Consider the following 126,016-nt stretch of genomic DNA (forward strand, 5'->3'; position numbering starts at 1 on the left):
CTGCAAGTGGAAGCAGCTTGCATAAACTGCTTCAGATAGAAAATTCCAAGCTCTTCTCAGCAAGCACATTCAGAAAACAGTTCTGGCCCAATGGAAAAAGGGACCTAGCAAGAGGATCCCATACATATGATTACCTTCATAAGGTAGCTTCCCAACTTCTGTGTGGAACTGTGTTTCTCCTTGGCCCTTATGCTGTTTTGGAGACCACTAGCTCAGCTTTGTGCAGGATCATCAGACCTGGACTTTTGGCAAGATCTGTACAGCCCTCACACATGCTCAGATGCTACAGGACTTTGCAGACCAGTCCAGACAACAGTAGGCATCCATTCATTGTCTGCAGTCTACAGATTCCTAGATGCATGGCATTCATTATCATCAAATGCAGAATTTTCATCAAAAACCATATATATATATATATATATATATATATATATATATATATATATATATATGTATATATATATATTTCCAATCTGAATCAAGAAAATCAGAAATATCCCCAAATCCAAAGAGTGGATCTCCTTTGTGATGCTACCAGTGGAAAATTCCACAGCTGACCTCATGGGATGGTACACAGTGAAAACACAGCTGCATGAAAAATATTACATGACATGACCTTCTGGTTATGTAGAAAGTGGCATGTGAAGTACACATGCATGTCTTCTTCAGACATGGGATTCATTTGCAAGACACCTTATCAATGGAAAATACTCCAAAATGGGAGAAATCAGAACCACATCTCCAAAGTATTTCAGAAGAGACCAACTCCATCTGTGTATCTATCGCTCAGTCAGTGTGTGTGCTCTAGTGTGTGTGTGTGTGTGTGTGTGTGTGTGTGTGTGTGTGTGTGTGCGCTCTAGTGTGTCTTTGTTTGTATTTGTACCAAGATAGCCGATACTTCATTGCCCCCATTGGAAAACTGACTCAGATAATGCCATCTGCCAAACTCCTAAAAACCAAACTTCTTGCTAATACAAGGAAACATTCCTTCCTGTTGGTTTGGATGTGTCCTTTAGGAATCACTGCTACATTTAGTATACTCAAATCATCACAGTAGATCAGGAAACAAAAACATATATATTTTAAAATAATAATATATTAATGGAAACAACAAATACAGGATAGAGTAACAACTGTGTTACTAAACAAGGTCAAGGACAATGGCAAACTATAGATACAAACTTTGAAGAAAATAATTATCAATGTAAATATTCCTGGGCTGCCTCAGCCCTGCCCAGGCACACAGCAGCAGAATAGTTTTGCAAGCATCCTCAGGAGGGCTGGAGCCTTCTTTGTAGGACGAGAGGGAGGTTGAGGCTGGATCCACTCATCATTATTTTGGGGGAGGCTCCTTTTCCTCAGCACGAAGATGGGTTTTCTGTGAGGGTTCTTTGCGTAAAATACGTTGGCCTGCGCTGGAATCCTCAGCTCTGGAAAGAGAGGGGTATACAAAATAAGGTGGCTCAGGAGGTGCTCTCTGGGACACCCCAACATCTGAGAGCCTGTGCCAGAAAAGGCCAGAGCCACACACCTGAGAGCTCTCCAATTCAGCACCAATACCAACAAGACAGCCTCCACAGTCCTCCCTGAGGAAGAACTAGGCAGAGCACTTCCACAGACCTAATGTCGGTTCCTACCAAAAGCTTTGGACTCCAGAACATCCCAGGTCCTCTTACATCTGCCAAAGTACACCACTAGGGTTTGCATCTGAAATCTCCCACAAAAGGCTCCTGTGCCGAAGATTCAGTCCACACATGAGCCATCTTCATGAGTGGGTTTGGAGGGAAGCATTGGATGGTGAGTGCTCTGGTGTCAACATAAAATTCTCATTCAAGATGAATACACTACTGGGAGGTGGGAGGGACTGGAAGAAAGGTTGAGCGTGGTTGGAGGAAGACCTAAACAGGGGTGCGCCCTGGGCAATAATACCTTGTTCCTGTAGGCTCCACTGAATCCTCATTCTCCAAGTAGAGGCCCTCCTTCTCCATCTTTCTCTCTCTCCCTCTCTCCCAGCCTTGTTCTCTCTCTCCCAGTCTATGCCTGTTTGGCAAGGGCTGAGAAGCTCTCCACTGCCACACACTAGAGCTTTATAGACAGCCTCAGTACACAACCAAAGAGAAAGTTGTGAAAGCCAGAGAAAAGGCCTAGGATTCCTCAAGTATGGCCACAGTGAGGACAGGCTGACCAGCACAAATACCACATTAGAGCCATGCTTCTGCATTGGTGGAGCCCACCTCCATGTGAACCAGGCTTCTGAGAATGGAGGCCACATTCCAAATGCTGCCCTACTGAGAACAATGGTTCCAAAGGCCAGCAAAGGGAATGCTTCCCTCCAACATGGTGTATGGTCCAGTGGTGCCATGACCCCAAGTGGGAGAATACAACAGCCCGCTTCTCCTTCCTCTGAACACGTGTTTCCTGTCACCCTCCTCTAACCTAGAGCCTGTTCTCCATCCCTTGTGGGTTGGATGTGAAGATCTCTGCTATGAATTTCTAAGGCTACCAAGGCCCCAGACAGACTTCCTCTTCCATTGATTCTACTAACCTAACAGTAGGTTAAGATAGGAGACAAGTGATTCTAGAACTCATAGGGATGGTGGTCTTCAGCATACATAGGCTGGGATAATGGCTGCTGTGGTGTTTGGCTCACAAAAACCAACCAACCAACCAACGAAAAAGTGCTGGCATTATTATCAGATGAGCTTTGTGGCTACGTGCTCAGGAAGCCCTCATCTGACTCTAGTTAGGGATCATAACCTGGCTATTGTGATCACTCCTTGGCAAGTGAACTCAGGTACAGAAGACCATGGAATTTATGCAAAGACAGATGATTCAAGCTGTCTCCCAGGCTGTGTTTTCTTCCCAATTTCATCCTGTTACTGCTTGCTAGAATCCTGGCAATGCTCTGCCAAGGCAGAGGTTTTCTGGTCACACAGAAGGCTTTCAATCCTACTGCTTCAGTCCACAAAATGCCAGTTCCCTCTTTAGCCCATGCATTCCATGTTCCTCTGAAACCACTCCTATCCCAGACCATGAAAGCATACTGCTCCTGGAAAGAGGCTTTCCTCCTCACTCCTCAAAGATGTCAGCTTTGGATGCCTGTTCATGTACAGGGGAGGCACCTGGTGGGGAGCCACAATATCCACTGGGGTATACCATTGGACCTCGAGACCTTCCACCAGCAGAAGTGCAGTTGGCTTTGTGCACGAACCCAACACACCTATTGGAGTGTTCTTGGGGGTCAGAGACTACACTTTGGTGCTAAGAGTTGACGTGAGTCCACATCCTGACCCTTGCTCTCTGCCATCTGATTGTCCCACTTACTCTGACGGTGAGACATGATTTGGCCCAGCTCATAATCCTCCGGCTTCTCCTGAGTACGCAAGTGTAGGTCGAGGGCCCTGCGGATGACGACAGGAGCCCGATCGTGGCAGGTCACCTGGAGCAGCATGGAAGACAGGCCTTCAGGAAATGGGCCTTGAAGTGACTACTCAAGGGCAGTGGGCAGGGGCATTCTGGAGGCACCTCCACTCTAAATACAAGGGCAACATCCATGACCCTACTACCTGAGGCTGACCTCCTGCTCATCGCGTGGGCTCTTCCCATAGGCTACTAGCCCAATCCTTGTACATAACTTCCTGGACCTGCCATTGCTCTTTGTGCAGCTGCACTTCTCTCCAAGTGAAAGGACCCCACTACCTGCATACAGATGCAATCTCATCCCACAAGTTGAGAGGAATTGGACAATAGCCTCCAAGATCCCAGGTCAGCCTGAGGATGCAGGCGGCATTGGGAATGGCCTAGGCACAAAACCTACAGGCTTTGGTCTGGATTGCCAGGGCCCAAATCAGACCCAGGAACATGACCACACACAGGAGTGCTGAAACATAGCCACGAGAGCTCCTGGCCTCCAGAGGCTCAGTGCTGGCTGGGGTGTAGGAGGGCACCTCATCCAGCAAGGGTGGTCATTGGGTTACCTGGACATTTAGTGTGCTTGTTCCACATCCATACTGACTCTGCAGAGAGACCCTCTCAGCTCCTTGTTCAAGGAACATGCAGAACCTCACACTGCTGTCCTCCTCCATAGACGTCAGCATCCCATAGAGTGGAACCTGCAATCTAGGTCCTGGCCTGTTCTCATCTGTCACCTATACCTGCCTCTGCCCTTCTGGACTGCATGCTGCCACCTGACACACAGACTCCCTCAGACATGGTGGTGGACAAGCTTCTGCTCTCCCTCATCTCAGCTCCAGCCCTTCACACTGACCTCTCCCTTCTTGATTCCCATCTATCCTCCTGATCATCCAGAAGCTCCAAATTCAAGAGGGCATGAGTAGTCCATGGTATTGGACCAGTGTCTGCTCCCCACCCAGGTGTAAGCACCAGGGGACACCCCTGCTCCCAGGCTTACCAGGACCTTCTTGGCCGACTTTGGACTTTGTATTTCTAAGTGTACACGAATTAAGCAGGTGTCTCCCACCTGCTTGTGGGAATGCGGCCTGGAGGACTTGCAGGTTGATTCTGAGAACTGTGGGGGATGGAACATCAGCAAACCCAGAAACAGAAAGCCACCCCAGCCTGTCAGTTGGCTCTATGGGCTTCTAGCACATATGTCCAGGTGCTCAGGCTTCTTATTTCCCCAGGTGGGAGTGGAATGGCAACACAAGTACAGCTTGAATAAGGTAGGTGTTTACCTCCTTTCTCTTGACCTCGCGGCGTTTCCTCACGATGAAATATTTTATCCGCGGGGTCCTAGACTGATACATGGGTGAGTGGTCAGGGGCCTTGATTTCTGCAGAGCAAAGTGGAGAGAATTGTTAGATGGCACTCAAGGATTTTACCACAAAACACACACAACCCCTGAGAGTCTCCGCCAGGGCGAGCCTGCACCAGAATTGAGAGCCCTCCTATCCAGCTACAGTGCCACCAAAGACTCCCTCAGTGATTCTTCCCTGGAGAAGATGATGTACAGGATTCTAAACCAAAAGAGCACCAGGCAATGGAAACAGCACCTTGGGCCCAGAACTTCTCAGTGCAGGTTGGATCTGCCAAAGGGACACTGCTAGGCTCTGCATCAGGATTGGCAAAGGCTCCTGTGCTTAGGCCTTTCTCCCCAGGGCAGCCATGCTCACACATGGGCATTCAGGGAAGCGTTGGATGGTGGGCGAATTCATCCCCTTGCCCTGGATGAATCCACTCATGGATGACTACGTGAAGGGGAGGTAGTATCCATCAGAGGTGTGTTGGGCATGGACATGGGAGGACTTCAGCAGGGTGGTGCCCTGGAGAACTCTATTGTTTTCTAGGTTCGCTCTCCTTCCCCTTGTTTCTCATCAGGAGCTGTCTGCTTGGTACTTTTATTCTGGTTTTTGTTCTACTTCTGGCTCTTCTTTCTGTCCTGCATCTTCTTGTAGTTCTTTCTGGGTCTTTTTCTTGTTCTTACATGGTTCCTTCTTGTTCTTCTTCTTGTGTATCTCCCTCCACCCTTCCTTCTGTTCACTTCCTTCTTTTTCTTCTTCTTCCTCCTGCTCTTCATCGTGTGATCCTCTCCCCACTCAGTTGTGTCCTCTTTCTCCTCCTCCTTCTCCTTATATCTCTGGCAATGGTGGGGCGTCCTGAGGAGTTCAAATCTATCACACTCTTCTGCCCAGATGCAGCCTCTGTTCAGTAGTCCAAGATGAATCAGTTCTCAATCAATGGCCAGGAGTGAAACCAAGACCAAAGACAAGTGACTTCCTTTCTTTGTCATTGTCACAGTCAAGAAAGACTTCCTAACAGACACCGTATTCTGGATAGGCTTCTACCTGTGGAAGTCCGCACCTCATCTGGACCAGGATTGCTAAAATAGATTCCACCTCCATAAAGTTTCCCCAATGAAAACAAGGTTTCCAAAATCTAGGAGAGGGCCAGCATCACTGCCACCCTCCTGCCATAAGGCATAGATGCCATCACACCTAGTGGGTTCCAGGCCCCCCGTAGTCCTCCCTTTTGACGTCTGTTACACACAAACCTCCCCTGGTCTGGAGCCTGCTCTCAACTGATGCTTGGGTTGAAAGTCTGTTTCTGAAATCATCTTCGTAGATTCTCAGTTTGGTAATTCCTTATTGACTGGCTTATTTTTGTACTAGGGATAAAACCAGAGGCAATTAAGCACTGAGACCATTCCCAGGCCTTTTTACTTGGGTACAGGGTCTCCCTAAGTTTCTGAGGTTGTTTGGAAATCCCCATCCTCCTGCACTGCCTCCCAAGTCCCTGAGATTCGCAGACACTGCCCCTTGCCCAGCTCCTTGCACCTCAGTCTTCCTCATGTGTGAGACAGAGCCAACCCAAATGAGGTGGTGTGGGAAAATTGGAAAACTCACTTACGTGCCCTACAGATGGTGGGTTCTATTGTGGACAGGCTGGGATGGTGGAGGCTAGGAGTGTCTGGCTCACAAGAAAGGAAAGAGCACTGGCATTGTGGACAGCTCAGCATTGTGGCCTCTGTTCTTCAGATGCCCTTCTTTGTTGCTGGAAGGAATAATAACCTGGCCATTCTGATATCTTCAGGAGATGGGCACCCAGGCACAGAGGACTTGGAATTGTTCCCAAAAGAACCCAAACAGGCTGTCCCCTAGCCTTGACTTCCTCTTCACTGAGTCCTGTTCCCAGTTGCTGCAATCCTGACATTCCTGTGAGTAGGCAGGACTTCTCATATCCTGGCCATGGATTGGGACCTGTGCTGCTTCTGTCCATAGCAATGCTGATCCAATCAGGACCCATGTTCTCCTCCTCTTCATTTGAAGGCATCCTTATCAGTGAGCCATAAACCAAACTGATGATGGATTGAGCCTCTCTCTGCCTTGCCCTCATGGATATTAGCTTCACATTGCCAGACCAGGTCCAGGGGAGAACACATTTAGGGAGGTTCAGCAGCCCCCTTGGGCCTCATTGAGCACCTCCACATTGGACACGCCCATCACTGCACTTGGTCTCCTGCACCAGGCCCACCACACTTTGGTATTTTGTGGCCAAGGCCCACTTTCTCTTGGCTATGAGTTATCCTGAGCCCACTGTGGATCATGTCTCCCCACTGTCTGATTGTCCTACTTACTCTCATGCAGAGGAATCATTCTCAGCAGCTCAAAGTTGTCCACATCCTCATGCTGCAACAAATTTTGGTCCAAGGCCCTGCGGATGAGGCTCTTCACTGTATCCACACTGGTCACCTGGATCAGGGTGGAATAAATGTCATCAGAGAATGGCTTTTAGAGGAGCTACCCAGAAGACTGTGGTCAAACATTCAGGAGAAATCTCAGCTACATATACAAGGGCACAATCTTGTTATCCTGCTACCTGAGTGTAGCCTCCATATAACCCCTGGGTTCTTGCAACGTGCTACTAGAACAATCTTGGTACAAATATCTGCCTGTACCTGCCATCTCCCCTCCCCCTGGGGAGCCACATTCCACTCAGGTCAAAGGACCAAACTGCCTATGCACAGACATACTCTCATCTCACTGAGACGAGAGCAATGGGCCAGGGATCTGTGCACCAAGTGTGCTCTGGGGTGCAGGCTGCCTTTGTGCGTGGAAGAGGCAGACGCACTGAAAATTTTGGTCCTGACTGCCACTACACAAAACAGACTCAGATACAAGAGTGTGTACTTGAGTGCTTCATGATAGCCTTGAGAGGCCCTGGCCTCTGGAAGCTCGGTGGGGGTCTGGTTGTAATGATGTACTTGACTCAGCACTGGCAGTCACTGAACGTGTCTTCTCTGAAGCTGGACACCTGCAGCATTAGCGTGTCTACTGCACATCCATAGAAATTCTGCCAAGAACCCCTTTAGCTCCGCATTTACATACATGCAAAGGCTAACATTCCGAAGCTTTGGCATGACCCCCCAGGTGATCCCGACCCCAAATTCCCACACCTAGTCATGCTAAGGAGGTTCTCTTCCCTGCTACAAGGAACACATCCCCTCCTACACATGTGACAAGTCACTGCCACCTCCTCTGCTCCAACCTCACTCATTGAGAATACCAAGTTCTAGGCACTGCAGCCTGCACCCTGGACATATCTCTGACTTCATCTGTCCACAGAACTTCCGTCTGCACTTCTGGCCTGCAAAACCCACACTACAACACCCACTCACCACTGGAGCTGGGCATGCTGATGCTCTCCCTCCTCAGGTCAAGCCCTTAAGATGGACCTCTCTCTTCTTTATTTCCCACCACAGCCCCGGGGTTGGCTGTGTCTCCTGCCTTCCACTGTGTGGACACCCAGGAGGCAGCCCTACTGTCGGGCTTACCAGGATGCGCTTTGCCTCTCTCTCGCTCTGTCCCTCTAGGAGGATATAAATAAAGCGGTTGTCTTCCACCTGCTCGCTGGAGTGAAGCAGTGAGGAGCTGCTACTGGTGACTTTTCTCATGCAGCACTCATTGCTTTGGGTGGCCTGGGGCAATGATCCTGCAGCCACTGCAGAGCTGCTGCTCACAGCTGCTGGGGTCCTGGATGCCACTGCCACAGAAGGCTCCAAGAACTGTGGGGGATGACAACATCAGCAAAGCCCAGCACCTGCACCCCACCCAGCCTGGCAGTTGGCTCTGTGGGCATTCTACAACATCCATCCAGAACCTGAGGTTCTTGTCCCCTTGGAGGATGTGGAGTGGCACCAGGAGTAAAGAGTGAAGAAGGTGACTGTTTACCTCCTTTGGCTTGACCTTCAACGACTTGCTGGCATCTGTTTCCCGAAGAAGAAAGTTATAATGCACTCCTCCAATCAGGCCGTAATATACTTTCGCATCAGCAGGGACCCTCAGCTCTGGAGAGGCAGGGGCAGAGGCGTGGTAGGTGACACTCAAAAAATACACTACCCAACATCCCCCACAACTGAGAGCCTCTGCCAGCTCAGGTCTCACATACAGACCTGAGAGCTCCCGAATCCAGCTACTGTTCCACCAAAGACTCCCCACTGATTCCTCCCTGAGGACCCTCTATGCACAGGAGGTCCAGTACAGGAACACCTTTCAAGGAAATAGCCCCTTGTACCCCAGACTCTCTTAGTTCACGTTGGACCCAACAAAGAGAAACAGCTAGACTTTGTATCTGGATTGGTCACCAAAGACTCATGTGTTGAAGGTTTTCTCCCCACTGCAGCAATGATCACAGGTGGGTTTGGGGAAAAGCATTTGATGGTGGGTGCCTCCACCTTGCCAGTGGATTCATACACTCATACAGGGCTACACTAATTGGAGGGGTATGGTTTGGAGGTGTGTTGAGCGTGGGTGGAGGATGTCCACAGCAGGGCTGTGCCATCCAGAGCAATATATTTCTCTTGAATTCCCCACTACTGCATTTCCTGCTCATGAGTATAATTCTCATTCACATTTTTAATCAATGTATTGTTATACTTCTTGTTCACCTTGTGTTTCTCCTTCTTGTTCTTGTTCTTCTTCATCTTCTCCTCATGCTTCTTCTTATAGTCATCTTGAACTTCTTATTCATGGTCTTCTCCTTCAACTTATTTTCATTTTTCTACTCCTCCTTCTCCTTCTTCTCCTCCTCCTCCTCCTCCTCCTCCTCCTCCTTCTCCTTCTTCTTCTTCTCTCTCTCTCTCTCTCTCTCTCTCTCTCTCTCTCTCTCTCGCTCTCTCTCTCTCTCCCTCCCTCCCTCCCTCCCTCTCTCTCTCCAAGAACAGTCTACAAGCTGTGAAGGGTTCTATTCTACTACACACTTCTCTCTAGAAATGGCCTCTGGTCCTAATTGGACTCAGTTTGCAATGAATAAAAAGATTGGAAGCCAGAAATGATTCTTCATTGAACTGCTTTTCTCATGTACTCATCTAGGTCAGGAAAGGCTGCCAAAGTAGGCACCCTGTGGTTGTCTGTCTTCTTTGACACAAGACAAAGAAGCCTCTCTTCTTGGCCCTTTGTGGATAATAGCTTTGCAATGCCTCCTCAGGCCAAGGAAAGAACACGATAGGCAGGTCCACAGCCCCTGGGGAACATGAAGAACCTGCAGATTTATGCCCCATCATTACACTTTGTTTTGTGCACAAGTCCCACCATACTCTTCCTGGGCATTGGGCCAACGCACACTGTGTTTTGTCTCCCAGTTATCGTGAGCCCACTGTGACTCACTGCTCCCTACCCTCTGATGGTTCCACTTACTCTGATGGTTCTCGACAATATGCAGCAGCTCATAGTTTTTTGGATCCTTCTGCTGGAGCAAGTGTACATCTAAGGCCTTGCGGATTACGACTGGAGTCCTGTCCTGGGAGGTCACCTGAGCAGGGTTGAAGAAAGCTCATCAGAGAGGGAATTTGGGAGTAGCTACCCAGAGGACAGTGCTCGAGGACAATCAGAGACAAGAGAGCTCTCAACACAAGGGCACCATCTTGATACCCTGCTACCTGAGGCCTTCATGTGAACATGTGGGGTCTTCCTATGAGCCTCTAGTCCAATCTTGGTACAAGAGTTTGCTTCAACCTGCTATGCCCTACAGGGACAAGGGAATAAGGACCAAAAGGCACACTCTAGTCCCCACAGATGGGAGGAATGGTCCAGTGGACTTCCATATCCCTGCTCTGGTCTGGGATGCAGCTGCATTTTTGTGTGGACAAGGCACAAAACCTAGGTGCTTTGGTCTTGACACCCAGGCACAACACACACACGGACTCTTTAATGATAGGCATGGAAGCTGCTGGGCTCGAGAGTTTCAGTGCTTGCTGGGGTGTCAGGAGTTTTGGACCCAGCAGGTGCAGTGGTTCAACATGGCTCCCCTGGAGGTGGTCACCAGAGTCTCATGATGGATACTCCACACCCAGGAAGATCCTGCAGAGAGACCCGCTAAATCTCTATTCACATACATGCAAACTAGGACACTAATGGGCCCCTCCAAGGCCCCCAGTTGTCTGTGACCCACACCTACCCACCCTAATCATTCTACAATGGCTCCCTTCCCTTCAACCAGCAACATATCCCCTCCCACACACAAGAAAATGACTGCCAACTCCTCTGCTTCAATATACTCCTCCTCAATACCACGGTTCAATATACTCCTCCTCAATACCAAGGTCAGTAGAGGATGGCCTGTACCCTTGATATTTCTCTGACCTCCTCTGAACCCAGCACTCACTCCTGCACTTCTGACCTGCACACCCCCAAACACGCAGGCCCACTCGCACCCAGACCTGGCATGTTGCTGCTCTCCCGCCTCTCTCTTCCTCACTTTCTGCTCTCCTTCCTGACCTTCCAGAAGCTCCAGTTCAAGAAGACAGGCCTAGTCTAAAGTGTTTGCTGTGGACTCGGTCTTCCCCACTGTGGGCTCCCAGGAGACTCCCCTGCTCGAAGACTCACCAGGATGCTCCTATACTGTGTTGTCCTTTCATTTTCCAGGTAGATGCGAATGACGCACCTGCCTCTCATCGGATTGGTATATTTGGGCCGTGGGGAGTACTGAGTGGAGACCCCTGATGTCCTGGACTCCGGCTCTGCCCCTTCCCTGGGAGAAGGCTCTGGCTCTGGGGTTGGCTGAGGAGCCGTGACAGGAACTGAGCTTGTAGCTAGAGGAGAAAAGATGCCAACATGACTGCCTTGCCCTGACCTTCCCACAGACAGACAATACCCCTGCTGCCAGGAAGAACTCAGAACCTTAGCCCACACAGGACCTCTTTGCAGACTGGGGTCACTTCCTGAATGGACAAAGGCTTATCCTAATTTCCAACCCAACACCAGGCATACAGACTCCCTGCAGTGGAACAACAGTCGGACCTTTCCTCATATACCCTTAGGTACTCACCACAGTCCGCCTGGCTCTCAGGCTCTGCCTGGCTTGATATGCCATCTTCAGTAGGGGCCAGCAGGTGGTGTGCTTGGTGCTCCAGGTTAAAGCCACTCAGGAGGAGCCACACATATGGCAGCAGCTGCTGCAGACTCAGAGAGCCTGGAGGCTGATGGGAAGCCTCGGTGTGGAAGTTCACCCAGGTCCCCAGGAAGGAAGATGAGGCACTGTGGGGAGGCAGGTGTGGAGTCAGCAAAACCCTGGCCTTGCCTTCGCCATGGCCTCCAGAGCAAACCTCTGACCCTACCCTCCTGAACCGTCCCTGGTTCTGAACACACCAGTCCACCTCAGGAAAGACACAGTGGCTGTACAGGCAGGGACAGGACAGGTCACTAGGCAAAGAACCTTCAACGAAGGAGCGTTAGATTCATGGTATGACCAGCTCTCCCCTCCTCTGGGCAGGCCCGACACTCTTCTTCCTCTTGGCTACCTGCTCTCCAACCTGGAATGCACCTTCCAGGAGTGTCTGTCCTCCTGCCCACTCTTCTCAGGGCTCAAGAGACACCTCCTCCCCTGGCGAGGGCTGCAATGCTACCTCATTCTCTGTGAGCTCTCACTGAGTCCCCCTAAGTAGCGGTGGACCTCTCTTTTCCCATGAGTGCAGACCACATCTCTGTGGCCCTGAGGGAGGACAGGGAGGTGTAGAGTAGGGGATCCATTATCCCAGGGGCTTCCCCAGAGGACCATGACTACCTACAACACCCTGCCTTACCCCTCCTACTGTTGAAACCCCACACCTTACACTGCAGGCAGAAAACTGAATTGGGGAGAGCAGTCTTTCCTCAGCCTTCCCAAGTCAAATCACCTTGCAGGTCCCTACTCTAGAAACAGGAGCCCACCCTCTTGACCCCAAGCCCATTCCATGTTGAAGTTGGTCCAAGGGTCCACCATAGTCACTGAAGAGGACAACGTGCAGTTATGCCCCATGGAGTCAGGGATGCAGTCACATGTAGGATATGTACTCATGGCACCTGCGGTTTGAGGCTGACCCCCATGAAAAGGGACACAATGGCAGTCATTTGCACCCCATTTTTCACTGAATTATGAAACACGTGACTGGAAACGTGTCTTCACACAGTGGGTGCTTTCTCCATGTTCATCAGTGAATGAGCCCAAACTGCTGATTCCCACATATCTTTGGGTGTGGGAGCTGCCATGTCCAAAGCCCCTGTCCAGCTATGTCCCAGCTAGGATGCTCTGTCCCACTATGGAAACTAACATGTCTTTATTAACCCAAAAGTGCTTTTCCAAGGCCCGAGTTTTGAGACGCCTCTGGCACAGATCTACGTTCTTCACAAAGCCAACATCACACCAGAAAGACCACCTGGCCTTGCTGAGTCCACCTGGGAATGAGCTCAGTGCACACCATTGAGCTGTGGTGCCCAGTGTGTGGGGACTGCTCCACGGACCTCTGTGGATCAGCTGGAGTCAGAATGGTTTCTCTGCCTGAGAGGGGATGTTCACTCCCCTTGCAAGGCTGTGGCAGGCACCTCCAGGACTCGTCCCATTCGGGGCTGACATTCCACTATGAGTGTGGTCCTCTATCTCATTAGGTATCACAAACCTTTGGGTCCCTGAGAGGTACATGGCAGCCCCAGAACCCAGGCATGAGGGGGCTACACACTTGGGCTTGGTGGTCTGGTGCTTACCTTGGGAACAAGAGATCCAGCACCTGCTGGGTGGGGATGAAATCCCAGGAGATTAACCCCATGTTGCTGCTGAAATGTAGGTTTCTCCCACAAATGACAGGCAGGAGCTCATTCCTAAGCTGGTCCTGCCTGTAAGGTTCAAGGCTCTGTACCCTGAAGGGCTCCTCCGTGTTCTCATCATTTTCACCCTGGGTTGGAACCAAGAATGGTGGGTTCAAAATGGAAATGGTGACAAACAGAAAAATGACTTGTGCCAATACACTAGAGTCAAAGCACAATGGGACAGTTCCCATCAGTACAAACACACACACACACACACACACACACACACACACACACACACACACACACATACAGAGTCAGAATAGGAGTCCTGGGCCATTCATCAGGGATTAGACTAGAGGGCCTGCTGGGCTCACCTGCCCTGTGCTACTTACTGTTATTCTTGAGCTCCTCTGCGACAATCTCCAGAGGCTCTGGCGTCTAAGATGAAGCCTCACCCAGTGCATCCACAAAAGGGCTAGTTGGCCCCCCTGAGATTCCTGGGAGCCTGAGGCTCGGCATTGTTTGCAACCACAGGAGAACATCCTTCTCCCTCCAGTTTCTCCAACCAAATGAGCTCGGATGGCTTGGTCAGTGAAGTGGGTGCCTGGATACCAGGGTTCCATGTTCTGTTTGATCCATTGTCAAGGCAATGATGTCATTTCCTGTGTCCATACCTGAGCCTCTTTTCACATAAGACCACTTTCAAAAGCCCTATGGGCTGCTGATTTCTCCTCCATGCCTACCCATCTCAGGTGCGCAGGTGTTCGCCAACAACTACCCAAACATCCCCACCAAAATCTGCCCTGCTTGGTGCCACTAGAGTTCCAGCTTGGAGCCTTCAAAAATGCATTCACAACTAGTCCTTCCCTCTCAGCAGCTTTTGGACCCTGGTCCCATTAATGTGCAACTCATGCTGTGCCCAGTCTTTTCTGGAAAGTAGGGTAGCATCTAATCTCTAGGGTTTATTGTGTCTATTGACCCATAACACCCTCTATTCTCTCTGAAACCAGAGATGGGACTCACAGGTGGCTAAAGCACAAATGTAGAGATGGGACAATCACAAGAAGGGCAGAGACAAAGAATGCACCCCAACTCAATCAGGCCTGTGTCCCACACAGGAATGTGGCCAATGTCCGTCCCATCGTGGCTGCAGTTCCCTCTCTACACCATGGCAAGTTGGAGGGGACTGAGATGCAGAGGCTGCTCCCCTCTGCCATACAACTTCCCAAGGCTTCTCCTAAGATTTCAAAAGGGCCAAGTGTGTCTAGTGTTGGGGTCTCACAGAGACTCCGAGTTACCACATCATCCTGCTGCCCAGAACCGGTTCACCCCTCACCTCAAGGGGGCTCAGCCTCTGGATTCATGGGAATTGAAGTGGGTACAGGTGATGGGATATCACCTCCAAGACTGAGTTATGCCAAGTCCATGACCCCTGTCTGCATCCCTGTCTCCAGCACCACTCCCCTCTCTCTCTTTCCTCCTCAGAGCAAACAAATCCATTTAGCAAGTGTGTCCTGTGATAAAGACATGACGGTCACACATCCTCTCATTACAAAAACACTGAGGCTCAGCCAACATGGATCCTACCAGGAACACAGGCATAAACTCAGAGTCCGATCCTCCCAGCCGAGCCTCAGTGGAGCCTGGACTCCCAGCCTCCTGAGTCAAGGAAACAGAGGTGCCTAGCCAAGCCACCTTGGATGCAGCCGCACAAAAACTGAACTCATCAATGCCCCTTGCTCTCAGTTTTGAGTAAGAGGGGAGGTGGTGTTTCACAACACTGGACATCAAGTGCAGTCTCCAGGCTTTGGGGTGTACCCTGACCTCTCTATCTGCCCAAGCCCTCCAACTCACACTGGCCTTTTACCCAACCTCCTCCTAGGGCCAAACTCAATCCTGCCTCTCAATTTCTGCTGCCTTCGCCAACACACTGCTCCCCAAAATGAGCAGGGCTGGCTCTCTGTTATCATGCTGGTGCCAGCAGCAATGCCACCCCACTGACATAATTCTGAGTCCCAACCTAGGCACTCCAGCTGTCTTTGCCACACCTGGCCTGTTTGGGCTCTGGCTCTTGCTCTTTTCTTTCATGTGCATGTGTTTTGAGGTTTTGAGTTTCTCCCACTGCAGAACTGCAGCTGTAGCAGGGTAGAGCTCATGAGGGTGACATTCTGAGACACATCCAATTTCATCAGGACTGTTAACTGGGGTGATGCTGGAACACAGTGATGAGTGAACACATGGGAGGTGGTTGGACCCACCTTGCCTCTGAGTGGCTTCCTTTCAGGACAGGAATGTAGGGATGGGAGCCCCTGGCATGGGATGCTTTGCACAAGGCGTGACCATGGGCTCTCTTTCCTGGCAAAAATGGCTCCAATCAGCATGGAGAGCACTGTCATTCCTGGTGGCTAACAACAGCCCTGGACCCCAGAAAGGAACCCACACTCAAGATTAACGTCCGAGTGTGCGTGTCCTCGAAAAAATGAGGTCTCCTGATCCCAGGTGCAAAGGGGTAAGTCCTCTAACTCCAGGGGCCATGAAGGGACATCTGAGTTTCCCTTGTCCTTCTTTCCCTCTCTGAACCCATGGTGTCCTCACACTAACCACAGTTAGGACCCTGGCCTCATTCCCCAGTTGGGATCATTAGACTCCATAAAGGACAGTCTCTAAGATGCTCAGTAAACCACCACCCTCTGCACAACCCATAACCCTATTCACCCAAGAGGCAAGAGGATTTCTATTCAGGAAAACCAGGAAAGGGAGAGCCTTTCTCAAGGACACAAGGACATTAGTGAGTGAGGGAGTGATTAATGGATGGAGAACTATTTCCACCACCAACTTCCAGGAGCATATATGGCCCTTTGGGCACAGGTACGGACCCTTTTTTTCCAATCAAGTTTTTCAGAGAAGTGAGGCTGCCTTCTAGATGGCACCTCCACACTAAGGGGGTCTCCTACTTCTTCCACATGTATATATTGCAACGGGCCTCCCACTGTGCATCTGAGAACACTCTGTGGGCATCTGTAGCCTTTCAAGACCCCAGAAACCATGCGGGCACCCCAGCACCAGCAGAGCATTTGTGCACATCACAACAATCACCCCGGGTGAGAACTCTCCATTCCACTCTGTACTATGCCCTGCCATCTGTACTGATCAGTCCAACCCCTCTCCTTCCTGTTTCTTGATTACACTACCATGGTTCCCACACATGTATGCCAGGGTGCTTGTGGCCCCCCCAACCATTTGAGTTCCAGGAATAATGGAATGTGTTTGGGAACTTCTGGATGACGGGAAGTCCCACCCTCCAGGTTTTCATCTTCAATGTAATGAGTGCAGAGGGAGCCAGGAGGGCTCTGTCAGGTAGAGAGGTGGGAGCTGATGGAGCCTCAACTAAGTGCCCAGGACTCTGGGTTCAGAGCTGGTGTTATGTGGAATTGTTGAGAGATGTGACGAAAACCCAGCTCACTATATGCAGAGACAGCAGATGCCCTCACGTGGTCAGGCTGCTGTGCTTCTCAGAGCCCCAAGATGTTCCACAGGTGTGGAGGTGGGGAACGCACGTGCCAGCCCAGGCTGCTCCTGAGCACCTCTACCTGGATTCGAAGCACGTGACTCTGCATCAGAGTCATCACATCAATGTATCCAGGCCCCCCACCCCAAAAGTTCTCTCAGAGACACTGAAGTTCAACTGGCTCTGGATTTGACCTTTTCTCTGGGATTCTGGGGGCCCATTAATTAGGAGGTCACAACAATTCTCAGCACACAGGCTGAGCCTACTGAGATCCCAGGAGTATCCAGGCATTGCTTCTATTTATAGTCCATCAGAGATCTGGAGGAGCAGGCAACCTATAGGCTGCGTGGAACCAAAGACCCTAGATCCTGAGATCTGAGCTGGACACACAGGTCATGTGCACACAGTCACCACTGTCACTGAGAGTGCAATTGAAACACCCGCAGAGTTAGCAGTGGACCTGGTATGCCCACGAGTGAGGGTGATCTGCATTTCTTGAAAATGATCGTGTCCAGAGAAAGGCAAATTTTGTAGGATTTCACTTATCTCAGATTCTCAATTATCAGGTTCATAAAAAGTAAATACCATGTTCTTTTCCTAGGCCTCAAGGGCACTAGAATTCAGCATTGATGGCAAGAGTATGTCCACATGAGTTCTGGAGATGCATGGTGGTGACGCCTATACACCAACATGAACATGCTTAATGCCACTCAACTGTGTACTCCAAAATGGTTTAATTACAAAACGGATGTTTGGTGTCAATTACCACAATGTAAACACTTGGGAGACTGCTGATTGACTTATCTTAGCATAGTTTGTGTTGTATTGGCACTGGGTAATTCATAGCACAGATTTTATTTCTCAAACTTGGGAGGCTGGAAGACCAAGACCGGGGGCCAACTTGTAAGAACGTTCTTGTTGTGTCCTCCTGGGCAAGCAGGTGAAAGAGGGACAAGGGCTGATTTGAGAAGCCCTTTCCCAGGGAAGGAGAATCCATGGCCTAAGCACGTCTTCAAGTTCCCACCCACTAACACTTTATAATGCAGAGACAGAATAGAATGACAGCCCATGCTCCCCAGAACATCCCAACTTTTGGCATGAGTCCATTTCTGCAACATTTCACAAGTCATGATTTTGGATAAGACAAGAGTTAAGCTGAACACATGGGGAGCGGGCTCCCTTCTCGTCTGCTGCTTGCAGTGTTGCAGGTGGCCTTACAAGCCATCACTGAGGTTCTGCACAACAGCTCCGACTGCCCCCCATCACATCCCCATGAGGCTGACTCACACACAAGTCCTGAACACTCCCAAGCCCAGAAACCAGAAATGTTACAAGAAATCCAAGGGAGATTTGTTCAAAGTCAGCCCAAAACACCAGTCCACACAGGCTCAAGTCTCTTACAAAAGTGCCCGAGTATTTGCATTTAAACCCTGCATATCTTCTTCCTGTAGCACTTCCATTATCTCCAGATGACTTCTGACACCTAATACAATGAAAGGGCAGTGTGATTCTCTGTAACACTGTAAGATCCAGGAAACAATGAGGAGAGAAGTATCTGTCCAGAGAGACACAACTCCTTTCCTAATAGTTTGGATTTCCAGCTGGTGGGGATCATGGATGCAGAAGAATGGGTGCAGGGCCAACTGCACTTTCTTGCTTTGCATTGAGGGGAGGAAACACTGCAGCCAGGATGAGGGCTTCTAGGAGCTGATATCCTTCAATTCAACATCTGGACACATCTGACCTTCAGGCTGGAAGACTTTCTAGCAGGGGATCCAAGGACTTGCCTACTGTGGAAGGAATCCAAAAGAATAACTTACTTTAAAGGACATCAAAGAGGTTCAGGAGGGAGGGAGCCAACCCAATTGTCTAGACCACTTTTAGAGGTCAGGGGGTGGGTTCCAATGCAAAACACCGCAGTCCCATAGAGAATTCTGCAGTGTGTTGGTGATTAAGGAGAATGTGTGAATCCAGGGGTCACTAGGTCCTCTCAGCCATAAGGAGGGAACCTGCCATAAAGGAACTAGGACAAGGGTGCGAGGAATGCTCACTGGGGGGAGATCTGAAGGAAGAAAAGTGTACTCATTAGAAAAGTGTCCCCTGAAAAATTCTTAGCCAGCCAAAAGTCGTGCGAACTTGTGTGGAAAAAGAGTCTTTGCACAGTGATGAAGCTAAGAGCTCACATGATGGAACACGGCATCAACTGGGACCAAATCCAATTTCTGATATTCTTGTAGGAAGAGGAGAGTCTGGACCCAGAGACCAGGGAGACTTGGGGATACAGCCTAAGTGAGGATGGAGTCAGGAGGGGATGCCCATATGGGAACCACAGATCGTGGGCAGCAGTAGGAGAGTGGGAAGGGCTGGGAGAGTTGGGGGGACAGTCCCCTTGAAACTTGGGAGGGGTTATGGAACTGGGACAGCCCAACACCTACTGTGATGAGCCTCTGGAGCTCAACGGAAGACACATCCTCTGTTGTCGGCCACCCAGTTGACAGAGTTTGGTTGCAGCAGCCTAGGACCCAGCTGAAGGTCTGAGTTGTTGGCCATGCAGGTTGGATCTGGACCACAGACACCCTCATCAGAGACTGTAGGGTCTCAGCCCTGAGGCAAGACAAGCACCAAGTCAGGCCAGGTGGGGAAACGGCGAGGCACACACTCTGGGGGCTGGTGCCTGTGTTACTGGGAGCACTTCTGATCCCAATTCCCTGATCTGCTGCCAACACAGGCTACAGAGGAGGGTACAGGGACACAGACCACGGATCTGCCCCACTCAGTGGGCCCAGGCCAACACCACACCCAGCAGCCTCGTGCCATACCCAGTGAGTCTCGAAGCGGCCCCCTCTTCCCATCCTGAGAGCTCTTCCCTTCCTCATGTGCCACTAGCTCCCTACTGTCTCTGGCAATATCTACTCTGTGAGATGACAACATCCATGGGTACTGCTCTCTCATCCCAGGACAGTGTGGTCCCACACACCCTGGTGAAATGGGCCGCCTGGAAGCTGGACCTGGAGGTTGTTGAGGCTGAATGGCAGGTATGGTCCTCTGGCACTTTATTATTTAAGTTAAAAACACAAAAACAAAAACAAAAAACGGGTCTTGGTGCTCAAAAATGTTTGATTTGCATATTCTCATCCCCTAACCCCAATATTTTCATTATTTCCTCACATATGAAATCTTACTAGGAGAAAGTTAATTTCGTATTATACAAAGTTGATTGAAATAACATTGGTATAAATAATCAATCACCATACTTTCAATTTTTGTTCCGCTTTCCTCTTAGAAACCACATGGATACAAGAGAACAGAGGACAGACTCATGGAAATGCTTGAAATGACAAGAAGCTCCCACTCAAGCTCAGCATTTAGTCCTGGACAGGGTAAGACCAGGCCACTTTGACATCTGTCCCAAAGAGTCTACCAGACAGAATCCTCTGACTGATCCCTGACTGAGCCATAGGAACTGGCTAGAAAAGCCTTGACATCCTCAATACATTCTTCACTTCAGAATACTTGACAACCATTGATATCCATCTCTCGTTACCTTGTTCCCCAGCCAACCATTCTTCAACAAATTCAAAGGAGCAACTCATGCAAGCACACAGAGAGAGGTGTTCACTACACACATCCATGTGTGAAAAAGACAACTGGTATTTCTTGTTGGGGCTATTTCAAATGAAATCCCTTCTGCATGACCTCCACAAACCAAAGGAAAATATCTGTGAAATTCCCACATAGAAGAGAAGATACACTTGCCAAGGAGGCAGTGCCAAGAATTTTGACACTGCAAATGTAGAGTGTGTGTTTAGGAAGCAGTCACAGTTTCCATGAGAGAGTCCCATGAAATCAATTGGGAAGATCCATGCTCTAGCCCTACCATGCACGTGATGTGACTTGAAAGAGTCATTTAGTCTTAGTAACCATCATCACTAACCACTAAGTCAATGAATAAAGGTCCTCAGGTGTCAAGCGACAAAATGTGGGATGAGCATGGATGAGGATGGGTGGGAGAATCCTCCCCCTCTAACACAATTAGGGAAGGATGTGCTGCCCTCAAGTGGCTGGGGGACCTGGGATCCTGCCACAGAGGGGGATTCCAAACCTCACATCCCCTGAGCCAGGCCAGAAGACCAGGTAGAGTCCAAGGACCCTGGGGTGGCCCAATGGCAATAAAAGTCAAAAGGAACTAGGGATCTGCCTGGACCCTCAATCCCCTACTCTGAGCAGGGCTGCATGACGAGGCCAGAGGCCATCCACAGCAATCTGCCTTTATAGGAAAACAGGGACTGCAGGCTGCCTCTGGCTCACTGAATCAGGGTGGTATTTTCATAAAGCAAGACCACTTCCTCACATTTGACCAGCAGCTCATGCGCTGACAGCACAATGGCTGGCTTGACTCAGGCCCTGAGAAATGAAATAGAAAATTCATAGCAAACACATCTTTAGCTCTTCCACATCATCAGGGGGTGCGATTCATTTCCGTCAACAAAGGGGTCTGAAATGGTGTCTAAACATGCTGGGGACTCACCTCTGTGTGAAACTCTTCAGGAAAAAGGGGATCAAATCTCATGAAGCAACTCTTCTCCCTTCTAGCCCATGGGCAATGCAAGGAACCTGCATGATACCAGAGGCTCACTTCTCTCTTCTGATGTCTTCTGGAAATGAATCATTAATGCTTCCTTCAAGGTGAAGCAGAAGCCTGCATTCCCAGCTGCACAGAAGTGTCTGAGGGCACTGTCTCCCTTAAAACCCAAGAAGAAAAACAGGTCATTAAAGAGGCATATGGATTAGAGTACATGTTCAATGATCCATCCTCCATGGAGCCTTCCACACGCCCATCTTCCACATTCACAGAGCAATGCTTGGCCATTCTCAAAGACCAGGAGACCATGATGCTCATCACCAGGAAGTCATTAAAGGACTCGAACAGAGCAGCATGGGTTGCAGAAGGTGGCACACCAAGGATCTTCAGCTCTGCTGCTACAACACAAGACCTTAACTTCAGTATTGACTTTCTGCCACCTACCAAGTACGATATTAGTGTCAAGCACAACATGCAGACATGCAAGTAGCAGGTGACACCCCACATCCATTTACAGAAGTGGGCAACATCTGCATTGGAACAAGAAAGTATCTTATCCTTACTGATAAAAATCATAAGAAACAAAGAATAAAATGGATGCAAGATTTCTCATTTCACTATTACGTAGCTGTTGGAATTCCCTATTAAAAAATACTTCCTCCAAAATAAAAAGTATCTCAGACATGTGTCAACTATTCAATGGATGACATTTTAAAACTATGGCCTTTACTTAATATTTATGTATGCTATAGCCCTGCCTAATGCTCTTTGAGAAAGGAGCACATAGAATTGGATCTTTGAAAACCTCACATTTGCTGATAAATATTACTGCTTATGTCAGGCATGGTGAAGTGAAAAGTGGGACTTTGGATGCTCAAAGAACACAATGTTGTGGGATTGGTGTCCCTGATTCATAGACAGTATGTGGTTTCTATGAAAGCCAGTGAGGGAGCAGGAGTAAGGAAGCTCATTGAACAGATGACCTCAGGGGATACTGGCAAGTAGGCCAAATTGAAGAACATGTTCCAGCTAACAATGGTATTTGGGCTCCTGAGCCCAGACTGGTTGTTAAAAAAGGTGCAGACAGGCAGTGTTCATGTACAAAATGTCTACCATTTAAAGGTGGGTAATTTAAATGGCATCTAGTTACACATCTGAAAAAATGGTCTGCCAACTTATGAATTTCATTTTAACAACAACAAGAAAAAAAAAAAACCAGACAATTGTGGGAGGCCATCCTCGCACGTGATTTGACTTACTTCCCTGGCTGGGTGAGAGGCGCTCAAACATAGTTGTGTCAGAGCCATTCCCCACCCTTTCCCAGGTCCGAGGGCTTGTCCATGCAGAGGCGTGCCTGGCCACTGACCTGAAGACCCAATCGTTGCCCTTGACCTTGGGATGCTGCCCCCCTTAACGTTCACTGGATGGGATTTTCCCTTGAATTTTTTATTCCCCAATAAAAGCTTACTCCCTGCATGCTCTCCCTCTCTCCCTAGTCTCTTGTGTAAACCTCGCCACCACATTAGGTGGCTAGAAGTGGGAGCTAGAAGAAGCCGTCTCAGAGCTGTGTGAAAGGTAATGAGAGTCTTGTGTCTTTAATTTAAAACTCACTAGCAATTTCTTATGAACTGAACCTTCTTTCATGAAGCTCGAGCTGGTCGCAAGGCAGAAACAATGAGACATATAAAGATAAAACCTTGTCTTCACCAGGACGCCTAGAAATAGGTTTTATTTGGCTCATGCAAATAGCTTTCAATAGAAATTCTGATTTCTGAATGAACCCATTTAATTTTATAATGCACAGATCACAAGGCTTTCTTTACAGAATATTCTCTTCTTCCTCTTAAAGCCTCACATAGAAAATGTCTCACAGGACATCTGAGGGGAATGACCCAAAGGATGAGAGAATGGCTGGAACCGTTCTCAAATGTGCCCATATAGCCTAAAGTGTAAAGGCATCTAATTGTTATCTAAAACAATTATGAACCTATTTGATCCATTATTAATAAATATCACCACTTTATCACTTGAAGCAAATCACAGAAAATTGGAAACAGATGATCATTGGCTTTGATACCTTTACTTCCATTTCATTACCCAGAGATGATCAACTCTATACTTCAAATGATGCAAATTTATTACAGAATGCCTAAGATCCTGAGGATTTATTTTGGCTCAGCCCATGGTATTGCTTCATTATTTTATTATTTTGTAAGTAATAAAATGTAACTTCATGTTGGATAATATATTCAAGTCATGAAAATATCATCCAACATCATTCTTCCCATTAGCCCAATTTCTCTGCATGCTCACTTACTCTTTAGGAATTTTACTAATTATTTGAAGGTTCTAGAGGACCTGTTAGACTCGTAATGGACAAACAATCCAACATACTCCAGGGTATGTAAGGGTGCCATAAGAAAATAAGGTCAGCCTACAGCAATGGGCAGCTGCCTGCCCCAGGGTGGGAGGAGCCCTGGCCATGGCACCAGGGCTGCTGGGCAGCAGAAGCCTCCACAGCCCTGCAGGGAGCCTGGAGCACAGCTCTGCAGAACCATGCCTAGCCCTGGACAGATGCACATGAGTTCCCATCACAGGCTAGAGTGACAGTCCCAGGTGCATGCCTGTCATGCCAGCCACCAGGGAGGCTGAGGAAGAGGAACCTTCGAGGTCAGCCTTGGCAACTTGACCCCGTGGCAGAGGGGAAAAAGTTTACAGGGGTCTCTGAGGGTGTAGCTCAGGTAGGTCACTTGCCTAACAGGCTCAAGGACCTGGGTTCAATCCCCAGAACCACACATACACCAAAAAGTGACCTTGGAACATGGTTTAAAATGATGGGTCAGGTACACAGAAGGAACAGGAGAGGGTTTTTAAAGCGAGGACTTAAAACAAAATCCACAGGTGCGACAGGAAAACAAAAGGACACAGAGTCAGTGAGACCTGAAATACCTGGGCAGGTCTGTCTTTTAACCTGCCTCCTGCCCCCAGGTCACACTGGGCTCCTCCATTGGCCCTCCCCTCTCCAGGGGGCCTGCGGATGGATCAGGCCACCTCTTCTCCTCTGAGGTCCAAGGCGCAGGCCACACTGCTGAGGCCACCGCATCCTGAACAGGACCCTGCAAATCAAAACCCACCAGCTGTGACCAGCAGCTCCGCTGAGGAAAGCCCTTAGGTGAGAACCAGGACAGCGGGGTCGGGCGGTGGGCGCTGTGGGGACCGCCCTGGGCTCCAGGGGACAGGCAACCCGGGGCCGAGGTTCCAGGGCGGCGTCAGAGTCCTCCTGGGGTCCCAACCTCCTGTGGGCGTCTAGACTTGGCCGCTCCTGGCCAGCTCACCTTCTCCGCTCCTGGATCCCAGGAGCTGGACCCACCACACCCGGAGCTGCAGCCCCGCCTCCAGGGCACTACTTCCGGGCTCCTCCCACACTGAGCTGTGGGGGACCAGGCTCCAAGTTCCCGCCCTGGCATAGGCCCCGCCCCCGTCTCCCTGGGGAAGGTGGGGCCCTTGGAGCCCTGCCAGAGGAGCTGTCACCTCAGCTGGTGAGCTAAGGCGGGACAGCAACTAACTAGAGTCCTCACCTGTCCCCAGCTTCCTAGGAGTGAGGCCTGTGGCTGCAAAAACGAGATCCAACTATATGCTTTCCTATAAGAGACTCACTTTTACACTCAGAAGTTATAAAAGAAATCTTAATTTTATAAATTAATCCTCTATCTTAATTAACTCCAGAGTTTTAGAACAATTATCCTAGGGGCCACATTCAGGCTTCCAGCTGGCTGGAAGGAAACGGTGATCGTGACCCTGGGCTGGCCTGAGCGAGGGGATCCCCGTTCCTGAGCTTCCTGGGAACTGGAGCAGCACCTTGCCCACTGTCCAGAAGCATCAAGGCATGGTGCAGGCCAGTTTCCCCCACTTCCAGGCGGGAGCAGCCTCAGCCCTCTTTGAAGCCACTCAGGTTCCCATGTCTACTCCTGACCTAGGAGCTGAAGACTGGCAGCCTCAGTGCCCCATGTGCACCCAGCAGTCATGCTGCGACTCCAGAGGCTGTTCTGCCCCAGGCCCCCATGGCCTGTGTTCCAGCTGCTGCTGAGTAACAGTGGTCGCTGTGCTGCGCAGGGGAAGGCTGAGCCCTCCTTCCTTCCTTCCTTCTCACCCCCTCCTTTGCTGTTTGCTGCCCACCTCCCTGTTCATCTGTCTGGCAGGCTGGGCACTCCCACAGTGGGCACGCCTTTCCTTCTGGCACCTTCCCACTCCATGAGGCAATGCTGCTTACCTGTTTTTTTTTTTTTTTTAAATTCCTTTAGAGAAACCTCCTGACTTTTCCAAACCTAAGATGGCCAGAAAGTTCTGTGTCACCAAAGGTTAGCTGAGTTGAAGTAGTAAGAACATATCCTCTTGACCTCACACGGGGACCAGCAGTCTCTGGTGGCAGAGGTGCTGTGATTGGGGTGAATGGGCCTCAGGTAGGTCATATCCTATTTATTTTTAGCAATAATATAACAGCATTAAAAGAGAGGAAAAGAATGCATCAAGGAGAGTAACTAAGAACAGAGTAGGGACAAAGAGCATGAGAAGAAGATTAACATTAAACAGGGATGAGAGGTGGGAGGGAAAGGGAGAGAGAAGGGAAATTGCATGGAAATGGAAGGAGACCCTCAGGGTTATACAAAATTACATACAAGAGGAAGTGAGGGGAAAGGGAAAAATAATACAAGGGGGAGAAATGAATTACAGTAGAGGGGGTAGAGAGAGAAGAGGGGAGGGGAGGGGAGGGGAGGGGGGATAGTAGAGGATAGGAAAGGCAGCAGAATACAACAGACACGAGTATGGCAATATGTAAATCAATGGAAGTGTAACTGATGTGATTCTGCAATCTGTATACGGGGTAAAAATGGGAGTTCATAACCCACTTGAATCAAAGTGTGAAATATGATATATCAAGAACTATGTAATGTTTTGAACAACCAACAATAAAAATTAAAAAAAGAAAAAAGAATGCATCAAAAAGGCAAAGGGAAGTCCATTTCTAGCACCGCCACACACACGTGCACGTAGCTTCCTTCTACAGGCCAGCGCTTCTTGGTGCTCAGAACTCAGAGTTAAAATTCGGAGCTTCCCCTCCCCTAAGGGGCTGAGAACCTGATCACTGCAAATTGAACCCTTTGTACAAGAGCTCCAGAACGAGAGAGGTAATTCCTATTTAACCCTGAGAGAAGGCTAAACAATATAGAGCACTAAGTTAGATCTGAAACAGCTCCAGAGTCAGAAAGCCAAGCCTTGGGGAGCCCGAGACACCTGTGTGCTCCCTGCCACGATGACAGCGCCCCCTAGCCTGTCCCAGCCCAGCCAGCTCGCTGAACAGTCTTCTGGGCCCCTGTGCAGGACCCTGGAGCTCTCTCCAGGGAGCAGGGGTCTGCCCAGCTTCATCCGCATTTTCAAGGTCTCTTGACACCCACAGGCTACACTCATGTAAGGCTGTGGGCTGGGGCAGCTAGGGCCCTAGGGGACAAAGGGCTCTGAGACAAATACTGGGCTTCCTGCTCTTGGCGCTGCTGCTCCACTGTTCTGTGCTCGCTGGCGTCCTGGAAAGACCCCTCGTGTCTCCTGGGAGCAGAGACATGGCTGAGCCAAGGTGGAGCTGGTAGGCAGGGCAGGTGGGGCTGGAGGTGGATGCTCCTTGGAAAGAGAGGAGAGGCCTGCAGGTGCCACACTCGCTCCCTTCTCTCTGTAGGTAGCAGGATGGGTGGCGAGGATGCCCAGTTGGGTCAGTCCTGCCTTTGCCCCTCCAGGTGCTCAGGCAGGGCAGCAACATCCTAAAGTTCACATCTGGCCCCTGACCTTGACCTATGTACACCGCAGCCCATGGTCCACGGCTTTGGAAAGGCCTAGGGCCTCTGGTTTCACTGCCATGGCCTGCTGTCCGTGAGCCAGCCTGTCCCTGGGTCACAACAGCAGGGTGCCCAAACCCACCCTTAGCATCACCAGGGACGCACACGGCAGGATCCCGCCATGTGCAGAGGCAATGCCAGGACAGCCCAAGTCTGGGTAAGGGGCAGGGGCGGCAGCAGCAGGGCGCCTGAGAGGCATGCTCTGATACCAAAGGTCTGGGTGCCCGTGTGCACTACACTCAAGCGAGAGCCTCAGTCCCTGAGGTTGGGGACAAGGACCCAGGGCCCTTCTTAGTAAGCCAACACACAGAAGAGTGCTCCTAGTTTCATCCACCCCCTGCACCACAGTCAAACCTGACCTTGAGATGGTGAAGGGACTTAAAAGCTAGTATCTGGAGCCACAGAAACTGCCGGAAGCGCTGTGCTGACAGGGCTGCGGGGGTGCCCTGGGCTCCCGGAGGAGCGGCTGGCAGCAGCAGCAAGAGGGAGAACTAGGCCCCATGGGTCCGGCTGGCCCCTGACAAAGACCGCTACTGTGCTGCTTCTCCTCACACTGGGAAAAAAACACAATTTTTCTGAGAAAAGATTTGCCAAAAAAGGGCCACGAACATCCAGGAAAGAAAAAAGAGGCGGGGCAGGTAAAGAGAGATTAATCCCCAGGACCACGTTATTAACAGTTACTGAAAGACTCAACACCCGTGTGTGATGACAAGCACCTGTCAGCTCTGGAGAAGGAACAGGGGATATTTAAAGCAAGGCCCTGACCCAGGGGCGAAGCCACCACTCAGTCTGCTTCCCCTGCTGCTCCCCAACCTGCATCAGGCTCACCGTCTCCTGTCCCCTGTGTGACCTGGAGGAAGGCCCTCTCATCCCTCCAATCGGTTAACATCTGTTTTAAATTCCTCAATCCTCTTCATTTGAACAAATTTCAGGAAATGGCAGCATGTATCTACCTGATGTGCACTGACATTTATTTGGATATAAAATAATTATGATATAGACAATTATAGCCAACACCATTGTGTTTCCCTATAGCCACGGACTATAAATATGGACTAAGTGTTTTATATACTTGCTTTCAATTAAACCTCATTAGAGCTGGAGGGAATTGACATTGCTATTATCCCCATTTTAAAGAGGCAGCCACTGAAACCCTGAGAGAAGGTTACATGACTACAGGGGATCCAGTGAGAACTGGAAGCTCTGGGATCTCCCCAGGAAAAGGCAAATGAAACCATGGTGAGAAACTGCTGTTCCCTTTTTAAACTGGTCTAAACAGAAAAATCATATCATATGCTGCCAAGAACACGGAATCACTGAAACCCGTGCACAGAGAGGGGGAGAGGGTCAATGGCACAGGCGTTCAGGGAAGCAGCCAGACCAACACCAGATGTAACAACAAACCCTCTGCTAGGCAGTCCTACTTGAGATGTAGGGAGCCTCACGTCCACACACGCAGAAACGTGTATGCAAATATTTAGAGCAGGTTTATTTATAGTTACCCAAACCTAGAAAAACCCAAATGACCACCAACTAGAGGATGATAAACACATGGTGGCATGTCCATCAAATGCAGCAGTTACCATACAGAATGAACAGGAACAAATCACTAACAAAGGCAACAGCGTGGACGAGCCTCAGATGTATGATGGTCCAAGACGCCAGACTCAGAGGCTGCAGGCCGCAGGCCACATGAATCCACCTACGGCATCTGGGAAAGGCTAAAGTGCTGGGGAAAAAAACTGAGGAGTGCTTCCCCAAGTCCAGAGCTGGGAGCTGACAACAGAGGGACACAAAAGAACCTTTGAGAGCAAAGGGAATATTCTTTGGATTGTGGTGATTGTCACGTGATCGGTACATTTGTCAAAACTCCAGAAACTGCAACCCCCAAATCATAAATTTTACTGCATGCAAGTCAAACCTAAATAAACCTAACATAAAAAAAAAAGTTCATACTGTAGTAACTTGGCCACATCAGTGTTTATAGCAGCTCAATTCACAGTAGCCAAGCTACAGAACCAACCTAGGTGCCCTTCAACAGATGAATGGATGAAGAAAATGTGGTATCTATACACACAAGAGAGCATTACTTAGCCTAAAGAAGAAGGAAACTAGCATTTGCCAATAAATGGATGAAACTGGAGATTATCATGCTAAGTAAAATATGCTAGTCAGTCCCCAAAAACCAAAGGCCAAATGTTCTCTCTGATATGCAGATGCAAATGCACAATAAGGGAAGAGGAGGGGAGAGAAGAAGAAAAGTTCATTGGATTAGACAAAGAGTGTGAGGGGGAGGGAGAGGGGCTGGAAATAGGAAAGACAGCAGAATGAGTGGGACGTCACTTTCCTGTGTTCACATATGAACCCACGACCAGTGGAACTCCACACTATGTACAACCACAAGAATGGGAAGTCGCACACCATGTATGTAGGATATGTCAAAATACATTCTCCTGTCCTATAAAACCAAAAAGAACAAGTAAAAAAAGATTTCCCTGAAGATAGGCCCAGGCATTGGTAAGTCTCATTTGTTCAAAAGTAGCTGAAGGATTTATTACCAAGTCTGTCACTTGAGCTTAGTGTTAAAGAAGAGTAAATGATGCTAAGCTTTATTATTTTTCTATTTCTCTTCTGCTCTTTGGCAAAAATAATTAATTAGGTAAAAAGTAAATGACAAGAGACAGCCAAGCAGGGGGGACCCAAGGCAGATGCGACCTGGGGCCGAGTGCCCCGCGGTCACTGCCCGGGAAGCGGGACGCACCTGAGCATGCTCCATGACCTTTGGGTGAGAGACCTCAGTTTCACCAGGAGTTGAGGCTGCCTCCGCATGGTCATCATCTGCTGGAAAACACTGCCTTGCGCTGTCAAACAGAAACAGACCCACAGCTGTCAGCGCTCGGAACGGGTAAGACTATTTGTTAAGACTATTAAGTGACAGGTCAGCACAACTGGTGGTTATAGCAGGCAGGAGGCGCCCACATCCCTCCGGCTGTCAGAAGAGACCTGGCGGTGACAGACACCTGCGGCCTCCCTACAGCACCCCTGGCCACTAGGGCAGATGGCCGCAGCAGCACGCAGGGAAAGGGGGAAGGGCACATGCGGCCCCAGGAAGAAGCACCTACACCCCAAACCCCAACTCCTTCCTGTTCCAAGGAGGAGAGAGCCTGCCACTGGGGCAGCAGCCTGGGTTGGTGTCCTGGACCACACAAGGACGGGAGGGCTGAGGCGTGCGAGGGGGCTCCAGCCGTCAGCCCACAGCTTCCCGAGGGAGGGCCCATCTGTGCTGCCCTCCACTCCCTTCCCTGGTGTCCCCTGGCCAACAGACATACTGACGGGTGCTCCATCTTCCTGGAGGGTGAGGTGGCATGCATGTCACGATTTCAATGCCTACACGCCCTGACCCTGAAATGGGCCATCTCTGAGGAAGCCGGCTTCACTCACTCTGTACCTGCCACAGCATCAGCTCAGCGTTCAGCGACAGAACTAACGCAGGGCCCCATTTCTCACAATTTTCAACATTATAGTCTTACATGTGCTACCAAAATAACAATCACTGAGATAAAAATGACTAAGATCACATCACCAAATGGCACATCTTAAAACATGGGAATCCAAGTAGAAACTGTCATGCTTACTGGAATACGGCTGCCTTCTCTGAAGCCTCTGCCATTTGTTTCATCTTTAAGGAAAAGGAGGTGCCACGGTTTGGATCTGAGGTGTTCCCCAAAGGCCCACAAATTAAAGGCCTGGTCACCAGCCTGTGGCACTGAGGGAGAAGGTGTGGGACCTTTAAGAGATGGGGCCTTATGGGAGGAGGCTAGGACACTGGTCAGTTGAAGATACTGGACCCCAACCCTTCCTCTGAGTCCTGGCAACCATGAGATGAACAGGCCTCCTCTGCCATGTGCTCCCACCTTGATGTCACAGGCTCAAAGAAACGGCCAAGCAATCATGGACGGAAACCCGTGAAGCAAAATAAACCTCTTTCTTCTGAAGTTGATTATCTCAGGTACGTTGTCACAGTGACGGAAAGCTGACAGAAGGCAGCGCACCACTGCAGTACCTCTTCTGGACACTGAAGGGTCCACTTCAACACCTTTTTCATAAGGAGTGCCACCATTCAAGAAGAGCTCGTAAGTCCTGTGAAGGAATAACATACTATGATGGCTGCGCATGGCGGGCATTCCGTAGACACCTGAACCAGAAGTGAAACATTTTTAGCACAAATGTATTCATTCTAATTATGTCTCATTGATGGATGAGAATGACAGTGTTGACCCTTCCATGGGGTGTCATCTCAGCAAAGAGACTCTGTCCCAAGCATCAACACAGGAAATGTACTTATATGAAAATGAGAAAGATTTCTGTTATTAAGATGGGCCTGAGGCTGTAGCTCAGTGGTAGAGCACTTGCCTTGCACACGTGAGGCACTGGGTTCGGTCCTCAGCACCACATAAAAATAAACAAATAAAAATAAAGATGTTTTGACTTGAATGACTTGTTAATAGCAAGTAATTACTGTTTTTAAATGTGTTGAATCAATATTTGAAATTAACCCATTATGAATTTATATGATTTTTAAAATAAAACAGTAACATAGATCGTTGTAAAATGTTGGAATGGGGGCTGGGGTTGTGGCTTGGAGGTAGAACACTTTGCATAGAATGCGTGAGGCACTGGGTTCGATCCTCAGCACCACATAAAATAAAAAATAAAAATATTGTGTCTACCGATAACTAGAAAATAAATATTTAAGAAAAATGTTGGAATGGCATAGACAGGACACGTAAAAAGTGAAAAATTCCTCTGTCCTTCCCTCTACTTCAGTAAGTCTCCTGCCCTGACTGTCACCCACCCTGTGACTCCCTGTGCCTCACAATACACATCAGAATGCTTCCCTATCGACCGAGCTCCACCTTCTAGGAAATAACTGGGACCTCACTTTGCCAAGGTGGAATTTTGGATGTTTCCTTATTTTTTTCTTCTAAGTATAAGTGAAAACCCTGAACATATTTTTTAAAGAATCATAAGAAACTTGAGTTTCTGTATTCACTCCTGATAATGGGGCGCCCCTCCTGCTCCGGCTAGGATGAAATTAGAAACTAGGGTTCAGTGGTAAGGAGGCTGTGCAGGGCATGTTATCCAAGTTAATCCTCACCAGGAGCTTGTGGGGTAGGAATTATTTCCCCAGATTAAAGGTGGGGGGAATTTGGACACTATGGCGCATACCTCCTGTTATACAGGCAGTGTGGGACCCAGCACCCTGAGTTTCCGTAATGACAAATTTAGAATCTTGATCACCATCCTCCCTACTGCTTGTCCATCTGTAGCCCTCTGTGAATGTCCTGTTTATATCCTAGACTTAGATCTTTATTTTCCCCATTTAAAAATTCAGATGAGCTGGGTGAGGAGGCACATGCCTATGATCCCAGTGACTTGGGAGGCTGAGGCAGATGGATCACAAGTCAAAGACAGCCTCAGTAACTTAGTGAGGTCCTAACTAACTCAGCGAGACTCTGTCTCAAAATAAAAAATAAAAAGGACTGGAGATGTGGCTCAGTGGTTAAGCACCCCTGGGTTCAATCACTGGAACCAATAAATAAATAAATACAAATTCAGATGATCTTTTACTTATTAGTTTTCAAGGGCTCTTTTTACGTTAGGGCTAACAACATTCCAACTTTGTGGTATGCATGAGGATATTTGCTTCTAGCTTGCACTGTGCTTTTAAAGTTTAAATTTGCTTACAGGAGGGCCGGGGCTGAGGTAGAGCACTTGCCTAGCAAGTGCGGGGCCCTGGGTTCAGTCCTCAGTACCACATAAAAATAAATAAATAAAGGTACTGTGTCCAACTACAACTAAAAAATAAATATTAAAAAAACTGCTATAATTTCAATGTCCTACACAGATTCACAGAGGACCTGGGGACCCTGGACTTAGCTTTTGCACTGTTTTCAGCATGGTGGAATGTGCCAGTACTTCAGGGAACAGTCCCAGCAGGCAGACAGTGCAAGCATATTCTAGAACATGTCCTATGTGTCCTTCTCCCTCTCTGGGTGAGGGTGTGTGTGTTGCTTTCATACACTACTTTATACAACACTAAAATCAACATTAAAAGCCCTCGCCCCAAAAGCTGTTGACATGCCAACAGAACAAACCTGAGTTCCTTGATCCTAAAAAAAGAACTTCTACAAAATCACACAACTGCTAGGAATTCGCAGAGCACTTACTTTGCTGGTATTGGAACGCCACTGGCATCGAAGAGCCTGAGAAACACCCAGCCGCAACTCAACTCTCCTCTCTCACCCGTTGACTGGGAAATAAAACAAGTCTGAGAAACAACATCTGAACGAGTCAAAATTATAAGCACATGCAAGCCCCTGAAAGGAACAAGGCCAGTATCCCCGCTTAGGGCTAAGCAGTTCTGCCCCAGAAAATCAAATGAAACGTGGTGGGTCCCACGGTACAGCAGAGGTGGCACTTTAAGTGATGCTCACCTTTTGTCAAAATTTCCCTTGAAAATCCCTGAAACTGTTGATGTGCCAACAGGTGCCTCAGGAGCTGAGCACTTCCTGTGGCATCACCCAGAGGCACATGGGTGCTCCTGAATCAGCAAGCTCTGTCTCCCTGCAGTGGACTGTGGGGATTCAGCATGCAAAGGCCTTGACACCTGGAAGTCTGCCCCACTGTCCACTGCCAGAGGCCACTGGGCCTGGCTCCGGGCTGCTCCTCTCCTCGCTCTGACTCATCTGCGACTCCCCTGGGTTTACTTGTCCTAAAGAAACCCAGGATGATGCAGTACACAGGGTACCTGTGGTGGCTCTGGGCTACGAGGGGCCGGGTTCCTATACTGCATTCAGATGCTGCTAGGGGGTGGGAGATGGAGGGCTGCTAGCATGGCCACGCCTCGGCTCCAGCAGTTCACATGACACCATGCTTCTGGTGTTCCCTGCACAGAACCGCCACTTGGCCAGGTCTCTCAATAAGAATTGCTGACTGCAGGGCCAGGTGCACTGGGTCCTGGGGTTGAAGTGCCATGGTGCTTCTGATCACTTTCTGAAAACCCCTTCTGTTCTGAATTTCCATTCTTTAGGAGCTCTGGCGTTCACTGGTGCTACACATGTAAGCAGGTCCTGTTCATCTTAAATGCCACTGAGAAAGCAGCACTGCATAAGAATCATGAGCACTGCCAGCTCGTTCCACCAGAGATGAAAATCCCACCTAGGGAAACCCTCCAGGACTTCACTCACAGACACACACACTCCAGCACTCCTTTTTTTTTGGGGGGGGGGAACTGATCCCAGGGGTGCTTCACCACTGAGCCACATCCCCATCCCTTTGAATTTTTTATTTAGAGACAGGGTCTCACTAAGTTGCTTAGGTCCTCTCAAAGTTGCTGAGGCTGGCTTTGAACTTGCCATCTTCCTGCTCAGCCTCCTGAGTCGCTGAAATCACAGGCCTGAACCATGGCACAAGGCCTGCCAATTCCCTTTTAACTGGTATATTATAAAGTGACATTTATCTTGCGTCTGACATACATTGCGAAGAAATTCCAAGTTCAAATAATATTCCCAGGTCTGGAGATGAAGAATTGGACCTGATAAAACAGTCGCCATGGAGCAAGCATGGCAAGAAGCCAGTGACCTGGAACGATAAAGAAACATGGGTTACTGACCACAGTGCACAGTGGGAAGGGGCGTTCTGCCCCGTCCAAGGCACAAGGCTTGTGCCTCTGCATTACCACAAAGGTCTCTTAAGGAAAGTTAAGAGCAGACGGACTGACCCATCCACACCACTGACTTGGTAAACACACTCAGCTCCCTTGTTGAGGGAAACACCTTTCTCTTCACTTACTTTTCTCCGAGCAGGGCTAACATACAACCTGTGCAGCAAACCACCCCAAGGTGCTCAAGGCCCACTTGGCATATGCTGTAAGGTTTTTATGCCAATCGCTGTTCATTTTAAACAGAATTGAGTGGCTGGGCACACATGTCTGCTGGGCTTTCCTGATGCCTGCCTGGAACAGGCCCCCTCCCCTTGGGCTCCTCCCACCCCTCTCCCTACACAGCATCCATCCCCCCCTTCTTGCCTATAAAACCCTACCCCGTCTTTGAGGTCTAGTTTTCTTTTACAAAACCTCCTGAGGCTCAAGGGCTAGAATTAACTTCCCTCTCCTCTGTGTTTCCCAAAGCGCTTGGAGACCCATATCCTCACAGCCTGCCTGATCAGAGTAATCCATAGCGCCCGCCCCACAGGGCCACTCTAAGGATTGAATAAACCAGGGACCCAAGGGCCTGTGCGTGGCTAGAGCATCCTAAGTAGAGAGCATTCTTATTATTTGCACCTGTGTTTCTTCCCCACTGACATACAAGTAAACCCTCATGCACTAGGAAGAAGTGGGCACGTAACGGATACCTCAGTTCATTCAGGAAGGTGACAAGCACTTTGTTATTCCTCCCAAAGCTCACCTTTATATCCTGAGAAAGCATGACACACAGCTGTGCATCACAGAACTGTGAAATGACAGACCCAAAGATATGTGGTGTGTCTCCCTGGAGGCAGGGAGGTCAGGAGGTCAGGAGGCCACGCTCACTTTCAGGCATTGTGCTGTAGTCAAGCAAGGATGCCTGCGGCACCCAGCAAGCTGCGGGCCTCACTCACAGCCAGTGCCCTCTCAAGGAACCCCCATTTGTGTTAAGATCTTTATTAGGAGAAGGGTAATTAGGGTGCAGTAACAAAGGGAGTTAGTTGAGGGAGGGAAGTAAACACTCAAGTAATGAAACCTGGGGGTGGAAGTAGGTGAACTACAGACAATTTGTATTATTAAAAGAACAGAGAGACATCTTGGATTCACTAGCATCCATCCCTGCGAGACTGACTCAGTGGTAGAAACCTTAACCTCATCCCAGTTCTGACAGTCCAGAGTGTACTGGTTCCCTAGGCGGCACCTTTCATTTCATCAGAGGAAAACACAACTGTCATTAGTGCAGTTGTAAGACTCCATTTCTGAAAAACACTTCACTTCCTAAATTTTATCTTCTTGTCTGCATTTTTCATCAAATGGGCATTTCCTAAAATTGAAATCCAATGAATAGGATGATTCATTGGAATTATAACCTTGGTGAGTCAGAAACACAAATAACTTTAATCAAAGTTCTCCTAGAACAGTAAAGAATCTAAGGGTTCACATGTGCTCTGTGCTGAATGTGATGCTTCCACAGCCTCCTCTTAGGTCTTAACTGCTGGTCGCCTAGGAGGAAAGCAGGGTGTTTCCTGTTCTGCTACTCAGCACATTTCTTACCTGGGGAGAAAGGTCCAGGTTTTGGGCTTTTTGGGTTGCCACGTGGCCCTCACAGTGTGAATGTTGCTCAGGACCTGAAAGATTTTCCGATTTCAGATCAGGCTGTAGGAAGTTCTTTGAAACATCACCCTCTTAGTCCCAGATAATTACCAGTGGCTATATTGGTCAGGGCAGAGGGAGAGGAGGGGCTTCCATTTTTTATTTCATGCAGTTCTGTAAGATCTGGGTTTCTTTCTTCATCCAATATAGTATGCATCTAACTTTTCAAACAGTGAAAACAATGGTCCCAATACTTATTAATAAAACAATGAAGGAGCTGATAAAATAGATTCACATTTGTGCCCTTGTGACAGTAATAAACCACATCAAGTGAATACTCAATATCTGAGATATGCTTACTAGAAGAGGAAGTGACACTTTAGGTAGAAACCTCAGAAGCCTAGAGGACTAAAACAGAAGATCTAACACTTGTGTCATCAGAGTCCCAGAGGAGAGGAGTTTAAAAGGTACTGTAGGAAATAATGGCTGAAAAATCCCCAATTTCAGCCAAAGACAGAAACCGACAGATTTAAGAAGCTGAGCAAATTCCAAACAGGGGAGATCCAAAAGGATTTGTGCCAGGTACACCACACTTCTAAAGTAAACAGGAAAAAAAAAAATACACTGAAGGTAGCAAGAGAGAAAAACAGCCAGGTTAAGCCAGGGGAATGACTCAGATGGCAGTGGGTGTCTCGGCAGAAACCAGAGGCCAGGAAGAGTTGGCACCACGGTGTTTAAGTGGTAGATGAAAAGAACTGTCAATCCAGAGTCCCACATCTAGTGGAAAGGTCCTTTAGGAAGGAAGGGAGACAGATACTCAGATAAAGCTAGTTTAAGAGAATCTGTCACCCTGAAGGGATGGTTAAAGGACACTCTCTGTACAGAAGAGACAAGCTAAAGAAGCAATCTTGGAACATCAGGAAGGAGATCAATGGGAACAGTAAAGATCTGATTAAATACTACTAATTTCTCAGTTGATGGTTAAAGCAAAAATTGTAAGACTGGATGATGTGGTTTCAGTGTATGTAGAGGAAATGTACAAGTCAGTTGTGAGTGAATGAGGACAAAGAGAATTAGAGAGAGGGACAGACTCTGCCTCTCTCCAACCAGAACGCTGCCTGTGGTCACTGTGATTAGCTGGGTGTATAAAATGACACCTACAGCAAGCACCCAGGAAGCCACCCAGAGAGACCACTCAACACCACGGATAATTCAGAATGGAGTTCTAAGAAACGAATAAACCACACGCAAGAAGGAGGAAAGAGAACAGAGGACAACAGGGAGAGAGAACAAAGCCGGGCTCCCTCCCAGCCCTAGAAAATAAAACAAAAAAGAAAAGCAGGCAGCAGACCCAGAGGCTTGAGGCTCCCCCCGACGCTGAAGGTGTGGGTGCACCTGCCCTGCGAGGACGGTGGGTGCTGGGAGGGAGTCCTGGATTGGCACTGCCCAGGCTCGACAACAGAGCTTTCCTTTGTAATAGGCTAGATTTGTTAAAGAAGCCTTCAAAGAGCAAATAATGCAATTTTCTAACTATTAAATGTGATGCAAAACTTCTCGATTTCGAACTCTGATAAAAATTAATTTCATAAATGAACTTCTAGGATCTGGATATAAAATGAATCCCATATTTTCTGTTATTAAAGTGAAATTCTAGTTTTTGTTTTCGGTTCTCACGTGAGAACAGGAGAGTACAGCAGGTCCTCTCTTCTTGGTCACTGCTGACACCTCCTGGCGCGTTTGCGGTGGTGCTTTTGTGCACAGTAGCCCTGTGGTCACCCTTACTCCAAGTTCAGGTGGAAGAAAACCACCAGGGCAGCGCCACACGCAGTCCTCCCCGAGGCCTCCCTACCTGTGTGCGTGTGACCATGGTCTATCCAGGGGTGGATGTCTGAGACCTACTGCCCGCTCCACACCTGCTCTCCCTCCACCCTCCACACTCAGCCCACCACCAATCCTGTTGATTCCCGCCTCCTGCATCTCCCCCGACCTGATCTCCACCCAAGCTGTAATCGTCATCACTCTTTTGGTTGCACTTATTATGCTCCATGTGTTGTTCTCCATGCTTTACTTATAATAACCCAGTTTGCTCACATTGATCCCAGGAGGTACAAGAGGAGGAGCCTGAGAGCAAGGTCAAGGTCCCATGTTGTGCAAATGCCAGCGCCAGGGGCAATCCTAAGCAAGCTGGATCCAGATTTTTGCTTCTTCAAGATGATGCCTATTGTCCTCTGCCTGCCATGCCAGGGCCCTGCCCCCAGTGGTCCACTTGAGTCCCCTCTGGCTGCCCTCTCCTCCCTTTAACTTACCTTTTCTATTTATTCTTCGGAGAGGAGCCAGAGATCTTTCTAGAACATGAATCTCATCATGTCACCTCCTTCAGTGCCCTCTGCTGTTTTTAGGACAGACGCGCACTGCTTCTCACACTGCCTGCCTTCCAGACACTCCCTGTCAGGATTCCACACTGGCGGCCACCTGCTCCCCCTGGAGTCCCCTCCCCAGAGGGCCTCTGCCTGCACATCCCATGGAGGCCTGGGGCTCCTCAGCTCAGGGGGTGAGGCTGTGAGGAGCTCTTCTGCGGCTCCCACCCACTCTGGGAACCCCTCTAACTAGGCTTTAGCTGACATCTACCAGACTGTCTGTTTCACTTCCACTTTGTGATTAGTACAAAATATTTTCTAATTTCCCTTTGACTCATTGATTATTTAGAAATCTGTTAATTTCCAAGCATTTGAAGACTTTGCCCACGGATCTTTCTGTTACTGATATCTAGCTTAATCTCATGTGCTCAAAGGCCATACGATACCTGGCTCTCAACTCTATTTTAGACTTGTTGGGGTTTATTTTCTGACCCAGGTCCACCTGTGTAGACTGGTGGATATTCCACATGCACTTACAACATGCTTCTTACTGTTTAGAGGTGAAGTGCTGCTCAATACTGATCCTACCTAGTTTGTCAATAGGTTAATCAATTCCTAATATCCTTTCTCATCTTCTGTCTGCTTGTTCTATATTCCTAAGAGAACAGTAGTGAAGTTTCCAATTATAATGGTGGCTTTTCCCATTTCTTTTTTCAGTTCCATCAATTTTTAGGTCATGTGTTTTGAAGCTCTAACATGGGGTGACTGGGTATGTATCTACTTTGTTTGACATTTTTTTTTTTTAATGCACTGGGAGTTGAACCCAGGGCCTTGCAGATGCCAGGCAAGCACTCAACAACAGAGCCACATTCCCAGCCGGACATTAATATCTTGAATAGTGAACCCTCCTCCCTTTAACTTACCTTTTCTATTTAAGGTGGGCTTCTTGTAAGGAGCATCTAAGTGGGTCTCTCACTGTAACTCTTACATTCCCCTAATAATGTATTACATGTTAGGTATATTTTTATATGCCTATTGGTTTCTCATGTTTTCTTTTTTGAAGGGCCTGTTCAAGTTTTTGCTCATTTAAAAAACTGAGTTATCTTTTTATTTCTTAGCATCCTTGACTTGTTCTTAATCTTAGACTAAAAAAAAAAAATTCTACATTTCACTGTCAATGAGAGAAATTCAGGTTTTTCTTGTTCTTTATAAATTTGAGGAAGTTCCCACCTGTTCCTAGTTTGTAGGGGATTTCTTAAAACTCGTGAATGGGCACTGGAATTTGTCAATGTTTTTTCTTTGTTTATTGAGATGTTCACATGATTTTTTCTTGTCTACTAATATGATGAAATAACATTACAATTTCGCATGTCCAATGCTGGATGCACAGGTGTGTACATCTGAACATGGGGAGAAATTCCAGCTGGTCGTGACCTACTGTCCTTTCTATAAATTGCTAGATCCAACTTGAGAATGTTGTTTAGGATTTTAGTTTCTATATCCATGAAGGATACTGGTCTTGTAATGTCATCATTTGGTGTCATGTTTTTCCTAGATTTAGGAAATACGTTAGGGAATGTTTTCTCCTATTCTTTGGAAGAGTTTGCATAAGATGGGTATTATTTCTTCCTTAAATGTTTGCGGGAAGTCACTAGAGTGAAGCCATAAGGACTTGGATTTTTCATTGTAGGAATTTTTTTAATTGAAGTTGTAATTTCTTTAAAACAGAAATTCAAATTTTCTATTTCTTCTTATGTCAGTTTCAGTAAATTATGGTTTTTTATAAAATTATCTATTTCATCAATGTTGTCAGATTTACTGGCATACAATTCCTTGTAATATCCCTTATTGTCCTCAGTGTCTGCAGGATCAGTAATGATGTTTCTATTTCAATGGGAGATATTGATAATTTGTTTTTTGTTTTGTTTTTTTTATTTTGTACCAGGGATTGAACTCAACCACTGAGCTACATCCCCAGCCCTATTTTTTTTTTTTTTTTTTTTTAGAGACAGGGTCTCACTGTATGGTTTAGCACCTCACTGTTGCTGAGGCTGGCTTTGAACTTGCGATTCTCCTATCTCAGCCTCCAGAGCTGCTGGGATTACAGGTGTGCATGTGCCACCTCGCCCGGCTTTCTTTCACTCTTTTTAGTCAGTCTTTCTGGGCATCTTTCAATTTTATTAACCTCTTCAAAGAATCAACCTTCATCTCCATTGATTTTCTCTTCTGTCCATCTGTTTTCTATTTCATTAATTTCTACTCTTTGTTATTTCCTTTTTTCTACATTCTTAGGTTTAACTCACTTTTCAATTTCTAGTCTCTTAAGTTCCCAGCTTAGATCACTGATTTTAAACCTTCCCTCTTTCTAGTATATGCAATTAAAGCTACGAATTTCTACCTAAGCACCACTTAAGCTACATCTCATGAAAGATACATTATTTTTTTAGAAGTCATTCAGACTATCATTTGGTATTAGGTAAAAAATGGTCTTTTAGGAATCAGGGAAGAGTTGAGCAGAAAAGGATTCCAGGAGACCTCACGGGAAATGGCGATGCTCCATATCTTGCCTGGGGAGCTGGATATACATTGCATTTTCAAAAATGCAATGCTCTATACTTAGACCTGAACTGTACACAACACTAGAAGACAGGTACCAGTCCCTCTCATAAGTGAAGAAATCTAAGGCCCAGATGGGTTAACTGTGTGTGTGTACCAACATCACACACTGAAGAGCCAGGGTTAACCTACTGCGGTACCACACACTCACACACACAGCGCACTCCACATTTAATGTGTGGTACCACACAAGGGCTTCTCCATCATCCTGTGTGAGATGGTTCAACTCAGTGAGCTTACCTTACTGCCATCAAACAGACAGAGGCAAACATGTCTGCTGAGCACCTGGATGCTCGTTCCTGGGAGAGGAATCATCTTACAGCTCCACAGGGTGAGGATCAAGGAAACACGACTTGGCCTTGACTTAATCTGAAAGAAAAACATAAAAACCTATTAATAGTGGTACAAATCCATTTCCAAAGCATCATTTGTAAAATACAGCTTAAGAAGATATACATAGAATACAAAAAGGAAAACTTTTACATGGATATACATACACAGAGTTTCAATAGTCTGTTCAAAATCAAACCCAGTTATTTCAGGTAAATTTTGCATAAAGTTATATTTGAAATATTTGCATTTTTTTCGTAACTACTTAAAAACTTCAATGAAAGACTACTAGTACTAGCAGGTAAAATATATGACCTGACCCTCGAATCACTGTATTCTAGTCTCCAGGTCCATTCCCATACGATGTGTGGAATTGAAGACAGTTACCCTAGCATGACAACCAAGATACCTGGCATTAATGTCACCCAGCTACCTCCTCTTTGGCTCTTAGATGCTTTGACATAGAATGTCATGTTTGGTCTGACTGTTCAAATCTATTTCACAGATAAAGGTCAGATTGTGAATACATAAACTGGCATTCTGTATTTTTATTTTTAAAGAACAGCTTCAATCAGCTAAACTTTACATTCTGCTTTATGATCACAAGCCTTTTCATTTAAATAATTTATATTGTTGCAAAAGATAAGATAATATCAATAATCTGTCACCTTTTTATTTAAGTAATGAGAGCTGGGTTTTTAGTTCCCGGGCACAAGTTCACGGCATTAACTGTGATCTGCTCAAGCACTGGTGCACCAAGCAGCCCCTCTGCCCAATCGCAATACAGCACCTCCTACTAAGGTGCCAGTTGATGCTCAGGGTGAGAGGATTAGGGGCACCAAGTTCTGCACCCCCCTTCCTACCACCCCGGCCAACACTGAGGGGTAAAGTCAAGGTAAATGGGAAGAGAGTGACATACTCTAATGCAGTTTATATCTGTTACAGGCACATATAAAGTAGAATTGGCAGACTTTCGTTCTGAAGGGTTCACAGATCATTAAATACCTTTCCTAGGGTCAAACTCAGAACATATCTGCTTTCCTTCTTGTGAATAATAAGAAAAGTGTACTCTTCAGGAACAGAATTTCATCCCTCCCTTCCCCTGAGCCTTAAGTCCCATCTCTCCTTTACTACCTTCTCTCCCTTTGAATGCTACAGAGTCAACCCAGGACCTCATGCTTACTGGGCAAGTGCCCTACTTCTAAGCCACGTTCCTGGCCCCCATCTCTTCTTCAACTGTGTCCAAGAGACCAGTTCAAACTAACAAGATTCCAAATTCATTTGGAAAATCTGGTAGGTACAACAGAGGAAAATTTTCCAAACCTCTTACTTTAGGTCCGTACCTGGTAGTTCCATGGTTTGTTACTGAGCATCTCAGTACACTGGAAGCCAGATGTTTGACATTTTGCTGTAAGGGCAGTTCCTTTTGGAAAAAGTTCCATATCTATACTCTGACCCAGGTCAATAAGTGCCAAACCAGTAGACAAATCGTCATCTTCATCGTTCTGTTCCAAAAACCTAGATTAAATACAATTCAGGACAGGAAATGAGCACAAATGACAAAGGGCTGCTAGATGTTCAGGAAAGAACCCTGTTCAGAGGTCCACACTTGCCTGTTTCCCAGTATGAAATTGTCTGGCTTAATGTCTCCGTGAATGATCTCACAGCTGTGGACGTGTTCAATCATGTAGAGCATCCTGATAGCGAAAGAGATGACGAGAGCCTGGGGCATCACTTTTTTGGGGGTATTTTTGTAGAGGTTAATGGCATTCTAGAAACAATGCAAATGGTATCCTGAGTTGGATGAGGATTAATGAAATTTCAAGTCAAGGACTTTGCCCCTGTTTAGCACTCCAACTAAAGCTCTAACCAGAAAATATATGGGTAAGGCACAAACCAGAAATGCACTTAAATTCATATCCATATTATAAAAACAGAACACTTACTAATAGTGTCCCATAGCTGTAGAGATCTCCTACCAAGATGCTCCCATTCTGGAATAAGTGGGCAAAATAGAATTTGATAAACATGTGGTGCACAGCTGGCTTTAGTCTCTCCATCAGCTGGGTACCAATGTAGAATTTCCAGAGGTTGGCAGACTTCTAGACCTACAAGCAAAACCAGGTATGTGTTATTTATATCCAGAGTCACATTCTGGAAAATAGTATCCTAATAAGGGACATGAGAAAGCAATGACATTATGATTTGTTCTGCAGAAAGCAATTCCAGATCCTCATAGTATTGTTTTATTTCTTAATTGCTCAATAAAAACATCACTGTCTTAAAGGAAAAAAAAAAGAGGCTGAAAATCATTTCTCTACAGTTCAAAAATGTATTTGCACCATTTACCTTTAGGACACATTTCTGTTTATTTTTGGTCTCATTCACATCTCCCTGGGTAGCTTCATAGACTTAGGCGAAGGCCCCTTCTCCAACAAGGTGATTGACGTAGACCAGTGAAGAACCTGGGAAGAGATAAATGTGTCAAAATGACAAATGGGCTCAAAATATTAAGGACTTTATCCAAATGAAGAATTTGTAAAATTTTCTTTGTACTTGAATTGCTTTCATAAATAAAAATGGCCACAGTTGCTTGGGAAATGTTTTACAGGCTTAGATGAAAGGAAGTAAATACCTGCAACAAGAGCCCCCTTACCAAGTTCAGGGCAGCCTGCGGGGGTCACTAAGGTGCGTGGGTTTGGGCACTCAGTGCCTCCCCATCAAGGTTCTCGCATTTTAAATTGAGCAGCACCTGTGCTGCCCATCTTGCAGGCAGATGACAGGAGAAATCCTCCCTGAAGTGATACATAAAGCTTTTTGAAATAAACACATTTTACAATAGGATAAAAATAAAAAAGACATCTTGACCAGGCTCCAATAGCTGGTGCTGCTCTCCAGGCTTTGCAACGCTGCTCAAGGGTGACAAGAAGAAGAGAGATGCCGGAAGGTCGGCCAAGAAAGGCAAGGGCCCAGTGAATAAATCTGGAGCAACGCTGAAAAGAAGAAGTGGTCCGAAGGCAAAGATTAGGGCAAGCTCAACATCTAGTCTTGTCTGACAAAGCTACTTATGACAAACTCTGTAAGGACGTTCCCAACTCCGAGCTTCTAAGCACAGCTGGGGTCTTCGAGGGATAAGGACTTGCGGTTCCTTGGCCAGGGCAGCCCTTCAGGAGCTCCTCAGTAAAGGACTTTTCAAACTGGTGTCAAAGCACAGAGCTCAAGTAATTTACACCAGAAATACTGAGATGGAGATGCCCCTGTTGCTGTGCAGATGCACTAGCAGGTCCAAGCAACTGTGCATTTGGAAAAATAAAACTTTATTAAAACAAAACAAAAAAATTAAAATAAAAAGGGCAAAATAAAATGATAGCAAACATTTGCAATAGACAATTTAAAATACTTAATTCAACTTTTAATTTTACATAGTTTTTGATTGATAGAAAAGTGGCCAAGAAAGCGGAGTTTCTGCATCCCACATGGCTCTTATGTCATAGACAAGGAACCAACCGAGGAGTGCTGCTGCTGCTGACTGAAATCCACACTTGCAGACTCACTAGTTTTTCTGTGTTTCAGGATACATTATATTTAGTCATTCTATCTCCATGGCTACTCCTAGCCTGTGACATGTCTCAGACTTTTCTTGTCTTTTTTTTTTTTTTAATTGACCTTGATAGTTCCAAAGAGTACTAGTCAGATGTCCTTCAAATTGGGTTTGTTTATATTTTCCTTGTGGTTACACTGGGGTTATTGATTTTGGAGAAAAAGACCATGGTGATGTTGCATTTGATTCTTAAAAATTCTAAAAATAATCCTCCCATTCAAAATCAAATATATATTTAAAAAAAAAAATCTGTGACTTCCAGTCTAGCACATAAGCAGCTTGAAAGCTGTCACTCCACTTTTATGGCAAGAAAGTAACTGGACAACTGAAATTCAACAGCTCTTCTTGAACTATTAAAAAACTGAGATCAGAGGGAAAACTGCTGCACCCAAAGTGGGGAGACGGAGAGGAAGACACAGAGATTCACAGCAGACACCACGCTGGAATTAGCAATGGGAAGGATAGTACTCCTCAGATTATCTAAGAAGATGACTCTCGGTTGTTTGGTGCACGTCTGCAATCTCAGCGACTAAGGAGGCAACTTAGTGAGACCCTGTCTCAAAATAAAAAATTAAAAGGACTGGGATGTGCTCAGTGATAAAATGCCCCTGAGTTTAATCCCTAGTATAAAAAGAAAGTCTCTAGGGAACCTTAAAGGCAACAGGGAAGACAACACAGCTTAACTTCTAGCCAGATAAAGGTTACACCAAAGCCTAACTATCTCAGTTCCATTTACACAGTCCATCAGGTCTGGCCAGCAACAAAATTGACAAGGCATATTAAAAGACAAAACACAGCTTGAGGAGGCAGAGCAAGCACTGGAAATGGGCAGAGATTTCAGCATTATCAGACCAGGATAGTTTTTAAAATTGTTATGAATGTGCTAAGGATTCTAACAGAAAAAGGAGACAATTTTCAAGAACAAATAGGTCAAATAAGCAGAAAGAAGCAAAAAGAAATGCTAGAAATAAAAAACCCACTCTGTGCCAGAAACCAAGAATGTCTTTTAGTAGACTGTACACGGCCAGGGAAAGAATCAGTGAGCTCCAGGACACCCTAAGAGAAAAACTGAAATGTAAATTGAAAAGAAAAAAGTGTGAGTTTTCAAAAATTCAAGACCAACACCAAACCACAGATCCTGGAATCTCAGAGAATACCAGGCAGGACAGATAGAAAAACCTACACCTAGGCACATCACAAAGAAAATGCAGAAAATCAAAGACAAAGAAAATTTTGAAAAATGCTACAAAATAGAAATAGCTATAAAAAGAGCTTACTTCCGGAAGAACAAGGATAAGTACATCAGATTTCTCCTTAGAAACCACACAAGCAAGAGTGTGCAGTACAACATTTAAAGGGCTGAAAGAGAAAAACCACCAGCTAGAATGCTCTACTTCATGAAACTATCCTTCAAAAGTGAAGGATAAAGACTTTCTTACACAAAAATGGAGGGAATCTGTCACTGGTAAACGTGCACTGTTCTTCAGAGAGAAGGAAGATAATATAGGCCAGAAACTTAGACTCAAAGAGTGTTAAGTAAAATACTTGATGTTTCTTATTCTAAATTATCTAACAAAAACCCATTTGTTCAAAACAATAGTGTCCACCTAGTGGTGGCATACCAGTGGATAAGTGAAACCAACAGCAGCAATGACAGAAGAGGTGGGCAGGAGGGAGGGAATGACACCCCTGCCGCATGGTGTGGGCCCTGCTGTGAGGGGGTGACGTGCTATCGGAAAGTGGACTTGGACTGGCTCTGAGTGTATATATACTGCACACTCTGCAGAATCCACTTGCAAATGTGACAAAGATAATATTATTGATATGCTGAGAGAGGAGACGCAACAGAATATGAAATAATTCAAAGCCAAAGAAGGCAGAGAGTGGGGGGAAAAAACCCACAAAGAACAAGTGTAATGACTAGAAAACTAACAAATGAAATATGAGTCCAGCTATATCAATAATCACTCAGAACACCAATGATCTTCACCCACCAATGAAAACACACACATTGAAAGTATAACGACAAATGCAGATTAACAGTTAATAAGATATAGGATGCTAACAGTTATCTCAAGAAAACAGAAATAGCTGTATTAATTCCATACAGCAGATTTCAGATCAAGGAAAATTAACAGGCATAAAAGGGGCATTACAGAATGAAAAAGGGGTTAATTCTCCAACAGGACATGTTGTGTATACATCTCATGAAAAGAATGTGAAAATATATGAGGCATGCATTGATAGAAATGCAAGCAAATCACTATTACACTTGGAGATTCCTATATCCTTCCATCAGAAATGGACCATTAAGGGGCTCAGGATGTGGCTCAACTGGTAGAGGGCTCGCCTGGCATGTGTGAGGCACTGGGTTCAATCCTCAGCACCATATAAAAATAAAAAAATAAATATATTGTGTAAAATATAAATATATTGTCCACCTAAAACTAAAAAATAAACATTAAAAAAAAAAGAAATGGACCATTAAACAGAAAATTGGATCTGAATGACATTTACAGAATATATGACATTCTCACACTGACTTGGAACATTCACCAAGACAGACCACATTCTGTGCTGTAATATACACCCTCACAAATTTAAAAGAATAGAAATCATATAATGTCTGCTCTCAGACCACAGTGGAATTAAACTGGGGATCCATTAACGCAGACAGCTGGAAAGCCCCTACATCTTGGGAGATTAAACACACTTCTGAATAACACATGGATTGAAGAAGTCTCATGAAGGACTTAGAAAAGAAGAAAGAGTATATAACTAAAAATAACACATTTTAAAAAAGAATTGTTTACAAAAAAGTAAGAATAAAAATAACAAAAAAAAAAAGATACAAAATTAATGATTTAAGGTTCCACCTTAGGAACTTAAGAAAAAAGAACTAATTAAATGTAAACAAAAGAAAATATTATGAAAGAAATCAATAGAGAAAAATAAGAAAACTCCAAAAATTGTGTTTTTGAGAAGATTAATAAAATTGATAAACATCAAGTCAGGTAAGCTAAGAAAAAAAAAAGACACAAATAATGAGAAATGAAAGGCTCATGGACGCTAAAGACATAATAAGAGAGTATTCAGAACATAATGTTCACAAGTGAGAAAAACTTAGATGAAATGAACCAATTCCTTGAAAGACAAAATCTATCAAAGCTCATAAAGAGAATTAGATAACTGGAATAGTCCTGCATCTATTAAGGAAATTGCATTAATAACTAATAACCTTCTAAAGCCGAAAGCACCAGGTTCAGATGCACTCACTGACAGATTCTATCAAATCTGTAAGGAAGAAATTATAGAGATTCTCTATAATCTCTACCAGAAAATAGTGGTAGAGTATACTTCCTAATTCATTCTATGAGGTCAGCATTTCCAGGTTACCAAAACCAGATGGAGATATTATAGGAAACACTACAGACAAATACTTCTCATGAATGTAAAAATCTTAACAAAACATTAGCAAGTAAAATCCAACAATGTATACAGTAAGTTATATACCACGACTGTCTTAGTCTGATTTCTGCTGCTATAACAGAATATTATGAACTGGATAAATTATAAAGAAAAGAGATTTATTTGGCTCATAGTTCCAAAAGCTGACAAGTCCAAGATTGAGGGGCTAGAACTGGTGAGGATCTTCATCGTCCATCCTAAGATGGTAGGAGCATCACATGGTGAGGGTGAGGCGGGAGATGGCCTGCCAGAACCCCCATTACAACTAACCCACCCAGCAACAATGGCCTCAGTTCAATCGTAAGGGTATGCCTTCATGGCTTAATCAACTCTTAAAGATCCCACCTCTTAAACTGTGACAATAGCAATTAAATTTAAACATGACATCTGAAGGGGACATTCAAACCATAGCAATGATCCAAGAAACACAAGGATAGCTCAACATCTGAAAATCAGTTAACCTGACCCATCATACCAACAGGCTAAGAATAATCACATAATATAATCACATGATCATATTAACATATGCAGGAAAAACATTTGATAAAATCCAACATCCGTTCATAACAATTCTGAGCAAACTAGCAACAGAGAAACTTCAACTTGATAAAGAACATGTACAAAACCTATAGCCAGCATTAGACCTGATGGTGATACACTACATAGATGCAGCCCCAAGGTCAGGAATGAGGTGAGGATGTCTCTTATCATTTCTATTCAGCATTGTACTAGAATTCCCACCTAGTGCAATAAGACATTTATTTATTTAATTTTTTTTAAAAGAAAGAGTGTGAGAGAGAGAGACAGAGAGAGAATTTTTAATATTTATTTATTTATTTTTTTTAGTTTTTCGGTGGTCACAACATCTTTGTATGTGGTGCTGAGGATTGAACCCGGGTCACACGCATGCCAGGTGAGCACGCTACCGCTTGAGCCACATCCCCAGCCCAGCAATAAGACATTTTAAAAAAATAAGTATACAGATTGGAAAAGGAAGAAATAAAACTATCTTTCTTTATAGATGACAGGACTATCTAAAGAATCAACACTAACAAAATCTCCTGGAACTATTAGTGGATACAGAAAGCTTATAGGACACAAAGCAGATATATAAAATACAATTACTTCCCTATGTTCCTGAAATACACAATTAGAATGAGAAATTAAAAAACAAAGAATACTTAGGTAATAATATATATTATGTACCAGATCTATATGAGAAAACCTAAACTCTGATGAAAGATCAAGGAGATTTAATTGGAGAGATTTCCATGTACAGGGATAAGATTCAATTTTGTCAAGATGTCATCTCTTCCCAATTTGACTAAATGCAATCTCAATAAAAATCTAGAAGTTATTTTGTGAACACCAACAAACTGATTCTAAAGTTTATATGGAAAGGCAAAAGACCCAGAAAGTCAACACAATATTGAGATGGAAGAAGGAAGTAAAGGGCTGACTTCATCCCACTCTGAGACTGACCATAACCCTGTGGTGCTGGCAAGAGACAAGCAAACCCATGGAAAAGAGCTGAGTCCAGAACAGAACCACACAGACTTAGAACTGCTCTTGGGCAAAGGATCAAACATGAGAAACAGTGTCTTCAGTAAGTGGTGCCAAGCATTCAGACATGCACAAGTGACAATGAACCTAGACACACACCTTATACCTTGCACAAAGGTTAACTCAAAATGGAGCATAGACCGAAACGGAAAAAACAAAACTATAAAACTTCTAGAAAAGATTACAGAAGACTATTTAAGTTTCCACTGGTGCAATGAGTTTTTCGATGTAACACCAAAAGCATGACCTGTAGGGGAAAAAAAAACCTGATAAACTGGACTTCATTAATATTAAAACTTCTGTGCTTTAAAAGACACAATTTAAAAAAAAATAGAAAGACAAACCAGACTGGGAGAAAATCTTTGCAAAACAAGTATCTAATAAAGAACTGCTATCTAAACTATTTGAGAAATTCTTGATATTTAACAATATGACAATTAAAGAATGGGCAAAAGATCTGAACACATAGCTCATTAAAAGTATGCAGACAGCAAGTAAACACATGAAAAAATGTTCACTCTCACTGGTGAACATCACTGTTGTCACCCTGAAATAGTGAGACACTATTGCACACCTACCAGAAGGGTAAAAACAACAGCAAAAGCTGCGAGGGTGTAGCAGGGAGTTCTTGCTCACTGCTGATAAAGACACAGATGGTATGGCCACACTAGCAGAGCTTGGCACTTTCTCATATAAGCAAACACTCAGCCCTCTGTATATGAGGATCTAAACTTTTTTTTTTTTTTTTTAAAGAGAGAGAGAGAGAGAATTTTTTTTAATATTTATTTTTTTAGTTTTTGGCGGACACAACATCTTTGTTTATATGTGGTGCTGAGGATTGAACCCGGGCCGCATGCGTGCCAGGCGAGCGCACTACCGCTTGAGCCACATCCCCAGTCCCCAAATCTATAAACTTAACCAACTATAGATTGAATATGTACAAATATTTTTAAATCATTATTCCTTAAATAATAGAGCATATCAACTACTTACTCTGTACAAAGTATTGTAAGTAACCTCAAAATTATTTAAAGTATATGTTAAGTTATATGCACGGCTACCCATTTTATATGAGAAACTTGAGCATCATGGACTTTGGCACCCACTGGGTTCCTAGAGCTAGCCTGTGCAGACCTGAGGGATGAGTGTATATTCATGCCTCGAAATCCAACAATCACACTCCTTGGTATTTACTTCAATGGGTTAAAAATACGTCCATAGAAAAACCTACATACAATGTTTAAAGCAACTTTATTCATAATTGCCAAAAGTTGGAAGCAATGAGGTGGCCTTTAGTAGGTAAATGGGTAAATGAGCTGTGGGGTACAGGGCCATCCAGACGGTGGGGACTATTCAGTGATTCAAAAAAAGCTAGCAAGCCATGAAAAGGCAAAGAGGAGCCTTAAATTCTGTTGCTAAGTGTCAGGAAATGGCCTGATGGGCTACAAACTGTAATTTCAAACACATGACATTCTAGAAAAGGCCAACTGTGGAATAAAGGGCCCAGTCAGTGTCTGCCAGGGCTTCTGGGGTGCAGAGGAAGGGGAGAAGGGGAAAGCACAGGAGACTCAAGGCAGGCCAATTATTCTGAAGTGCCCTGCAGCGAGGAGATCTGCCAAGCGTTCCAAACCCCAGAACGCACAGTACAGGGAACCTCGAAGGAAATCGTGGACTTTGGCCACATACCGGTACTGGCTTATCACTGTCACAATCAGCAGGCACACTTATTCAAGACGCTAACAGAGGATCTGGGAGGGGCAGGGAGGTAGGCATGGGGAACTCTGATGGCCCCTCAATTGTTCTGAAGGCCTACTGCGGCTCTATGTGTGAAAAGCCTTGCTCTCGCCTTATCCACAACCACCCACTTTCCCACTCCCACTAAGCCAACTATTTTAGTTTTGAGTATTCTTCAAGAGTTTTCCAGAAATATTATCAAATGAGTATATAATACTATCCCTCTTCTTAAGAAACATGTAACACACACTGTCCATACAGAATTAGTTTCCATTCTGCCAAGTGTGGTGGTGCATATTGTAATCCCAGCTACTTAGGAGGCTGAGGCAGGGGGATCACAAGTTTGACACTGGATTGAGCAATGTAGGGATACGTTGTCTCAAGATAAAATAAAAAAGGCCAAAGATGTAGCTCAGTAGTAGTCCTTGCATAGCACGTGTGAGGTCCTGGGTTCAAGCACCAGTACTAAAAAAAAAAAAAAAAAAAAAAAACCAAGTTTCCATTTGGATGATAAAAACTTATAATAAGATTGTGGTGACAGTTGCACATGTGCTTATTATCAACGTCCTTAGTGCCTCAGTATATTGAAAAGTGGTCAGAATGGAAAAAAAAAATCCTCATTTTGTTATCAATGCCTGTTTTTGACTATAAAATCTGTAAGAAATTCTTAAATAGTCTAACTGCATTTTTAAAATTTTGCAGTTCTGGAGATCAAACCCGCAGCCTCACACATGCCAGGTTAGTGCTCTGCTGCTGAGCTTCCCCAGCCTAAGCACGTGCATTTTTACTTTGATAGAGATCTCCGACTTAAATGGGTTCCAGTCCAACAGCACTCATGGTTCTATAGCCATGGATTAACAAGATTTCTCAATACTGTAGCTGTAACTCTTTACTGGGGCTGGGGGACAGGAGGAGAATCTCACATACACATGAATCACCATCAACGTTCCATGGATGAACAAGAATTCAAAGCTATATCACCCATAAAGTTCTTACCCAATTGAAATTCAGTCTTGGGCTTGATGGACGGAAGTTTACACTGCCACTCAAAAGTATTTGGATAGGAACTCACTGGTTTAGGAAGCCCAGACAGAAGTTTGAGAATCAACTTATCATCCCACGGATTCTCAATAGTGAAGTCTTAAAGGAACAGGAATAAGAAAAGAAACATGAGTTCAGTATTCAAAGATTTTACTTAATAAATTTTAGATAAAGCAAGTGGAGACATTCATTCATTAATTAAGCTTTCAAAAGTCTCATCCTTTAGAGAGCATTGATTCAAGTAATAGAGAATTGTTTCCAAAAGTCAGAACTGGGAGTTGTGCAGTTGACCATCTGCCATTTTGGATTTGAAAGTTTAAATCAACATTCAGGGTGACAAAGGGATATCATCTGCATCTCACTCCGCTCACCTAAAATGCTAGGTCCTGCCTTTAGCAGTGATGGCTGCACATTTAAGGCACAGATGGGGTTGGTTAGTGACCTCAAATGTGCTCAGACAGATACACGGTCTTTAACTGCTTGCCCACTCATACCCACAAAACACAATTTGCACATGAGTTGTACTTTGGTCTAAGATAGAAAACAATTTCTAAAGGGAAGATGAAGGTTTCTCTCCAACTTAGAATAATAACGTATTCTTATTAGTGGCAATTATGAAAGGACTGCTAGGGTAGAACCTAGCCTTGTCCCCTAGCCACTCTATCTCTGGTCCATATTCTCTACCAGTAGGTGAGACTGTCTGGGTGACAAGGGGTAGTAGGAGGGATCTCTTTAATCTTGACCCTCTGTTGACTTTTCTGTAAAGTGGGGAAAACAGCATTAGATTAAATGCCTGACACACAGTAGGCCCTTGAATTCCAATTCCCTCTTCCAACAGTACTTAACTTGAAATCTAAAATTAAAATGGATCGATTTGCCCTTCAAGTACATTCCTGCTGGACTGCACTTCAGTACAGTGAGAAGTGTCTGACTGTAGGTTCTACTCAATGGCACACGGGTCCCCCTCTGAGTTCTTCCACAGAACAGCTCTTCCTATGCTGTGGTCCTAATGGCATGACTAAGCCTGAGCCTCTGTGCACACCTGGAGCACTGACATCCCCATGGGGACCCATCTGCATCCGGTCTTCTTGGGGCCTGGCACTGGCATCGGACAGGTCCTCCACAACGGCACGGTCAGTGTCTGTGAGTTTACAAGCTTCAAGGCCCCGTACAGCTTCCTGGGTAAGTGCAGCACCCGGGGCAGGCTGGCTGAAATGGTACAAGGATGCCAAAGAGAGGTCTCTGGGGCATGTGCCTTCTGGGCTCTTCTCTTGAATTGAACTGGATGTGAAGAAAATTATAGAGAAAATCAAAACACCCTATTATTAGAAGCCTAATGGACTTGATCACACAAAAGTTCTACAACAGAGTTTCCTTTTCATTCTAGGAATGTCACTTCAAATATGCTGCACAGCTTGAGTTGATTAAATCATTTTCTTACACAACTATAGGCAAATACAAAGCTAGTCCAATATTAATAGAAATAAAAATCAAAGACATGATGATATACTAGATAAATGGGGGTGGTGATATGCTTGGTATTATTTAGCAGGGAATGTCGAGAGAAAGGGTATCTCAGCAGCACTGCTATGATCAAGACTGGATATCTAACTTCTTTCTAAAAATGACTTCTTTTATAACATTCAGACAACAAAAAAATGTCAACCACAATCTAACAAAATCCTACACATTTCCATACATATGGGTGTGTGTATATACATGCATACACAGCTGATTCCCATTCATAGGTTTCAGATTTGTGAATGCACCTATGTGTTAAAATTTACGTAAACATCCAGATCAACATTCTATAATTTTCAGTCATTTGCAGACTTTAGAGAAATGAAAAATCTGGGTGCGTGTTCCCAGGCCAGGTGGAGCAAGGTGAAGCCTACAGCTTATGCTCCTCACTGCCCTGCTTGGAGTCTAATGCCATGGTTTTTGCATTTCTGTGCTTTTTGTTGGGATTTCAGGTGTTTTGCTGAAGTGTGTCTATTGTTCCTAAACATAGAAGGCTCTGAGATGCCTTACAGAGAAAACAGGTAAGCCTCATCCAGGCACAAGTGCAATGTAAGTCATGAGTAATATGTGTTAAATAAGGTGACTTTAAACAAACATGGCAACAGGATAAGCATGTATTTCCCCTGGACAAGTGTCCAGTATACACTACAAGGAACAATGAGAATCAATCATGTATATCTCTACACCCACATTTAACCCTTACATCTATACATATACATCACAAATAAATATGTCCCTTTCTCAACTGCAACAATTTCTTAGTATTCCCTAGTTTCCCAAGACCATGATAGTTCAAATAGTACTGGCCACTATTTGGCTTCTCAAATAGACACTAGGGGTACCTTACCTGTACATTGAAAAATTGTTTCCATACCTTATACTACCGATACTGGTAACATGGGTATCCAAATTACTGTCAATGCATAAATGATTAACAAAATCTTTCTGTCTTGTCCATAAGAATCTGAGTCTGTTAACTGTTAGCTCTTTTCCCCTAAAAACTTACTCTGTCACCATTGGTTATGGTTAAAAATAACCCTCACTGGTTAACTGTATCTGGAGTAGAATTACAAATATCTGCTAGGAACCCATAGTTTCAGTTATTCATTTTTCAGAAAAAAAAATGAATTAGCATAAGCATGTAGAAAATGGTTAACTCACCAATAATAAAATAATGCAAATTCAATAAATTTTGGTTTTTAATTGAAATTGTGCCCAGTGGGTTTTCTCATGGGCACCCTGGGACCTGATGGAGGTGTTGCATAAGGCTCTTAAGCGAGGATCCTGCACTTGGTTCATGTGAGCCTTGCTTCCTTGCAACTGAACTGTCACATGGGGCCAAAGACAACAGTTCCTTGGGTAGGATGCACCCAGCCAGCAACTGGGATTTCTGCCCTATGTACTTCTAAGTTAATCTTACATCAAGGATGGCTTATGGCATTCTTGTGAGTCAAAGGTCTGGCTGGGCTTAGCCACTCCTGATGGCTCTTGTTATCAAAAACCTCATTCAACTGTGACCCAAATAAACAAATGATTGGATAAAAGATGTGAACAGAAATTACTTAAGAAAAAAAAATAAATGAACCTAAACATATAGAAAGTGATTAACATCAATAATAAAATTAATGCAAATTCAATATATTTTTGCTTTTTAATTGAACTTGTGCCTTGTGGGTTTCTAATAGGAGGCAGTGAGAAGAAGGGGTCAGCACTCAGACAAATACAGGTTCACACTCCAATTCTGTAAATTTGCAGCCTTATGACTTTAAGTCAATAATTTATCTGAGACTCAATTTCCTTATCTATAATGGAAAAAGAAAGAATAGTCCCCACAACTCAGTTATTATAAGGGCTAACTGAAAGACAGAGTCCAGGAAAAGCGTAAGTACTGTGTCTAGAATAAAATAGTTACCCAGAAGATGGCAGCCTTGGTTAGGATCTCTGAGGTTTACAGCCTGCGCAGACATGGTGGGGTTTACGGTGCCGAGTCTACCTTTACTGCTTATTCCTTAGGAGGCTTAAGTACCTTCTCTTCTCTTTAAAGGAAGTCATCAATTTTCTCAATTTTACTGGGTATGAAAAGCAATTCTGTGTTTGCCCAGTTCTGCAACAGTCTTCACATGGCAGGGTCTCTTTTTGGTAAAAGGCTTTCCAGTTCTAATCCCCAAATGAGTACAAGTCAGTTGCAGACTCTGTCACCCTAGCTGCTTCTCTCACTGTCCTGATACCAAGAGGGGGGCTCATTACTGGGCTTAGAGGACCTTCTGACTACAAGCTGCCAATTGTTAAGCACTTTATGAGTTGTTTAGGATGGGATTAGGCATTCTCTTACATCTGGAAAAGGAAAGCTCATGGAAAGCTCAAGTGGAAATGCAGAGAAGGGCACAACTGCAAGTTACCTGAACTTTCTGTCTCTCAAGGGCTCCACCACATTCTCAACACAAGAACTCAACGGCACATGGGTGCACTGCGTTGCTATCATGCTTTCTGAAATACACAAAAACGAGAGACACAAACATTTCATGCATGTATATGCACGCGCATACCATTTGACATGGTTACAATTCTAGAATTCCTTTATATGATGACTTTCATTATAATTTCAAAATAGTGTTCCATGGCAAAGTGCGATAAGATGCGGAAAATCAAGATCACTCAACCCTCTCGTACAGGGGAGCACTTCAGTTTTGACATCTGATCTATAATGATCCTTCAAGAACAAAGAGTCCAGAGAGCAGCAGGTCCACTCCAGACAGGATGACCACACAGGTGGTCACTGGCATGGGTGACAGGTCACAGCCAGGTTCAGGAGATTAGTGAAGTGAAATTCCTTGGCAGTTATTTCATTATTGCTTTTAAGAAGTACCAGCAGTGACAGAGTTTGGCTGGTAAATTGGTAGTCACTGAAATGGTACCAAAGTCCCAGATCTCATAATATTTATACTGTAGGTTGGTAATAAAAAACTAATAATTATCTGTGCTCAATGTAATGCCACATATCAGGGTTCAATTCAGAGATATATATCTCTTTTATATAGGGTGCTATATTTGGGATGCAGTAGAAATAAAAGACTATTTGTGAGTTTTGTCATTATTCCCTTGAAGCAAAACACTAAAAAACAAAATTATTTTATGTGTAATGTATCCTTGGCTGCATGTCTGAAATAATAAAAATTTATAGAAATGTATCAAGGACCAAAATTGGCTATTTTTTTATTCATTAAAAACCATGTTTAGTATTTTTAGCATTCAAATAATTATCTGTAGTGCTCCCCTCTTGACTTTTGAAAAACATAATCATACTCCTGTACAAATGGTTTGGACTTTGTATATTTGCCTTTATATGCTTCTATAAGTTTCCCCCATTTCTACCTATGATCTGTTATTAAATTTTCAAAATATGTGGACTTTATGAAGTTAGTATGCCAAAGAAAAAAACAATTAATGGATTCCAAGCCCCTTTATGGTTTTCGAACGTCCCCCTTAGAATTTTCAAGAACACTATAATAGTAATGAACCAACTAATACTAATGTTTGTAGAAGACAGACACTGAAAAAGTATGTCGCATACCTTTATCTTCCAGATTGTTCACTGCGTCTGCTGGAAGCTTGTGGAAGGGGGTAGATGCAAGCTGGGCAGCAGAGGTGAAGTCCCCTGTGCTCTTAGGACTGGGTGCCAGGGTTCTGTTGCAGCGAATACCCCAGACGGTTGAATCATCCAAAAACTCTTCAGAATGAGGCACTTCCTACAACAAAGGAGGAGCTGAAAAATAATCGCCATCTTCTTGTTTTGTCTGTGAAATTTAGACATTAAGACTTCAAGCTGGGTGCAGTGGTACAGAATGTATCCCTGCCATTCAGGAGCCTGAAGTGAGAGGATCACGTGAAGTTTGAGACCAGTCTGAGCACCACAGCGAGATTTTGTCCCCAAAAAACATTTTACCCCTCATCTTTAATACATCTCAGTGGAACTACAACACAAGGGTCACATTTTTTATTTTAATTCTACATTTTTCTTTAAATTTGAAAAAAAAAATTCCAGGTTTATAGAAAGATTACAAAGGTGGCACAGTCTCATATAACCTTCATTAAGCTCCCACTAGTGTCAATTTCTTCTAGATCCTGGCACATTTCAAAAAGTTAAACACCACTTGTAGCTATCAGTCCTTATCTGGATTTCACAAGTCCCCTCCAATATCCCTTGGCTGTCCTGGATCCAGTCCAGGATGGCATGTGGACTGTCCTGTTGACTTTGTCTCCTCTAGTTTATGACCATCTATCAGTCCTTCCTACTCTTTCCTTGCACTGAAATTTGTGAACACTAGTCAGGAACTGTGCAGAATGTCCCCCTAATTTGGGCTCGTTTTCTCACATGTAGATTAGAATTATAGGTTTTGGGGAAAACTTGGGGTAAAGGACCTTCTCATTATACAGTGGGGATGCATGCTAGCTAGCCACAAGGCTTGTTCCTGGTGAGGTTAAACCCAATCACTGAGAAGGCATTTGTGAGGTTTCCTCACGGGAAACCATTTTTCCCATTCTCTATTTGTTAGAGAATGGGAAAAATGTCTTACCCAAACTCAAGGGAGGTAAATTAAACTCCACCTTCTAGGATGTCATTAAAGCATTTGTGGACAAATGTTAAACCACCGCAGAATCAACAGTGGTGAGATATTTGGAAGCTCCAGAAGTGCCTGTTTCTTCCTGAAGTTTTACTCACCAATATCTGTTCCTTAGTGGATCTTGCCTATAGCATTTATTTTATTGGGACTCTAATGATGCCTTCCACATCACTTGGAATTCTTCTCTAAGGAAGAATCATCCTTTGCTCCCTTTTATTTATATCAATATCTGTTTTATTTCTTGGGTGATAATTCAATATTACTTTATTCTACTTATTGTTCAAATTTTTCTAGGTTTAGCCATTGGCTCATTCAGGTTGGCATCTATATTCTTTTGATATGCCACATCTTTCTTGGTTTTCTTATAGGAAAAAACAAAACCCAAAATCCTTCCTTAATTTTCTAGCACAATATGCTCCAGACTTATCTTGTATTTTTCTTGCCCCAGCCCCTAGAATCAGGCACTTCTCCAAGAACAGAATTACGGGTCAAGTTTTTTAGAGTCTGTAGGGAAAGACAAATTGCTGAGTCAGGTCCATAGCTCATGACCCCCTTTGGTTGCCCTTACAATGCCACCCATGGTTTTTATTTTTTTAATTTGTTTAGATACGCATGACAGTAGACCGTATTTTGACATATTATACATACATGGTGTATAACGTAGGATTCTATTCCTGTGGTTGTTCATGATGTGGAGTTATACTGGTTGTGTATTCATATATGAACACAGAAAAGTTATATCGGATTCATTCTGTTGTCTTCTCTACTTCCATCCCTTCCCTTCATTACATCCCTTTCCTTCAATCCAATGAACTTCTGTTTGCCTCCCACCTTTATTGTGTATTAGCATCCACATATTGTAAGGGTCCGGCGAAACGTCGGAGTAAGAGACCGCAAGAGACTGTCTTATGCAAAAGCAGAAGGGTGGGTTTATTTGGAGACCAGCATGCTAGGGCTCTCTCTATAGCAAAAAGAGATAGAGCCCTGAGAACAGCTTGAGCAGAGCTTATATACTTTCCTTGGAGAGGGCAGCGAGAGAAGTTACATTTTGTAGTTTGGCAGTTGGGGACAGCTCATTCTGGGAACAAGATTAGCAGACAGTCCACAGTTAGGGACAGCACATTCTGAGAACAAGATTAGCAAACAGTCCTTAAAATTTCAACAGTGTTTTGTTAAGCATATAGAGAAACGGAATGACAAGTACCTTTTTTATTAACGTTTCAATATCAGAGAGAATATTTGGCCTTGTTTTTTTGGGATCGGCTTATTTCACTTAACATGATAGCTTCTAGTTCCATCCATTTACCAGCAAATGCCATAATTTCATTCTTCTTTATACCTGAGTAATGTTCCATTGTGTAAATATACCACATTTTCTTTATCCATTCACCCGCTGAAGGGCACTTAGGTTGGTTCCATAGCCTAGCTATTGTGAACTGATGTGGCTGTGTCACTGTAGTACTGTTTTTAAGTCCTTTGGGTATAAACTAAGGAATGGGATAACTGGGCCAAATGGTAGTTTAATTCAAAGTTTTCTAAGGGATCTCCACATTGCTTTCCAGAGTGGTTGCACCAATTTGCAGTCCCATAAGGAATGGATGTAGACCTTTTCCCTCACATCCTTGTCAACATTTATTGTTACTTGTATTCTTGATAATTGCTATTCTGACTAAAGTGAGATGGAATCTCAGTGTAGTTTTAATTTGCATTTCTCTAATTGCTGCAGATGTTGAGTGTTTTTCCATATATGATTTGACCTTTCGTATTTCTTCTTCAGTGAAGTGCCTGTTGTGTTCCTTTAACTATTTACTGTTGGGTTATTTCATTTTTTGGTGTTATGTTTTTTGGGTTTTCTTTGCATATGCTGGAGAAATGCTCTACCTGAGTGGCAGATGAAGAAGATTTTCTCTTATTCTGTAGGGGAGAGAATTCTCCCTCTCTCCATGTTTTCAATTGTTTACTTTGCTAAACTTCTTAGTTTGGCACCATCTCATTTATTGATTCTTGATTTTGCTTCATGCATTTTAGTTGGTTCCTAAGTGAACATGATGAAGAGTTGGGCCTACATTTTCTTCTAGTAGATATGAGTTCAATTTCATTCTGCTCTAGATGGATTTCCAGTTTTCTTCTAGTAGATATGAGTTCAATTTCATTCTGCTCTAGATGGATTTCCAGTTTTCCCAGCACCATTTGTTAAGAGGCTATCTTTTCTTCAATGTATGCTTATGGTGCCTTTATCTAGTATGAGATAACTGTACTTATGTGGGTTTGGTTCTCACACATAATTTTTATATCTTCTGCATTGTCTTCATAAAATCCACCATCTCTTCCAATGGAGGCGAAACTGGCAGATTGCTTCTTCAGATGATATAAGATAAAGTACTGGCTTATGTTTAGCATCAGGATATATGGAAAATGCATTGTGGGTTTGGTAAAAGTAATAGTTCAACAAAATGTACCTTTAAAGTGATGGCACTATGTCTGCAATTCACTTCATTATTTGTGAAAATTTTAAGCTCAATAGATCATCAGAGGGATTAGGGAGCCAGGCAATAGTTCATCCAAACAACCCCCCAAGGGACTACAAATAGGAGCCAGGACTTGGTGTCCTAGTGAGGTGCTTGGTGAGCCAGTGGCTCTCAATGGTGCCTCACTGCCATGGGGTCAGGCAGGGGCTGGGGATCGAGCACACTGTGGGTATACTTAGGACCAGGGTGGAAGTCAATGAGGACGGACACAAAGGCCACCGTAGTGGAATGCAGTGGGCTACTGGGCAGTGAAGGGTGCCTGCTGAGCTGTGCTGAGGATGGTCCATCTCAGTTGGATTCAGATTTGTTGGGTTTCTCACTGATATTCCACTTAGGCCTCACTTCCTCCGTCTAGGAAAAACAAATATCCCCAGGTGGCTTGTTCTTACTAGAGGGAAGGCTCTTTGAGGGCAAGGATCATATCAAATACATTTTTATTTCCTATACATATTAGATATCTGGCACATCACAGGTATTCAAATAATTGTCAAACAATATTCTAGCAATATTAGAACAATAACAAGTATTCTAATAAGTAGAATAACGATTTTCTACTTCGCACAATATATTGTGGTTTTATAGACATCACACCATTTGAGTGGCATAATCACTTGGCAGATCTGTGTCAGATGAAGTAGAGATTGGCTTACGTTTGGTTTTGAAGGAAGTCTGTTGCTAGAGCGTTCTCCAAAGGTCCTGGCTCCTGTGGGCTTGTTTTTAGGCTGTGGTAACCTAAAGAAAAGATTTATAAAATCAAAAACAGCAAAATATGGTGATGAAATAAATGCTACCACTTGATCTAATGTTAGAAAGATTCTCCCCTCATTTATTAAGGGGTTTCTTACTATTGCACTTCCAGAAAAAGTGAACTGACTATGTAAATATAAGTTGACTAACAGTTACCAAAGAGAGGGTAGAAAATGCAATTTTTGTTAGTTTTTAAATTGTTACAATTTTTTTTTTAGGAACAAAATAACAATTAGAAGCATGGCCAATAAAATACCTTGGATGCCTTGAAACACCTTAGCTCTTTTCCCAGTGCCTGGCTGAGATAGGGAACTTCTCTCTGCATGCTGGTCATGCTTTCTCCATTCTGCCTCGGTGTGAATTTCCTCCATACCAAGACACTTGTAATTCACCCAGATACCTCTTTTTCCATAGTTTAAACTATTAACCACTCTCTAGTATCATGTGCCTCTGCCTTAAAACATTCTCTCTGCAGCGTTACCCAGTGTAAGCTGCCTCCTTTCCCACTTATCAATCCTGCAAATGTAAACAGCACAGTACGGACAGCTGCACTGATTCCTCTACATTCTGAAACAATTTCAAACCAGAGAATCCTGTTCTTTGACAAATTCTAATGCTTTCCTTTTTCTACTGTGCTTTCACTTGGAGCTCTGCCCTCCTGGAACCCATGCACAGCACTGTGGCTCTGCAGAACACTGGCAACAAGCTCCCAGCTGTTGGTAGAAAGGCTTATCAGTGCAGAGCTGGGCCAGAACCAGACCACCCTGGCAGACAGTCCAAATTCCCTCCCTGCTGCCTCACCATCTTGAGTCCTGCAGGCACCTCCAGGCATCCTGTGGCAGTATGACATGTGTCCCCCCAGTGATATATTAACTTGATGTTTCTTTACCCATAATTTTCTTTGTTTCCATCTTCAAAAATAGGAAAAGCAGATGTCAAAGTGACAACTTTATTGACTCCCCAAGCCCCAGAAGAATTTGCATTTTCTGCAAGAGAATAAAAAATGTATTTCATGACTGTTCTAGGAAAAACATGACCCTTTACACTAAAACTTCAACTACAAATGAAGTGGGAGGTAGAGGGGAAAAGCTTATAGAAAAGAACTGGCATCAGTTTTTAAATACTAGGTGGTAAGGCAAATCACTTTGAAGTGGGATGAAGTGATTTAACTATAATCACTGGGCAGCCTCAGGTCCCAAATGACTGCCACACATCAAGAACACAGTTCATCATTCTCCTATGCCACTTCTATTATCACCTGACTCATTCAATAAAAGCTCTCAGTGGTTTTAGTTTTCATTTGCTTTAAGAAAAATCTCTTCTCCCAACTCCAAATGGATCCTACTGATCTTTATTACAATCTCTGGCTCCCAGCATGAATCCCCTGGCCCTAGGTAAGAGGGCTAGTTGCTGGCCTCCAACCACCATCTGGCCACTTTTCTACCAAGAAGGCCTCAAATCACTCCTGGACTACTCAGCCCTTCCTGATGTACCTCCCCATGGGGATTTTATCCTCCTTTAGATATCACTGTTATAGCAACCCAACCCACCTAACCCAACCCAACATAATGCAAACCCCAACTCTACCACACGCATGAAAACCTTGTCCAACTCTGCCACACTTCTATTTCATGCACTTTCTGTGATGACCAAGGCAAGGCCACATCTTAGGTAATCCCTGACAATGCCTGGGCTCCACCCACAGTACAATGCATCAATTAGCTTTCAAATAAATTATTACTTTGAAACTGGGCTTCAAATGCGTCTTCATTTTGGTCTAGAGATGGCCATTCATCTTTGTCATCAGAAACATCAGGAAGTGTAGGAGCCTGGAACATATTCATGATGAAACCTAAAAACCAGAAAGAATATCCATCAACAGATTGCAAAAGAGTTTAAATTTTTTATAGTTTAAGGTGCTACACATTCAAACAAAATGGTTTACCCAGTGCTTCCTTGGTGTGCACCGTGGGCGAGGGCTGGGCTCTGGAGGGTGTTGCCTGAACCATTCCCAGTGACGTGTTTGGAGTCGCATGGAAAGAACTTGCGCTGGCCACCTTGTGCGTTTCATACACTGGCAAAGGAACAGGACCAAGAGCAGGATCATCAGGTCATTTAAAACGTGTTAGAAGGCACACAACTGCTTCAATAACTTACGACAATTAGACCAGGTTACCGTGGTAACCGTAATTGTCAATAATCATCACTCCAGACCCACATACTTATCTTTGTAAGAATACATAAAGTAGGTGAGGCAAGAATCATAGTTTCACACAAAATAAAGCGAAGGCTCAAAGACACCGGGTGTTTGGCCTGAGATCAAACCAATTAGAGTTTTGTCACAGGTAGCATCCTGAGCTCCACCATGTCTCAAGTACTGTCTGCTTGTGGTCAGAGTGTAACCCCCACCCCCCCACTGTCAGTCCTAGACCACTTTCCATCCCACTCAGCTTGAGCCAGTGGTGTACAAGGCCCACACAGCCTGGGCCCTGCTTGCCCAGGTTTCAGTGTATTCCTCTTTGCCCTGCTCGCCCTGAAGCTCTGGCCTCTTTACTGTGCTTAGAACACCAGGGATAGTCCTGCCTGGGGGCTCTGCATCTGCAGTTCCTCTGCTTGAAAACTGGTTCTCCGAGGTGGCTGCATGAGTAGCTCCCTCCCTATTCCTCTATGCAGGCATTACCCTCACCAGCATCTTCCCTGTTCACCTTCTCTGAAATCTAACCCCTTACTTCAATATTAGCCTTTCATTCCTGGGGGGATTTTCATTGTTTTGTCAAGATTCCATCTCTAACGATGTAGAATGGTTGGTGCCCAGCATCCAGCAAGCAGGCACCAAGTCTCAGTTGAATAGAATGAGTCTCCAGCTGTTTCAGAGGGCCCACCCTCATTAATAGTCAATGGAAAGAATGCCACAGCCACCTGCAGGGGGAAGGGAACACCCACACTGTCCCAAGTAATTTAATAAACTATGCACACACTTCCAGTGTGGTGCCAGACAGGAGAACAGTATTCGTAGTTAAACTTTGAATCACCTTTCTTACTCGACCCAACTAACATGACTCATTTTAGATTAATGTACTGAGAAAGTTAATAGAAAAACTTGCATAAATTAATCTTTCAAAGAACTCTGAACTGATAAGATATTTACAATTAATACCATTGTTTTCAATAGTCTGGGGCTGAAATAACCCCTGGATTCTAAGAAGAGGATTCCTAACGCTTAGGTTTAGTAAGGTCAGAAGGCTTCCTGTCCCATAGCCCCAGTACAGCCCAAGGAGTGTGCCCCAGCAGGCCAGGATGAAGAGACCCCCATGAAGCTCACCTTCTTTGGTCTCTGCTCCACTCTGTGGCTGGAATCCATGAGCACTCTGACTCATACATCTGGAAGAGAAAACCCTGAGACACACAAGAATCAACATGTCTTACAAGAGAGTTTCTCATTAACTCTCAAGAAATAATAGTAAAAGAAGCTGGTCAACAATCACAGCCTGTTGCTGAAACACAGATGAAGCTGCTTAGATCCACGGTGTAAATAAATGAAATGTTTTTTCTCTTCAGTTCTTTTTGAGGAAAACACTCTTACAGATAAAGGCCAGGCATGGAACACTAGTATGTCGTGTCACTTCTGTGTCTCGGCACCACAACAACCAGCCCTCCTTGTGGCAGGACAGGACAATGGCTTCCTAGTTCCAATGGGCTCATTTGCTGTACAGCATAAGGGGCTGACTGGGCACTGATGCCCAACAAGGTGGAGGCACCAATGTGCCTCAGCTGAGCGAATACCTTTCTGATGAGCCCACAGCCTCAGGCTAACATCCAGATTTTAAAACAATAGCTACCAACAAAGATAAGAAAGCTATGCAAACCACTTGCATTAAAGCTGTGGTTAGTACACTAGGGGCAGGGGCCTCACCTCATACTGCCCAGGATTCCCTTAAGGAATGTCATTAAAATGTGAAGTAAAAAGCACAAAGCACTTTTAATTAAACAATATCATATCAAATCACAAGTTGCAAGACAGTCACAGTGACTGAAGATAAAAACAAACAACAAGTGATGTGACATTAATTCTAATATCTGAAACCCAGAAAACTCTCAAAATTGGGGAAAAAAACTTTCACAATAGTGTGGACGTGGCTTGTGACATGGAGTCACAAACATGGATCCCATACTGCTCCGTGGGAGGACAAAAGGAGTACGAGGGCATGCCAGCCACTGCCTGGAGTAATGTCCCCTGCAGGCCTTGGCCACAGCCAGGAGGCAAAAGGCAATTCCAACTATAGGTGTTTATTCTTCAAATACAGAGCGACTTGCGTTTCAGGAAATTTTAATTTATAATTCAGAAGAAAAGTATGAAGACAAACAAATCTAAAATCTAGAAGAGGGATAGATCCCTCTAAAGAGGTATAAAATACACATGTTTGAAAGTTTTGGGCTCAATTTTTTTGATAATTTTTTTCAACAACATATTCATGTAAATCATTTTAGCTGGGTATGGTGGCACACACCTGTAATCCCAGCTACTCAAGAGGCTGAGCCAAGAGAAGCCCAAGTTTGAGGCCAGCCTCAGCAGCTTAGTACATACTCTCAGGAACAACAAAACCAAAAAAGAGATGAGGATGTTGCTCAGCGATAAAGCACCCTCAGGTTCAATTTCCAGTACTGCAAGAAAAACATTTTTTAATAGAGATACCCCATCTCTTACATAATGCTCTTGATACTGCAGGTCATAAAAAAGAACCTGACAGATGCCATTTACACCACTCTCATCTCCAGGACTGGCTTTGACTTACCTGGACTCTGTCACTGGCTGGGCTGTCAAAGGAGTAGGAGGAGCTATGCTCTGGCACACTGCTGGGGACACCAAAGCAGGAGGAACAGCATCTGCCGCAGGAGGAACAACAGGAGGCACCTCTCTGGGCTTCTCGCTCAAGTTCTTTGGGGTTTGCTGATTGAGTGACGGAAGACATCGAGCACCAAGTTCCCACTGAGCACCTGTGCCTAGCCCCACACATGCTGAATCCACCTTTCATGCCAGACAAACAAAGGAACAAAAATAAACCACAAAGACCAGAATGTTATTATCAGGTATTAGAGCTTTCAAAGCATGTGACCCTTATCCTTCCAGGTGCTTTAAAACACCTGGAAATTTTCAACAGTGACCAAAAAAGACCACTCCAAAACATAACGAATGCTTTGTTGCTTCCAACCCCGGCTGTGAATGCCACTCACACTTCTAACCATTGGAAAATAACCAGCCTCTGCAGTCATATCAGTATTTAAGAAGTGTCTTGTTTCTCTTTATTAAACTGAGGGAAAAAAAAACAATAAATCAATGTTACCAAACGCTCACAATGGTGTTCTCTTAAACTACCCTTGATAGGCAGCGTCGTCTTCCTAAATAGGACATGTGTATATGAACTGCCTCAGAAATAGGGTTCATGTTGGGAAGAATTAGACTAAAGGTCTTTGTTTTTCTACTCACAAGTACATAGATTAGAACTAATGTTACCAACTTAAAAGACAGAAGGGTTAATTCCTTGCCCAAAAAGTATCCTTACAAATTGTTAGGAAAAACATCAAATGTCTAGAATATTGTTTTAAACAATAACACTACTTATCAAAGAATATAACTTAAAACGACCTACATCTTTTCCTTACCTACTAAATTAGTACAGATCAAAAATAATTGTACACCCCAACTGGAGGAGGAGCCCAGCCTCCCGCCTGCACGGTCGGCAGACCATGCGACCCGGAGAGGGGGCACAGCTGCCCGCCAGAGAGGTAGACAGACCACCCCAACTGGAGGAGCCGCCTGCCCATACGGTCACCTGACTGAGCTCTGGACAAACATAGGTCTCCCCAACACCCCCCACCTCATCAAACACCTTATGAGAAAAAATGATGAAACTCATCTTGGAAACTCCCACCAACCCTTAAAACTCAACAACCGGTGGGCGTGGCTACCAGTTTGGTTCTTCAGCGGATCAGGCACCTGGTTTACATCTCAGAGAATAAGAGTGGAGAGGCCACAGGTGGAAGTTCAAGTCCTCTCATACTGACTACCACCACCACCCTGAACCCAGAGACTCCAGCTAGGAATTGACAATGCCACCAACTGGAAGATATGAAAACAGAGTTCTGAGAGGCATTTTTTTTCTTTCTTTTTTTATCTTCTCTCTTTCTTTTCATCCATTCATCCAGTCTCCTCTACCCTTCCCCCTCTGGTCCTCGAAACCTCAACATATGTGAAACCAAGAATTGTGCATGAAAAAGGTCTTTAACAACTGAGTCACCAGAATAATGTAATATAGAGGAATTCCATATGCCCCACCTCTCTCCCCCCTTTTATTTCTTTTTTCTCTTATTTTCTTTTTCCCACCCTCTTTTTTCTCTTTCTATCCTTGTTATTTGTTTTTCTCCTTCTTACTCCCTCTATCCCAAAAGACACAACATAATCTATGGGACACAATGAAAGCAGTTCTAAGAGGAAAATTCATTGCTAGGAGTTCATTCCTTAAAAAAAGAAAAAAAAACATATAAATGATCTCGCACTTCATCTCAAAACCCTAGAAAAAGAAGAGCAAAACAACAGCAAAAGTAGTAGAAGGCAAGAAATAATTAAAATCAGAGCTGAAATCAATGAAACTGAAACAAAAGAAACAATTGAAAAAATTGACAAAACTAAAAGTTGGTTCTTTGAAAAAATAAATCAGATCGACAGACCCTTAGCCATGCTAATGAAGAGAAGAAGAGAGAGAACTCAGATTACTAGCATACGGGATGAAAAAGGCAATATCACAACAGACACTACAGAAATACAGAAGATAATTAGAAATTACTTTTAATCCTTATACTCCAATAAAATAGAAGATAGTGAAGGCATCGATAAATTTCTTAAGTTATCTGATCTGCCCAGATTGAGTTCGGGGGATATACACAACTTAAACAGACCAATATCAATTGAGGAAGACAGGGATGCCCTCTCTCTCCACTTCTGTTCAAGAAGCCATCAAAAGACTACCAACTAAGAAAAGCCCAGAACCGGATGGGTATACAGCAGAGTTTTACAAAACCTTTAAAGAAGAACTAATACCAATACTTTTCAAGCTATTTCAGGAAATAGAAAAAGAGGGAGAACTTCCAAATTCATTCTACGAGGCCAACATCGCCCTGATTCCTAAACCAGATAAAGACACTTCAAAGAAAGAAAACTACAGACCAATATCTCTAATGAACCTAGATGCAAAAATCCTCAATAAAATTATGGCAAATCGGATACAAAAACATATCAAAAAGATTGTGCATCATGATCAAGTAAGATTCATCCCTGGGATGCAAGGATGGTTCAATATATGGAAATCAATAAACGTTTTTCACCACATCAACAGACTTAAAGATAAAAACCATATGATCATCTTGATAGATGCAGAAAAAGCATTCAATAAAGTACAGCATCCCTTTATGTTCAAAACATTAGAAAAACTAGGGATAACAGGAACATACTTCAATATTATAAAAGCTATCTATGCTAAGCCTCAGGCTAGCATCATTCTGATGGAAGAAAAATTGAAGGCATTCTCTCTAAAATCTGGAACAAGACAGGGATGCCCTCTCTCACCACTTCTGTTCAACATAGTTCTCAAAATACTGGCCAGAGCAATTAGACAAAAGAAATTAAAGGCATAAAAATAGGAAAAGAAGAACTTAAATTATCACTATTTGCGGTTGACATGATTCTATACCTAGCAGACCCAAAAGGGTCTACAAAGAAACTACTAGAGTTAATAAATGAATTCAGCAAAGTGGCAGGATATAAAATCAACACACATAAATCAAAAGTATTCCTGTATATCAGCGACAAATCTTCTGAAATGGAAATGAGGACAACCACCCCATTCACAATATCCTCAAAAAAAATAAAATACTTGGGAATCAACCTAACAAAAGAGGTGAAAGATTTATACAATGAAAACTACAGAACCCTAAAGAGAGAAATAGAAGATCTTAGAAGATGGAAAAATATACCCTGTTCATTAATAACCAGAACTAACATCATCAAATTGGCAATATCACCAAAAGTTCTCTATAGGTTTAATGCAATGCCAATCAAAATCCCAACAGCATTTCTTGTAGAAATAGATAAAGCAATCATGAAATTCATATGGAAAAATAAAAGACCCAGAACAGCAAAAGCAATTCTAAGCAGGAAGAGTGAATCAGGCGGTATAGCAACACCAGACTTCAAACTATACTACAGAGCAATAGTAACAAAAACAGCATGGTACTGGTACCAAAACAGGCGGGTGGACCAATGGTACAGAATAGAGGACACAGAGACCAATCCACAAAATTACAACTATCTTATATTTGACAAAGGGGCTAAAAGCATGCAATGGAGGAAGAATAGCATCTTCAACAAATGCTGGGAAAACTGGAAATCCATATGCAACAAAATGAAACTGAATCCCTTTCTCTCGCCATGCACAAAAGTTAACTCAAAAGGGATCAAGGAGCTTGATATCAAATCAGAGACTCTGTGTCTGATAGAAGAAAAAGTAAGCTCCAATCTACATATTCCCGAAAGACCTTAAAAGATCGCATTATAGGGATACTGCTACATCAATGTTCATAGCAGCACAATTCACAATAGCTAGGCTGTGGAACCAACCTAGATGTCCTTCAATAGATGAATGGATAAAAAAAAAATGTGGCATTTATACACAATGGAGTATTACTCTGCACTAAAAAATGATAAAAGCATGGCATTTGCAGGGAAATGGATGGCATTAGAGCAGATTATGCTAAGTGAAGCTAGCCAATCCCTAAAAAACAAATGCCAAATGTCTTCTTTGATATAAGGAGAGCAACTAAGAACAGAGCAGGGAGGAAGAGCATGAGAAGAAGATTAACATTAAACAGGGATGAGAGGTAGGAGGGAAAGGGACAGAGAAGGGAAATTGCATGGAAATGGAAGGAGACCCTCATTGTTATACAAAATTACATATAACAGGAAGTGAGGGGAAAGGGTAAAAAAAACAAGAGAGAGAAATGAATTACAGTAGATGGGGTAGAGAGAGAAGACGGGAGGGGAGGGGGGATAGTAGAGGATAGGAAAGGCAACAGAATACAACAGACACTAGTATGGCAATATGTAAAAACGTAGATGTGTAACCAATGAGATTCTGCAATCTGTATACGGGGTAAAAATGGGAGTTCATAACCCACTTGAATCAAATGTATGAAATATGATATATCAAGAACTATGTAATGTTTTGAACAACTAATAAAAAAATAAAAATAAAAAATAAATAGAAGAACAGAAAAAAAAATAATTGTAATACAGGTTTACTTACATATTGTTTATATAAAATGCTTGGAATTAGAAATGTGTCAGGTTTCAAAATTTTTTCAGATTTTGGGAATATTTTCATAGACTAGTTAAGCATGCATCCCTTATTCAAAAATTTGCAATCTGAAATGCTCTCAGATCCACAACTTTCTGAGAATGGGACATGACACTAAAAAAGTTTCAGATTTGGGAGCTTTCCAGATTTCAGAGATGCTTGACCAATATTCAGTTCTGAAGAAAATATTTTAAAAAGAATAATCAGAGATTTTCTCTACCAGATAGCAAAATAGGAAAGCTATAGCATATATACAATATGGAAAGATCAAGAAGAGATATACTCTCACTCCTCTTCTCTATCCAGAATTCACCTAATCCTCCCATGCTCCCCCTCCCTACCCCACTATAAGTCAGCCTCCTCATTTGATTTTTTGGCAATTGGAGAAAGGGAGGGGGCAGGGGATTAGCAAGGGAGGTGGAATATAATGGACATCATTATCCAAAGTACATGTATGAAGACACGAATTGGGTGTCAACATACTTTATATATAAACAGATATGAAAAATTGTGGTATATATGTGTAATAAGAACTGTAATGCAAAAAAAGGTAAATAAAGGCATGAATTGGCGTGAACATACTCTATATACAAAGATAAGAAAAATTGTATCCTATATGTGTAATAAGAATTGTAATGCATTCCGCAGTCATGTATTTAAAAAAAAATCAATAAAAGAGTAAATAAATAAATAAATATATATATATATATATATATATATATATGTATAAAGAAGAGAGATAGTGACTAAAACAAATATTAGAAATGAATTTTATAATATAAAAACTTAGTATGTGATAAACATATTTTGAATAAAGGGGCCGAGCTGGTCAATAAATGATTTATGGACAACTGGCAATTCATTTTGGAAAGTACATCTTCATGCCACCTCTACACAGGAAAATCCTATAAAGGGACCTGGAGGACCAGACCCTTAGGGTACTGAGTATGATGGAGGGACAGAGCTGTGCATCACATTTCTTTTGTTACAACACGCTTCCCAAGAACAAAAGGGATTACATTTGTAAAACCGAGAGTCAGAATGATCCAGGACTTTCCAATACCAATGGTAGAAGCCAAAAGGCAACGGGCAATGCCTTTGAAAACTCTAAGGGAGGCTGAGGCAAGAGGATTGCCAGGTCAAGGCCAGCCTGGACAACTTAACAGACTCTGTTCCAAGATCAAAAGCAAACCAACAGAAAATGCACTGAGAGTATAGCTCAGTGGTAAAGTAACCCTGGGTTCAATCTCTAGTACTGCATAAAATCCAAAATGACTTGAGGGAAAATGATTTCCTTCCTAGAACAGTTCTAGTCAAATCATCAACCAGTGTGAGGGTAGAACAAAGACACCATTAGACAAGCAAGAGATCTCAAAAACTTAACCCCTCATACATGCTTTTTAAAAAAGTTATGAGAGATTGTGTACCTTTAAAATGGGGACCTTAAGGAAAAGCAATGGCATGTGAATCAGGGATATACCACCAGAGAGAAGCAGGAAGAACCACTCCTCAGAGGCTCTGGAAGACATCTGGTCAAGAAAAGGGAATGGGAGTGCATCTGATGTATTGGATGTGATTGATGAATATTTTAAGTTTCTTCAGAATTTGGGGATAGATGACTGATAAGAAGCAAGAAAATACATAAAAACAAGACAATGAGACAATTATTTTAACAATTGCTTATATCTATCAAGGGAAAACACAAGTTATATAAAAATTGAAATAAACATTAAAAATGAAAAAACCCAATAGAAAAATAGACAAATCCATCAAAGTCAATTTATTTGATTGGTACCAGGGATTGAACCCATGGGTGCTTAACCACTGAGTCATACCCCCGGCCCCTTTTATTTTGAGACAGAGTCTCCCTAAGTTGCTGAGGTCAGCCTTGAACTTGTGAGCCTCCTGTCTCTGTCTCTGGAATCACTGGGATTTTAGATGTGTACCACCACACCTGGTTTTATGGTCAATTTAAAGAAAAAAGAAGACAAAAAGCCACTAAATCAATTAAAAATGTCCAGTACCACTTGTAATTAAAGAAACAGGTGGTTGAAAATACTTAGGATAACTAACATTATCAAAGTGTATGTGAGAAACAAGTAATTTTATATACTATTGATATGAGGTAAAATGAAATTTTTTAGAGGACAGTATTTTAGGTGCACAAACTTCAAAGGCAACAGTTGTACTTCCATCATTTCTAGAGAAACAATCTTGTATCATGTTTGTAACAGTCTCTGTATGATGTTGGTACCTGCCCTGCTGTAAGTATGACAGAAGACCATGCTGCAGCGGGTAAACTGGGTCTCTGTGCAGTGATATTGAAAGATATGTTTGTAGAAAAAGCAGAAAATAAGTCTTATTTATATGGAAAATTCAACTGTGTTCATTTTTATGTGTGTTCATGCACAGCATATATCTGGAAAAAAGATAAATTTCAGCAATTAGCACTGAATAAGAACATTCGTGGATATTCATGTATGTTTGAGTCTTCCCCCGACCTGTGTGGGCAGCTGAAATTAAGGTCACTTGTGTGAATTTCCAGGGACATCAAATAAAACACAGACACACGCTTTACCTTTAAGCAAGCTTCAGGACACGGCTTTTCTGCTCTCGGCCTCAGGCTCCCCAAATGGGGGAGCAAGAGAAAGTCACGAGAGGCTGGCGAGAGAGAGCAAGCACATTCGGAAGCGGGCTTTTATTGGGGGACCTTATTCTTAGAAAGTTCCATCCAAAAAAGGCCAGAAGGGGCAGGGTTACAAGGGATAGATGAGTGTAATTCAACCCAAGGGGCCATGGAGCAACACACCTACATCTGAAGGCACGCCCTCAACTTCCTGGACCGGGGCAATGTCCAGGTCACTATAAGATGTAGTAGTGACTGGTCAAAGCCTCTCGGCTCCAGGATGGAAGGTGCAAATCATTCAGAGTGGCTCCCCATAATTGGGTATACATACTTATATCTAGTGAATGTTCTGGCATAGATTTTGCATAATATATATATATATGTATATATATATATATATATACATATATATATATTACACACACACACCTTTCATTCAATATTAAAAAAAAAATCATTGCAGTCATGAATTTTCTATCATTTTAAAAACATGCATTTAAATAAGCTATACCTTTAAAGTATCCTATGTCATAGACATATACAATGTGGAAGATAAGCAAATGTAATATAGCTTAAATTATTCCCAATCTCTCCCATTCATAAATAATTTCAAGAAAATATGTGGCTGTAATATTCATCCCTATTTCTTCTTCCCACACAAGACAATGGCAAACAGAAATATGTCTAGATGACACATTATTGGAAGTCTATAGTCATTGTATGAAAGCCAGAAAAAGGACGCTAAGTGCTAATGTGTGAATATATAAGCATGGTCACACACATACATGAAACCTCAGCCCTCTATTCTCTACATTCCTTTGTTCATTCTTCATTTGAATGTCTTTCTGAATCACACAATTTTAAATTTTGGAAAGTTACTAGCTAGAATTAACTCTAAAACAGGGCCTAGAGAGCCAACAATCCCCACCGCTGGGCACAGGACGCCCAGGTCAGAGCATGTCTGTACCTAAGGCTTTTCCTGGACACTCGGCAGGTCCTCCTGGGACAGCTCCACCACTTGATGCAAATTCTTATGAAGCTCATCCATTTTCTGCTTTAATAGCTGCTCTTCAAAAGCATTTGCTTCTTTCTTTTTCATATAATGTCTGTCTTCATTTACTTAAGGAAAAAAAAAAGGTTTATATGCAAAGCTTAAATTCAGTTCATCAGAGGAATACATAACAAATGGATAAAGTCCAATTTTAAGATGGCAAGTCCTATTTTAAGATGGCAACATTTTTTAGTTTTTTCCATATTTACAATCTTTATATGCCCTTAGCACAGTAACTATTAAATTCAGAGTATAAGTTACAAAAATTTATGAAGATCAAGTCTACCTGGTAATAGCACACAGTATCTTATTAAATGCTTCTCATAAAACAATTGGGGTTGTGCTAATCATTTGAAAATAATTGATCATTTCAGTTTTTAAAAAAGATACGATTCTCTAGGAAGTAAAAGTAAAAGAGTTGGGGCATCAAGCATGCTGTCAGTCACACAGCTCAAAACTGGCTCATGAGACAAAGTAGACTCTGGCTGGACACTTTCAGGCTGTGGTATGTGAATGAAAAAATTATCCAGGCATAATTCAAAATGGATCTCCAAGAATACTGACTTTTTGTTGTTGACCAAATATGAAAACGGGCTGGCCTGGCGTCAGTTTTGTTCTCCTCCTTCTCCTTTGCCTCCTGCCAGGAACTCGGTTTGCTCCTAGGTTCCGGGTGACGGTGACAACTCTGATCAGCACTGGCCCACGATGATCACATTTGGTGGACTTGCCTTCATGCCCTCCTTTGCTATTCGATGTGAAATCACTCTAAGCCTCAAGGCATGGGAGTATTAGACTCCAGTAGGGAGAATACGTCAATGAGTGGTATGGGTCTCCAGCGGCCAGTCTTAAGGAATACCAAGTTTCTAGAAGCACTGGGCGCACTTCCTGGCTGCCATGTGGAATGCCAGCCATCCATCGGGCTGACCCAGGCAGTGTCTTCCTCATCCCTGGCCCAGGGGATATTTTTAGGCCCAGGGGGATATTCTTGGCCAGCAGAGGGCTCACAGGGACATGGGGTCCTTCCAGCTCATGGCTCTGCCCCCGCCCCAAGCCTGAGACAACAGAGCCACATTCCCAGCCTGACATTAATATCTTGAATAGGGAACCCCCCTCCCTTTAACTTACGTTTTTCTATTTAAGGTGGGCTTCTTGTATGGAGCATCTAAGTGGGTCTCTCACTGTAAACTCTTACATTCCCCTAATAATGTATTACATGTTAGGTATATTTTTATATGCCTATTGGCTTCTCATGTTTTCTTTTTGAAGGGCTTGTTCAAGTTTTTGCTCATTTAAAAAACTGAGTTATCTTTTTCTACATTTCACTGTCAATGATAGAAATTTAGGTTTTTCTTGTTCTTTATAAATTTGAGGAAGTTCCCACCTGTTCCTAGTTTGTAGGGAATTTCTTAAAACTCGTGAATGGGCACTGGAATTTGTCAATGTTTTTTCTTTGTTTATTGAGATGTTCACATGATTTTTTCTTGTCTACTAATATGATGAAATAACATTACAATTTCGCATATCCAATGCTGGATGCACAGGTGTGTACATCTGAACATGGGGAGAAATTCCAGCTGGTCGTGACCTACTGTCCTTTCTATAAATTGCTAGATCCAACTTGAGAATGTTGTTTAGGATTTTAGTTTCTATATTCATGAAGGATACTGGTCTTGTAATGTCATCGTTTGGTGTCATGTTTTTCCTAGATTTAGGAAATATGTTAGGGAATGTTTTCTCCTTTTCTATTCTTTGGAAGAGAGTGCATAAAATGGGTATTATTTCTTCCTTAAATGTTTGCGGGAAGTCACTAGAGTGAAGCCATAAGGACTTGGAGTTTTCATTGTAGGAAGTTTTTTAATTGAAGTTATAATTTCTTTAAAAGAGAAATTCAAATTTTCTATTTCTTCTTATGTCAGTTTCAGTAAATTATGGTTTTTTATAAAATTATCTATTTCATCAATGTTGTCAGATTTACTGGCATACAATTCCTTATAATATCCCTTATTGTCCTCAGTGTCTGCAGGATCAGTAATGATATTTCTATTTCAATAGGAGATATTGATAATTTATTTTCTTTTCTTTTTTTTTTTTTTTTTTTTTGTACCAGGGATTGAACTCAACCACTGAGCTACATCCCCAGCCCTATTTTTTTTTTTTTTTTAATTTAGAGACAGGGTCTCACTGTGTTGTTTAGCACCTCACTGTTGCTGAGGCTGGCTTTGAACTTGCGATTCTCCTATCTCAGCTTCCAGAGCTGCTGGGATTACAGGTGTGCATGTGCCACCTCGCCCAGCTTTCTTTCACTCTTTTTAAAGTATCTTGGTCAGTCTTTCTGGGCATCTTTCAATTTTATTAATCTCTTCAAAGAATCAACCTTCATCTCCATTGATTTTCTCTTCTGTCCACCTGTTTTCTATTTCATTAATTTATACTCTTTGTTATTTCCTCTTTTCTACATTCTTAGGTTTAACTCACTCTTCAATTTCTAGTCTCTTAAGTTCCCAGCTTAGATCACTGATTTTAAACCTTCCCTCTTTCTAGTATATGCAATTAAAGCTACGGATTTCTACCTAAGCACCACTTAAGCTACATCTCATGAAAGATACATTATTTTTTTAGAAGTCATTCAGACTATCATTTGGTATTAGGTAAAAAATGGTCTTTTAGGAATAAGGGAAGAGCTGAGCAGAAAAGGATTCCAGAGATGGCGATGCTCCATATCTTGCCTGGGGAGCTGGATATACATTGCATTTTCAAAAATGCAATGCTCTATACTTAGACCTGAACTGTACACAACACTAGAAGACAGGTACCAGTCCCTCTCATAAGTGAAGAAATCTAAGGCCCAGATGGGTTAACTGTGTGTGTGTACCAACATCACACACTGAAGAGCCAGGGTTAACCCACTGCGGTACCACACACTCACACACACAGTGCACTCCACATTTAATGTGTGGTACCACACAAGGGCTTCTCCATCATCCTGTGTGAGATGGTTCAACTCAGTGAGCTTACCTTACTGCCATCAAACAGACAGAGGCAAACATGTCTGCTGAGCACCTGGATGCTCGTTCCTGGGAGAGGAATCATCTTACAGCTCCACAGGGTGAGGATCAAGGAAACACGAATTGGCCTTTACTTAATCTGAAAGAAAAACATAAAAACCTACTAATAGTGGTACAAATCCATTTCCAAAGCATCATTTGTAAAATACAGCTTAAGAAGATATACATAGAATACAAAAAGGAAAACTTTTACATGGATATACATACACAGAGTTTCAATAGTCTGTTCAAAATCAAACCCAGTTATTTCAGGTAAATTTTGCATAAAGTTATATTTGAAATATTTGCATTTTTTTCGTAACTACTTAAAAACTTCAATGAAAGACTACTAGTACTAGCAGGTAAAATATATGACCTGACCCTCGAATCACTGTATTCTAGTCTCCAGGTCCATTCCCATACGATGTGTGGAATTGAAGACAGTTACCCTAGCATGACAACCAAGATACCTGGCATTAATGTCACCCAGCTACCTCCTCTTTGGCTCTTAGATGCTTTGACATAGAATGTCATGTTTGGTCTGACTGTTCAAATCTATTTCACAGATAAAGGTCAGATTGTGAATACATAAACTGGCATTCTGTATTTTTATTTTTAAGGAACAGCTTCAATCAGCTAAACTTTACATTCTGCTTTATGATCACAAGCCTTTTCATTTAAATAATTTATATTGTTGCAAAAGATAAGATAATATCAATAATCTGTCACCTTTTTATTTAAGTAATGAGAGCTGGGTTTTTAGTTCCCGGGCACAAGTTCACGGCATTAACTGTGATCTGCTCAAGCACTGGTGCACCAAGCAGCCCCTCTGCCCAATCGCAATACAGCACCTCCTACTAAGGTGCCAGTTGATGCTCAGGGTGAGAGGATTAGGGGCACCAAGTTCTGCACCCCCCTTCCTACCACCCCGGCCAACACTGAGGGGTAAAGTCAAGGTAAATGGGAAGAGAGTGACATACTCTAATGCAGTTTATATCTGTTACAGGCACATATAAAGTAGAATTAAAGATCAAGAGCATATTCTACTTCAAATACTGGCATAGCAAGAATCTTTTTTTCTTGGTGGTACCCAAAAAGTGTGATCATGAGGTTCTGCCGACTTTTTCATTCCCACTCAACTAAGATCATGTCACTTCCACTCTTCCTGACGGAGCTGGCAGCTTCCCACTGCAAGAGATCTGAGATGAGCAGCTCGCAGAGAGCAAAGTCTGCTTAGTTCTTGGTCTCAGAGGTCTTAGTCCATGGTCGCTTGGCTCCACTGTTTTGGGGCCAGTGGCAAGGCAGGGAATCAGAGCGGGGAGCACATGGTGGCGTGATGTGTAACCTCGCAGCAGCCAGGAAGCAGATGGGAGAGAGGCAGGGGCTGGGGTCCTACAATCCCTTCATGGGTGTGGCTCAGCCATGTAACTTCCCCTCACTAGGCCCCAGCTCCAGGTCCTACCGCTTCCCAATAGCCCCCAGGCTGGCAGCAAGCCTTGACCCATGGGCCGTGGGGCACCTATCCAAAGCACAGTGCTGGCCAACACTGACTGCGTTCTCATACTCTGCCAGGCACTGCCAAAGCCTTCATAAATTCTCACAACCGCTCGATGTTAGGAGGACTGTCATCCCTGTTCCCAGATGAAGACACTGAGGTAAAGCATGATGAACAGGGAGACTCAGTATTACATCCTTTGTGGCCATGGGAGGAGGGCACAACCGCTAAGAGAAACCAGAGTCAGGGGACCAAGTCTAGGTGCTGCCTTGGCTGTGTGAACACCACTGCTTTAAAGCCACATGTCACTCATGTGCTGGCCCCAGGACAACGGCAGCCAGGCTGCAGCATCTCTGTTGTCGCTGTACTCACAGTGCCTGTTTTCGCGTCCCACATCAGATCTCTGAAGGCCAGCTGTGATGCCGTGAGGTCAGGTTGCAGAAAGTAACTTGCTCGAAACTGATTCCCTGAAAAAACAGCTTTCCTTTATTTTCTTATAAAAAGAAGAATGAAATTCAAAACCAAAAGTCTAAGACATTATGCTACAAATTTAGGAAACAGATATTTCCAAAATGCCAAGGGGCTTACTAGCAACTTGCTTTCCAAGACAGATGAACCAAGATAGAATCATGCTCAAAATTTTAAGATAAAAACTGATAAAAGACTACTTTAAGATAGTTTTAAGGAAGATCTTAAAGAGTTTAGACCAACAACATGCTTCACAGTGAAGATGATTTATTCAAATATTTCTATAAAATGCAGAAATGTGTAACATTTTTTTATATATTTTAGAAAAAATACATAACCATTAGTTTTGCTTCTTTTTTAAATTTTTTTAGTTGTTGATGTAACTTTATTTTTATTTATATGTGGGGCTGAGGATCGAACCTGGTACCTCACACATGCTAGGCAAGTGCTCTGCCATTTAAGCCCAAGCCCCAGTCCCAGCCCTGCTTCTTTCTTCACATATATGTTTTTAGTTGTAGAGGCACAAAATACCTTCATTTTATTTATTTACTCTTCCGTGGTGCTGAGGATGGACCCGGTGCCTCACATGTGCTAGGCAAGCGCTCTACATTGAGCCCGGCCCCAGAACCTAGTTTTACTTAACACAAAAGTGCAGGAATCCATCCACAAAATGCACGAGGACCTTTTCAACACTTAAGCCAGCGAGGGGGTAGGTCTCGTATTTGGGAACTTATAGTGGCACTTCTGCTATTAAGACCACCCAATGCAAGTGAACTCCCCCTCCACTCTGCCAAAAGGTCCTGCGCAGCACCGGAGATGGGTATGACCTGTCAGGAATGAAGCAGCCTACCTGTCCCCACCTCTATCCTGCTTTGGTGAAGAATTTTCTACCAAAAGTCTTTGATGTGTTCCAATATAAATAAAGCAAGCGCGGGCTCCATTCTTTGTTAGGAGCTAGACCCATCTGGTCAGCTTTGCCCTTTGATGCCCCTGCTCTGAAACTGCTTTCCTGTGTTCTGAGGTCATCTCGTGGTACTTTTTTTAACTATTACTTCCCAGCCAGCCCATCCCTCCGAAGGGAAGCCATTCCCTTGCCCACGCAGGATATGGGAGATACATAAGCATTTTTATACTTCTCTTCCATAGTTTATCATGAAGAACATTTATTATAAAATCACTTTTTTGTTTAAGAAATCATTTAAGTCCCTGCCCTGTGCCATGGGCTGTGCTAGGAGCTGCAAATGGAGCCGAGAATCCTTGTTGACCACAGCTGAGTGAGGGAAACAGAGAAGTAGGCACATGAGACTAGTGCATGTGCTCACAGGGTGGGAGGGAAGCCGCGCTGCCAGAGCGGGCATCGCTGCCAAGGTAGAAGGGACCCTGAGACTACAGGATGGGAAGGAGCAGGAAGAACCTTCCCAGCAGAAGTAACCTTGAAGCAGCCCTTCCACCCGCAGTTAATGGCTCAGGCACACAGGAGCCAGCCTGCACCTCATGACTCCCCTTCAAAATGAGCTTCTAGACAAAAGTTGCCAAGTACCGGGAAATCCAGGGTGAACAGGAATCAGAAAGCCCACAGAACGCTCCAGGAGAGCCCTTGCTGTGAAGAGGAGCAGAGGAAGGGAGGCTTCCTCGCTGGGACGGGATGGGCTGGTGGCACGATGCTGGGATGGGACGGTGGCACTGTGGTGCGCTGCTCACAGTGGTGGCAGGGGAAGGCAGGATAGGCAGGCTAGAGAGCAGGAAAGGGCTGGCAATTAAAAAGAATAGGGAAGGGCTGAGCCCACAACACAGGTAAACAGATGGTCCTCTCATAGAACTGGAGTCCTTGCTTATGGTCACAAGAGGGACAAGGAAAGGACGTGCTCCAAAGAGAAGTGAGACTCGGCATTTTCCTCAACTTGTTTTAGCTACCAGAGAAAAATTAGCCTCCAAGCATGGCTGCAGAGGCCGAGCGCCACCGTACCTTCCTCCAGCAGCTGGGAGAGTGTGGAAGGCCTGAAGCCTGCGGGGAAAGCCCCCATGCTGGTTAACACACCCATGGTGTTCATCTGCCGAGGAGAGGACAAACAAAAGTGGTCTGCTCGCTTCCATCCATGGTTCCTCACCTCCCCACTGTGTCCCTTCAGCACCACAGCAAACCCAACCCAACGGGAAAACACCACGTGCACGTGTCGGGAAAGTGCTGCAACGTGACCCAATTCCTGAGAGGACGTGGCCATCACTGGATCTGCACTCTCACAAGGACTTGGGGCCCACATAGTGCTGGGCGCAGAGCTTTGTGTTTCTAGATCACTGCTTCAAGTACATTCTGACTGTAATGCTCCTGCTCCACCCCCACCCCAACTGCACTGCCTTTCAGCAGATGATACCACTAGCATCTCCTTGGGAGTTAGAAGAGCAGTAGAAGGTCAGGAAGATGCTAACTGAACCGTTCATGGTGATTACTCACGGGGTGGAGAATTTTCATTTTGTCGTGTCATTTTTTTTAAATGACAGTATTACAGATAGTGTCTTACCTTTCTGGGTTTTTCAGACTTTTCAAATAATAACTAAAATCTAATGCCAGCCTTTGCCAAAATGATAAATAATCTGGACAGGATCAATGAGAAAGATTCCGAGCTCTGAAATCACACCATGAATGAGATGATCTACTCTTCTTGTACAGAAGCCCTAATGAGAAATGCTGGTTGCAGCTCAGGCTTGCTAAGGCAGAAAGAGAAGCCTTCTGCCCTGCACCTTCCACACCTGAGCCTGGGTAGATCTAGGCAGTCTAGAAGAGTCTCCATCCTGGTTTGAATCTGAACTCAACCAGAACTAAAGGTAATAGAACACTTAGGACATCCCAAATGTCTTCATTGCCAAAAATATTATAAGACATCAAATATAAAGTATTATTAATAAGACAGCAGATACCAACCTCCGAGATAGCTTTTTGAACAGCACTGCGGCGAGTATCAGTTCTGGGGAAATGAAAGAGCAGGTAAGTGCAGGCGCAGCCTCTGCCCCTCACCACACGAATCAGAGAACAAGTACAAACACTCAGTAGATTCTGAAGACCAAACAATCTCTAGGCGAGGCCAAGCTAGAACTAAATGCACTAAAAATAATTGCAGAACTAAAGTAGCCATGACCTTTAGGTCAACAATAATATGAAAAGCTCTCTGGGTATAAGTTGACTCCATTTCAAGAAAATCTTGCATTATTTTAATAGTAAAAATAAATAAAAAGTCGGCAGAAGCTGCTCGCTCTCCCGCGCTCTGTACCTCTGATTAGCTTCGGATTCACCCTCCGTCCCCCCGGTGTCCTCCTCACTGCCCTCTTCACTTGTCGCCTGCTCCTCTTCTTTGTCACAGGGCTGGAAAAGTGTTGAAACAGGAAGTGCTTTCCAACTAACACAAAAATCAACCAATAAAAATGCTACGACTTTCAGAAACTTTCAGGCACAGAGGGGAATTTATATGTGACAGGGAAAAAATTTCAACCCATGACTGATAACTTCACTATGTGAAACAATGACAAAGACTAAAGTAAACAGCAAATTCACCAAAATAAATCCCAGGTAGAATTTATTCAAATGAAAAAAATTAAAAGAATTACCTTTGATAGGAGAAAATAAAGGTGGAGTAAAGCCCTTTGCAGTTACGATACCAAAATTTAAAAAATCATAAATGGAAATGCTAGCAGATTTCACTAATAAAAAATACACGCAGCTGAAGGTCAATAAAGAAACCATTAACACCAAGTTCTAAGGGTTAATTTCATAAAAAGCTCTTATAAATCAAGAAAAAGATTTTTTAAAAAAATTCATTTGAAAAATGGTCAAAGAAACTGAACTGGTTATCCACAAAGAAGAAGCGCAAATGGTCGTAAATCAAATGAAAGGATGCTCGGCCTCATTGGGAGTATCACAAGTACAAATAAAAACTATGAGGCTGTTTTGTTGACCACATTGGCAAAGGCTAAGACAGACTGGTACTGGCCAGCCTCGGCAGATGCATGGGGAAATAAGCCCTCTTGACATAGGAGGCCATAATTTTGCCAAGACAAAATTGGCAAAATAAATCAAGATATAAAGGTGTAAACCCTTTGAAGCACTGACAAGCATGTAGGATTTCACCCAAGAAGAACAACCAAGAGTCTACAAAGAGGTACATTCAGACTGATCCAAACAGGCTGCAGGTGGCCACCCTCCACCTCTTCCTCTCTAGCAGAACCACTGACTCATCGGGCCTGCTGAGACTCCATCTGGCCAGCCAGCCTCCCTTGCAGCTAGGTGTGGCCTGGGGACTAAATATGCTGGTCGTCGAGACGTGGCTGAAGTTTTCTAACTTCCAGAAAACTTTTTACCTCCTTAGATAGCAGCTCATATTTCTTGATTCTTTCCTCTTTTTCCTTTTGCTGCTCAGAATCATTAAAGGATTTGGCCACTGACTTAACTAAAGAGGTAACCCAGGAAGAGCTGCCTCACTTGGAGCTATGGAGTTGCAGGTGGGGCCTGAACCAGCACCAGAAAGCCATCTCCACACTCCTTCCATGTGTGGGAGAAGACGCAGCTACCTCAGGTGAGCTGCTTTGGGGAGATTTTTTGGTAACTCATAGAAGCTAATTTTAGGTTCTTTGTGGCATAATTGATGGTGATTATAGGTTGCAAACACCCTGAATAAATGTCACCACGAGCTGGAATGCTTGCTGCCTTCCAAAGGACCACCTAGACCTGTCCTGCATGGTGCATAGCCCTTCGCCACCCGTGGCTACTGAGCTCTTCACATTAGCACAGGTTGAGATGTGCTGTCCACGTAAACACACACTGGATTTTGAACCTAATATAAAACAAGTAACTCAATGTCCAAATATAGATCATGTGTTGAAACGATATTTTTGATATATTAGACAATATAAAATATTAAAAATAATTCCCCCTATTTGTTTACTTCTTAATGAGTGTAATGAAAATATATATTTGTGTCTTTTGCTGGCAAAGAATTCCTAAAACTCTTGGAATCTCCTGAATTCTTATCCATAAGAAGTTTTCTTATTCCTAAGAAGTTCAACCATTCTAGTGTGCAGGCTAGTGAGGTGCCTCTAGAGGACCCCTAGACAGCTTCAGGAAGGGATTAGAGGTTGGAACCTTCAGCTCTTCTTTCCAAACTTTAGGGAGGATGGAGGAGCTAGAGATTAAATTCATCACCAATGGTCAGTGATTTAGTTAATGAGAATAAACAAACTTCCATAGAAACCCCCGGGAGGCTGAGGCTTCGGTATCTTCCAGGTGGGTGAATACACAAAGGCTTTGGGGAACAGCACGCTTAGGTCCTGCATGCCCCACCTCAACATCTTGCCCTGTGCGTCTTCTTCACTGGTGTTCCTGAGTTGCATCCTTTATAATAAACTGGTACATCCAAGTATAGTTGTCCCGCAGTATCCTCAGGGGATTGGTCCCAGGAATCCCCATGGATACTAAACCTAAGGATGCTCTAGTCACTTATATAAAATGATACAGTATTTGCATATGACCTGTATACATCTTCCCACATACCTTAAATCATATACAAAATACTTATGATCTCTAACACAATGTAAATGCCAAATAAATGATTATTGTATTGTATAGTTTAGAAAATAATGACAAGAAAAAGAAATGTACATGTTCAATATAGACGCAACTGTTTTAAGATATTTTTGCTCTGTATCCTCAGATACAGAGGACAGACAGGAAAGTGTTCTCCCAAGTTCTGTGAGTCACCCTAGGGAATCATGAGACCCCTGCAGAAGGAGATGAGACTTCTGAATTTTTGGCCAATCAGTCAGAAGTACAAGTGGCTGCTGGGACATGTGACTGGCATCTGAACATAGGGCAGTCTAGTGGAACTGTGCCCTTACTGTGTGACACCTGTGCTAAATCCAGGAGTTAAGGCCAGAATCCAACTGAGTTGCTGGACACTGGCTGGTGCTATGGAGCTGATATGGAAAATGACACCCGTGGTGTCAGAGAATAACCCCGCCCCTCCGTCAGGAACTCAATTACAAGAAGAATTTCTCCTTTCTTAACGCAAAACAAAGTACAAATTTAAAAATAAAAATAAAGCTCACTAGTCATGAGTAGCATTTCATTACTAATGCTTTAAAATATACACTGAAAAAAGGAAATATTTCCTTAATTCAATATTTATCCTAACTTTTATCAAATGCTTCCCTACTGCCATACCCCAATACCTTTGTGACTATAAATGAATCATTCCTTTGGGTTGCTCAACACACATTCAAATTCTACATGCAAATGGGGACCATTTACACAAGCATTTATGAGGACCCGTACTTATTCTAGCAATTTGATTATTGCAGAAAATATTTTTGAATTTGTAAGTCTCTCTTTGGAAAATTTCTTCCAGGAGTATCATATAAATCCCTGAAGAAAAATGATTCTATTAAGTTAAGCCCTATTTTGAAACAAAAATAGTTTACCCAATGTTCCTATCTACCTAATCCATGTTTTCAACAATACTTGTCCATTGAAAACAATACTTGTTCATGTACGAAATATAATCCATCCTTGAAAAACAGTAATTTCCACTACTGAAGACATGTAAAAGCAAAGACTTTCTTAGAATATACATTATTATTTAGTATTGGTGGCATTTTTCCAGGAAAAGTTAAAAAAAAAACCTATGAATTAAAATGTATTAGCTGAGTGCAGTAGCACATGCCTGTAATTTCAGAGACTTGGGAGTCTGAGGCAAGAGGACTACAAGTTTGGGGCCAGCCTCAGCAACTTGGCAAGGTTCTAAGCAACTTAGCAAGGGGTCCTGTCTCAAAGTAAAAATAAAAAGGGGTGGGGACGTAGCTCAGTGGTAAAGCACTCCCAAATTCAATCCCTGGTACCAAACCAAACAAAAAACAATAAAGATATTACTTGTACAATATTCTTGCATATTTTACTATTAATGAGTGTCACACTTTGAAGTTAAACAAAAGATCAAGATTTATATATTCAATAAAAATTTCTGGGGCTGGGGATGTGGCTCAAGCGGTAGCGCGCTCGCCTGGCGTGCGTGCGGCCCGGGTTCGATCCTCAGCACCACATACCAACAAAGATGTTGTGTCCGCCGAGAACTAAAAAGAATAAATGTTAAAAATTCTATCTCTCTCTCTCTCTCTCTCCTCTCTCACTCTAAAATTTAAAAAATAAATAAATAAATAAATAAATATTAAAAAAAAAAAAAATTTCTTTGAATCATTTCACTAGCAGAAAACTGTCTCAAATCCTTTACAAACCACACCTGCATGGCTGAGGCTGTAGGTCAGGGGTAGATCACCTGCCCAGCTAGGCCAGGTCTGATCCCTGCTCTGCATAAACAAACAAGACCCCACAACTTCATTTTTCTATCCCACCTGCCACTTATGTATGCACAGGCCTAGAATGGACGTGCGCCCCTTCAAGTCTAAGCCAACAGGAAGAAGTGTGATAGTGCTCCCCCTACCTCAGCTAGAACACTGCCTAACTCACCTGAATAACTCGGTACATATGACATTCAGAAACTAATTATAAAATTTTACCCCTTGTTAAGATTTATCAACACTAAAGCCACATCTTTAGAACAGGTAACTTTAATAATAGACTCTCACATAACTACTGCTTGTAAATCATAATCCCTTATTTAAACAGACTGAGCCTTTAGAAACATTCTCCTTACACTAGGTCCCCGTCTTCTCTACTTACCTTAAATGTAAGGTCCCCAACTTGCTGAGCAGTAAAATCTCCAAGAGCAATATATTTTCTACTTGTTTGTTTAGGACATTCATTTTCTTGTTCCTCTTCCTCTTCTGATTCTTCTTCCTCTCCACCACTTTCTTCCATTTCGTCATCATTTTCACCTTCTTCATCTTCCTCAGAAGAATCCTCATCTTCCTCTTTGTCAGTAAGTACATCAGTTCTACAAAAAGCATTTGTATGAGGAGATCTCTTGGAAAAACATGCGAATACAAACCCAGTTGGAGCAGAACCTCTGTACCTTGAAGAACTGTTCCATTTTTGGAGCTGGCCAAAAAAAAAAAGCAATGAAAGGAAAGTACAACTAATGGTTCCCACAACCGTGCTGAGCACACGTGACCTGAAGGACTGAGGGTGGACAAGGAGCCGGTTCATATGAGCGAGGCCTGTGCTACAAGAGCACTCCACCCCCGGCCTGGGTCCCCCATTCAGGACACGCTGCTTGAGCGCTCTCACACAGTGCTTGAAACACAAGTGGGGGTTTTGATTCTGGCTCTCTCTCTTCCGTGGGTGACCTTCTTGTAAGCTCTCCCTTTCTCATAAATAAAGTTGAGATAACAACAGAACCTGACTCCTAAGGCTGTCATGAGGATGAGGTGAGTGACAATCCGTAAAGTGTTTAGAACAATGTCTGCCTGCAGTGAGCTTCCCATCAGAGCCAGTTAGGATGAGGGCTGAGGCAGTGGCTCAGTGGTAGAGCTCTTGAATGTATACTGGAGTATCTGGATATACCTAGAGCCATTTATCTTCATCACTATTGTATTTCTTTCCTCTTAATCAGTGTTGCTAAGAATTTATCAATTTGATTAATATTTACAGAAAAGTCAATGTTTGGCTTTGCTGAATGCACCACTGTTTATCTGTTGATGTCACTGTTTTCTGTTCCCATTGTATTTTTTCCTTTCCCTTGGGTTTACCTTGTTCTTTTTTCTGGCTTCTTAAGTTAACAGCTTCAATAATTGATTTTTGGTATCTTTTAAAATTATTCATTGAAGCCATGAATTCCTTTCTAAGCACTGCCTTGGCTGCAACCCATGAGTCATACATCCTTTTTAAAATATTTTTTTAGTTGTAGTTGGACATAATAAATAAAGGTATTATGTGGTGCTGAGGCTCAAACCCAGCGTCTCATATGTGCTAGGCAAGCACTCTATCGCTGAGCCACAACCCAGCCCCAGAGTCATACATTTTTATCATTTGAAATATTTTCCAATTTCCAGTGCAATACTTTCTTGAATTAATGCATCATACAGATAAAGTATGTAACATAATTTGCAGACTTTTAATGATATCTAGTTATTTTTCTGTCACTGAGCTTTAATAAAATTCTAAGAGATCAAAAAATATATACAATTTCAATTCTTTGAAATTTATTGAAAATTGCTCTCTGGTCCTATATGGCTCATTTTGACTAATGTTATATGTTCATTTGAAAAGAATGCATATTATTTATTTGCACAGATTTTTATAGTTGTTTGTGGTGGAAAAGTTAAGTAAAATATCAGCTATTCTGACATTCTTAATGCTAGAATTCAGTGAAAATTCTAGAATCTTCGAGTCAATATTCTTACCATTTTTCCCACAGTGTAAAAAGCTGGGGAAGAGCATTTGAAGGGTCTAAATAATTGATATTTTATTGCTCCCTACAAATTGGGTTTGTTTATACCTACAAGTCTTTTGTAATTTGTAAGAGAGATTATTAACATTCTCTCCAGCAGAAAAACAATTATGTGTCTACTTCAAATTTTTAAAAAACATTTATAAGAAAGGGGACCCTGTCAGTAGACACTGCAAGTCATTTTCCTTACCCATCAACACTGACACTCAGGGCGTCATCCTAGCTATTTAACACTTGTTTACGTAGCTTCTCGCACCTCTGTTTTGCTTTCCCAACTACATCTTGAGTAATCTGAGGGCAAAGACTAGGACGTGCACATCTTTACATCTCTCTTGGGATTTGACGTGTCCTATCATGCACAATAACTACTCATTATTCAGACCATTGTGGTCATTTCCTCATATCTATGCTGTTATAGCATATATTTATTTCAGAATCAAATGTAAAAATGATAGCAATATAATATCTGAAAGAAAGGAATGAAGGCAAGAAGATAGCATACTCAGTTCTATGTTCTCTGCTTGTGGTCACAGCAAGCGCCTGCAGCTGTTGAGTGAGCTTGTCCAGAAAATTCTGCTCCTCCTCCTTTCTCTGATTATAGTTCCTGACGGGTGCAGACTCATCCGCCTAGGAGAGAATATTTCATTGAAAAATGATTTTTAGTTTCCTAATTACATTCATCTTAAAAAAATAACAATAAAAACCACAGTAAGTGCTGTAGGACAAAATAAAGACTAGTGTGAGATTATACTTACCTTAGGGAAATACATCAAGAGTTACAAGAAATGTAGTGAAGTAATTGAGTTGGAATGCAAGCCAAATGAAAACACAAAACCACATGGTTTTGTTTTCGTTTTGTTTTTTGCTGAGCACTGCAGACACTCTAGAGTCAAGTAGGGGACAGGGTCTGACAGGATATTGGCTCCAGAGTCAGAAAGGAGAGGGCTGGTCCCAGGTTCTGCCGCTTACTGACAGAGACATTGTTTCTTCACCTTTGAAGGCTGTTTTCCCATCTGTGAAATGGGTTAACTAGGTTTTCAAACTCGGGGCGAGCCTGCCTCCTGCGTTGAAAAGTTCTGTGTCACTGCAGAAATGCAGAGGAGACACTCAGATGCAGTAACAAGGATTCAGACACAGGCAGGGGACACTTTCAGGTGACTTCCACTTGCTCCATGAGCCTCTAGCCCTAGACACGTAGATGAAACTCAGGCCCATAGAAAAAAAAAAAAAAAACTCCTGAAGGGATGGCCAAGGGTAAAGCTGGCTCCTCCAATCTGGCAGTCATTGCTGTAAGAGCCACCACCGAGACGAGACTTCCTTCCACTCACCGAGGGCTAGACTCTACCCACAGTGGGATTAAAATCAAAATGGCTCCAAAATGCAACTCATCTAAATTATACAATGCACACATTTGAAAGGCAGTGTCTGGTTTCTGGGTCCTTAATGCTGAAGACCTCAGCAGGGCTGGAGGTTCTCTTCTGCTCTGAAGCACACCTGGGAGACCATGCCCCCACTCAGCACCTCTGGGTTGGGCTTTATTTCTAATGCAACCCAGGAACTTACCGACTCCAATTCATTCTTCTTCATGAAAATATTTATATAAAAAGTTTTTTTCTAATATGATTCACATAATACTTACTTTTCTTAGCTTTTGAAGAACATTTTTATTCTCATCTATTGCCTATTTTAACTGGATACATCTAAATTTAAAAAAAAAAAGAAAATATAATGATTTTTCTGTTGTCACAATTAGAAAGCTATTTAAAAAAATCATTCAATCACTAAGCAGGCAAGGCCATTGGCTACTGTTAAAAATAATGTTTAAAAATCCACATGTAAAAACCTTTGTACCCATTGCTTTAGATGATCCAAGGGGCGCTCCAAGGCCCTGGGCAGGAAAACCAGGCTCAGAAATGTCAGGGACCTGGGGCCTCAGTCTCCTGAGTCTAAAATGAGGAGGGGCTCTGGGTTCTAAGACGCCTCCCCAGCTCTACAGTTGCCAAGGCCAAGGAACTGGACATGAGACACAACTGACCCCCACCACAGCTGTGTAAGTCTCCCAACAAGCCCGACTCCAGGCAGAGAAAATAAGGTTCTAAAAAGAACCACAGTGGGTCCCTGGGAGGGCAGCAGGGAGGGCAGGTGGGCACCCGGACTCCGAGTGGGCACTCGGACTAGTGGCAGTGGCAGTGGCTGCCTCTTCCTGCCACTGCCACTACACACCCCTTTTGAACAGGCTCTCGGGACAGGTGCAATGCTTTGGGCTACAGAGACAGCTCATATATCTCAGTTGAAGTCTCAGACACCCAGAGAAGAGATACAAAAAATGACCAAAAATGGGGTACAACTGATGATAGGGGAGTTTTCCTTCTTTTTCTTGATACTAAGGATTGAATCCAGGAACACTGAACCACAGAGCCACATCCCCAGCCCTTTTCTGCATTTTATTTAGAGACAGGGTGTCCCTGAGTTGCTTGGAGACTCACTAAGTTGCTCAGGCTGCCTCTGAACTCATGATCCTCCTGCCTCAGCCTCCTAAGCCACTGAGATCACAGGTGTGTGCCGTGGCACCCAGAGGAGTTTTCAAACATCAAATCTTTTTGTACTATTCGGAGCCCTGGCTTTTCTCTCACTCTCTGAAAAGTGACTTCTGTGTTACTGGAGCTGTTTTTCTCTTACAGATGTGAATGAAATGACATAAAAGGGAAAAGGGGTAGGAGTCAAAAGTCCTTTGTGAAATGGGCAGAAAAAGAGAAATGGCAACATGAAACTGGTTGACCCTGCCAGGTGCCTGCCCCAAACCCTCCTCTGGCTTCCTCTATCCTGTGACCTGCCCTCTGTTCTCAGCCTCCACTGCAGGTGGTGGGGGGACACCTGGGCTGGCCAACAGAACATAAAAGAGCATGCTCAGGATGCCCCCTGCCCCCAGCCTCTACAGCAAGGCATTAAGAAACCCCCTCCCCTTCCTGCTCTTAAATACTGCCCCCTAAGGACTTTGCAATTCTGAGGACAGACATCATCAACAAGCTGAGGCTGGCAGAAGAGACAGAACGTCACCAACCGCTGGTCTTGGGACATCAGGAGCCACTGACCCACCTGGGAGAATCCAGCAGCAGAGTTTTGTCAGATGAGACTTAGTAAAGCTGCTTATTTTGACAGATGGCCTGTTGAATGAAAGAACTCAGAAATCTCACTTGAGAGCCAGAGTGCAAAATTATTTTTTTATAATACACAATCCAAGAAAATATCTGCTTCATATCTATAAAATTATCAAATCCTCAAACAGCCCAGATTCTTAAGATTCCTGGTTCAGGATAAAAACTAAGCACACACCCATCTTCGCTGCCTCCTGAAACCGAACAAAAAATGACTAAAGTGTTTTCGAAGGTAATAACCCCAAACAGCAAAGAATGGGAAAGGATCATGGGCCAGCAAGAGAGGGCAACAAATTTCTGCTTCATGGAAAAAACAGAAGCATGTTCGTTTATCAAGTGACACTCTTATCAAGTGTCACACAGGCACAAGGGACACCCGGCAGAACACTCCAGGATCATGAAGGTCTGTCTAGGATGCACATGGGTGCACGTTTAGGGAAATCAATCTTAAAGCCATCAGGGGTCTTTGTATTACTCGGGGAAAGAGCAAAGATTCTCATTAAGTTTACATTTAGTTAAGGCTCTTTTGTAATAAAGGTAGCAACTTTTAAAGTTTATTTACAGAAATCCTCAGCCTGTTAGCTCTCTTCTCTTATCTCACCTTCTGTTTTCCCACTGAACCAGAAGATTCTTCTTAAAATATAATAATAATAATAATAATAATAATAATAATAATAAATGATTTGGGGAGAATCATAATTACAAAAGAACTTTCCAGCACACCTATTCCTGCACTGAAGGCTCCTCAGACTAAAGGCTGGTTCCTGACCCCATGATGAGCCCTGTCCACCTGCAAAGAACTTAATTTGCATTCAGCATATGGTGCTAACAGGAAAGACACCAAGATATGCCACAGTGAAAGAACCCGAGAAAGGGCTCTAGAATAATCAACCCAGGCTCACATTCTCAAATAAAAATGAATAGTAAAGGGCCACCAGACTAAATAAAGAAAACCAGCAACATAAGGATAAAATGTAAAATTAATAAATAAATAAATAGGAATCCGAGCAACAAGGAAGCAAAGACAATTCAAAGAACAGAAGAAAACTTAAAAACAAACCTAAGCATGGAAGGAGAAAATCTGAAAGCAGGAATATGATAGTATAAAAAAAAAGACTGAAAACAAGAAAAAACACTAGTAAATGAACAACATGATCAGTAAAATAAAACATTCATAGAAGTTATAAAAATTTTTGTTAGTGTTATATTTGGAATGTCTGATGGACTTAATTGTGGCTGCTACACAAAATACTGTCAGTATTTGTTACCCAATCCTCAATTACAATTCCATTTAGGAGGGAAAAAAAAAAGTCAAGAGAAACTCCCAGGCATAAGAAAAAGACAAGCAACAAAAGTATTCATGAGAGGTTTAGAAACCTAGACAATCTATCCAAGATATTCAATACCCGACTCAAAGATGTTTCAGAAAAAATAAATAAATGGAAGTAAAGAAGTGATCTTTAGTAAAATAAAATTTCCCAGAGCTCATGAGAAATATATGAGTTTTCAAAGTGAAACTATCCACTTGGTGCTAAACAGATAAAAACAATGCCAAAATATATTCTGCTAAAATTTCAAAACACCAAGGCTGAAAAGTCAACAGGCTAATTATTAAGGAACGATAATTGGACTTACCAGCATCACTGCATGCAAAGAAAACTCAACAATGCCTTCAAAAGTTTTAGTAACAATTATTTTAAATTCTATAACCAGCTAACTATTAATCAAACATAAGGGCAAAATGACATTTTCAGACTTGCAAACATCAGTGTGAATTTTTAAGGGACTGTGAAGGGATCATTTTATTCACAAGCTAACTATGGCTTAAAAATACTTATTATTGCCAGGCGGAGTGTCACACATCTACAATCCCAGCAACTCTAGAGGCTGAGGAGGAGGATTGAAAGTCTGAGGCCAGCCAGGGCAACTTAACAAGACCTTGTCACAGAAGAAAAAAATAAAAAAGGACGAGGGATGTAACCATGTGGCAAAGGGGCCTGGGTTCAATCTCTTCTCCCCATAAACACTTAATATTTTTTATTTTGAGAGAGAGAGAGAGAGAGAGAGAGAGAGAGAGAGAGAGAGAGAGAGAGAATGAATTTTTAATATTTATTTTTTAGTTTTTGGTGGACACAACATCTTTATTTTATTTTTATGTGGTGTTGAGGATCCAACCCAGCGCACCAGGCATGCCAGGCGAGCATGCTACTGCTTGAGCCACATCCCCAGCCCCAACGCTTAATATTTTTTAAAAGAAAATTCAAAACTTAGCTTTCCCCAGGGCTTCAAATATAGTCTGTATATATTATTTTGTTTTTAAATCTAGCAAAGCAAGCACGATTACCTTTATTATTTTCTTCACTATTATTAATTAACTTAATTTGAAATAATTCCTTAAACAATCAATCCTGCCAATAATGGTAAATTAAATTCCATTTGACATTTTAAAAATTATTTATATTTTACTTTGCCTTTAGACACTTTGAATTGCTGGCTTAAGTAAAACTTTTCCAAATGCTTCTAATAAATAATTTAAGTTAATAGAATGAATCTCATGCTCTTTTCTTTTCTTCCCCATGGTCTTATTACTTAAGTATTTACTATTTATCTCCTGGTGCCCCTTCTCATGTTCTTCTGAATGCTATAAACTCTTTAAATACCCTCAAATATGCAGATTTACTTAATGATGTTCTGAACTTAATGCAAAAGTGTTAACAGTCTAGTTCAGTTTAGTTCGTTATGTCTATTTAATGTTAAAATTTCCCAGGGATTAAAACCAGAAACTACTTACTCATATAGAGAACACAGTATCTTTTCAAGAAAATTAAAGGTCATTATCCCAAGCAAAGACAAATTGCTTCTAGCAAGATTTCTGATCATTTCTGGGCTACATGAGCCAAGGGTCTAGGGTAATTCTGCGTGAGCCACCACAGTGCATTCTGAGCAGATTTTAGTTGCTGCACAATAGCAACAAGCCCACAACCACTAGGTGTAGCTAGTTCCTTCTAGACCTTCATGACATCACCCTGCAATCCTTCCATTTGGTTGTAATGGACTAAACCCTGCACCTCTGAGGTTCTCAAGTGCTCTCCCTTGCTTCAGGAATTCTGTATTTCTTAGCCACCTTAAAACATTTTCATAGGCTCCCAACTTTAGTGTCTTAAAGCCAAGTAATGCTAGATGCATTAACTAACTGCTGTGAGCCTTGATTTTCTTATTTATGTTAATAAGTACCTTATGGTATTATTGAAAAAAATTTAAGAAAAAGTTTGAGGAGTACAGACTATAATGCCCGGCACATACAGGATATAAAATAAATGAAGGGTACTTCTTTTTAATATTTACTATTCTTTATTTGATCTTATCATTTCAAATTAAGACCAGGTAGATTTAGATAATGATAGGAAATATTTAAAAGTACATTTTAGAAAATCTTATTCACTGTTACCTCAATATTATCTACCATTATTATTTTGTCTTTCGGGTGAAACAGAGATAAATAAAAAGAAAAAGCAAGAAAGGAAGGGAAAGAGGGCAAGAAAGTCTCAAACAACTTCTGTGCCTTAAATCCAACTCATTGAGATATAAGCTTAGTCCCAAGAAAACCCAATAATTGAGCATACTTTACCTTTGGTAAATATCTCGACTTTTATTAGGTTCTAGAGCTTCTTTCAATCAGCTCTCAGAAAGCAGACTATCAACCTACGGCAAACGGAGACAGTTTAAAACATCATATTAAGTTATGATTCTTACATTTCAGTTATGTCTATTTACTTTTCTCCCCTTATGAAATAAACATAATAAATAATACAATAAAGTCAAAAGAATTTTATAGCAATACCTATATGCCACTACCTCGATTCTACTGTTCACATTTTACCCTACTTATTTAGTCTATCTATCCATCAACCCACTTTATTTTTATGCATTTTGAAGTCAACCGCAGTCACCAATACACTGCCCCCTAAATAATGTGCTATAGGGACCACTAAGAGAGCTGAATATTTGATGTAAAACATACAAAGACATGCACAAACCTAAAAGGTATATCTGCTGCATTTTGACAAACATGTGTGTTTATAACTGAAACCTCATAGAAGAACTCCAATGTCCTTTCTAGTAAATTCCATCCCATTCCTCCTGAGACAAACTTGTGTTGATTTTTGTCCACCCTAAATTTTGCCTGCTCTTGAACTTTTACATAAATGAACTTGTACAGTATGAACTCTTGTCTACATGAACCATGTAATGTTATGCTTCCACACTGTTGTATCATAAGTTTATTCCTTATTACCAAATAGTATTCATTGCATCGAATGTTACATGACTTTGTCCTGACTTCCTGTGTTACTAAAGACTACTTGCATCTTTGTCAATGTACCCCTCCAAAAAGGCACATCTTTCTTTGGTTTCTTTTCTGCAGATTATGTGCAAAAGATAAAGTAGATAAAAAAGTAAATTCCACTAGCTTCTTCTCTGTCCTTATTATTTGGCATCCACCTGAGTTATTTACAAAATTCATACACTCAGTGACCCAAATAGAAAGGTGATTCCTTGTCCCATGGATATCATGCTGGAAATTTATTCCACTTTCTTTTTTTTTTTTTTTTTTAAGAGAGAGAGAGAAAAAAAATTTTAATATTTATTTTTTACTTTTCGGTGCACACAACATCTTTATTTTATTTTTATGTGGTGCTGAGGATCGAACCCAGCGCCCCCAGGGCATGCCAGGTGAGCACATTAGCGCTTGAGCCACATCCCCAGCCCCGTCCATCCACTTTCTTTTCAGGTCTCTTTTGTGGATACAAGAAAGAATGAGCTAATACTATTAAAACGTCCTTTCCAGATATTCAAGGTATCAAGTGGTTCCTGAATCAATTTGTCCCCAAGTTGAATAATTTTGTAATCATCTTTTATTTTTGCTTTACTAACTGCTTTTATAGTTTACTTTTGAAAAATTTCCTGGTTCTCTAAATGTCCTACTAAATTTAAAATTAAGTGCAGAACCACAGTAAGTTACCGGTAAGTAAGTCAATACTCCATCAAGTTTTATTTTTCATTTCTACCAGGAGACAATTTTGCTTTTGCTGTACCACTGTGATTCCAATACAAAGTCACTTAAATATTTATGTGCCAAATTCTTTGGTACATTTTAAAATTTATTTTTTTAAATTCTTTTTAGGTACCAGGGATTGAACTCAGGGGCACATGACCCCAGCCCTATTTTGTATTTTATTTAGAGACAGTCTCACTGAGTTGTATAGCACCTCATTTTTGCTGAGGCTGGCTTTGAATTCACCATCCTCCTGCCTCAGCCTCCAGAGCTGCTGGGATTACAGGCCTGCATCACTGTGCCTGGCTTATTTTTAACTGATATAAAATAATTTTATTTAGAGTAAAAATCTTGGCAATAGATCCTTTTTACAAAATAAAATTAGCAAACTGATAAAGAATCTAAAAAAAAATGAACCTATTAATTGCTATTTACTTTTTTTTTCTCGCAAGGTAATAGACCTGGGATGAAATGTCACACACCTATAATCCAAGCTACTATGGAGGCTAAGGCAGGAGGATCACAAGTTCAAGGCCAGCCTGGACAATTTAGCCAGACTCTGTGTCACAATAAAAAATAAAAAGGGCTAGGGATGTGGCTCACTGGTGGAGCACTTACATGCCTAGCATGCACAAGGCCCCAGACTTATCCCCAGTGCCACAAAAACAAATAAATAATAAAAGAGCTGGGATGTGGCTCAGTGATAGGGCACACCTGGGTTCAATCTCAGTACTGGAAAAAAAAAAAGGCATAGGCATTCGGTGTACTTAAAAATGAGAAAAAACACTACTCCCAGCATTCCACCACAGAGATACCATTTCAGCATGTTTTCTTTTATATCTTTTTCATGTACTATATATAGAAAAACGTCATTAAGATACCTTTTATTCCGTTTTGTTTTTGTTAACTTGCCATTTGATCACAAATATTTTCCCTAACACATTAACATTTAACAAAAGTTTAGTAATAGTATTATTATATCCCATCAAAAGTTATTCATTCCCCTATTACTTCTCATTAAAGTGTATCATTTTTTCTATTAAGCAACAATGAGACCAGTACTTTTACTATCTATCAATCTCTGTCCCAACGTTTCATTATTACATAGGGCAGGTTTCTGGAACTCCACTACCCAGCCTGGGCGCATGCACATGGGCTACACCTCCTCACAGTGCTTTCCAGAAAGCTGAACCTGACACCCTGGAGCAGCGAGTCTAGGTGCCAGGCCAGCCACGCCTCCCCCAAGACTGAGAGTGGCCATTTTCACAGTCTTTGGGAGAGTTCATCTCCTTTGCCACTGGTTTATCTTTGAAGTTAACTTTCATGCTGACATCACTTGTGTGTCCTCTAGTTAACGTCCCTGCTCGCCCTCCAGGTCCTGCAGTCCTGACACAGTAGGACTCTTCCTGAGGCTTGGGCCCCAAGAGCGGTGGCTCCAGGGACAGGGACCCCGGAAAGCGCGGAGCGGGCGCGGGTAGGGCAGCTCCAGCGCAGCCCTGGGCTGCAGACCCTGCGGCTGGGGGCCGTCAGGGCGGGGGACACGGTCTCTCGTGGACGGTCGGGAGGTTCCGTGGCTGGCCCGGCCGGGCGCAGCGCGGGCTGGAGCGGAGTTTCGCGCGGGGTTTAGCGCGGGCTGGAGCGGGGTTTGGCGCGGGGAGGTCGCGGGGTGCAGAGCGTTTGGGTCGGACGCCGGCTCCCAGGGAGTGGGGTCGCTGGGAGGAAAGCCCCGCGGCGCCCCGCGCCCCCTCGCCCACCCCGCGGTGCGCCCGGCCCCACCGTACCTGCTGCTTCAGGCCAGGTCCAGCTTCTTCTGCGTCGTCGCCAGCTTGTCCTGAAGCCTCTGCTTCCTCCAGTCCAGGTTGCGCCTCCTTAGCCGGTTCGCCTGCCAGCCGAGGAGCACTCCGGAGGCGAAAGCCACCAGCACCGACACCTGCAGCGTCCTCTCCGACACGTCCGTCCGCCATCGCGGCCGCCCGGCGTGCACCGCGGCCTACGGCGCTGCGCGAGGGTCAAGCAACGCCGCGTTCACAGCGGGCACCGGGCGAAGAGCCGGCGGAGCAGCGGCTTGGGCGGGGCGTCCTGCTGGGTGTGTCAGCAACAGGTCAGCCTTCTCCAGAGACCTTCCCAGTGCTTGGAGAGCCCGTCCGCACCCCTCTGAGCCCTCCACAGTGTCCCATCTATCATTAATCAGATGTTTCCTTGCACTATTAGCTGACATTGGTGTCTTGCCAAGTGTAAGCTCAGCACCTCTTTATTTTTGCTCAGCAATAGAATTTGAACCACGTGTGCAACTTAAAATCCTCTGGTAACTCGTTTCTTTCAAAAATAAGTACAAGCAGATAAAATTGTTTTTAATAATATATCTTATCATTTCAACATCACTTTGGAAATTATTTAAGAGATTTCTGGTTTTTGTATTGTCTTTGAAACTTGATGTATATCTTTACAATTAACATCAATCATACTTTTTAAACACTGAGTTTTCAGTGGAGATATGTGATCTGTATCTAATTTTATAAAATTTACAGTTGAAAAAGAAGTCTCATTTACTTACACAAAATTTTTTTTCCTGAAACTGAGTTTACTATGGGTTTTTAAATTAAATTGATCATTAGATTTCTTTAAATTGAAAATGAAGTTCTTAGGGCTGGGGCCCAGTGGAAGCGCTCTTGCCCAGCATGTGTGAGGCACAGGGTTTGATTCTAAGCACTGCATAAAAAATAAATAAAATAAAGGTCTGTCAACAACCAAAAAAAAAAATTTAAAAAGAAAATGAAGTTCTTTTGTCACAATAGCCATGCTATGCCAGAGCTAACAGGAGACAGAATTATTGAGATGAGGGGCACACACACTTCTAATGATACAGGTCACTGTGATCCTGCGTGTCCCACTTCCTGGTGTTCAGGCACTTAAGTGTGCAGATCCAGAGACTTGCTTATAACTAATAGAATAAAGCAAAGGTGATACGGTGTCACCTATGATTGCTTTATGTTACATTGAAGGCTTTCCTTACAGCTTGATGAAGAGGGTGGAAGTGTTGAAGGAGTTGACATCAAAGAACTGTGAGTGACCCCTGGGAATGGCGGGGTGCTCCAAGCTAACAGCTAGATCCCTTATCCTACAACCACAAATAAACCAGCTGTCTGCAACCTGAATGAACTTGGAAGCACATTTTCCTCACTGGGGCCTCCAGATGAAAACACAGCCTGGCACCTTAGTTGCAGCCTTGTGAAACTTTTAACAGAGGACCTAGCTAAAGACTCCTGGCCCATGGAAAGTGTGAGAGAATAAGGGTGTATTGTTTAAAGTTGCAAAGTTTGCAGCAATATGTTACACAGTGTGGGAAAACACTTTCCCACTCTGGTTTTCAGTACCAACTACCTCTTATGCAGACGCTCAGTACTTCAGACATCAGATGTGGGAGAAGCCCCACACACCAACCAGTTCTGCAGTGAACATCAGCAGTTGAATGTCCTCCAATTCTATCTGGAAATAGTGTCAGATACTACAAGTTGAGAGCTCAGAATCACAAGACTCTGACCACACCCCGCCCCCTTCAAATTGCCAGTTTCAAGTGGTAGGTTGTCACTTATACTTCAGACAGGTATAAATCAGGAGTTCCCACAGCCCTGTCCTCGGGTTTGATTTGTTTGCTCACAAAACTCAAGGAAACACTTTACTCATGTTTCCCATTAGTGTCATCTCATCTCTTAGCTCACCCTGTTGTGTTTTCAGCACAGAGCCGACCTCCGCTACAGCCCTGGGTCCAAGCAGTCCTGGCCTCTTACCTGAGGGGCTGCAACAGCCCCCACCGGCTTTCAGAGTTTCTCTTCCTGTACACCATGTTCTATTCCCCACACAGCAACCAGAGTAGGTGGGCCTGCAGGGAAGAAGTTGGATCATGTCACTGCTCTACTCAAACCCTGGAGTGTAGAAGCCTCTGTGGTGGCCCCGAGGGCTCTGTGTGACCAGCTTCCCTAGCCTTAGCTCTCAAGAGCCTGCTCACTGTGACCTGAACTGGTGGAGAATGTTCACAGGGTGGGACCCTGCCGTTCTTCTTCTTCTAGATACTCCCTGGCTCGTTTCCCCATCTCCTATAAGTTTTTTTTTTTAATCAACTTCCACCTCTTTATGAAGCTATCAGACTAGGTAAAAATCTCAAACTCAAAACTAACTAACTAACTAAATAAGTCACTCACAAACTCAGCCATTCCCACTCTTGGTGTTCCCGATCCCCATGGTCCTTTTCTGTCTCCCTCTAGTCCTGGCTCCCTGCCACATACAGCAGGATTTACTTATTACATTTACAGTGCAGTGCCTCCGGCCCTCCCCCCACCTAGAATATAAGCCACTTGAGAGCAAGGATTTTCGTCTCCACTGTGCACCATGAATCCTAAGTGCTTAGAACAGGGACTGGCAGATAACTGACACACAGTGAATATTTGATGTTGATGACAGTAGGGAGTGGTCAGCTGTACCTTCTGGGTGAATGGCTAAATTAAATCAGTCTCTCCTCTCAGGTCCTCCCTCCCCCCCATCCTCCTCTTCCTTCCCTCTTCCTCTTCCTCTTCTTCCTCTCTGCAGTGCTGGGCATGGAACCCAGGACCTCCCACTGACTAGGCACGCATTCTGCCACTGAGCTGTGTACCTCCAGCTCAGAACTGAATTTTGAAAGATAAGTAGGTTAATCGGAAGAAAACATGAAATTTCTCCTTAATTAAGTTTTCTCACTTATAAAACAAAAAGTTTGGTATGATGTGTTAATTTTAAGTCATTTTGGAGTCTTTTTCTGAGACTGTGTACCTGGGCCACTAGTGGTGTTCAAATTTGAACCTCATTTGGAATTCTGGCCTCATCCCTAAGATGCCTTGGGCTAAAAATAGGCAGATCCTGGACACGGGAGCCTTAGACCTACAGAGCCAGCCAGACTATGCAATGCCCTTGTTTTAACATGAGGAAACTGGGGTCATATTCAGAGAGCTGCTGGGAAGAGACAAAGATCTACAATCTTAAAATCCCTCTTAAGAAGCCAACATGTCCCCAGCTTGAATCTTTGTATTTTTTTCACCTTGGAAAATTGTTTCATTGGGACATTTTAGTGGATTTGATAATGGCAAACTGGTTTTGAGGTGAATATTAAATTTGGATTAATAATAGGCTGAATAGTCAAATGTCATGAGTTAATTGATTACAGGGTGTCTTCTGAAGGATACATTAATTGCTGCTGTTGAGTTTGCTGTTTGAAGCACTTACCAAGGGAAAAGACATTATCAAGTACCATACTGAACCTTTGCTGCTTATGTAAATTCATTTAAAATATATAAATGACGTTACCTTCCTCTGCAACTCCCAGGCCCTGAGCAGTAAAGTGGTCACTTTATACTTCAATGTGCCCCAAAACATGAATCTGTGATCTGATTAAAACAGAGCATTCGCCTTCTATTAATCCAGTCCCTGTCGCTAATAACACAGCACCAGAGTGGAGGAGTATAAAGAGGAGAGGTTTGTTTCCTAGGTCTACATCAGGGGCAAGGGCAGCAGCTGAGGATGGTCTTCTTGCTGCAGAGCCCGAGCCAGGGCAGAGCTTCACATGGCGAGAACCACAAGTGTAAGGATGGGTATCCTCCGAAATCTCCACTCCCCTCCCTTTATAAAGTCACCTGTATCCAATCATGGGGACTTCACTGGGGTGAATTTATTTAATCCTAATCACCTCCCAAATATTTCATTTCTAAACACCATAGGTTTTTTTTCATCTTTTAATTTTCATTTTGAATATATTTTTAATTTATTGGTTCTTTTTAGTCATACATGACAGCAGAATCCATTTTGATATAATTATATAAGCATTTATTGAGTACATTTTATTCACAGAAAAACAAACTTTAAGCTACAAATCCCAGATTATACAGCGGGAAGAAATTTTCTTCGTTTTCCACACTGATGGAAAGGTTCATGCTAAATGTAAAAAAGCCCTATAATTATATTCACAACATTTCATGTGATTGTTCATAATACTAATACAATTTTGTAAGAATCAATATGTTTGAGGTTAAGCATAATAATAATGAAAAATGCAAAATCTAAGAGAAATTACATCAAAGCCTTTGTTATATCAAATAAAAAATGCAAATTTGTTACTAAGCACATAGACAAATGGCAAAATATATTTATATAGTAAAATATATATGTCTTCAAGTTAGACAATGCTACAGTAATGTTGGAGTGGTCGGACTGTAGTTTGAAGTCTGAAGTTTGCAGCTCTGCACATGGATTTTTGGCATTCACCATAGTGTTTGATTGACCTGGTAAAGGCTCTCTTTCCCATTCCTGTCAGAGGAGAAGTCAAAAGCAATTTGCATTTCTATTGCAGGGACAGCCTTATATTTTCACTGTCTTGCTTCAGGGTTCTGTCCATTTGTTCAGAGGAACCTTGACAATCTTGAAATCCTGCAAATAGCATGCTGGTCCATTCATGGCAATGGGCTGGTAACAGGAAATAGTAGGAACTGTGGGTGCCTTTGTAGGACAGGTACAAGTCGGAAGGTCATAGAGACAACTAAGTTCAGGGTCAAGCTGCATGGTGAGTGTCCAGGTGTCCAGTGGTCTGGGCAGGTCAGGATATCCCTTCTAAAGCGAAAACCACCATGGCTCTTTCAAAAACGGCCTACCTGGAGCAAGTCCGTTCGCCTAGCTACAATCCTGGGTCTATGAAATACAATTACTCCTCATTCCTCCCGAGTCTGTGAATTTGACAACCTGCTAAAACGTATGTGCAACTCCAAAACCCATACCCGCAGTACTCAATTCTCATAGCGCTTTTGCAGGAATTTGCAGACATCTGCAGAACTGCCAAGCCTTGGGTCCTTTCACGTGCACACCCCCAGCTGAGGTCATTCAAAGTGGTACTCTGACTTTTTGCTTCAGTTCTCACTTGCTACAAACAAGTGTCCTTTTCTATTGAGTCCACGATTTTTTTTTTTTTTGCATGTTTGCATTTTTTTTCTTGGAGATTTTGCTGTTTCAAGTGGCCCCAAGCAAGCACTGAAGTGCGGTGTCGTGTTCCTAAGAGCAAGATCTGGGACTTACCTGTGGGGAAAATATGCTAGGTAAGCTTCACTGAGGCAGGAGATACAGTGCTGTCAGCTGTGAGTTAAGTGAGGGAAACAGAGGTGCACATTGAACAGGGCTGCAGCCTGACCAGTGGGTGAAAATGTGATCATAGCCCATAGGAACCTACCCCGAGGGGCAGCAGTCAACGTGGCTAATTCAGTGGTCAGGGACTTTAGGACAAGAATACCAAGCATCAACAGTACTCCGACTGTTTGAGAATCAAAACTCTTCTTCAAATCTACCTTCTGGGGAGAATAATGGTTTCAAGTGCAGTTAGATCACAGTGGGGCGATCGTGGTTTACAACAGCGTATCACAAAATTATAAGGAACTAGAAGAGAGGAGATTAGAGCTTCCTGACACTAAGAAGTGGTGAACGTTTAAGAGGAGGGCGATGCTAATCACGTTGTACGTGCTGTGTGTATGATCACCACTCCACACACTTGCATGTAATAATAAAATCCATGCCTAGAGGAATTTTTCACGCCTTTTTTGTTTTATTACTGGGGATTGAACTCAGGGGCACTCGACCCTTGAGCCACATCCCCAGCCCTATTTTGTATTTTGTTTAGAGACAGGGTCTCACGGAGTTGCTTAGCGCCTTACTGTAGCTGAGGTTGGCTTTGAACTCGCCATCCTCCTGCCTCAGCCTCCCAAGCTGCTGAGGTTACAGGTCTGTGCCACTGCACCTGGCTTCCCTCTTCCTTTTCTTCTGTTTCCCTCCTTCCCACTTTTCCTTCCTTCTCTCACTCCATCTCCTTCCCTCCCTCCCTCACTTTCTTTTTTTCTTTCTCTCTTCTTCACAGTGATTGTTTAGGTGTAGAGACCTTGTCAAGTTCACTTTCGGCCTGGGTACATCATAGGTGCTACAGGGAGGCAGAGGCACGTGATTTTTTTCTTCCCAATGATGTCAGAAGTCGCGGTGGCCCTGGCCCTCACCCCTGAGCTCAGCAGGAACTGCACGTGGTCATTTCTTCTTCACTTCTCACCTGGAATACAGCAGTAAGGAGAAACTTCCTGCCATCCACCCGGGGGTATCCTGAATACAGTTTGATTAAATGAGATTAAAGTTGGGGTAGATGTTGGGTCTTCTCCTCATTTATCAGTTCTCCAAATAATGAATTGGTTTCCGGGCCCCCTCTGGCTGAACTCTTTTTGTCATTAGGAACTCACAGAGTTCAGCTTACTTCATGTTTCAGCCTGTGGCCATGATTGCCCTTGTTGGTGCTCCAACGATGTCATCTCTGGCCAGTGAAGCTGGTCCCTGAATCCTTCCATACATGACCAGTCCTCTCGGGTCAGTCCCTTTGCTCTCTGGCATGACAAGATGTCCCAGGCTCATTTGTGTACAGTGGTCCTTGACTTAATGATGCTGTGAATTTACAATTTTTTTTCTCACCTTAACCACTGAGCCATACACCCAGCCCTTTTAAAAAACAATGTTTAATTTTGAGACAGGGTCTCATTAAGTTGCTTAGGGCCTCATTAAGTTGCTGAGTCTGGCTGGCCTTGACTTTGCAATCCTCCTGCCTCAGCCTTTGTAGCTGCTGGAATTACAGGCGTGTCACCACTCCAGGCTAACAATCTTTTGACTGTGGGATGATGTGAGTGTATACCCACACAGCCACTCTGCTTTTCATTTTCTGTACAGTATTCAATAAATTATGTGACATACCTGACACTTCATTATAAAACAGACTTCACATTAGATTACTTTTCCCAGCGGTAGACTAATGTAAGTCCTCTGAACATGCTTAAGGTAGGCAAGGCTAGGCTATGATATTCCATAGGTGAGGTTATTAAATGTACTTTTGACTTAAAAATGTGTGAGTGAGTGTGTGTGTGTGTGTGTGTGTGTGCACGTGTGTGCACACACTGTGGAACAAACCCAGGGCCTCATGTATGCAGGGTGAGTGCTGCATCACTAGTCATACCCCACCCCCACATTTTCCACTTACGGTGGATTTATTAGGCTGTGACCCCATTGCAAGTCAAGGAGTAGAGTATTTCCGTCTCTGGAATAAGCCATTTCTCCTTTTAGTAATACAAACTATTTAAAAACTGCATCTGCACATGGGAGATGCCTCATTCTCTTATTCCCCAAGATGACCTTATTTTTTTCCCCCGAGATGACCTTTAAAAAGGTTTCTAGTATCACCTTCCTTCGTGTCTTTATTATGAGTGACTGTTTACATATTCAAGCCCCCCCAGGTAAACGGAAATATGACATGTACAGGTCTTTTCCAACTTTCTCTTTTCTTTTTTTAAAAATTTTTTCTATTTTTTTATTACTAGTTGTTCAAAACATTACAAAGTTCTTGACATATCATATTTCTTTCATTTGATTTAAGCAGATTATGAACTCCCATTTTTACCCCGTATACATATTGCACATTCACATTGGTTCCACATCCACATTTTTACATACTGCCATACTAGTGTCTGTTGTATTCTGCTGCCCTTCCTATCCTCTACTATTCCCCTCCCCTCCCCTCCCCTTCCCTCCCATCTTCTCTCTCCACCCCATCTACTGTAATTCGTTTCTCTCTCTTGTTTTTTTTCCCTTTCCCCTCACTTCCTCTTATATATAATTTTGTATAACAATGAGGGTCTCCTTCCTTTACCATGCAATTTCCCTTCTCTGTCTTTCCCTCCCCCCTCTCGTCCCTGTTTAATGGTGATCTTCTTCTCATGCTCTTCCTCCCTATTCTGTTCTTAGTTGCTCTCCTTATATCGAAGATGACATTTGGCATTTGTTTTTTAGGGATTGGCTAGCTTCACTTAGCATAATCTGCTCTAGTGCCATCCATTTCCCTGCAAATTCCATGATTTTGTCATTTTTTTAGTGCAGAGTAATACTCCATTGTGTACAATTCCACATTTTTTTTTTTATCCATTCATCTATTGAAGGGCATCTGGGTTGGTTCCACAGTCTGGCTATTGTGAATTGTGCTGCTATGAACATCGTCTTTCTCTTTTCACTAAGTAGTTCCTTTCAGCAGTTTGGCTAAGTGTCCCAGGAACCTGTGTATTCAAGGTTTGGTTCTCAGGGTAGCACTATTGGGATGTGGTAGAGGATTTCAGAGGGAGAATTAATAGAGGTCTTTGGGCCTCTGGGGGCACACACTTAGAGGGGATTTGGGAACTGTGCCCCCTCATCTTCTCTTTTGCTTCTTGGACACGAGGTGAGCAGTTTTTCTCGGCCACGTGCTCCCCATCATTGCCACCCAGCAATCCCACTAAGAAGCCTAAATATACTGGGTCTTCCCAAACATGAACTAGATCCTCCAAAACTGAGCCCCAAATAACCACTTTCTCTTTATAAGTTAATTATCTCATGTATTTTGTTATAGGGATGGACAGCTGAGTAACATATTGGCCATCGCCTCATGGTCTATAGGTATATCCCCCATTTTTTTTTCTAGCTGGCGTATTCTACCAGTCCTCTCTTAGTGAATATTTAGATTGTTTTATCCTTTTGAGAATAAATAGTAAAAGAAGAGAATCTGCAAAAAGAAAACAAATATAAGTACAAGTATGTAGTGAAGAACTAACCCTGGCCAAAGAGAGATCTAGCCTCTGCCCTCAGTCACCGGGAGATCCTCTGGACTGGGAACGTCCTGCTGGGCAGAAACATGGAGTTTGCCTGGGGGCTCTGGGCTATGGAGTATTAGTTCCAACCTCTAGAGAAACCAAACCAAAGGTATTAGCCCAGAGATAGGCGGCAGTCTACGGGTTAGCCACGCAGGCTGTGACCAAGTCCCAAGAAAACCTCTGGGCACTGAAGCCTTGGGTAAACCTCCTTGATGCAGGGTCTTGCTGAGTTGCTTAGGACTTTGCTAGACTGCTAAGGCTGGCCTTGACCCATGATCCTCCTGCCTCAGACTCCCGAGCCACTGGGATTACAGGCGTGCACCACTGCACCCAGCCAGGAACACATGCTTTTAAAGTCTACTTTCATAGGCGCAAGAGAGGAAGAGAGAAGGACATCTCTCCCCTTCAACCCGCTGCTTCTTTTTAGTCAGTTTGAGCAAACTTCAGTCCTGTACTTGCCTTATAGAAAGTTCCCTGTGAAGACTAACCAAGATCAAGGAGGAACCTCCTGTGGACAGAGGTGCCGGGTTTCTGTTCTCGTGACTAAAAGGCTCAGGGGTCACTCGAGTTAAACTGGGCTAACTGGGCTGCATGAAACAACCACACAAGAGACACAAATACCTATTTCTTTGGGGTTGCTGTGACAGCTCCTCTGACCTTAAAGGTCTGCAGAAGAGAGAGAGAGAGAGAGAGAGAGAGAGAGAGAGAGAGAGAGAGAGCACGCGCTGACCCCTTTTATTGAGGAGAAGCTATTCAAGTGAGGCAAGGGGTCAGGTTTCAGGGGGCTGAGTATCTTCATGATGTCCACTGTCAGCAGGTTGACTGACACCTGGGTAGGCCATACCCAAGGGCACAGTAAGAGGAGGGGACACACACTAGGCACTTCCATGGAAGATTCTATCCTAAACAGGGCAAGGGGTTATATTACAAAGGAACAGGTGAGCATAGCTTCACCCATGGGGCTGTAGCAAGACACACCCATTTCTGTGACTAAGTGCCTCAGCACCCAGCTGGGGAGTGTAACTCAGTCACCTGTAAGGTTGGCCTCCCACACAGAGGGTGAAAGTCTGACCTAAGCCTGGGATGCAGGGTAGAAGGCCATCCACAGTGGGTGCAGGTAGGATATTTGTTTTACAGAAGCATGTGTGCCTGCTTGTGTACATGTAGATAAGGAGCTGTAGGGAAGGCTGTCCATCAAAATGTGCTCACAGTGGCCTCGATCTTTGATTAGTTGTTTTAACTCTTCACACTGAACACATTTACAAAAAAAAAAGTTATTTTAAAAGACACTACCATAAAACAACCATTCTATAAGTTGTCACTTAAGATAGAAATGGAATATTTGGCCTTTCTCAAGAGCAGGCAGGCAGTTTTATATAATCCATTCAATCAACAGTTGCGAAGGTGAGTCCTGGATACATCCTGTAGACAGCTCTGTGGCCAGCAGCCAGTGTGAATTTTCTTTACCATTCTAGGTCAGGTGCTGGGAATTCAAAGATAGAGCCTGCCTGTCTTCTTCCTCTGACAGATGCTGTGGCCTGAGGGGTGGGGGGACTACATCTGCAAAGTGCCACGTGGCTGTCTTCATGAAGAGTCAGGACCAGAGAGGACGTGATCCGCTGGCCTTGAGAAGTTGAGGAAGGGCTCAGAGGGGATGTGAGGTGGGGCCTGGGTGGGAACAATCAAAGGTGGGGCTGCAGATGTGGGATTTGGCCGCCCCCCAGGAGCTGAGGCCACACAGTGGGCTCTGCGGGCCAGCCTTGTGACTGGAGCATGATGTGAGCTCTGAGGCGCAGGCCAGCGTTCTGCCAGGTTTCCACCTTAACACACTGAGGAGACTGAAGTACTTTCTCACACAGCCTGTATTGCCAGAGGTCCGTGAGGCCAGGCCGCATCCTCTGAGTGGGGTCTCACAGGCGCCCATAAATGCACGGGCTGAGCCTTGCTCCTTCCTGGAGGCCTGGGGCTGCCCCTGCAGGAGGAGGTAACAGCTTTCCAACCTGCCCAGGGTCCTTGATGGGCTTGGAACGGTTCACCTTCCCTTCCGTCCTCTGCTGACATTAAGAGCCCTTGAGATTCCATGGGGCCAACCCAGGTCATCTAGGGTGACCTCCCTATTTTTAAAGTCACTTGATTAGGAACCTGAATTACATGTGTAAACTCCTCATTTGTCTGAAAAGAAATAGATTATACACTTCCAGGGATAAGGGATAGAATCCTTGGGGCTGTAATTCTGCCCATCTTTCTCTCTCTGACCTTGACCTTGCCAGCCATCAGGACCTAGCAGATTCCTGCTGAACCATCCAGAAGGACAGTAGGTGCCTATAGGTGACAGAGCCAGTCAAAGCCTCTCTAGGCCTCGCCCTTCTGTTGGAGGTGACCAGGAATTTGGTTGGTACGGGTGTCCAGCAACACTTGCCCTTGCTGGCTCTTGGTGGCATGGAAGGATTTATCATTATTTTAAATTCATAGCCAACATTAAAAGAAAAAAACTCAGGAACAGGATCATGAAAAATCAGATTTCTGCTGGTCTTGGTGGCACATGCCTATAATCCCAGCAGCTCCAGAGGTAGAGGCAGGAGAATCGAAAGTTCAAAGCCAGCCTCAGCAAAAGTGAAGCTCTAAGCAACTTGGTGAGACCCTGTCTCTAAATAAAATACAAAACAGGGCTGGGGATGTGGCTCAGTGGCTGAGTGCCCCTGAGTTCAGTCCCTAGTACACAAAATAAATAAATTCACATTTCCATTTTCTCTTGAAAATTTTGCATTTTTGGCAACCCAGAGTTCCAGTTCAGGATGGTATTGGGAAGCCCCAGGAAAAGAAAAGAGGACCCACATCTCTTTCCCTGGGGGTATCCCCCATAGGAGGCCGCACCCCATCTCTGGGGGACTCCACCAGGGCAGGAGGGAACCAATATTTACCAGCGCCCAGCAGCAGCCGCCCCTGCGCATATATTAGTTCATTTAATTCTCCAAAGAAGCTCTGGAGGAAGGTTCCCTTCCTATTCCGCTGATCCTGAAGCAGGGCACACACAGTGTCGCGCTGGGGCGCACAGTCTGCACACTGGGCCAAGGACTGTTGACCAGGCCACCCGCGGGGGTCCCTGCAGCCCCGCACGCGGTCCACCCCGCCCCGCCCAGGCCAGCGCGTCCTGGAAGGGGCCTCCAGAGCTCTCGCTGTTGGCCAGAGCAGGTCCTTCGCCCCCAGGCCGACCCGCCTTGTCCCGTTGACAGCCCAGCACAATCGGGGCCTTCCCCCAGCTGGCGCATCCCTTTCTGGTGCACCGCAGCCGCGATGCCCTGGACCGACCCAGCCGCGGGAGTTACTCGCTTATATCTGGAGCCCCGCGATTAGCCTCTCGCCCAAAAGGTAAGGGGCGCCATCCCCGGTGCCCGAGGGCGCCCGGATCGCAGCGCATCCAGTCGCCCTCCCCGCGCCAGATGCTTCCCCAGAGAAAAGCCCCGGGAGAAAACCAATCGGCTAAAAGCCAGCACCGGCTGCTGCGAACCAGGGCCCCTGTGGGGACGTGGGGCAGGGAGCCCCTCTGCTCAGGGCGCTTTCTCTGTCCTCTGTGCCCTGAGAGCCCGGCTGCTCTGGAGAGCTGCGAAGCCAAGAAGCGCACAGTGGGCTGGAGGGCAGCCCTGCGAGTTGGTGGTCACTTGGAGCTGTCAAACCTGTGCCACAGGAGAGGCCTCCGATCCGCGGGGACTGAGCCGGATTGCGTGGAGACCTGATTCCAGGTCTTGCTGGCCTGGCTCCGGAGCCACGCACTGCGCTGTGTACCCGCAGGAAAACAACCAAGGGTCCCACCGCAGGATGGGGTTTGCAGCCCTGGCTTTTCCTGGGTCTGCAGGACCCAGCTCCAGGGTGGGCTCTGTGTGTTTGCTGTGACAGACAGGCTCCTCTGGATGACTTGGAGCTTCCAAGCAGCTGCTCCTGGGCTGTGTTCTTTGGCAGGATAAGAAACAGAGAGTGGAGAGAGAGGCAAGAAGCCCTGTTCTGATGGAGCAGTTTCCAGATCACGGGCTGGTCTCCTCCTTGAGCCTCTGTAAGGGGGGATTGGTAAATCGCAGTCACCTTGTGGGATGACCACGCAGGTTGGGTCCAGCCCAGTGTCTGGCACACAGTGACGCTGGGCATTTCCTTCAGGCCATGCAAGTGTGTAGGAGGTCAGAATGTTTTAGTCCTGCTTACCATCTTTCCTGGGCTGGCCCTGCCATTCAACTCTGGGCTGAATGGCATCCCCTGCTCCCTTGCTTCCCAGTGGGCTAGTAGCCTGCTGGAGAGTGTCCACAGGGCCCTTATGTGTGGGGTGGAACATTGGGCTTCCCATCTGGCCTGCTGTTCTCCCACAGAAGTCAGGCCCCTTCCAACAGGTGGATTCTACCAAGTCCTCTCTGTGAGTGAGTGGGTGAATGAATGAGTGAGAAGGCAAAGGACAGGAGGAGGAGATGGTTTCTTGGTTCCCAGTCTTGCCCTTGGTCCCAACATCTACAAAATGACAGGCTTCGTTGTGATCATGAGAGACTTCAGTGGAGAGAAAATCATTTTAGCCAGAAATGCTCGATGCCCTCCCTCTGTGTGTTTCATATTTCTTTGTCTAAATAAGAGACGCATGCAGATGACTAATACTTTGAGAGATCAAGAAATACAGCTGGGCATGGTGGCACTGGCCTGAAATCGCAGTGGCTGGGGAGGCTGAGGCAGGACGATCTCAAGTTCAAAGCCAGCCTCAGCAACTTAGCAAATAGAAGAAGAACAGAAAATAAGTCAGAGTCCTGGCTGACTCCAGTGTGAGCCGTTTTGTTTAATGCATGTCTACAGAAGCCAGAGATTTTGCCACTCCAGGTCTTTCAGAGACCTCCTCCAGGAAGCAGGCACTAAGGGTAATGCACCTGGTACCAACAGACAGTCCTCAGCAGATCCCCATATTTTCTGAGGCGGCAGAACATCTAGATCTGGGGAGGTGGGTGGCCAGTTGACTGGGTTAATCTTTTGTAAGTTAGCTTTGGGTCACAGAACAGGAAACTGCATAGTCCTTGAAAAATGCATCAGCATCCCTCACTTTCAGAGTTGAAATAGAAATATCCCAATGCTAGGGATTCCCAACCTCACTGTTGGTCAGACTCATTGGGAAGTTTTTAGGAAGGTACTTTGTTCAGCTTTGCCCCTGAGATTCTGATTTTACTGTCAGGATGTGGCTCATGCCACCAGTAACTTTAAGGCTGCTAGGGGATTCTGAGGTGCAGCCAGAGCTGAGAGCCTGTGCCCCATGCTGTTTCTTGTCAACTGTCCTCTGTGGTCACCTCTTGATATTTTGTGTGCTTCTATTTGAATGTTCTCACTCTTCAACTTTTTCATGCAGGTCTGTGATTACTCTGTCTTCAAGCTCTTGGGTCCCTGGTGTTACCTTATAGCCATTTGCAGAAAAGTTCGTGTCAGGGGAAGATGGCAGTTACCAGAAGCCTGCAGAGGGCTGGCCAGGGCTCCCTGGTCTCACCAGAGAGCAGTGTGGGTTTAATCTGCAGTGCCCTCAAGAGCAACATAAAACCAGCCAGCTAGGTGGGAATGATTCAGTGACAGAGGGGACAGGGCTTCTGATGATCAGGAGGGCATGTCCCTTGCCCTAAGAAAAGCACAGTCACCTACCTCCAGCTGTGTCATGGGGTTGATCATAGATTGCAAAAATGCTCACCAAGTCTTCTGATCCTTGAATGCAGGCCCCTTTGCAAGGTGACTTTGCAATTCCTTTCCATACAGTTAGGGTCCATTTCTGCAGCCCTTGAACCTGCAGTTGGCCATGGGACTTGCTTTAGCCAATGGGACATTAGCAGATGTCCACAAGCAGAGGTGTGCGAAGCCCATGAGTGTTGGTGCTTGCTCTCTGGATGCTCTGGACGCACATGGCCAAGAGATGTGAGCAAGATCCTCCTAGAACACCCAGTGCTCATGACTTTCAGGATCAGCTAAGTGGACTCCAAAAGAACTGCCCAGCTGACCCGCAGAACACGGGAAAATATGAAGTTCAGGTGATGAAGTATTGGGGCGAACAGCAATAACTAACCAGCCCCACCTTGCCAGATGTTATCCATCTTTTAAAGAGAAATCATAATTTCAAATTTTTGTGTAAGTTCCAGTTTTGAAAAAAATTGAATTAGTAGCCAACATTGTAAACACATTCTACAGGCCAAACAAAACATACCTTTAGACTGCACTTGGCCTGTGGGTTGTTGGTTTGCAAGTGGCTATGCTGAGGGTCACGAGGTGTTTGTCCTAATGCCTGTTTGCAGTCACTCACTCACTCACCCTTCTTGCCAGAGTGGCCGGTGCTCTCCACCTGTGGCTGCTGTCTGTACGGGATGCGCACTGTACGGGCACTGCCCCAGCTTCTCCGGGTGGTCTTTCCATGTGGAAATGTAAGATCGCTCGTCCTCCTGGAGAGACTGCAGTGTGAGATGGAGTCCAAGGAAGGACAGTGCGAGGGTAGCGCCTGAGCATGAGATCAGGCGTGGAGGGGGGGCCCGTGGAGGGCAGTGGACAAGGAATCCCATCTGTTTTTTCCAGAGAATGTTGTTCCTGGAGGGAAAGCCAGGGAGAGAACGTTGGAGAGAGGGGATTGTGGGGCCCCTAAAGGCCAAGCCAAGGATTTCCCACTTGGTTATCTGGGCAAAGGAGAGTAGCTCTAAGGGAAGAGAAGTCACTGGCAGCTTTGCACAGGGGGCCCTGGGAAACAGGGGCCTGCTCTGTTTATCCACATGCAGGATGAGTTTATGGCAGGACTGGAGTCAGGCAAGACGGGGGCAAGACTCTTTGTAGTGACAGAAGGAGTATTGGCATTGGGAGGAAAAACCCTAGTGGAAGAATGTAAGACATGTGGGACTTCTCTTGACCTTGAGATAGGGCTAGTTTTGCTGATTTTCTTATCTATATCATCAAGACATGTTAGTGTGTTTTCAAAGCGCTTCCATCAGCAGCTTCAGATTCCTGGCTCCTGTCGCCTGCCTGCCTGACGGAATCTGGGGCTGGCGGTGGTCACTCCTAGGGCAGGGGAGACGGAAGAGGGTGTCTGCTGGGCGTTTGGAAGGAACGTCCTTGCTCTCCCCTGAGAACCTCTGAAATCATCTGTGCCTCCTTTCTGTGCTCTCCCCTCCCTTCTAAGGCTTACAAAGTTGGGACAGGAGGGGAGGGAGAAAACACAACTGTTCAAAATCCAGTTTTCAATCTCGAGAAGAGGAAACGTCACAGCTATGAGAAGAGGAGACAAGGGAGTCGGGGAGGTGCATCCCTCACGGTGCAGTGAGAACCGACCTCAGGAGGGAAGTCGCAGGGAAAGGCCAGTGTAGACCCTGCTTCCCACTGTCACTGGACCGTCAAGTCACATTTGAACTTTAAAAAGCGGATCCCAGGTCCCGCCTCCTGTGGGTTCTGACATGGCTGGTGTGGGGTGTTCTTGGCACCAGGGTCTTTGAGAGCTCCCCAGGGAGTGGACCCCTGCCGTGAGGACTGAGAACCCCTGTGTCCACCAGGGCCCTCTGTGGGCTGGAGCAGCCTGTAGGAGGTGCCTCCAGGGGAGCATCTGTATTTGGTGGTTGCCATTTTCATGGTAGATACTGACAGTGGTTCCCAAAGGCTATCATTTGGATCTAGAATGTTCCCCAAAGTCCCATATATTAAAGGCTCCATCCTCAGCCTGTGACTCTCTTGGGAGGTAGTGGAATGTCTAAGAGGTGGGGTCCAGTGGGGGATCTTAGGTCATTAAGGGTGTGCCTCTGAAGGGCATGTTGGGACCCTGGTCCCTTCCTGGCTTTCTCTTTCTGCTTCCCAGCTGCCGTGAGGTGAGTGGGTAGCTCTGCCATGCACTGCCTGCCATATTGTGCTGCCTCACTACAGGTCTAAAGCAACAGGGTCAATCAAATGTGAACTGGATATGGAAACTGTGAGCCAAATAAACTTTTTTCTCTTTACAAATGAGCAACCTCAGGTCTTAGAGTGGCAGAAAGCCAACTAATACACCATATGAACTTGAAAAGTATAAAGTGTTAGAATGGGGTGTCTAAGATAGGTCACATTCTTGGGTTGGATGAAAAGAATTGGTTTTCTGGGAAGACACAAATGGCTTTAGTACAAGTAAGCGTGCTTACTACAGTTCATCTGCTGAGAACAACATCTCCCAAGTGAAATGGGCAGGAGAAAGAAGTTGCACAGTAACGGGAAGGAGGGAAGTAGGCCCAGAAGGCAGAGTAGAGGAGATTGCAAGTGGAGACAGATGTCAGAAATGTGCCTCCTCTTAATGCAGGGAAAGCCTCGAGAGCACTTCTGTGGGCTGTCTGGAGCAGGCTTGGTGTTACAGAGCCTGAGCAGATCTTGACAACCAGGGGTGTCCGCATGGCCAGGGGCACTGGAGGGAAACCTGTGCTGGTCTCATTAAGGTCTGTGTCTGGGTGATGTCTCAGGGAGATAACCCCCTGGCCTGGCTCCCAGGGATGGTGGGAGTGGTTTTCCCCATCCTTCCTCTGGAGGGCCTGTGAATGGTCTACCTCAAGCTTGTGAGTGTCAAAGGGCTCCTGTCTCAGTGTCCAGTCATAAGGATGTTAATAGCTTCATTTTTTAAATTTCTTTTCCTGGGTGTCAATCAAATCCAGGCTTTGTACATGCTGAGCACACACTCTACACCAAACCCTGCGTCATCTTCTCAAACCAGGAACAGCAGAACTTTAAAAAGATATTGCTGTGAATACTTTTTTAAAAAGTCAGAATTCTTTGCTGCCCCAGTATGATCTTTCTGAGGTTTAATAGGACTTTATTTTTTTAAACATATATTTATTTTTTTCTTTTTCTTCTTTAGGCATAAAAGACAGTAGAATCTATTTTAACATTTACATAAGGTAAAGAATTTTCTTAAAGTTGATGTGCATGCACTGAAAAAGCTAGAAACAAATCAACTCTTATTGATACAAGATGTTTTTACCTAAAACAGAATTCTAAGAGTATACTGGGAAACTATTTATTGCTCAATATTAAAGATGCTTGATGGAAAAATAATTGATATTAATAGTTTTTCTATTAATATTTTATTACATATGTTAAAGAAAAATGTATAATGTGTCAAAAACATAGATAGTGCATCTTAGGTTTTGGTAATGTGCCCTGGTGAAGTGTCCTCCTGCTCTGGAATGCGTGAGACTCCAAAAGCGATCCATTCTTACAGAAGTGAATCCATCTCTAAGGATATGGTTCTGCATCAACTTTTAATTCAAGCATTTCTTTTCTGTTTGGATAATTTTTAACAGCTTTATAGAACTATGATTGACCATCTGCATACAGTTGGGAATCTTTTGACCCTATGAATACGTGATGCATTTTTAAGATTAACTTGCCTGACCAGTAAGAGACACCCATTCAAAACAGGCAGGAAGATGGCTTCTGTTTACAGTGGATAGCTCAGGCAGTCAATTAGCTTATCAGACTATTTTTCTTTCTGAAGTCTATGGAAAGGGCTAAATAGCTGGTCAGTGTGTGTATGTTCTCATCTCATCGATGCAGAATCAGAATGTGAATCATCACACAGGGAGGCAGCAGTCCTGGTCCTAAGGAAAGGCAAACAAAGTCTCTAGAAGCCCCTTTGGCTGGTCGGTGTTAGACACTGTTTAAAATCACATCACCCTTAGTGACAAGCAGGAGAACGTGCACGCACGTGTGTATGTGTTTGGGCGCGCGCGCATGCTTACCTGCACAAGTCTTCTTTCCCATACCATTTGGAAGCCTGTGGGATATCTATGTCTTCTTTCATCAAGAAGTAATGCACTTTTTTAATCCTACAAAAACACTCATAGGGCTCCAAGATATTTATGTGTGCACGTGTGATATTCTTGTGTGTGTGTGTGTGTGTGTGTGTGTGTGTGTGTGTGTGTGTGTATAATATACAAAAGAATGTTGAGCTGAGCACATTGGCACACGCCTGTAATCCCAGCACTTGGAGGCTGGGGTAGGAGGATTGCAAGTTCAAAGCTAGCCTCAGCAACTTAGCAAGCCCCTGTCTCAAGGCGGGGGGTGGGGGGTGGGGGGAGGGGGGACTGGGGATGTTGCAAAGTGGTTAAGCTCCCTGAGTTCCGTTGTACCCACCTCCATAAGAATATGTAATGCAACTATGTTTGAATAGAAAAAAAAATGAGTACTATCAGAATGATAAGTTGCTTGTTAAGAAGAATACAACTCTGTGTCCTGACAGGGGGTAAAGTCCAGAATATATTGGCTGAAATGTGTCCACCATGAGTTACATGAAAGCCTTGTGACTGGTTTTCAGTTCCATGTATGTATAGAGATCTACCTTAAGTAGATTTGGAAGACATGGATAATTCACTTGTCAGATTTCACCTCAAAAATCCCTTCAATCACCCACCAAGTGGCTTAAATATAATTTGGGGTTTCTATACTTGGGTTTGTGTGCATATACTCATATGTATATTTGGACAGACGGAACCTTTATTTATGTGTAAATATGCCACGTAAGCCATGTACATATTCTGTTCAGTGCTTTCTTATTATCCTTCCTCAAATGAGAACCTGTATTTGAGTTCTAGAAAATGCAGTGTGCACATGGCCAGCTCTGCTGCAGGATCCTTGGTCCCAGGGGACCCACCAGGAAAGGCACCTATGGCTCTGCTGATGGTGGCAACCTCTAGGGAGCTGGGCTGGAGGTGGAGGGACAGGGCTCCCCTCCGTGCCTGATGCATTCCAACAAGGAAAAAGCAGTTTAGTTCCTGTGCTGATGTTTTCTCCCTTCCAGAACCTTCTCTTGGAGCTGCCTATGTTTCTGATGCCCAGTACAACAGGAACGTTCCATTCCAAACTTCCCCTCAGGCTATCAGGTAATTTAATCATCTAGCTGTCCACTTGTCCACCTTAAGTTCTAGAGGTTGAGACAAACCTGGAGGCATTCTTTCTACAGAAACTTTTCAGAGGGGTCTAGGTACGGCACATAATTTGGGTAAAACCCAAGAGTGTTTTGTTCTGTGGTGCTGGGAGTCGACCCAGAGACGGGCCTGTGCTAGGCAAGCGCTCCACCATGGACTGCAGCCAAGCCCCTGAGCCTGGTGGTTTGGGTTAAGTTCTAAGAGCACAGTGTCACACGTGCAGGAAGCATCTGGTCAGTTAAGAGCAGATCTGGGGTAATGAACACCACCAGGGCCAGGAGATGGAGTGCCCAAGCTGAACGCACATGGCCACCTTTCTTCCTAGCCAGCGTTACCTGGACTGCAAAAGAGGGCTTCTCTTTTCCCTTCTGTCACATCCTAATGCTACCCACACATTCACTCCTTTCCTGGGAATCCAGCATTTTCTATCTCCCCCTAAAGTTTTAACTAAGACCAAGCCCTTGGCTAGAGTAAGGAAAAACCCTCTCTTACATCAGCGCTCGGTGTCAGGGTCTCCAAAAGCAACAAACACCTCATGTGCCCAGACTGCCAAGCAGGAGTGGGGGACTGTCCCACTCTGCAGGGATCTGGCATGTGGCAGCCACATCTGTCCTGAGTATACCGCGTTGAGACGGGCTGTGCACATTTTCACATTGGACTCAGCCACGCCCACATGGCATTAGGTCACTGTAACTGAGGGTTCACCTTGTCAGTCTCTGGTTCAGAGTGTTCTCTTATTACTGTCACAACAATTCCGTGAAGAAGGTGCTAAAGCTGGCTGTCCACCAAGTGTGCTTTGAGATATGATCATCGTCTTGATGTTTTCTGTTAGTGTTTTATAGTTTGAGCTAAAGTGATATCACTCCTGCTCCTGAGAACCTAAAGGGCATGTGACCCATCACGAGTCTTATTTATTTATTTGTTTATTTACCCGTTTATTTGGCAGTGCTGGGGATGGAACCCAGGACCTGGTGCGTGCTTGGTACTGCTCTACCACTGAGCTGCCATCCCAGCCCCGGCCCCTGTTCATCTTAGCACAGAAGTTTGAGTGTTATATAACTCCTGCTCAGTGGTTATGACCACCTTTACTGTTTTTCCTCTCCAGACTTTACCATTTTTATAATCACTGGGCCATGCGGATGGCCACATACTTCTTCATCTGTGTCAACCTCTCTCTTGCCCTGTTTGAGGAACCGGTGCTGTTTCTGCTACCGTTCTTGGTAAGCATTAGATAAAAGATGTTCAACCAGACCTTGTCACCAGTGAGTGGGGCCCCTTGCTTCTCCCTTGTTTTCCTCAAATGTCAACAAATAGGAATTTGACTTTATTTTTTTCTTGCTGGGGCTTCAGAGAATTCTGCTTGTTGGCTAATGTGCCAATCATAAGGGATTTTGAGGGCAATGGAACTTCAGAATAAGCTGCTGAATTTGTAAAATGAATCAATTTTTGAATCCCGTCAATATGATGTCTCAGGGTAAGCTACAACAAATATATGTTTATTCAGTGCAACGTGTTTGTTTCCTTCAAGAAAATGTTTCCTGATACATATAGGCCAGGAGCCAAAACCTGGAGACTTTCTCAGTTAAGAGAAGCCAGGAACTTTGTGTTTCATTGGAGAGTTTCTGCCTAAATCTCAGAAACTAAACCTCAATGACATGATCTGATAGTGGGTTTATTGCAGAATGTCCCCCATTCCTAAAATGATAGTATGGACCATATCCCGCTAGGCCAAGGGTACTTTTGGCTTCTGCCTTCTATTTGATGATATTTTCCCCTCTCTGCTCCCCCCAGCTCACTCTTGAAAGGCCTTCTGTTCTGCCAGCCATAGTGACATCTGCTGGCGGACATGGGAAGTCACAAATCTGGGGGACCCTCTCAACCAAACCTTGTTAATGCTGCCATTTATCACAGGGGCAGGGGTGCGGGCTCTGGAGGGCTGGGCATCCTGTCATTTCTCCCATACCCTCTCCCAAGATAGCAACCATGTCTCAAGCAGCCAGTTCCCACCTTCCATTCACAGAACTGAAAGTCAGGCAGATGCAAACCCCAATGCTAGCGTGGGCCCTGGAGAAGAAGCCACCACTCCAGGTGACAATAGACTTGACTGGATGCTTGGGGACTGAAGCAAGGCAGTTCTCACCAACCTCTGCCCCCTCCTCATTTTTAGCAGGCCTCTGCCTGCGGCTAGGAGAGGAGTGGAGCTCTGTTCCCCACCTGGCCCCGCTGTCTCAGCGCTGCTTTAGGGGCAAACTTGCAACTAGGTGAGTTGAAAGGGTTTATTCCAACTCAGAGTTTCTTTTCTTCTGATCTAACACAGGAGATGTCCACTTTGCATTTCTGAGAAGTTCATGGTGTCCTAAGAACTCCACTTCACTTTGGCTACTCAAAGTGGGGTGGCTTGGACAGCAGCACCAGCATCCCCGCTCAGAGCTTGTCAGAAACGCTGCCACTCAGAGGTGCTGGAGTTTTGCACGGATAGAAGCCACCTTTGAAACAAGCCGCAAGGCCATACCTTCACACACCCAAGTTCATGTGCTTGTATTCCACACTGGGTTCCTCACCTGGGCGCCCTTGGCCCATCAGGCCATATCCTTCTTAGTCTGTAGAGGTCTTCCTCATGCAGTGTAGACATTCAGCAGCACCCATGGCCTCTACCTGAGTTTTGCACCAGCACCCCTGACTTGTGATAACATAAAATGTCTCCAGGCATTGTAAAATGACCCAAGGGGAGGGGGAAAGTCACCTGTGTTGAGACCCATCATCTTCAGGGTCACCTGAGACCTTGTTACAAACACACATTCTCAGACTCCGCACCAGATTGGCAAAACCAGGAACTCCAGTGGGGCCCAGGAAATTGGTTAACTCTCTGTGAGACACAGGCACTCTGAGATGGAAGAGGACTCGGGAAAGGCCCTGCAGTGAATCAGTATTTGGTGACAGACCAGTCACAGGGGCCACAGCATGACCAAGAGGTTGCAGGCTGCTGGTGATAAAGAGCCCAAAGCAGTAGCCACCTGGGAGGGTTTGCAGCCAACACTTCCCCCTGTGCTATCTCCATGACCTTGGCCAAGTGACCTGATCTTTCAGTGCCTCAGTTGTCACCTATGGAAAATGGGGACAACCAAAGCACTGTTCCTCTTGCAACTATTGAGGGATGAGGAAGCTTTTATGATAAGGTGCTTAGAAGAGTGCTTGGCTCCAAGACCTTCGGACAAGTCAACTAACTGGTCTTGTCTTCACCATCACTGGCCTGTCTTGCCCCCGACTGTTCCCCTACAAGCCAGCCAGGCATGTGCTTCATTCTCTGCCACATCCTCAGCAGGAAGTCCTGCCTGGCCTGGACCAGGCTCTCAATGAACATCGGTGGAGAAAGGCATTGCAGTGCCCTTGAGGACATGAGGACACCAGCAGAAGCCCTCTGTCTCAGGGGCTTGAACTTTGCTGTGGATCCTGTATGTTCTGCAAAGGGACCCCAGCTTCCTAGATCCGATTCTATTAGAAGGTGTCCTTCCAAATGTGGCAACAGAGCAAAGGTGAGCTTCTCCATCCGCGTGGATTAGATGGGACCTCAGGTAGATCTGCAGGCTGTTGTAAACAACAGTCAATCAACATACACTTAGAAAATCATGGAAAGACTAAAGATGGGGGCGGGGTGCTTCACAGATGCTGTGTGTTTTCTTCCTCTACTTCTAGGATTCTCTTTACCCACCTCCTGAAGTCAGGCATACAACTATCCCCATTTCAGATATGCAAACACTGAGGTCCCAAGAGGTTACAGAACAAGCCCAAGCTCATTGTCTAGTAAGCAGTGAAAGTGTTCTTCTCATGCTGGTCTCTGATTCCAAACCCACACCTGCCTTTCTTCCCAGGGTACTTCCTGGTGTGCACACAGGGATGACATGCCTTAAGATTGGGAGGACAATCCTAATTTCAAACCTTCTACCTCACGTTATGCTGAAGACAATCCTAAGCAGAAGAGCACGTGTCTTATTTGGTTTAAAAACTCCATCTCTGGTAGTAATGAGATCTCTCTGCCACAGCCCCGCCAGACAGCCATTTGGAACCAGAGGAGTGTGGAGAAAGAGTGACCACAGGAGTGTGGAAAAAGAGGACATAATTCAGGAAAGTGAAATACAAAGAAGCAAGAGCTGAATATACTAGAACAGACAGGATCAGCAGAAAGAGCTCAGCTGAGAGAGGCCTGGAGCAGGGCTGGGGCGAGCCAGTGCATTCCACGGGTATTGATGAAGTTCTGCTGTGTGCCTGGCACTATGCTGAGAAGTAGATGCTGCATTGAGTACAGTCTCTGACCTTGCCCTGCTAAAGATCCCAGTCTGGGGATTCAAAGCTGGATGACATTGTCCATCACTATGCCATTTCTTCACACCCCAGCTGACCTAGAGCCCCCAGCACCACGGCCCATTTGCCTACAGTGAAGGCCAGCAGCAGAATCCTGCCATGGCTGGCAGGAGTGGTTGGAGAACCCCTAGCTCTCTCACCTGTAGGAAGGGTTCTATTAATAACATGATTTACATGAACCTCCAGCACTCCTTATCAGAACTGTGTTTACTCACTTAGTGACAACAACTGGCTGGTACACCCTGTCTTCCAGTTCCTAATCACTTCCTGTTCTCACCTGGAGTTTTCTAGCATTGCCTTCCAAGAAACTACTTGCTAACAAATCTGGATCACAGAGTCCCCACACTCAGGGAAGCCAGAGCATGAAAGAAGGTTCTAGAAAGATGTACAGTGATCCAAGTCTATCTGGCCATTTTGTGCCTGAATTTATAGTACTCCTTGGCTGCTCTGACTGCCCTGATAAGTTTAGGAGAAAACACAAGCCATATTTTGGCATGTAAAATGCATTCAGGCCGAGTCACTTTCACACAACCTACCAAGTAGGGGTAGAATGAATTTTAAGTACAACAGAATGCCGAATGCCTACTCATTCCAGTGAAGACATGCTGCAAATAAGACTTAGAAGATGTGCTGCAAACAAGACTTAGAAAAGTGTCCTCAGAGAAGATTCTATCATTCTGCATTTGCTTCTGAAAGTTGAAGCACACAGTTCTAATGATCCCAGGAAGAGGTTGATACCCAGTTGAGTTGGCATATGATGTGCCAGAGCTCAGGACTTCAAGGCTGCTGTCTGGTGGTTCCCGGGCTCTTCTGGTCCTCACCTTCACTCAGTGTCTTTTTGTTGGTGATGTAGTTCAGCAATGGATTACTGGCCCAGAGACTTGTTCAGTATTGCTCAGCAGTAGTAAAACACTGTCACCAGTTGTAGGTAGCCAACTCCAGGTGAGAAACTTGATAGATGTTAATGCTCACGGCTTCAAACCGGCAAGCTGCCCCTCAGTGATCATGCTCTCTAAAATATACACCATGCTAAATTGTGTGAAAGAATTCTACGTCTAGCCAAACCACAGGAGCTCTCAAAAGCCAGCCCAATAACATTTAGAGGATTCACTCTCCAAAGCAAGCTTGCCAATGCCTGAGCGCCCACACACTCTATTGGCACCAACCTCACCTCCTTTTAGAATGCACACATCCAGCAAGATATCATCGCCTGTGGTGGTTGAGCAGCCTTTCCAATGGACATGGTAGATGTGAATGTATCACGTGAATAAATCAGCATTTACCAACAACTGAAAGAAAAAAATTCACTCTGTGTTATATGATGATGGAGCTGCTCTGTGATCTAGACCATCCCCCTCTCCTGCATCCTCTCTGTTTGCCTCTGCCTGGA

General features: G+C 44.2%; 1 protein-coding gene and 1 pseudogene across 2 annotated transcripts; both read right to left on the reverse strand.

The window, feature by feature from the left end:
- Nucleotides 1-1,058: 1,058 nt before the first annotated feature.
- LOC144369113 (uncharacterized) lies at nt 1,059-12,178 on the reverse strand. Its single transcript, XM_078028178.1, has 10 exons — nt 11,782-12,178; nt 11,340-11,545; nt 10,152-10,266; nt 8,688-8,803; nt 8,291-8,521; nt 7,094-7,208; nt 4,695-4,792; nt 4,412-4,528; nt 3,325-3,439; nt 1,059-1,430 (listed from the first exon to the last, which is right to left on the reverse strand). Exons 2-10 carry the CDS (start codon nt 11,406-11,408, stop codon nt 1,225-1,227), a joined length of 1,182 nt encoding a protein of 393 aa, XP_077884304.1. The 5' UTR covers nt 11,409-11,545; nt 11,782-12,178; the 3' UTR covers nt 1,059-1,224.
- Nucleotides 12,179-17,740: 5,562 nt separating this feature from the next.
- On the reverse strand, nt 17,741-97,303 carry LOC144369112 (mitotic checkpoint serine/threonine-protein kinase BUB1-like; annotated as a pseudogene). Its single transcript, XR_013428563.1, has 31 exons — nt 97,224-97,303; nt 92,080-92,140; nt 90,943-91,067; nt 88,772-88,985; nt 84,318-84,409; nt 83,972-84,014; nt 80,956-81,050; nt 79,060-79,188; nt 67,754-67,986; nt 66,283-66,356; nt 64,906-65,034; nt 64,702-64,812; nt 63,850-63,946; nt 62,864-62,945; nt 58,635-58,809; nt 57,463-57,550; nt 54,585-54,823; nt 53,498-53,641; nt 44,485-44,600; nt 44,082-44,243; nt 43,749-43,906; nt 43,479-43,653; nt 42,046-42,174; nt 36,794-36,867; nt 35,031-35,136; nt 33,723-33,805; nt 31,474-31,632; nt 30,254-30,353; nt 21,554-21,767; nt 19,461-19,629; nt 17,741-18,815 (listed from the first exon to the last, which is right to left on the reverse strand). The product of XR_013428563.1 is annotated as a mitotic checkpoint serine/threonine-protein kinase BUB1-like (transcript).
- Nucleotides 97,304-126,016: the final 28,713 nt, after the last annotated feature.

This window comes from Ictidomys tridecemlineatus, chromosome 12, assembly GCF_052094955.1.
Source record: "Ictidomys tridecemlineatus isolate mIctTri1 chromosome 12, mIctTri1.hap1, whole genome shotgun sequence".
Lineage (NCBI taxonomy): Eukaryota > Metazoa > Chordata > Mammalia > Rodentia > Sciuridae > Ictidomys > Ictidomys tridecemlineatus.

Coding starts and splice junctions, on each gene's coding strand:
- LOC144369113 (XM_078028178.1), bottom strand. CDS start 11,408: ATGAGAGGCAGGTGCGTCATTCGCATCTACCTGGAAAATGAAAGGACA. Junction 4,793..7,093: donor AATGATTCCTCTGCATGAGA/GTAAGTAGGACA, acceptor TTTGCTCTGCAG/AAATCAAGGCCCCTGACCAC. Junction 4,529..4,694: donor GCGAGGTCAAGAGAAAGGAG/GTAAACACCTAC, acceptor CATCCCCCACAG/TTCTCAGAATCAACCTGCAA.